Below are 121,145 nucleotides of genomic sequence, written 5' to 3'. Positions count from 1 at the left end.
TTAGATAAAAATGAGGTCCTACAGGCCCCAAACGCACTGAAAAGAAATTAATTACGCCTAGTGCGGATTGAGGTCAAATCTATCTCAAAATTTGTAGGCCTCATGGCCGCACTGCACGAAGCGCGGGCGGCGCGGGCGCCGCGCATCCTAGCTTAGTGTTGTGAAAAATTTCGATAACGTTTCGAGTTTCGAGGACGTTTTGGCAGGATTTATTAAAGATTGAGCGTAGAACTTTATTTTAAAATCCTTAACGTTTTAAACCAATAATACCAAATAAGTCAGATGAAGTACTCATCTGACTTATTTGAAAATGTTTATTGGAGTTATGAGAAACTATATTGACCTCGGTAAAAATTTTACTTATACCATACAAAACCTAAATTACTGCAACTTTGAATTTTAAGGGGGTGGCCTATGTCTATGATGAACCAAAAGTGCATAAATCGGACACAGAATGTATTTACGAGCCAGAAACACAACACTAATAGCCAAGCTACTATTAACTAATTCTACTTAAATAGCACGATTAATACGTCTTATACTTAATATAATATTCGCACGCACGCACGCACGCACATTCACCACTAACAATACTCAATTATCATCATTATTTTGTTTTGCACATGGGTGTTGCCTTAAAATGTGTGCTCAGTTGTGGATTATTCTTCACTGTTATTTTAAGCAAGTCACAGTTCCATTCGAAGTTTAGTCCATAGTGGCAATTTTTACCATTGTGTGCTGATCATCGTTTTTGTACAGAGAACGTTGAATGTTTTTGCTGATTATTCGCTGAGACGAGAGCAAAAGCTTGCTCTCGTCACACCATGACTAAAATCCAATATTTCAATAACAAAAATCCCCTTTGCAATTTTGCCCTTTTTTAAGTGTGGATTGTTTTGCTAATGCTGCAGCATGGGACTTGATGTACCTATTACTCATATATTTTAATGTTATATTTATATTTCTGGTTTACAATTCCAGATTCCTTAATAGTAGGAAGTCTTATCTTCTTTTGGAAAGTTCGAGTTGTTTCTTCGGTGGCCACGGCTGCTATACTGAAATTAGTAAGACTAGGTACATACATACATACACACAGACCCACACTCTCACATATGTACTACGCGGTAACGTAAACGCAAACAAGACATATATTAGTATGTTATGCTACTAGGTAGCAAAGTTGATTATTGCGTGCGAGGTGGCATTGTTCAAAGGCGACCTCTACAAGAAAACCGAGCGACCAACAATCATCATGCTCCCTCATACGATGTTTTTCAACACACTTGTGAGTAAAAAAAAAAGAAGTAAACGCAAAAACACTTACGAAATCCAAAATAAACAACAAAACTCAAATTAAAAAAGAAAGGAAATTTCCTTTCCTTTCAGGTATAGTAAAATAACTACGCGCTAGGGCATAATTTGTACCATATATGCCTAAAATCGATGAACGGATAAGTACACGCACAGACAAAGCCACGCACACACACACACAAACACACACGCAGACACACGCGCACGCACAAACACACACACACACACACGCACGCACACACACACACACAAGAGATCTAAAATATATATTTTATTTCAAGATTTCCTATCGGCAGATGTGCTGATAATTTGTTCCAAAGAGGTGGTCAAAGAAAGCGCTGCGTAGGTTGCTACGAAAAATTAAGATTGACATTGAATGGCACGCAAGCTGCTAAGAAAACTAAAAAAATTGTGACTTTTTGTGTCCAGTGTGACAAATCTTTTTGTTTACCATATTTTAATGAAAAACATTTTCAGTGATTAATACTCAATAAACATTTATCGTAACTACGACTCTCTTTTAATCCCATCACTAGTCGATGCATTAATTGACCTTCCTTTCAGTGCGTTTTGAGGCAGAACCGATGACAAATTTTTAATTTTACTTTATTCATTAACGAAACGTCCTAACTCCAGGCGAAGCTAGATTCATATTATGCACATATTTAAGTTCATAATAGTGAAGTTTCAAGCAAATATCGTCTAATTTGGATTTTTTAAAAATGTTTTTCGAAAACATAATTTTGTGAGGCAGGAGAGGCCTCAATAGCACTGGAAAAAAGTTCAACTTTGCCACCAACAGACCTCAAACGCACTGGCTGAAAGTTCCGCCAAAATGGCCTCGCAGCTAACGTGTTAAGAATGTCAATGTAATAACAATAGAATTAATAATCAAAGTGAATGCTCTACCAATGTTAAAAAACAATCTAAGTATTTAATATAGTGGGAAGTTTGGAAGTTACGTAGTTACTTCCGCTTTCCGCTGCTTAGATACGACGTAACCACGTCTCTGTGAAACTGGGTAAAATTGAAGTTGCTAGATTTAATGCATTTGAGTTTTGAATTTCGAAGGATGACCCTTTAGTTTCGATAAATTTGAGGGACTGTTGAAAATATTCTTTCTATTTAGAATCACTTTCTTACATTTGATTAATTCTTCCTTTCACCAGAATATAGCTTTGTAAATAAATTCTTATTTTGAAGCAATTTAAAAAAAAAAGTTAATATGTGAATTAAAATAAAAAAGTTGATTTAAGTCGATACAAAAACTCTATTATGTATCAGAATACAGCATAACAAGCCACTTAGCCTATTCTACTTATTACATTGCACGGTTAAATTATGATACGAAAGTTACTAATGTTATATTTTACTATCGTAAACCAGACAAGTATTCTCGGCTCGGATATAATGGAATTGATACTACCTTATAAAACAATTTAATTACATTAAAATTTCTTGACACACATTCCTTACTTCCACAATACATGATTATTATTCTTGTAGTCGGTAAAGTATTTTTGAAATTTATGTTATTTTTATTACCTCATATTATCATAGTTTAAAAAGTATGAAATTATTTTAGAATCGTCATATACTTAGTGAGTTGTTTACATCGAGACAAACCAAAAAGCATTTAACCTCTTTCTTGTTGACAAGTTCCCTTTTTCCTCCTTGTTCCTTGTTTCCAATCAAAATGGAAATTGGCACGCTTTCTCCCTAGGCTTATGAGCTAACATCCATCGGGTGAGAATGTGTAGTCATAAAGCTCAAATTGGTACACCGGTTGTGTGAATTGAACTGTAGAAATGAAAATACTGACTGATTTAAATACTTACACTATTGTATTTTTTTTTCTGTTTCAAGACTATAAGCATAGAAAATATTTTAAAAGAACTTGAACTTAGTATAAGCGCTGTATTTAAGCGCAGTATGTGGTTAAGTTACGACGTTAAGTGACGTACGCATTTAGCGGTTTCCATTCTCGGCTGCAGGCTGTTTGCATCATTGCACAAAACACTTTCACCGCCCCTTGTCTAACGCGTAAATAAGTACAACCATGACGAACACACTTTAGTATTACGTAGCGCCTATAAGTGATAATTATTGTTCTTACTGCTCTCTGGAACAAGGAACATTAATTTAAGCATGATAACAACTAACGATAATATATTAATTGCTGAATGGTAGGCTAGATGATGACCCCGGACGACAGCGAAAGCGTGCCCGTGGTCTCGTCCCGATGCGTTGGAGGAACAGTGGGGTTTAGTGGTTAGGCTTCCCATCCAGAAGAAAATCCCACATAACTACCGCGTCCCCCCACCCGGGGCGCGGAGTATGCATAAAGCATTTCCATCAGAAAAACAAAAAAAAAGGCTAAATCAAGATATTTTCCAAAGGTAAAGGTAAGTAATGCCTCATAAACTAGAGAATGGAAAAAAACTGACAAATACTTATGGAGTTATCCTATATGGATCTATGGGAATAGTAAGGATCTTAGTATTTAGAAGGGCTGGGCAGCTGCTCCCTTTGCTCCCCCCCCCCCTTCTAGTGACGGCCATGGTCCCAGGCATCCTTTTACGACAACAACTACTTCGTACGATATTACAAAATACTGCTTAGAGCGTTTTTAAACAATATGGAAGCGAGAGGAAAGTGGTGACATGCTCATTAAGTCTGCATTATGTAACCCACTCAACACGACCAAATAAGGTTCTACGTACAATGTGTCACTGAAGGCGTTAAAAATGTGGGTCGATGGTTGCAGAAATCCGAGTAAGCGAAAGTATTTAAAATATTTTTAAAGCAGGGTAATGTGTCTTCCGTTCAGCCTAAGCACAAATTTGTGTATTTTTTCATTAAACAAAATCCTACATAATTTTTGTTGCGAGATGTTACTATTTTAATTATTTTTTTACAATTATGTTCCGGGGCAAAATGGTACTACGGGTGGCACCGGTTACGTGTAAAAATTTGTGATTTCGATTTTGTGCAAAATGCATTGTTTTTAACGCCATCTCTTGACACAACAATTTCAATAAATAAGTGGCTAGATGGCGCTAAAACCAATCTTTGAAATGCTGCATCGTATTGTCTAAAAATAACACTAGAGTTCGTTCAGAGCGCTATATTTAGTCTAAAGACATTTGACAAAAAAGATGGCAGCGATTGCCGACTGCTGTCCTTAGAATTTATTGCGAAAATGGCGCATTATGTGATATTTTCACATAATTTATTAATTATAAGTGAAAATTTGTGTAGTGCTGCTTTGTGATAGTGTGTTAATTTACATGAATGACAGTGTTCTTGTGTGTAAACAGGACTTCAACTTTCTTCTGGATATTGGATTACACATAAAATAAAGGTATTTTAGTTCCTCCTACGCATAAAATATTATTTGTCTGTAATGATTCCTGATGATTTTAAATTCGATAAGATATCTCAGGAACACCCAGGATTATAGGATCATTACATAAGAATAAATTCAATGGGAATGGTGTCCCGTCAGCTGCTTTGGTGAATTTTAGATTCCGTGAAATTCTAATACGTGCCTTTTAGCGGTGTATAAAAGTCACGGGCGCCTGAGTTATTGGTGCTGCGAGCCCGAGCTTACATGACATCAGTGCAGGCATTACCAACTGCTGTAAACATTTAGCTTGGTGAATCATCGCACGCTCATTTATGGATATCAAAAATTAGAATTTTTCAACAGTTGCATATCTACCAATATCCTACTCAACACAGAACGTATTTATTTTCGTTATACCACTATTAAAAAAAAATATTTTAATTGGTATTAAATGTGTATAACTTTGTTAATAAATAATTATTTAACATATTTGTATAATAAATAAAGTTAAAAGTTGGTAATAAATCTTATTAGATAGATTATTTTTCTGTTCTAAAATTATAATTAAAACTAGGTCTGCACTTTTTCACTGTAGCTTCCCAATACTGTGGATACGGCTGTTGTGACATAGATTTATAATTAGGTCAAGTTGATCTAGTACACTTGATTATAAAATATATTTTTAATTTTACCATTGAAAAGTATTGGTTAGTTGGTAAATGAGTTTAGAAACTGTCTTAGATTCTCAGCGGTATTAGATATCACTTCAATACTAATTAGATTTGGTTGAGAAATATTAACAAAAACTACAAATTTTGACTTTTATAATGACTGAACATTTTCTTCTATAAATTTTGTATTTAAAATTTACTAAATAAATATACGGATTTTTAATAAATTACGATCATTTACACAAATTACTAGTTGAGTAATTTAATTGAAACTTTCTTTAGTGTAAACTGAAAATATTGTTTTATGCATACTTTAAATAAAAGATGGAATTTTAATTATTCATTCATTAAATTATTTTTATAGCATTAACAATGTGCATATTTTAAGATATTATTATGCTATGTATATTTCTTAAAACATCTTTCATTCTTAGAATGAACATTAGTAGATGTTATAAATGAGATTGTTTAATTAATGGATTGATGTTTCATAGATGGTATCTTCAGAATTTCTGCATGGATCTTGCTGAAATTTGGCATAGATGTAGAACATAGCCTGGAAAAACACATAGGCTATTATTATTTTTTTTAATTCCGCGCCAACTGAGTTCCGGGCAACAACTTTTTATACATAAATTGTAGTTAGAAACAATTTTGAGTATAACATTCTTATTAGAAATAGTTGTTATAAAAATAATGTTAAAATTCTGAGACTTAAATTTTACAGTTTTCACATCTCTGGCTTTTAACATTTCCATGATCCATACATCATCATGTCCGAAAACTACTTCTCACTCTTTAAAATGAATTTATGTTCAATTACTACAGTGGTCATTTCTCTTGGAATAATTTTATTGTTTATGCAATCTATCTATCACAACAAACACATGGTCAACACAAAACCTAAAGTTATCTATCTTATTCTCAAAAAACCAACAATTTTTGAAGGTATTTCGGATATCCATAGTTAGGGCCATCTAGATATATGTATGTACATCCCATCTTATCCTTTGATGTTGACGTAAGGTAAGGACATTTATGCTAGAATGTACATACGTATTATAGAAAATGAAAGCCATAACAATTTGCAGAGAAGAGGAATATTATTATAACAAAAAGAGTAATCCAAGTATGTTATGATTCCAATCTCACCTTATACGGTGGATACAAAGCAAAGTTCATAGCATGTTTCTTATGTCTATGCATATATATTGACCTTTCCAGTATGTCACTAATTTGTTTGATATGGTTGTGAAATTTCTCCTACCAACAATGCCAGTTGACAACATAAATAAAACATATACAACATAATTTATGTGTAAAATAATGCAAGAAAACCAAAAGGTGCAATAAGTTCAATTATAAAAACATCTGCTTCATATTTTCTAATTGACAATATTTTCCAATAGATAATTCAGGACACATTGAAGGACCATTTGAGGACCTTCAATCTCAAGACAATCATGGGCCATTTTAGATGCGCGTAGAACCCGCGAGCCCATTTGTCAACCTTCGTTATAAACGATAATCTGATATAGAAATGTGTAGGAATAATTGAAAAATTTCTTCTTATATAGCTAACTTGAATAGGTTCATACTCAATGTATTTGTAATTTGTAAAGTAAAAGTTCTTAGAATAAAGACGTATCCTTTTAAAACTACCGCTTCCGTTGTGTCGAAGTGGTTATACATGACAGGAAGTTACGCAAAAGGGTTAAAGTCACGTTCACAATGACGCACGGCTGTTGAATTATAGCCGTGTATGTTATCGCCTTGAGGAATGGTGGTAACTATTTGTTGGAATACCTCACACAGTGATGTAAAAACGAAAAAATTTACGACTTGATTGTAAGATAAAGGCCTGACTAATATAACAATCCAATCAATATATTGGTTGAGTTGAGGAATCTATAATGGATCAAGCATTCAGATACCTAGACTTATATACCAACTAGCTATCGCCAGCTACTCAGTCTACGGCGTATTAAAACGAAACTTAGTACCCTATGACTTCTTCCAGTCTATGATCGACATCTATGCCAAATTTAATCGAGATTCGTTGATCCATTAATACCTTCAAACAAACATCCATCCATCCCAACATCCGCATCTTATATATATATATATATCTATATATATAAAAGAAAGTCGTGTTAGTTACACTATTTATAACTCAAGAACGGCTGAATCGATTTGACTGAAAATTGGTGGGGAGGTAGCTTAGAACCAGGAAACGGACATAGGATAATTTTTACCCCGTTTTCTATTATTTTTATTCCGCGCGGACGGAGTCGCGGGTAAAAGCTAGTTTATAATATTAGTAAGACAGTAATAGTTAAATTAAAAAAAATTAAAATTTAAAATTAAAAAAATTGGTAAGCTCCAGCTCTAAACTTTAATCTCGCACGCCATTTCATAACAAAGTAACATTCTTAATTTCAATGAAGGAGACATACGATTACGTTTTACTTTTTTTCTCAATCATTTCCCGGCCAAAAATGCACCAAATCATTGAAGTTAGTGTGCATTTAATTGAATTTAATGTAATATTAGTAAAATCTTAATTGACCAAAAAGTATTTTCTTCTGCGACTTTATCGTCTATTTTCTTGAAACTCTTGAGTTGACTATTCCTAACTATAAAAATGCGATTATGTGTTTATTTTTAACTCCATGATAAAAAGTTCGTAATAAATGAGTCGCCATTGCTTTGTTCTGTTGTCACGTATAAGCTCATTGATTTCTAATCCTTTTCATTGTGAGCTATCGAATGTATTCTGGTGTCTTTGAAATAGGGTTCATTGTAACGGATACTACGTTACCGTCTGGCTGGCTTAATGTCGTGTCGCCGTCCGCTAAACTGGGCTAAATTACAATGTCGATAAAATGAATAACGAATAATGTTTTACTTGTATTAGAGAGTTTTTAATTGTTCTTTTTGTTTGTCTAACTTCGTTAGTATCTTTTGGTCCGTTCTGGATTATTATTATTAGTCTGATCTCAGTTTTATAGAAATTTGATCTATTTTGTTTGCCTTTTTGATGGCGTAGAAATTTATTAAACAAATTAAAGAGCAAACTTTATTTAAACATGATTAGAGTCCCAACTGATATTATTGCTGTTTGCTCCAGTACAGTAAAATTACTATAGAAATGAAAGCTTGCTTTATCTATAACAAAGAAGCACAAAGTAATACAGATAATATTTTTTTTATGTCAATAAAATGAATGATCGCAATGTAATCGATAGTCTGTAACTCGAAGGTCTAACATCCGCAATACCATAAATATGATCTGATAAACGCTCGCTATGAAATAATTTCCTGTATTTTTATGACTTACCGCTAAAATACACGCGATTAGATTTGCAATTAAAACCGATTATTCAACCTACCTTGACTCGAACTTTTGTGTTTTTGTGTCGAATTATATTTCTTTTGCTTACCTCATTTTATTTGAGACGAATCGAAGAATTTGCAGAAATCAATTCAATACGTCTTGGGTAATCGGACTAAGCCGAAAAACATAATGGTCTTTCAGCGCGTTGTGATAATTATATTTGACCTGTACTTATCCTTTACTTTTGAAACATATTTATTCCAAATTTCTAAGATAATGATTATCGGATTTCCTCGCTCGACCTCCACCCGTTTCAACGATATTGAGGTCATTTTTACCCCTAGAAATAGAGCGTCCTCAGGGCCGTATCTACGTTAGCATTTTTAACACTCGTGTACTTATTTTTTTTCGAGTAACAGTTCAAGACGAATTGTCGATTACTTGATGACAAAATTCTGATATAAAAGTTTGCTATATACAATAATGTTCTTATCAATGTTTTTATCAAGTGTTCTTGATAGAGCTGACTCAAAGATGATATTGTCGGGAAATTTTTGACATTTAAAAGAAAATGAACTCTCGTCAATAGTTTAAATAATTTTTAATTAAAATACATGCTCAAACGAAAACAGTGTTCTGTAATTATAATTTAAGTTTTCCCGTTGTACAAATTTCCTCAGAAATCCTTTGTATGATGAACAAGGAAAGGTTTAAAATATTAGGATGTGGTTAATGTAAATAATAAATATTGAATGTTTGTGTTACAAACTGAAGTGTGGTGCGTGATTCACACAAGTTTGGACTGTCCGTTTTTGAGTATGTATTATTGCTCAAGCTAATTGCTTAGTAAATTCCACTTTATAAGGAACGTGAAGAAACAGACATCGAATGGTATATAGCATTAGTCACGATCGATATCAATTAATTGTTATTGTGCCTTATTTGAACACGTTACACCCAAACTAAAGCAGCAAATTGTAATGCCATTTGTTCGCGATATTTTCAATGTAATGTTAATATTGTACACACTAGTGAGTTCTGGTAGACGTCCGACAAATTGAGTACCGTAACGTCGGTACTGAGTGTTCGTACTTGTACCTTTCGATCGTTTTAATATCAGTGATGATGAGGCAATTATTCTTGAACGCTTGACCGAAACAGAGACTAACGTTCGTTCAATGACAGCGTGTTAGTAAGGATTAATTATTGTAAATATTTGTGCCCGCTGCTGTCGCTCTGGCCGGTGTCCAAACTAAAGTGTTCTGTCGCCGAATTGATAATACTGATGATTGCGTCCAATGCCTCCTTGTATTTATTTAATTGTTCAACAACCAGTAGCGGGTGTTTTTAAACTTTTTATGATGTTATTCGTTAAAAATTTAAAACATGTACATGATATAAATAAGAAACTTTTGCCAATAAAAAACTGTACACTTAGATCTTCGTTAGCTCATCCACGTCCCAAACGAGAGGCATGAGCCTGATCTGATGGTGACCCATGGTAAGGGTGGGCTTTACTCAACCAGTGCTAGCCCAGTGTGGATTGGTTGACTCCATATACATCCTCGAATCTTATTTCAAATATGTACAGATTTTATAGCGTTATTTTCTTCGCATATTAATGTATATTTTGTTTCTGTAACATGTCATTGTTTTTAACAGTGGTAGACGTCAGCAACAACAACTTCGGTTGCACGAATCGGTTGACCACACAGGAGACAAACGTGAAGTGGAAGTAATTCCGCGTGTCTTATGATGAGTTTGGTGCCGGAAGCCTAATTTTAGTCCTCTTACCCTCCCTTCTTTTCGTATAAGGAAAGGATGGGAAGGGACAGTGGATTTGGCTGAAGACGGGACACATAGGAAAGTGATATATTCTCTTTTTGGGCGTCTTCTCCTCCGTCGGTTAAAGGAAGGCAACGCATCTGCTGTTGCAGATGTCTATGGGCAGTGGTCGCTTCGCTATTTTGGCGAATCAGGTGGCCGCCTATTCGTTTGCCATAAAAAATATAAATTGTCCATTGCAAGGCATTCAATTTTAATTAGTAGAATTAGTAAAAAGGGCACTAATTACGTATGGCCCCCGAATTCAAAGGGGAAGGGGGGTAAAGAATGTCTACATACTTTTATTTTGGGGCAAATGCGACTGATAAATAAATACATTTGGTTTGAAATTGGCTCCAGTGTAAAGTTTTATAAAAGCTAGGATCATAGACTATTGTCTGACGTGTTTAAAATTATAGAACTTTAATATTTCTTGTTGACCGTGTTACATGACACCCACGATCATACAGGTTATAAATTCGTGCCGCTTGTATGAGCCAAAAGTTTATTTATGAGGTTTATCAAGTGAATATTTGTTTTAACATTCATAAAATTTTAGTTTGCCATATCTACAATAATACAATGTTCTGAAGATTCTGATAAAGTATAAAGTGCACTATGTATTACATACAAAATACGTGTTTATAGCCCGCCGAAGACAATTTTGTTGTCTAGAGAATGAATTTCTATGAATTATTGTGATATTTGGATGTTGTTTTCTAAAATTAACTCGACGAAACTATTTAGAAAATTTATTTTGTACAGAAAAGACAAGGAGAAGTTAACTTTGGAGTGAAACGGAAATCGTAATGCTTATTTGTGCATCTATCTGTATGCAATAATCGTGAGTAACGCTCTCTTTAAAGTGTTATATAAATATGAATTAGGGCAAAATGCTCAGTTGAGTCAGCAGCATGGAATTATGTTCTATTTCTGGTACATCCATCGGTTCCGAGCTCTAGACTCTGCCAATTTATAAAGTTTTACGACAAAAATATATGCAGCGGCTCGGCCGGCGTACTGCGCTGTTGTTTACGCCGGTACCTTGTCGTCTGGAAGTACGTCGTTACGCTCTCCAATTGTTTAGTAAAGAAATTAAAATAATTTTAAATGTTAAATATGAAGACATGAATGTTTCTTGAGTGCTGAGATCTTGGATGTAAGCATTTGCTGCCAAAGGACAGTTAACTACGTAATTGTTTCGTTTTTCAATTTTATAATAAACTAGCTGTCGCTCGCGACTCTATACGCGGGAAATAAAAAAAAAGCTTAATAAGTAGCCTATGTGTTCTTCTGGACTATGTTCTACATCTGTGCCAAATTTTATCAAGATCCGTTGAGCCGTTCCGGAGATACCTTCAAACAATATTCCATCCATGTAAAATTTCGCATTTATAATATTAGTAAGATGTTAACAACGATATCGCTAAAAGCCATGTCTTTCAAGTAATATCTTATCTAATATATAAAATTCTCGTGTCACGGGATTCGAACTTGAACTCCTCCGAAACGGCTTTCCCGATTCTCATGAAATTTTGTGAGCATATTTAGTAGGTCTGAGAATCGGCCAACATCTATTTTTCATACCCCTATTAAGTTTTTTTAACTGCAGGCGGACGGAGTCGCGGGCGACAGCTAGTAATGAGCTAAAATAGTGTAACAAAGAATCCTTTTTATTCCTTTCTTATAGTTGAAATTGGTTGATAAAAAGTTACAAAATATATTGTTTACGCCTTCTTTACGATTAATATAATTAAGTGATGATGGTGTCATTACCTTAATTAAGTTACACTTCATTTTATATCAATACTTAGCAATTTACTTAATGGATGTAGACATGCAACTTGTTTTAACCATTATTTATGATTAACAACAATGACGATTAGAAATAATATTAAAATGTACCATTACATTTCACAGTAACATTTTTTCATCCTTTTTTGCTGAAAATGAACTAAAAGAGGCAGTAAGTAGTTTTATTGATTTCGACAGATCTACTGCATACAAAATTATACTTTCCTCTCATATACCGAATGACTGGTAGAGAATGCCTTTAGGTATTAAGTCCTCCTTGTACTTATAAAAGTGCTAAAGAATAAATAAATAAATAAATAAAAAAAGGAACGGAGCATCTCTTTGTTGTGCTATATCCGTTCCCACACATCAAAAGGACACTCAAATACTTCGTAAGAACTACGCCCTGCTTCGAATATCGACAGTTCGTGCTCAAGTACAGTTAACCAAATTTGCTTACAAAGCATTTTAGGAAGTATTGTCCTGTTTATTAAGTACCTACATAACCTGATATCTATGTCACAAAACTAGTCCGTGTAATGTTTTTTGCAATTGTAACTATGTGTTACAGCTTTCTCTTTCTCATATCAGTGTTTAATTAACTAGTGAAATCAATAATCATTACTTTGTAGTTATTCTACATATAAAGAGCGTTGTTTGTCTTGTTTTATTTGCTGCTTGCCGTTTGAAATTGTACCAGCACCGGTGATAGTACATACTGCCGGCACATTATGACGGTGTAGAAAAAAGATACATATTGCCGGCACAGAATGTAATACTCTTCTATGTATTTCTACACCGTCATTATCTGAATTCACTGCCTTTTTACAAATGCGAAATAACAAACTTACATACAAAATACAACACCCTCGGTCATCAATACAGTCCTTAATAATAAGGCTTTCCTTTTCCTTTAGATAACAAAGCTATAAATAAGTATATTTGTTTTTTTTTATCTTGCAATTGTGAGATGTTAGTGTGCGGTTAGAATGTGTGTAGTCCATGTGTCCACGTCAGCGGGAATCGTAGGCGAAGCAAGTGCGAATAGTTGATTGGAGGTTATTCAACTGGTGTGTGGACATAAATAGCGCGATCACTCGCGGCATCTCTCGCTGCACGCGTCCAGCAAGCGCTCTGATGACGCCCAGGGTTGGACGCTCTCACTACACTATACCGCTCCTAGTGAATATGGTTCCCAAAATCCTTTATCAAATACTCGTTATTCGTGACATTTTTCTACCGGGGGAATAATAATGTAACAGGACAATTAAAACATCACAATAAGAAAAGTCAAAACACCTGTATGAAACTAAAGCTTTATTGCAACTTCAAAGTTTATAAAGGGGATCGAAATAGAATTTTTAGAAAGAACGATTGAGGAAAATGTATACCTACTTATTACCAAAATTGTTGGTATATTAGAAATAAGGGGCTCGCCGACGCACATCACTATTCGGGTCGTGCTTCCGGGATACGGACACGATTGGCTCGCTGCGGGATCGTTAAAAACGTACCCGCACCCCCTCCCCCTCCTTCGTCTGCCTCGCCTTCCCCTCTGAAACAGGCCGATGGCTCTGTTCACATGTTACTGTTTATGGGCCATCCGGTCTCACCTGCCCCCACTTTACATTTAACCTACATATTTAAATTGCGTTTATATTACCCACAATAGGAATTTATTCTCGCACTAAAAAAGTTACTTTCTTTTTCCTCTTCGCTTTATTCGTTTTTTCTTTTACTATAAGCAACTTGACTTATCACGAAGTATTTATGTTTTTGACCAACCGTGTTTTATTTACTTATTAATATGGAACGAAACAACACCTGAAAGAAGCCTGAAGTTAGTGAGTAATTTATAATCAGTTGATACTGTTAACTAAATACAGAAGCATTTTGCGTCTGAATCTTGGCAACTCTTATCCATATAATTCTAACACCTGTTTCGATGGCATATATAATAAAATGTTAATGCTATCAAAATCATATTTATTAAGGACCACGGTTAAACAATGACGGATTATATACATTTTCGTTAACATAAAAATACTTTAAAATACATACTTATGTACCTACCTACTTTTACGTTGTCGAAATTTCTACTAAATGTTGATAAGCTTTATCTTTGGATTAAAAAAAATATTACTCCTCCCTTGATCATCGAATAGTCCTTTCCCTTGACAATTTTCTGACGATGCCCTTGAATGTCATATAACAGAGGTTGTTCGCAACTATTATTTGGCGTTAGAAGATATTTTTACATTCGATGGTACTAAATTGCAATACTAAACAATAAGATTATATGCGTACACGTGACATTGGAATTTTCTAATAAAGATTTATACTTTGCGTCTTTATATTGCGATCAGCAGCAGCAGGCGGGTGTAGCAGGGGAAGGTAATGTGCGGGGAGAGGGCTGTGCGATGGATATTTATAGAGGCGCCGCGACGCCGCGCCGGCCCCACACTATCCAGAGTGTTATTTGGCCGGTTGCGGTGTATTTTTCCCGATGTGAGTGTTCGCATGACGCCAATGTCGTAGCGGCCTCGATACTTCCGACCGATAAACATTGACACCTATGCACATACTGCCCCAATTTTTGGTCCACGCTCGTGGAAATTCCGTACAAGGATACTAACGGATATGTATAGTAATACTAAAGTTTTGTATTCCAAATTTATTAAACAGGAAAGATTTGTATCTTTGTATGTAACAAATAAATGTAACTCAAAAATTTTTATTTTGCAGTCAGAATAAATTATCATTTCGTAACATAGGCTATGTTTATTATTAGATTTTTAAAATTCCTTGCGCATAAAGTCGCGAGCAAAAGCTAGTATTTTATAATCTTGTTCGTAGTGTTTCCTCTTCCCACTGACGTCCCAAAATTACATAAATAGTTTATGAATAGTTGTAACATGTACCAGGGCGAAAAACTAATAAGAACCAATCATGGCTTTAGAATTTTTATTTTGTTTTAATAATTTTGTAACTCATTGAACCCAAAAATATGTGATAGCTGACACGGTAACCTAGCTATCTATGTACGGTGTGTACTCTTCGAATACCTGTGTCAAAAGGAAGACATTTATTTAACAACCAAGAAGGACCGTTAATTTCTTTATTGAATATTGTGTAGCAGAAAAATTCTATTTTCCGCTCGACTGAGCCTGTCGGGTATATCGAATTAGAACTGTTATTGTTTAGCATTCAATGTCAAATGTCTAATAAGAGACTTTTATTAGTTCGTAGCGAATTTGTATATTCTTTATTTTATTTTATTAGTACATACATATTTCTTAACTTTTTTACACGGGCAATTGTTATAATAAGAATATGTATTTGATTTTATAGCTTCATTGTTTTATTCCTTGCTTGCCTTTGTTATTTAGGCCTTGAACTCATAATTTAATTATATTATCACAATAAAATAATGTTTACTTGTAGACTATACGCACGTAGGCGGCTTCGATTTTATTTGATCCTGTTAACCGTATCAGAAAGTATCAACATCTTAAATAAACACGCCTAGGTATTTATAAATACATATAACTATATATTACACAGGCTATTGTAACATTTGAAATGAATTGGATATTTTGATTAAACTTTTATATGCTGAAAAATTTTAAGTACAGCGAAAAAAAAACAGGTCAATAAGTACCGTTTGCAAACAGTGCAAGCATTTGAACTAGTCATGTGCCTGATAACATTCTTATTAATAACTATTAATACTAGCTTAGCTTCACTCGGATACATACCATAAATTTCTTGCTCGTTTTATTGTACAAGGATCTTCGTCTTATATTTGTTAATGCATACTGTTGATTCAGTTGTCTTGTCTCCTAAAACCATATATAAAAAAAATTATATATGCATTCCTATTTACAGTTGACGTTGTTATTGATTTATATTACATTTTGATTTTGTTTTCACTCCCGAAAGTATATTCGAAGCAGAAAACATTGTCGGCCTGAACTGCCTAAAACATTATGACCAATTTCAAAAATATCTTCACTTTTAAAAAGCTCAATAAATCTTATGTCTATGATCAAAAACTTATAATTTTTAATTTAATATTTTGGAGCGCGCCGCGCGTGACGAACGTTAAATATTGCGTGCCCACAAAATGTCACTTGCTGTATAAATCATTAGACTGCTCATGCTCATATGTACTTGTGTTATTTGAATTTTAGTTCGAACCGGAGCGGATATCTATTTAAAAGTTCCATTGGATTACGACATAACCAACAAATAAACCTATAACTTTTATCGTCTTGAAGACATCTCAAAATGTTGATGTTAAAACTTAGATCGATTTCATTGTTTGATCGAACGATAATATTTTACTTACTGTCCAGATTACGTTATATACTAGTAACTATAATGTGTCAGGAAGTCTTAGCATAAATTTGTTTTTTAATTGATACATCATACGCAACCACTTCGCTTCTTCATGTTATGTCTAAGAAACGATGTAAGATTCGCATCGTTGATTACTTATTGTAATCGCTTGGTAATATATAAACTTTTGTATATATCTGTGTTTTTCTAATGATGAATTAATCATGTACTTAATTGACTCAATTAAAACTTTATTAATTGAGTTTTCTGAATGAGAAGTCGCCTGCAATACGATTATAATTCATTAACGGAACATCTACCGTCCGTTACAAATCAATTGAATTTAGCCGTTGTTCTCACGCTTAGGAAGGAAAATTGAATTTATTACATAGTTTTATTAAATTTTCAAAATACGTATCTTTATATTTTTTATTTGTAACTGACGGCCTTGTATTTTTAAAAGGATTATTAAATAGTCATTTTTTAAAAGATCGCTGTATTTAATCTAAACGTAAACCAGATTTAGTTGCAAAATAGAACGGTGCATTGTGTTTCATAGGTTTATCCACGTTCCAATTAGTTTAACCAACTTAATTAGGTTTGCCTTTACGTTCGTTCCAGTTCTCATCAATGTAGGTGTAACTAGAACAGCACGTTCAATTAATTACACCAATTATGTCTGAATAATTGAATAGTAACAATACAATAGTATTGTTTTTAGCCGACTTCAAAAAGAAGGAGGTTATCAATTCGACTGAATTTTTTTTTTATGTGTGTTACCGCGAATCTCCGCCCCTGGTGGTCCGATTTTGATAAAAATTATTTTAATCGAAAGGAAGTGCTTGCAGGTGGGTCCCATTTTTTTTTTTTTTTTTTTTTTTATATTCAAACAGTTACAGTTTCAACATTTTGTAAAAACTACACATCATTCAAAACAAGTAACTTTCAACGATAAGCAAATTTACTAATCGTAATAAATAGGTAATTATGTTCAGTCGGTCTGGATATAAAATGGTAACATAGACCTTTACATAATATTTCTACAATACCAATCAATATTGATTTTATAGTCGACGAAGATTTATATGGAAGCTATAAATTACATCGATGTGTAATTCTTTGTTGGTAATAAAAAAAGGTTGTAATAGTAGGTAACCATGATAGATCGATGGCTTATGTGTTGGGTATGAAGGTACAGATTTTGGTATTCATTGTAATGTAGTCTACGGTGTGCTGCTGTCATATTTGTGGGATGTAACCATGTGTTTCCATTGACGAAACATCTGTACAAAACAAAAGTGTTATCTCAGTTTTTGTATAGGACCCCGCTTTTATTTTCATTGCTGTGGCATTCGAACATTGTAAAGCAAAAACATCCATTGATCAAATACTTTTTTTTAATATCTATTTATAAAAAAAAAATTATAACGGTAAAATTAAAATGTTGAGAAGCCATAATGAACTGTTCGGTGAGTAAGCATGGTTGTACAGAAGACATGAAGGTTTTTTAAACGGCGTTTATAATTATCTTGCATTATATATTTCCAATCCACTTTCGATTAGGAAGTCCTATTCATGAGTCACGCGTCCGTTGAGAGCAACTGTATTCTTAGTTTTTTAAACGGATCTCTTTCATCATGCGTACACGCGCCGCTGTCTACTGATCATTCTCTAAATAGATACTTATGAAAAATTTGCCTTGTCACTCCACCGCTCCTAGTACACGTAACTCCAGCTGTTGTAAAAACTATTCGAATTGTTATTAGGAATCTTTATCGCAAACGGCTTATTAATATACTTGAGCTTTTTCCCAAACGGACAATAGAATAATGTGTTTCGCTGGTTATTTGTATGTCGGTATGCCAACGTAAAGATTTAATTTAGTGGGACCTATTAATTATTTTAAGTAATTAAAAAGAAAGATGGAATGCGAATAAACCTCTGTAGTAGTTAATGCAAGATTAACAGATTTGTGCTTTTCGGTATTCTCTTTTTTTAATAAACTAGCTTTTACCCGCGACTCCGTCCGCGCGGAATAAAAAATAGGAAACGGGGTAAAAATTATCCTATGTCCTTTTCCTGGTTCTAAGCTACCCGCCCACTAATTTTCAGTCAAATCGATTCAGCCGTTCTTGAGTTATAAATAGTGTAACTAACACGACCTTCTTTTATATATATAAAGATACCTACATAACGTATTTAAAGTGTCTTAAATACAAATAACGATGTACCTGTTTTTTTTTTTTTTTTTAGGTCATTGAATAGAATGTGAAGAGATTTCTTAAAACATTAGCTTACTTCGTGACGTGCGTACGTAAAGTGTTGATTATCTAGGTCAGGCGAGACTGCGTGGATTGAAATGGGTCGCAATCACTTTACCAACTGTTGTCTAGTGAACACAATGTCCTCTATTTATTTGAATACCAGGTAAATTCAACCCATTTGAATGACTGAACGCTTTTAAATGTTTCCAGGATTTATGAATATTTCATCGCTTTTCAGCATTTAAAACAAAGTTAAAAAATATGGAAATCTGTAATTTAGCTGTATCTAATAAGACACTATTAAATTTTCCCAGATAATTAATTTAATAGCGGTTTTATTGATGAGTACCAGTGATCATTAAAGTTCGATGATCTGTTTGCTTCCAACAATATGAGTGAAGATTGATTTCACTCAATATGTCAGTGTTTTTTTCCTGTCTGTTAAATGTTATGTACGTTGTTTTAGTCTGTGCTTTCGAATTCAGTAGGTGACTCCGGCAGGCGGCTGGTGTCGACAGATTCATGTCTTCCGCCTACACACATCTCATTAGTTACTTTTTTATAATTTTTTTACTTATTGTAAAGGTGAAAATCGGATGTTATATGTCACTACAGTAGTCTAACTAGTAAATAATTTAAAAAAAAAACAGTGCTACCTTACTCTAAAATACTCCGGGATAGTATATAAATCTAATGACACCTGTTAGTAAGGCAATAAGGAAGTAAAAAAGACGAATTTCATTATTTATTTTTTATTTATATGCTTAGTTTTCCTTCATTCTTGATAAGTTTGTAAATGCGCTGAATAATCTGTTCCTAGTAACAGACCTCTGTTATTTCTTGAAAATGAAGAGTTTGCATCATCGGTAAGATTGTGGTGCGCAAGACCAACTACGTGTCCGGATATTTTTGTCAATGTAACAAATTTGTAGGTGGCTTTATGATACTCCTGGTGAATTGGCGTACGCTAAATTGAATCATAAGACGTACAACAAAGAGACATTATTTAATGAAGGAAAAACCGAAATAGACTTGAAGGGGTCGAAATATCAAATGTGTTTCCGTTAGTGTTTTAGCTAGTTTCTGTCCGCAGTGCATTTTGCAGTACAGTGCAGATTGAAGTTCAAATAAAAATGAATGTCCTATTTTCATTAACATTTGTAACAAATACCACAATATCCATGGCAATAGTATGACGCATCGCCACTTTCTCGCCTCGGCCATGCGAAAGCCGTATCACAATGTACATTACGTGCTCGGAACTGTCAAGCAGCAGTTACGGCTGGCGCCCGTCGCCTGGCGACCCCGCATGGTTACCATGAATTTGCATGTCTCGATATACGACATTCGTCACATATTAGTAAAATCAATTGGAAAGTTGGTTTAATTGTCTAAAGAAAGGTATGCTACATACTCCTTTTACGCAAACAATAAAATGAATACAATATCAAAAAGGTGGTTATGCTCAACTTCTATTCTTTAAAATTGCTAATAGATATTTTAAACAAAATTTTATGTAAGTTAAAGGAAATCCCGAAGTTTTGCAGAAGCATAGTAACATTACCTTGTCTTGTTAAAATTCAACAAGAGACATTGCAAATTGATAATCTCGCAGCTGACGCGTGCGACGTGTGTCGTGTGGCGGGCGGTGCGGCGTGGTGCGTGACTGTTGCGTCGCCCCAATATGCGAATACTAATCTAATTGACCAATACATCCTAAATCTATAAGGCTATCTCTCTAATGTTCAAATCGATACTTGTTTTGGTTGATAAAGTCTAGGTTTGTCAACATTCACTGTACTAATCTCCCAAACTTTGATCTCTTTATAAAACTCTTGTCCACTTACTGAAAGATTTATGGTCATGGAAGTTTGGAATAAAGGATATGAACCGTGTCATGCGATATTTTCAATATTATATATACTGTTTTTAGGTATATAGCTATAATTACAGACCTTAAAATATTCTAAAAAAGATTTATTTTTCTTCCAGACAAAATGGTGGTCGGAGAAGCGAAACGTACCCAGCCGACCAACATCATGGACGGCATAGAGAATACCGGCGACGTCCGGCTCCATGACCACAGACTGCGTCTCAAACAGAGGTATAGTAATATCTTCCTCGCTCTGTGCCATTTTATGCTCATAGATCCTTTCTATTCAGATACTGGACATTTTGCTTGGCAAAATTATTGCTACGTCTTTTCTGCATTATAATTTCACTAGTGGTCACCCGCGACTCCGTCCGCGCGGAATGAAAAAAATAATAATTATAATTAGCCTATATGCTCTTCCTGACTATGATCTACATCTGAGCCAGATTCAGCGAGATCCTTTGAGCCGTTCTGGAGATACCTTCAAACAAACATCCATCCATCCAAACATTCGCATTTATAATATTAGTAAGATTAATGGATCTCAAAAAACCATTATATTTTGCAGATTTATTAAAAAAATATGCATTTAATTATTTTAAAAATATCTTCTGATGATGTTTTAGTTAATACTATCTACAACATGTAATAATTACTATCGTGACCAACACTAAATCTCCTAACGCAGAGCAATATAATCATGGTCAAAAAGTCTTAGAATTATAGATTCGGCACCTTGGAAACCCACTGATGACGTAAAGGTTATCGGTGACGTCACACGGCCGTCTTGTGCGAGCTTTCTGTTAGTTACTAGAATGTTAATACCGAGCGTAGGTTTCGAGAACACTAGTTTCAACAATAAATTTGTTCCCGATTTTAAACATTGCAGTTTATAATGTAAATACTCCATGTTTCATTTTGCAAATATTATTGTGTAATTGAAAGTAAAATGAAGTATCCAGGTACCATCATGTTCCATAAAATCGTCTTAGTTTATTTCGAAAATCTGCCAATATTTTTTTCTACAAAAACAGACAAAGAAGATAAAAATCAAGTATCCGCTGCCAATTGTAATTAGTTTTATAATAATATTTTATAGTTTTCATTTTTTACAAACAAATTCAAAAGAAATAAGAAAGTTTTTGTTTAGAAAACTGAAAAAAACGAGTACGGCGTATGCTGACTGTTTTGTATCATCTTACAATGACAGAAGTTCATCATAATCAGCTCACTATACCTCCCCACTGAGGGGCTCGGAGCTTACCCCAAGTTAGGGGTGACTAGGCCATAGTAACCACGCTGGTCAAGTGCGGGTTGGTTGACTTCACACATATCATTGAATTTCTTCTCAGATATGTGCAGGTTGCATCACGATGTTTTCCTTCACCGTAAGAACGTCGGATAAATGTACATATGTAAATCGAAAAACACATTGGTACATGACGGGATTCGAACCCTGGACCTGCAGATTGCAAGTCAAGTGCTTAACCCCTGAGCCACCGACGCTCGACAGAGGTTATTGAGTAGATGAACTGACTGTAAATGTTACGAAGTATTATTTGTTGGCAGATAATACGATGTTGGTGTGTATGTGTTTCGTTTAGTAAAGCATTTTCTATTACCAGTAAAACGCACCTTGAACTATTATAATATTCTATCATATCTTTCAAATATATAAGAGAATACAACGCTGCCAAATACGTAGTTATGTAAGACTATTCGTAGTATATAAGTATTTAAATGTAATTACCTTCACCGATAAATAATGATACTAGTTTTGAAATTAACCGAGTAGAAGTTATTTGTTAAGACTGACAACTATCTTAACATTTCGGGATTTAACTGGATGAGGGATCACTTATCAAAGTGAACAATCTATTTGGTAATCCTTCCTCTGTTTGGTGGTGGACGACCACGGACTTTATTGTTAGCAGTATTAGTTAAAGTTGTATGAGAAAATATTGTACTATTAGCTGTCGCCCAAAATGCCATCCGCGTGGAATTAAAAAAAAAAACTTATTAAGTAGCCAATGTGTTCTTCTAGACCATGTTCTACATATATACCAAATTTCCTTGAGATCCATGCAGCCGTTCTAGAGATACCTTCAATCAAACATCCATCCATGTTGCGAATGTTTAGATGGCTAAATGCGAATGTTTAGATGGCTAAACATTCGCATTTATAATATTAAGTAAGATTATCAATATAACATTTATTGTCATTTTTTTAAATGTTTCTTTAGCACTAAACTGATAATTAAATATTAAACATAGGCATATCGTAAAATCGAGGTAACACGCGGACATGTTTACATTGTTGATTGTTGTATGCTACCGTAGTATGCAGCATCGACACCAAATTATCACATAACCGCCAACGGCCACTGGCTCGCGTGTTCAACGCTCGTTAATCCCGGCTACGTGTGAGACAACGGCGTTTAATTACAAACTGTCTTGTATAAACTTATTGCATATCGTTCATATCCGTCAACTTATAATTTTCTCCTTGTTAACTTTTTTCTTATTATAATGTTACATGGAAATTATTTTGTGGTATTTCTGCTGCTTTTTGATTTAGCATAGCTAAACTAGGCTATTACTGTCTTTCACGAGTTATGGTCTATATATGTCCATTTAAAAGAAATAGACCTACTGCCAGTTAAATCACCATAGATCGAAGAAAGATTTTTTAAAATAATAATTTAAAAAATCATTGTTTTTTGTTGTAGATTTGATATAGTTAGAAAATTAGGACAAGGCACATACGGTAAAGTGCAGCTGGGTATAAACAAGAAGACCGGTCAGGAGGTCGCCATAAAAACGATAAAGAAATGCAAAATAGAGTCGGAGGCGGACTTGGTGCGCATTCGACGCGAGGTGCAGATCATGTCCTCAGTCAGACATCCCAACATCGTGCATATATACGAAGGTAACCACTATTTTATTACTGCTGATAATTTTAACTTAGCTCCCATTCGCCAATAGATAAAATGGTTTTCAGTTAGGGAAGGGCGTGGTTGGGCGACCGCCCAGGGCGTTGGTCCGAAATGGGCACCACTGAATATTATAGTTTCACATAACCATGTTACCGTCGCTCCCCAAGAAATGATAAAAAAGGGGGCGCCGTTGAAATCTCGCCCAGAGCACTGGTTGCGCTAATACCGGCACTGACTAGATGATATACATTTATCTATTTTTGAAAATGATGTTAACTTTCAGTGTTTGAAAACAGCGAGAAAATGATTCTCGTTATGGAGTACTGTTCCGGCGGGGAACTATACGACTACCTCAGCCAAAAGAAAGTATTAGAAGAGGAAGAAGCAAGGAGGTATGGAATCTATTACTAGTTGATAATTTTTCGTATATAGAAGAAACATAATGAAATAGTTTACTATTAAATTATTGTTTCAAATATATTTATCGAGCAATAGATCAATTAAACTTTGAACATGACTGAGCGTGAAAACACCCACGCAATTTTGTTATTGTCGATCTTAAAGATTATGTTGTATCAAGATTTAAAATTATTTTAATATGAATTCCACGAATATATAGATTAGCCATCTGTTTTGAAAATTGTATAATTTCTTGTTAAATCTAAAGGACGTATTATGTCCTCAATATATCAAGTGGTATGTGTAAATATTCCATGTTTTTTAGGTTGTTCCGACAGATCGCAACAGCTGTTTACTACTGTCACATACACAAGATCTGCCACAGAGATTTAAAATTAGAAAATGTTTTACTGGACGACACTGGTAGTGCTAAGGTTTGTAATTTGTTGTTGTTGTTAGTATGTACTTTACTTTTTTAAGCGATGCTCTTAGGAATTGCAAAGATAGTACTTAAGATGTAGAAGTTAAAATCACTAAAACGATTTCTATTATGTAATAGCATTTTATATAAAGGTTGGAATGGTCATATTAGAACACAAACGACGTCTCTTGAATATATAGCAGGTAAAAAAAACCTTTAAATGGATTAACCTGATCAATGATTGCTTCACTAGTAAAGATGTCGATTTACTTTCGATACTGCCACACTCAGAGACATGCAGTTGGTATTTAAAATATTCCTGAGTGTATTTTTCATATGAAAACTACGTACAACAAGGAACTCCTACAAATTAGTAGTAAGTTCAGCTTGACGGCGTTTTATCTATATATATAAAAGAAAGTCGTGTTAGTTACACTATTTATAACTCAAGAACGGCTGAATCGATTTGACTGAAAATTGGTGGGCAGGTAGCTTAGAACCAGGAAACGGACATAGGATGATTTTTACCCCGTTTTCTATTTTTTATTCCGCGCGGACGGAGTCGCGGGTAAAAGCTAGTATTTGTATAAAACATTAATAAATTTATTCCACAGATTGCCGACTTCGGTCTATCGAACGTGTTCAAAGAGACCTCGTTATTGTCTACATTTTGCGGTTCGCCGCTTTACGCCTCGCCCGAGATCGTTAAAGGAACACCATATATCGGACCAGAGGTAAATATATAGACCTATCTATATTTAAAACATTTAGGATCTTATCATAAAAAAACTTAGCCATTTTTTCAAATAAATTTTAGTTTAAAGAAACGTCAACCCTTTGTATACCGTGGCTCTAGCACGGTATATAATAATTAAACTTACTAATTCGTTTAATATCGTCTTGATTTATACGATATTTGCATAACTCAGTTGAAATGAGGTTTTTTTAAACTGTAGACATATTATTTGAAGGGGTACTGACGAGTATAACTTTAACAGCCGGTGTGGAATTTTAGGTCTTATTATAGCAATGTCTACCGCCTGTATTATTAGAACATGAACATTAAACGCATATGACTGACGGCATAATTAATACAGAGAGATTGTCTATGTATTGTACGAGGAATGTAACAACATATTCTGTTGAATTTTTAATTTAAAAATGATTTGTAATTTCTGAAATAATTGTTTTAATTAAAATGCAAATATTTCTATTAGTTCTGTACTGACTAGTTTACAGAGTAGTTATATTATAAAATTATTTACCGTAGGTTGATTGCTGGTCGCTGGGCGTGCTGCTGTACACGCTGGTGTACGGCGCCATGCCCTTCGACGGCTCCAACTTTAAGCGCCTCGTGCGACAGATCAGCAACGGTGACTACTACGAACCTAAGAACCCATCTAGTATGTACTATATGAAATTTTTATTTATAAATTATAATTATATTCTTTGTTATTGTATAGACAGAGAAGTTAAATGTTTTGGTTTGTTTCAGCCGCGTCTCCTCTTATACGCGACATGCTCACAGTAGATCCGCTAAAGCGCGCCGACATTGCATACATTTGTGATCATCCGTGAGTATTTCTTTAACTGATCAATTTGTCCTCGTAGCATAGAATTGCCTACAAAAACTTATTACACATTGTATGAAATACAACGGTAAATGATTTAAAGGTTGTCTTTAAAAGTTAACAAGGCAACAATGATCTTTTACTTAGCCTACGTGAATGTGAAACTGTGTGTGTATGTAGATGGGTGAACTCCGGGTGCCCCTCATCGTGCCTGGAGCTGGCGCAGGCGCTGGCCGCGGAGACGCCGGTGCGGCTCGACCTGCTGCTCTCCCTCGCGCCCGCCGCCGCCTCACACACTAACTCTGTAGTCGTGCCCACTGAGGTAACTTCCCTCCAACATACACACACACACACACACACACATGTCACCAATTTATTGTCAATTTGGTCAAATTTGTTGGTCCGAAAGTATGCCTATGAAAAAAGAAGTGCAAGCCCTTTACCGTACCGTACCCTTTCATTAAGAAAGACCACATAAAGAATTCAAGTACGGCAGTTAATCTAACCAACGTAGTCCCCTTTCTTATAAGTAAAGGATGGGGAGAAGAAGTGGATTTGAGGAGGAGAACGCGTAGAATGCAGCAATTGCTCCACTATTTCGGCTAATTCAGATGGCCGCTTGCTCATTTCCCACCTTATCTATATATATAGTCAGAAAGTCGTGTTAGTTACACTATTTATAACTCAAGAACGGCTGAATCGATTTGACTGAAAATTGATGGGCAGGTAACTTAGAACCAGGAAACGGACATAGGATAATTTTTACCCCGTTTTCTATTTTTTATTCCGCGCGGACGGAGTCGCGGGTAAAAGCTAGTTATATATAAAAAACCTCTTGATATACGAGTTAATTATATTCTGTTGTAGGCTGAACTCGGCCCTGAGGAAAGTTGCACCGACCTGACCAGCTCCACGTCTATCCCGGTGGAGCCGAGCAATTCTGCCGAGAAGAGGATACTAGAACTAGTTGCAGGTAAATAACGAAAAACACAATCGTTTTCGCAAATATGAATGAAATACAGTCGAACTCAGGCACGACTGTAGTCAAAAATTACTTAATTTTTTAAATTATGCTGTGCAGAAGGTGGCGAGGACGCAATAAAGCCGTCGCCGACTCGCACGATCGTGTCTGCAGGCGACAACAAGCGCAAGCTGGAGCTGGCCATGTCTGCCAGCGGCTTGCACAGGAAGAAGGAGAAGGTCGCCAGGTAAACATTTGGCTAGTTTGAACAACAGCAAGTTTTAATCCACAGTCCCTAATTATGTGGTCTAAAACTATCTATAAAATTAGTCCTAAAAAGTGTTTCAATGTAATTTTAGTATTAAGTTTACTTGATTTGTATTGCAATTATTACATCACAATAGTTGATATGACCTCCATGTAGTGTTTATTAAGTTATTTGTGCAACAGCTGCGCGAGCGTGGCGCAGCTGCCGGCCGCGCTGCCCGAGGAAGGATCCTTGGACTCACCGCCCGCAGACGAGGACCTACCAACTGAGCCGGTGTGTACTATTTTAATATAATTATAACCTGAACAGGCTTGTTAAATCACTTATAAATCACCCACATCTATATATATATAAATGAATTGCTGTTCGTTAGTCTCACTAAAACTCGAGAACGGCTGAACGGATTTATCTTATCTTAGTCTTGAAATGTTCGTGGAGGTCTAGGGAAGGTTTAGAAGGCGAGAATTAATTCATATATATAAGTTTTTTTAAATGCGCGCGGACGGAGTCGCGGGCGACAGCTAGTGTGGAATATAATTTATTGATTTTAGAAAAATAATCCAATAGTAAATATTTACAAATATTTTCCAGCCCCAGCCATGTCTTAAGTCGTCCGCCACGATGACTATAACGCCGGCGCCGGTGGAGCTGGCTAAGGACGCCACCGTTGACATTGCCAAGAAAATGCCCAAAGAAGAGGAAATCAACGACAAACCTCGCCCTACCACCAACAAGGTCACTTCGCCTAAAATTGAGGAGAAATCACCTTTTGAAAAACAAGAGGAAATAAAGGTAAGGTATAAATTTTTTGAGATGTTACGTATGTTTTAGAAAGTTATAAATAAACTAGCTGTCGCCCGCGACTCCGTCCGCGCGCAGTTAAAAAAAAAAATGAAAAATAGATGTTGGCCGATTCTCAGACCTACTGAATATGCTCACAAAATTTCATGAGAATCGGTCAAGCCGTTTCGGAGGAGTACGGGAACGAAAACTGTGACACGAGAATTTTATATATTAGATTGTATTAAAATTTTACTAACTGCGGATTTGTCCAAAATATTTTTTTTTTACTGTCGGTTTTAACAAGTGATTTGTTGGTAAATGATAATTTCTTCGTATTATTCCTTTGATAAAGTTTAAAATTTGTCTAATTATATTAATCGTCACTAGCAGGTGGAGGAGCAGAAACCAGCGTCAGTCGCAACAGCTACAGACAAACTGACTTCCTTGAGCCTGACACAGCCGACGCCGGTCGCCGCGCCCACTCCCACAAAACCCAAGAAATTGTCTATTGGTATTGACGTTTTCATTTATACATCACATTTAAAATATCTGAAAGTCCTAAAATCCATGTAATTTTTCAGGTGGACATGTGGGTAGTTTTAAAGAACAGTTCGAGAGACGCGCGTCTTTAACTTCTGCTCCGGAGATAAAACGCAATGTATCTAAGCCAGGTAAATTGAACTAAATAATTGCATGTAGCAAAAATTGTCAAACGCTAGTTGTCGCTTGCGACTCCATCGGCGCTGAATTAAAAAAAACAATATGTAGCCTACGTATTCTTTCAGACTATTTTCTACATCTATGCCAAATTTTATTAAGATCCATTAAGCTGTTCCGGAGATACCTTCTAACAAACATCCATCCATTCATCCATCCATCTAAACTTTTGCATTTATAATATTAGTAAGATTGCATATAATGCTTTTTATTTTTGTTTCAGTTGTTTCTAAGATTGCCAAAGCCAAAGCTCAAAGTGAAGACAGAGATCTGCCGGCCAAGTCTCCAGACAATGGCACCGTACGGTTGCAGCAAATCGGAATAGAACCATCTCAGGTAACTTATTTCCTCTTAAACTGATAACCGAGTTACTGACGTGTGTGAGCTTTATAATTAAATTAGTAATTTATATTTACGTATTCCTTGAAGCCTCCTGTGGAAGAGATTCGGGAGGTGAGCCGCAGCGGTGTGAAGAAAACTGAGAGCGAGCCAATGCACAACACCACGCAGGTCGACCCCACAGTGCTGCTGCAGGACGCTAGGAGGTCAGTTAATGTCTTGTTACGTCCATCAGGCAAAGGCTTTTTCTCTGCCTTTTCACCTCTTGAATACGAGTAAACTACGCGTTGTCATCAAATTTAAAAAGCGAGACACATAGATTTGGAGGCAATAACGATAGACTCCCTTCAGAGAGCTGCACTCGCTCAGCTTGTTGTGACACGTAAGTAATTAAGATTCTTGTCTATAGTTTCGTTTCTTTTTTTAGAAGTCTCCAGAACTCGATGGCTAAACTTGTGGAGGAGAAAGCGGGTGAGGAAAGCCGCAGACGCGCCGCTCGCGATATTATCTCATCCGCCATTCGCACTGGTATGAAAATAATGCTTACACTACATAAATACTACCTACTCCATATCATTTTACATCTAGATGTCATTTCATTCATTGTAACTTTTGTGATTTAGTAGATTAAAAATTCTAACCCTTTTAAACTTTAGGAATTCAATTAGCACGACGAAAAAATCGTAGTAGTTGCTCTAATATACATTTTGAAGGAATTAGTAGTTAATCTTTCAAGTTTCATTTTCATCCATCGAAATAGCTTTTGCAGCTTAATAATAAGAACAGCGCTTAGTATATTACTATCATTTTAAGTGCAATACAAGCGATAGGGCTTGAACAATTAACGAGGCTTGTCTCCAGGCAAGCCTCCGATGCCGTACGGGCGCTCATCGTCAGCGGGCGTGACGTCACTGTCCTCCCCACCCGGCACGCCCCCCGCCGCCCCGCCCACCGCACCCGCCGCACCCACCGGGCCACGTCTCTACCGCACAGAGGCGCAACACCGCGTCGATGATCACCGAAACAGGTTAGAGTGTGTCATTGTCTGCACGTTAAAATTAAAAACATAATCTAAAAAAAAACATGTAATATTCATCCGTACTTACGTATTCGTCTGTAGGGGTGTTTCCGTGGAACGCATAATACCTATCCACATGCCTACGGAAGAAGGCACCACGACCCTGCCCCGCCCCGCGCAGGCCGTCGCCTCGCCCATCACCTCGCCCATCACCTCGCCTGTCACGCCGCCAGTCGCCCCGAGACAGCATACGCCGCTCAGGTATCTACTCTGTTTTTGATTAAGATAAAGTACCATCGTGTATTGCAACGTTTCCAAAGGGGTCGATATTGAACTTAGAGCATTGCTAATTCTCACTCTGTTTTCTTCTATTGACCTAAGTCCGAATGAAAAAAAATAATAATAATTGATCTTAAAAGTGGGTAATTTGGCTATGGGGGTCTGTGGAAACGTTATTTTGGAAAAGGGGGTCACTTATCCAAAATAGTTTGGGGATCCCTGGTTGTGTCACAAGATTGTTGGCGAGTATACCTATGTACAGTATTAAAGAGAAATGTATGACAGACGGCTGGCATCAACTGAGTCGCCGAGTAGCGAGGCGTGCAGCAGCCCCGGGGAGCCGATCAAGAAGTCGGCGCGCGAGTTCATCATCCCCATTGCGGTGGAGGGCAAGGGGTATGTGACACCTCGCCAGCGCAGCCTCGAGCCTGAGACTCACACCTCGCACACCTCGCACACCTCGCGACTTGCGCGCACACACAAACCGAGACGCATCAGGTAATTATATAAAATACGCCACACTTTATTGAATATAGAAACTTTAAAACCTATTTTACTTATGGCTTAAATGCAAAGGTTGTATTGTCTAAATATTAATTTGTTTTATAAATTACAGTAGTCTCGTCAGCGGGGGTGAATCTGAAGAGGAAGATGATACTCATATGCATAGGCTGAGGTTTGTAGAAATATTTGCAACACATTACATAAAAAAACCTGTATAAGAAATGTTAATTTTGTTTAAACGTAATATTTTATTAATAGGTCGACTCGTGCAGCGCGCGCGGAGTCTGTGAGCTCCGGAGAAGAGGATGAAGAGGACGAAGGCTTCCACCTGCTCACCGCGGAGAATCTCTTCTCCACGCTCTTGCACAGGGTAACTATCTCTCTAACTCAAAATATCATTCTGTAATCTTGCAATCATCTCTGAAATATCGATGTTGAAACTTTAGGTGCGAGCGCTGACTCAGCGGCTGAATGGTGAGGAGGGCCCCGGTTTCCCGCAGCATCCGCACTCGCTCTTCAACAACCTGCAGTCGCCGTTCTTCAACAGGTACGACCTCCTTGTTACCAATCTCCAAGTCCTCATGTGTGGCTTCCCCCCCCCCTCTCACTTATCCATACATGTCTAGCTCATACGAAGGTTTTCATATGTTGACACTAAAAACGAATATTTTTCTGTAATTAATAATTCAAATATCACGAGCGCTTTTTTTTTCATTAAATTCATACATATAAAAATTAAAAATTTATCATTACAAAATAGGCAATGTTAATGAGTGTATATAAAACTTGTAGCACACATAATGCTTCCTTGGATTTTTTTCATAATTAATTTAAAATAACTTTCTTTTGAAAATAATGTTAACATGTAGTTTTAATTTATTTTTTTACCAACTAATATGAAATTATTAATTTTCCGCATGCAGCCCCCATTTACCAAGGAGACATCTTTTGTAAGTATTGAAATTTTATGTTTTTATTGTAAAATTTTACATTACACATACTTTTAAATAACATACTTAGACTATATAATCAACAACACTAATTTATTTACATGCAGCACTCATACATTTGTGGAAAGTAAACGAAGTGTCTCAGAAACGTGAGTTTGGGTCGTACAATCAACAAAAATCGAGCTCTTACGACCGTACAAATTCTAGTTATTTAACATAATTTATTTTTTAATTGCTAATATGCCATAAAAATAAAGAGCAATACGGTCGTTAGAGCTTCTATTCCTTTAATAAAAAGTGATGTATTGAATGAGATTTGTTTCAGTGATTTGTCGTGTGTTCCGCAGACGCGAGGGCTGGGGCTCGCGAGAGCTGCACTCCGACTGGGAGTCCATGTTCAACAAGAGCCGGCAGCCGATGCCAAGAGGTGAGTGAGGCTTATCGCATAGCGTCGCACAGTGTCGCACAGTGTCACACAGTGTCACACAGTGTCACACAGTGTCGCACAGTGTCGCACAGTGTCACACAGTGTCGCACAGTGTCACACAGTGTCGCACTGAGTCGCACAGTGTCACACAGTGTCGCACAGTGTCGCACAGTGTCACACAGTGTCACACTGTGTCGCACTGCGTCGCTCGGGGAAAACGTCGCCGGTATCGCGCACGCACACGCAATCGCATACGCACGCGTTGGCTATACGCACCTACATCGCTTTGCAGTACAAACAATACATTTACAAACATTTACGCTAAAAATCTTGCTTTGGTACATCACAGTTTAATAAGACAATGATAAAAAATATATTAAGTAAAATACGTTATTGGGATATGATTCACTGAAACAGTTTTTTTAAAAATAAGTCTGAAAATTATAAAGATAAATGAGAAAAGAAAAATTGACATTGTGGCTTGGAAAACTGTTGGCTTAGAAAATAATTATAATTATAACGTATAAGGTCACTTTATTCTCCTTGAACATATCTTAACTAGACTAGAATAAAATGACAAAATAAAAAGCATTATGAAGAAGTTTGCTAAAGCATTAAAAGGTGAAAAAAAAAATGTTTTTTAATTACAAACATGTCCCAAAAAGCCAAAATAGGATATATATATTTTTTAATTTAACCGCAAACAAAAAGTTTAAGGATCAAAATTAAAAGAAAAAGCATGAATCTACATTGTCGATAGCACAGCGCGTAGTTAGCGGCGAGCACGGCCTGCGACACTCACAACACGCGAGCTTCACTTAACAAATGAATTAACTATACAGCCATATCATGTCCTACGTCGCGAGACGAAATAATCGCGTTAGCACCGCGTCTACCGCGCGTCAACTGAGCGTCCACCACGCGTCAGCTGTTCAGAGACAACCGCGTCGCGATGCCAGCGCCGTTTTCCACCGATCGTGTGAACTTACCTAACATTCAGAACATATTTGATAGACTATCATACCGTAGTCTATCATATATGTTATTCGTATTTTTGTGGTTTCGTAGATTTAATTAACAAAATTAATATTTTTAACATTTTTTTTTCTGCATTGTAGTGTTCAACTTTTTTCAATTTTGCATTATATGTGCAGGTGTTGATTTTCTCCTACCCGCTAACCCGAGCAGGAAAATGTTGCATTATTCTACGTTATTATTATAGATTTTTTTTATAATTAGCAAAATGCATGAATTGGAAATGAAAAGGCATTTTTAAAATTTGGCAATGCAGTAAAGTTTGATAAAATAAAAATGGAGTAAAGTTTTTTTTTTGTTTCAATTTTAAACTCTGGGCAATATTATTTGGAAAGTGACAGTTAATTTGTTTGCAAAGTGAGACATGGCATACATGTGTAGATAGTGGATGTGGTAGCACTCTGTATTGCTAAGTGTCCGTCGCTCTCTTGTGGGGCGGAGCGGGCTGGGGTGGGCTGGGGCGGGCGGGGCGGGGCGGGGCAGAGCAGCGGTAGTGAGGTTGTGTTGGTGTGGTTGCAGTTGGGTTGCGCGTTACACTGCATGCTCCGACCAAATCTTCACTTCACAGCGGCAACAGCGCCAACCACAAACCCGCTACAAACGACACACAGGAATAGGTACTGCAACATATTTATTTCTTCATTTATGTGTTTTGTGTTACGCACCGCGCTGCGGCTGTTTACCAGGATCGATTTGCCTTTATAACGCGGTCCACATCGCTACAGCAGTTCATTTGCATTCTGGTAAATTGAATTTGATCAAAAAGCAACATTTTAATGCATACTTTTGTGTTTTGTTTTGCATATCCGAGCTTCCGTTTGATCTTAATCGATTAGTCTGTCAACGATTAACTTTTAACCCATTGCATCGATGTTACTTCTAATTATAAACTACTTTTGTTGTTATTTTCTATAGTACTTTATTTCAATTATTAAACAGTAAATCCGCTCTAGAAGTAATATTTTTTATAGAAGCGGAACCGAGAATAACACGAAAAGCCACTGTAAATATCATACCGTGAGCGTAATGCATGATCAAAACCGTGTGTCTTTTGGGTTCCGTTGCAGGTAGTTGTAAGAAAGCCGGCAAGAAGCAACAAACGACAAAAGCACAGCAAACGGAAACGGAGCGCGGTTTAGATCTGTCGGACTTGGACTTGAGCTCGATAGAATTCTCGGAGCGTGAGATGGCCGCGCTGTCGGGCCTCACGCCCGCGCTCTCGCGCCGCCTGCAGCAGCAGCTACTCGCGCACCTGCCGCCCGCCGCCGCGCGCTCGCTGCGCCGCACGCTCTCGCTGCACGCCGCGCCGCCCGCCGCGCCGCCCGCCGCCACGCCCGCGCCCTCCGCGTCTCACACCCGCCATCGCGCGCACCGCAGCCACTCCGCCTCCAAGTACAACGAACCGACAAACTCCGACCTCCTCCACCGACTCGCGCCCGTCGACGCGTACAACGACAATCAACCACGCGCACCCACTCCCAAACCGGATATCAAGTCGGAACTCGAAGAAAACAACGCCAACGAACAAATCCGAGATGATGCTGAAACTAAAGGCGTCCAATGTCGCTACCTGCGGGGTCGTTCCGTTAAATCCATCGATGATGATACCTCCAAAGACAATACACCGGTGCAAAACACCGATAGAGCTGCTTCTCACTCACCAAAGAATGATTCCAAGAGAGTTGACGGCCCCATAGCAGAAAACGAAAAATCGGAAAGTATAAATAGAAATGATGATATGAATTTAGCAACATCTTCGCATGTAGCCCAGTATTGTACGCTGCCCCGTCTCAAACGAAACTCTGTAAAGTCTCGTGACTCCACATCACCTGTTTCTGTCACAGATTCAGTAGGATATGATTTTTCAGCTAAAAATGTTGTAGGAAAGGAACCCTCAACTTCCAGAGCAAGTAGTATTCGCAACTCGCAAGATCGTCCGCTTCTTAGCAAATATTTAATACCAGATCGACATTCATCTTTAGACGAATCGTACACTTCTGATACGGGAAGTATAATATCAGAACCGAGCTATATCGCCGCATACGGTACGTCGTCTTTGGGCAATTCATCAGGTTTCAGGAGACATTCGATGAGGCTCCCGGGTGACCAACCCAGAAAACGCATTTCGAGGTTCCTTAGGTCAGACTTTTATGACACTCCCCCTGACGATAGTCTTTACGCAAAACACAAAATGGAAAAAGAATTAGAAACCCAAAAGATTCTTAAAGAAATACGAGAAAAGAAAAACAAATCATTGGATTCTCCAAAAAGCCCTGTAGAAAGTAATGAATCGTCACCTTTAAATAAGGATGACTCGGCTTATCTTCGTAAATGCTTATCGCCAGTAGGTAATTTATTAAGTAGAGAACGTAGCAGATCTACTACACCATTTTTCCCGATTTTAGATAATATCAAAGAAACTAATTTAGACACTTCATTGATGATGACAGATTCAAAGAAAAATATTAAAAGTGACTTGCGTAAAAGTAGTTTTACTGAAGAGAAACTTCAAAACAAAGAATCAAAAATGGCAAGACCTAAGAGCTATCCAGTAAAAAGTTTTAATTCGTTAGATGAAACTAGTAAATCTCGAGCACAGGAAACAGCCGAAACTATAGATCGCGAAAGCGAAGAAAGGAAAATAACACGAGAATCTAAATTAATACGCCCAAAGAGTTATCCTGCTAGCACACCATCGCCAGAAAAAATGAATTCCAATAAAAGCGGAAAAAAAGATGCTTTAAAAGAATCAATTACATCAAAAGAAGAAATTAATAAGAACGACAACAAAACTGACGTGGAGGTAAGCTTTAACTTTACGTTGCCCAAGAAAAAAAGTCTAATTACGAAATCGGAAATTTCAACTAAGAATACTGATTTATCAGAGCACAAACCAGAGTTTAAACAAGAAGTTGCCGCGCCGACACTTGTACTGAAAAAATATAAAGTAATAAATGAAGATTCCGATACTCACACTGGAAACGGTAAAATCGTTGATAATGCCACATTAAATGGGTCTGTGGTGGAAGACTCGAAAGTCGGAGAAATCAAAAAATCGGACAGTGATACCAACAAAAAAACCGTCAAAAAGAAAATTATTAAAAAAGTTTCCTCAAAATCAAAGACTGATGTAATTAGTAGTCAAGAAACCAATGATGGTACCAAGTCAACTGATAAGAAAAAAGTAGTAAAGAAAGTGAAAGAAAAAAGTAACGAAGACAGTAAAACTACAACAACTGTAAAAAAGAAATCTGTTTTACAATCCATAGGGCATAAATTAGAAAAATTAGCTTCGTCAAAGTCGAATTCCCCAGAAAAATCATCTCAAAGTAGTATTGCATCAAAAGATCTGAAGAAAGAGGGTTCCAAAATAAACAGATTACAACGAGAACAATCTGTTCCCGTAGAGACCGATCCTCCTACCGAATCTAATCTTATCAAAAGAGCCGTCACTCTTACAGATGTTGCCGCTTTAGACAGTCAAAATGTACCACAAAATAAAACCACTGTTTCCAAAGTTCTAGGACTCTTCAAAAAATTTGAATCAAAAGAAAAAAGTCCGAAGTCTGTTATCGAAAATTCTGCAAGCGAAAACACTATTATGAGCAATACTAATAGTAACAAATTTGATACAAGTACCGATACGAACTTAGAGAACGAAAAAGATAAACCTAAAAGGCCAACTTCATTATTATTAAATGGCTTAGGACGTAAAAATAAATATAATAAATCAGCAAGCGACAGTGTTTCCGTTACTTCATTAGAAACAGACGAGCAGCCAGTACTTAAGAAAGACCGTGAACCGAAAAGTGTTAGAAATACTTTAAAATTAGATTTCTCCAAATTGCCAAGAGTTAAAAAAATAGTTCCTACAAATTCTGTGATAGAACCGCAAATTATGAGTTTATCTTCGACTGAAAAGGAAACTGAAAAGAAAAATATTTTAGAAAAAAATCAAACGATAATCGAAAGTAATGACACAAACGATACACATTCTCGCAGTCGCTCAAGAAGCAGGTCGATCTATTCTAATTCCGATGTTAAATCTGAACACAGTGCAGAAATTAAAGGCGCAGATAAATTTTCTGAAACGTTCACTGGAAACTTGGCTCTTAGACCTTTGCGCAACAAGGATTCTATTAGTCCCGAAAAGGAAGACATTGTAGATAGAATTCGAAGAAAAAGTTTTTATTCCAGATTCAATGAAAAAAAGCAAAGACGAAAAAGTAGTTTAGTTGGTCCTGGCGCCACTGAATATGATCCCGTGGCGAGGCTGCACTCACAGCCCACGGAGACCAAACTGGACGTCTCTCCCTCGTCCCCCATCAACTACGACCTGTCGCCCGGCTACTCCATCGCGTCAGACTTGTCACCGTCCAACGACCGCTACAGATCCCTCTTCACTGATCTTCCAAGTGCACGGGGTTTAAGGTACGATAGCATCAATGAAAAAGTTGACACATACCGGTCACTGGATCGCAATGACTTCAGGAAATATTCAAGCGGCAGGAGTTACCTAGATTACGATCAACCAGGAACTTACGGCGGTCATAGGTACTCGCGAACAAAATCTCTACTGGAAAATTGTGATATTAACGAGGACCACGGCTTAAGTCACCTCAGAGACCCTGTAAAATACAGTAGGACTAATTCTTTGTACACTCCTGGGAACTACGCCACATACAGACCGAAAAGAACGAGGAATTCCGCTATTATATTAAAAGAAAGCGAAAAGGAACCGAGCCCCGAAAATATACTTGAAAAAATAAGGAATAGAAAGATCTCAATAAGCGTGACGAGGAAAGCCGACTCTGAGGATTCACTTCCAAGGTGTGTATATTTCGCAAAATACGTAAATAATTCAAATAACTTTCCCGAAATTACAAGATTTTTCTCTTTGCACGCTTCATGCTTTTGAATAAAAAATTTGCACTAATACATTAAAGGTTTTATAATGTGTAGATAATTTACGGAAAAAACTTAAATGTATAATATTATGTAAGTAGATCATAATGTTGTATAGACAATCATTATTCACAATTTACACAGTAATAGAAGTATTTAATATTCGCTCAAAAAAGAATCAGGCGTAGATTTATTCCATTGAGCATTATAATAGAAACAATTTGAGACAACAGCGCTCGTAATCATTTGAATGTTGCGCATTTTCAGATCCAATGTCTCATCTAAAAGCGAAGGCGACGGTGCAGAACGCTCTGAGAAAACTGACTGAGCGACGCTACTGAGCTCTCTGCGAGATACAACATCGATCGTTGGTCATCAAACTTTAGCATTTTCAACAGCCCCTACATATAATTTATTTATTGATATTAGAGTTGTAATTAGTTCAAAATCTTACACATTTTTCATAATGAATCATCAATTGCTTCTTGCTGTTTATTTAAACTTTTATTTATAATAGTTCTTGCCATTGAGCTGTAGTATGCATTTTACACGTTTAAGTTAAAACGCAAGAAAATACTCAAAAGTAAAACTATTATTTTGGAATTGAACTTTCCTTAAACTTAGTCAAGAATAACTATTAATTTACTTGCAACGTAAATGAAGTGTCTGAACTTATAATTAAGATAAGGCGTGAAATAACTTTTCTAATATTTTAAAATAAGCGAGGAATTGCGTCTATTGATATGACAGTAACAGTATGATATGCTTTTTAAAATGGAATTGCCCATAAAGTTATTTATTAATGAAAGTTGAAAATGTTTTGCGAATAATTAACTTTTTTATGAAAAGTTATATGAAACACATCTTACGTGCCTTTATACAACATAAGCGACTGGATTTTATATAGATTATTACTAGAAGATTGCGACACGATTTTTTGTGTGTTTGCACAAATATGTAACGCTGGATATTTTTAACTTAAGCTGTTGTAATTGACTTTGTATGCTACCGGAGTCAACTTAATTTATAATATTAACATGAAAGTATTGAAAGCTAAGTCACGAAACAGTTATCGAATAGAATGGTGCTTAGTTGAAGATTTTCTTAGAACATAATTTGTATTTATAGAATATGTTAAAGAATTTTTAGGTACGACTATAATATATCAACGAAAGTTTTGTGTTTCCTTTCACACGTAATTTATATTTTAATTGTAATTTTTTTTAAAACTATATAAAGGAATTGTTTGCAATCGTTGCCATATTCACCTCTCTGTAGTGGACAGTGGTCAGCTAGGCTATTAGGATAGGCGTTCTTTGACAGTTTAAACATTTTAGACATTTTACGCCACCACCATTATTTTTCATATCAAATCTATTTATTAATTTTTTTTTTATTAGATTGAGTCTATTTATTAGTGTGTGGTGATTGTTAATATTTGTACTGTTTGTCATGGTCAAGCGATACTGTGATCCTTAAGATAAATATTAAAATTACTATCACACGTGTTTTGTATTGAATGTGAATAAATCATATAGTTGAAATGCATATATTTTGACTTTTATTTTTTTTTCCTTTTTTAAAACAAGAAAAAACTTGTCGTTTCTTTAGACAAAGTTATTGTTAGATCTTAAGACGCCATCTTGAACTAAATGTTTGTAATCTGCTTTAATCATTGATATCTGTATATATAAAAGAAAGTCGTGTTAGTTACACTATTTATAACTCAAGAACGGCTGAATCGATTTGACTGAAAATTGGTGGGCAGGTAGCTTAGAACCTGGAAACGGACATAGGATAATTTTTACCCCGTTTTCTATTTTTTATTCCGCGCGGACGGAGTCGCGGGTAAAAGCTAGTTTGAAATAATATTCAGGTTGTAGTTACATTGTTAGTAAAAACTTGTTCATAATTTGTAAATCATTAATAGAAAGACTTATCGTGTAGAAATATAATTTTATTATTTTATTTTCTGTATGAATAAACAAAATTCATTTGAGAAGACATCCACATTATTCAAGCGGCAGCGAGAGGTTCAAGGTCCTCGAAGTACTTGGCCTGCAGGTCTGTAAGCTGTTCGAGGATGTCGTCGACCTTTGCATCAGGGAAGCGGTCCACCCACGATGACACCATGCCCTCCGCGCTCGCCGGGTACCGCTTTAGTTCCACTACGTTATCTATTACGAAAAAACAAAACGTTTAACTTGTAACCTAGAAACTTAATAACATCCCTTCGTTACTAAAAAAAGTCGTCAAAACAATTGCAAGTTGTGTTAGACAACTGTTAACTAGAGATTATGCGTAATTTAAATTGATTCAGCTTATCTTGGCTATCGGTTACAATAATTTAAGTACTATTAATCTAGCCTACTTTTAGAAATGAATTTGGTCCTTTGAGTCGGATAATTTTAGTTTTTTTGGTGTAAGTTTCGACTATGAACAATATTTATTAAATAATTACGTCGAACGAACGTCATCCCACTCATAATTTTTTACAAAACAGAGATAACACTATGTGTACTATTATTTAGGGATTTTGGTCTCAAAATCTAACGATAAGTAGTTTATGGTTACCTTTGAGCACAGTATTGGGCTGCACGAATATATTGCGCGGTTGCTTGTGCAGCAACACGATGTCCCTCCAGCGCGCCCACTCGCCTTCCAGCCGGCTGTAGCGCGCGAACAGCTGCTCCGCCGCCGCCGCATCGCCCGTCGCCTTCAGCGTCTGCAGCTTCACCAGGAACTCACCTGCACAACATTTGCTTTAAGCTTCAAACATACGGTGATGTCAGGGCAAGCGTGGTTGACTATCCCAGTCATTTCTAAAAGTAGGCAGAGGACATCTCCGTATGTATGTGAGCCGACGACGAACAATACAGTGATAGTACATAAAAGTGACGTTAAACCATTTAATTACATGATTATAATCTTGTACACATTAATTACAAATTTATAACATATATTGTAAATAGATAAATAGATCTATACAAAAATGAACATAAACAGGTTTTGATGAGATTATAATGTTAACAATATTATCCAACATAATTTTGTTGTCATTTCAGTTCAGTTATATTGAAGTTTTGGTCAATGTCACAATTCATCGCGGGTTTATTGTTTGAAATAAACTGTAGCTCATAAAACGGAACATTGTGAGAGATAAAAATAAGAAAATGACAGGTTTCTGATTACCGATGATCCTCTTGCCGTCGGTGGCGATGCGGTGCCTGTCCAGCGTCAGCAGCAGGTCAGCGCCGCGCGCGGGCTCCGTCACCGTCAGCAGGCCTTCGCCCTCCAGCTGCAGGAGCCGCATCAGTACGAAGCGCGCTCGAGCGTGCGCCTGACAACGTGCAAGATTAACTACTTATAATAACGATTGCCTTCAATAAATTGCGAACTTAACCAATTTTTTTTTTTTGTAAATTGATGGATATTATGATTGTTAAAGATTTGAAGACCGAATATTTTAATTGCATGAATGTAAATAAGGCCTTATGAGGAAAGAGGTAATTATGGTTATGATTTTTTTACCTGCAGCCATGTGTCCGTAGAAGGCTGGTACATCTCTGTGGCCTTAGCGACGCCGTTCCACAGAAGACTGAGCCAGTTCACGTACGTCACGTCCTCAGCCTCCTTGCCCTCGTACCCGAAGATCCTGACCGTACACGAATCAATACATTTTTAAAAAGCGGGAAATTAAGAATAAAGTGTCATCTAGCAATTTCGTATTAAAAGTTGAAAACTTTTTTCCGATTGATAAAGGTGAAATATTTCAGAAAAAAAGTATGTCAGTTTTATTGTAGAAATATCATGATCTTAGTATAAAAGTGTAGCTATGATTTGTCAGTTTTCTTTATTATTAAAAACATACTTGACGATCTCCGGCAGCACGGAGAGGTAGAGGCCGACTGCCTCAGCGCGGCATTCCTCGAAAGCGGAACCTAGCGTCGTGAACTTGCTGTCGTACGTTTCACCTTCCGTATACCACATCTCGATCTCTTTACCTACAATTATTATTTATTTGAGATATATTTCATATCTACAACTAGATTTTTATTGAATTAGATGAATTTATAAAAGGATTTATAATATAACTAACCTGTTAGAGGATTCTTGACCTTTTCCTTGTCGAAATTAAATGTTCCGTCGGCGTTCTGACGCAGCAGCTTGCCGCTGCCGTGACCCAGCAGCTCGTGCAAGCCCACTTGTACCTAATGACCGTTGATTAAACACGTCACGTTAATAGTTTTAACTAATAATATGGATTAATTAATTCATTCCTTAATTAAAATATGGAATACTACGGAATATTTAATTGGAATACTCGGAAAATCTTACCTCAAAGGAAGCTACTCTGTATTTATCAAGTAATGCCTTATCCTCATCAGACAGGAAGGGTATGACGGACTCTTTGTAAGCAGCGGGGATCACGTTGCCGAGCGATACGTTCTTGAAGCCTTCGTTTTGACGGATTTCGTCATCTAACGATAAACAAATTTTTTTTTAAAATTAAATACCATTCTTACAAGGTTTTCTTTGATTGATGTTAATCAGTATTGCTTAGTTGAAAATTTGATTTTCTTCCATTGTCGTTAGATTATATAAAATGAACTTACAATTGGGGATATTGATGCCAGCCGGTATACCACTGCCTGAGAATGTCAGCACATCGAGGCTGGTGAAATCAGGCCTGAGGAAGGTGTCCTTTTCCAGATCATGGCCCCAGGGCAGCAGCTTTATAAAATCCTCAGCGCCGTCAACCAGCCGACCGAATTTCTTCGACATTTCCTTGTTCACCATGGCCACGAAACCTTCGAATTCTCCTCGTTGGCCGCTCGGGTCACGGTATGTCTCGATAAAACCTTGGTACCTATAAAATTAAGGCCTATGTTTCAAGACATACTATTTAATTAAATTCTAAAAGTATTTTATTAATTTGGCCATAGTGTAAACTTACGTTTCAATGATAGGTCCTTTGTCTTTAATCCAAAACCTGCTGCCTTCCTTATGTTCATTCAGATCTCCTTCATTAAAGCTATTGATGTAGTGTTTGAGCATGTTCTTCTCATTATCATTGGCCGCATACTCTTGTGCTTTACCGAGGTTGTCGCTGGCAAGCTTCAATAGAGGGGAATAGTCACCACGGGTCACTTGGAAGTATGCATTCTTATATAACTCTTTGTCCATAGTTAGTGGTGGTTTAGGTGACGATTCCACACTTGCCAAGTGAATAGTATATAAAGGTACTGTAAAAAAAAACAGTGGATTTAGTATTAACACATTCTATGGCCACATGATTTTTTTATTTGTGACACAGAACATGTTGATAGTCTATTCTAAGGCTATCTAATAGCCCTGTCTAGATTTATTAGTTGGATAACAAAGGCAAGCTTGCCAAATGTTTGCCTTAACTTAGTAACTCACGTCTATCATCAGCGGTAGTCTTGAATGTTCTACAAATGTAGGCTTCAATTCTCTTTGTTTTCATCCAATCATTGACCAAATTAGAGTCCTCTTCAGTGCAGTTGCTAGAGAAATATGTTGTTACTCCCTAAAATCATCAAAAATAAATTAATTATTTGTAAGATAGATATTGTAAAAATAGTACTTCTGAACATAGAAAAAAGTTGAGATTGAAGAGTTAAGAGAGAACCAGAGAACTCATAATATGAAGTCATGTTTGTCCTAGCCTTTAATCAAAATTATTTTGTTCAATCATACATTACCTTGTTAGCCAAACCTAAGCTAGTCAGTCTTGGTGCCAGGCTGTACATAGGATTTTGAACCTTTTGCCATAACTTAGTTAAATGTGTATTGTCATTTTCATATGCTTTAGATGATTTAACAATGAGTTCAAATGCATCTTTAGCCAGATTTGGAATGAATTTTGTATCACCAAATCCCTTGTAGTTACCACTATTGGCGAATAAGCCACCAGCATATACCAGGAATGCCTGTAAAGATAAGTTTTATTATTTTTCAGATAACTTATATGTTATAGCTAGAATATATTTCAAATATATAACAGATTCCTCTTATAAATATCTGTAGTAGTAACAATTATTTGGTACTACAGTCAAAACCGTTTATGGTGACATCGTTTAGAACAACATACCGGTTAAAATGACCAAAATCAAAGGTCCTGGCTGAATGTTATATGACAGCTTTATCGAAAACATTGGTTTTTACGACATTGTTTACTACGACATACCGCTTTAAGCGACCACATTTGGTTAATGTTTTTGGAGAATTATATCTGTAGAACGACCGGCTCAGCTGTATTGTAATTTGAATAGGTAACAGTATCCACATCTGGTACAGTATAATAGTCAATGGCTATTATCGTAAAAGTAAACAAAGTTTAGGGTCTTTTGTAATTCTTAGAAACAAAGCAAATGCATGCCGTAGCCTCAAGGCCCGCTTCGTCATATCTCTTTAGTCAGTTTGTTGTCAGTGCGAAAATGAACAGGAAGACTCGGAAGAACAATTAACAGTGCCAACTTTGATTGACGGTCTTAATGCTGTTAGTGTATTACGAAAGATTGTTCTTTTTAATGAAGAGTTCCACATGCAGGGAAATTGTGACGATACGCTGATTAAAATCCAACGTGAGTTACAAAATGTGTATGCACGACAGAAGTGTTTCAAACAAACTAAAATTACAGATTTTATGCATACAAAAATGATGGAAAAATGATATTGTCCTTTTATATTATACGTTTGTATTGAAGTAAACAAAATGCGGTTTAATTTCCTACATGAATATACATAATTTTCCTATTAATACCTGTCACCGGTTGTTACAACTATCGGTTTTTACGACTCAATATGAGTAGTCCCTTCCATGTCGTTATAACAGATTTTGACTGTAGTTTAATTTGATATATAATAACACTAGCTGTCGTCGGCGACTCTGTCCACGCGGAATTAAAAACGTAATAAGAAGCCAATACTTCACCAATATCCGTTAAGCCATTCAGGGGATAACATCAAATAAACATCCATCCATAAAACTTTCGCATTTATAATATTATTAATGTATCAACTCATTGATATAATATAACAAGATATTTTAATTGAGTCTGTTACTATAAATGATAAACTAGACAAATAGTAACACACTGGAATTATTTATCTAACAGGATGTGGTAAACCCATTAATTGCTGGACTGTCAACAACCTTTACATTGTATGAAATTTGCTTAAAGTTCTACATTATCTATTTTTGACATTCTAATAATTTATTATAGTTAAGTTTATATTTTTAGAATATTTAAAATGTGTTATAACTTGTCCATTCATTCTATTGTTGCACATATTCATATTATTTAAATTCATCACCATCATCAGCTCTCTATACGTCCCCACTGAAGGGCTCAGAGCTCCTTAAGTTAGGGGTGACTAGGCCATAGTTAACCAAGCTGGCCCAATGCGCATTGGTTGACTTCACACATATCTTTGAGTTTCTTCTCAGATATGTGCAGGTTGCATCACAATGTTTTCCTTAGCTTTAAGAATGTTGGATGTACATATGTAAATCGAAAAACACATTTGTACATGGAGGGATTCGAATTAACCAAATGCAGATTTGGTAAATAGCAGTAATGAGAATTAGCATACCTGGAAATCATCTTCAGACACTCCTGCCTTTAATGCAGACTCCTTAAGATTCTCCAATGGCTCTCCTAGGAAGATTCTATGCAACAGTGAAAATATTTTTGGTGATTCTGGACTGGTTTGAAGTAATACTATGAGTCCACCGTTCCAGGCAGCCTAGGAAAACAAATGTAATCAATAAATTATTTATAAACATTATATAGAACAACATGAAGAAACATTAGTTACCTGACTCAGATAGTGAGCATAAAGCTTTTCCTTATTTGTCAAATTATTAAATGCTTGTGAACTATCCAGTTCCACAAATCTCTGATTATTTGGCAACAAGAAATTTGATTTATCTTCCATTGCTAAAAACGAAAAGCAAAGGTTAAAAAGAGGGTTAGACGCGAGTCAAAAAACTTCTCAATTTGACTGCTATTAGAGTCGGTACTGACCATTAACTTTTGCCGGCTGTACAGCTTTAGACTGAAGTGGACCAATTCCAGTTAGACTCTTGCTATATTTGTTAATAAATAAATCAGCAGTCAATATGTGCCGGCATTTAATAAGGTTAATAGTCAGAGTTCGAAACATTGGGATAGTTTTTTATATTTATATCAACACGAAATATGATTTATGAGAACCGTACTTACTAAAATTTGATAAAAATATTTTTTTACTTCTAAAATAAATGTTGTATTCTTAAAGATAAAATTTTTTTACAATCTTGAACAAAGGAACACCAAACCCAATCAAATTCGAAACTTCAAATAGAAACATCAAAATCACCATTCACCGACACCAACCACAGCCAAAGCAAAGACCAAATAGGAAAAATCCTACGACAGAACAACGAACAATCAGCTATAATAAAACATCGAGTCCAAGGCCCATCTTAATATTATAAATGTTTTCAGGTATTGTAGATGTTTAAAACTGCTTTATTGTTGGCAACAAATCAATTTTAACACTTTTCAACTCGTAAAATATTAGTGTTTCGCGAGATTTGTAAATTTCACAATCCCTACCAAAAACTACCAAACTTGTATGTGATCTGTCGTTAGGAGCTAAGAAATAATAATTTATGTTATCTGTGAAATGAAATGAAGTAAACACTCAACATGGATGATTTCTCGTTACTCTCTTTTGTAATTTAGTGTAAAATAATTTGTTAACAATGAATAAGTAAACGGTTAAGCGGTTGCTACATTCTTTGTGAAAATGTCTTCAGAAAGGTAATTTTTTGGTGTTAAACTTTTCATAGTTCGACAGTAAATTGGTTTCGATAACAGATGAAAGTTGCAAAATCAATAAAGTATACGGAAATCGCTAATGTCACGCCCCGAATTTACTTGTTCTTGCGCATAAAAGTGCCTTGGAGTATAAATAAAAGTTTTGAAATGCTTTATTCTAGGGTCGAATGGGTGGAAATTATCGAGCCCAAGACAAAGGAGCATATGTATGCTAACCTAACTACTGGTGAATGTGTTTGGGATCCACCTGAGGTAATTTTTCATATGCCGAAAGTATTATTATGATATCGTTTAAGTTTAATAAATAGAGCTGTATACATTATTATAAAAATATAGCAATTTTTTAAGTTTAACTACAGCAGTAAAGTTTTTTCCATGTTATTTTATGATATTTTTACGATATTTACTAATCGTAAATAATTAGTAGGAGTTAAGTGGTTCAGATTAGATTTTTAAACAAACCTAAATTTTTAATATTGGCTTTCTATAAAAAAATTACGTAGAAATATTTAGTTTCTTTGATTAAGTATTTATATTTCCAGGGTGTAAAAGTGAAACGAACAGATTCTTCTCAATGGTGGGAATTATTTGATATTAATACCCATAGATTTTATTATTACAATGCAACCACTCAGGTGAGTGAAAATACTTAAAAGATATAAAATTTCATTATTATTGTATATCTTTAATTTTGTTGTATAAAATAATATTTTTTTTTAGACCACTGTATGGCATAGACCCACAGACTGTGATATTATTCCACTAGCTAAATTACAAACACTCAAACAAAATACAGATCCACAAAAAAGAAGAGAGACATCTACCCAAACTAATCAAGCAGCACCACAGGTAATTAATACACTTGTTATGTATTATAAATTTTTTATTTAAATCTTAAAAATGTAGAATTTCATTGTTCATTTACATAAATTAATAATTATAAGTGGGTCTTATATTCTGAATAAAGTACTTTACTGTAGTCTTGTATATTCATATTGTATGTATGGTCATAATAATTCTTACATAATCATTTGGTTTAAGGTTCCATCCCTGCTTGATCCAATAACAAGCAATGGCAACAGTACAGTTGCCAGTGTGAGCAAGCTATCGCCAAGCAATGCTAAGAACATTACAATAACACAGACAAGTCCGGTCCGGACAAGGAGGTCTCATTATCATCATAGGTAACTGGCTGCCTTGACATCATACAGCTATAACAGATTAAAAGTATAAATATGTTAATTTTTTTCTCATAATATGTTACTGGTCATCATAATCCATACGTAACGTGATGAAGAAAAGAGATCGGGCTTTCCGCATATTCAAACGCGAAAGGAACGAACTGAACTGGTCTTCTTATAAAGTTATTCGTAATCTTTGCAATAAGCTTATCCGTAACGCTAAACGTCGATATATTAACCAGCAGATTGAAACTTCATCTCCCGCTGCTTTGTGGAAATTTTTGAGGTCCCTCGGAGTAGGCCAGCAATTGCCTACGGATAGTAAAATTAATATTGATGCCAATACTTTAAATTCCCACTTCACTAACATTTCTAAAATTTCCCCAACAATGAAATTCGACACCCTCAATGAAATTAAATCTATACAAACCCCTTGTATTTCGACTCCTTTCTATTTTGCGCCAGCTAGTGAAGACTGTATTAGAAAAGTACTTAACTCCCTAAAAACCAAAGCTGTGGGATGCGACGACATTGGACGCGTCATGTTGACGCACATTATTGACCAAGTACTACCTATCATCACACATATCGTAAATTTCTCCCTCACGTCTGGTACCTTTCCAGCACTATGGCGTAAAGCCCATGTGATACCACTCCCTAAAACACCTAACCCCATTCTACCTAGCGAGTACAGACCTATATCAATTCTGCCTTTTCTTTCCAAAATCATAGAATCAGTTGCCCTCACTCAAATAAATGACTTCCTCACTAATGCCAAAGTGTTTAATCCCTTCCAGTCCGGTTTCCGCAAAGGTCACAGTACTACAACAGCCTTATTAAAAATTACTGAGGATATTCGTTCCAACATGGAACTTAAAATGATAACAGTGCTTGTCCTTGTCGATTTCAGTAGCGCCTTCAATGCTGTCGACCACGATCTCCTTCTAGCTCTTTTAAGCCAGCTGTGTTTCTCTTCCTTCTCCGTTGACTGGTTCAGTTCATATCTGCGTGGTCGCAGCCAAGCTGTTCGATGTGGTCATACTGTGTCCGACTGGCTTGAAGTAGACACGGGCGTCCCCCAGGGCGGATTACTGTCCCCTCTCCTTTTTTCTCTCTTCATAAATCTGCTTTCCCCTCATCTCAAAAGCAATTACCACATGTATGCCGATGACCTGCAACTATATAGTGCTGCATCAGTCAATGACCTAAATTCTGCTATACTATCACTGAATAATGATCTATCTCGTCTCCAAAAGTGGTCTGAAGCATACGGCATCGTAATTAACCCACACAAATGCCAAGCAATCATTATAGGTAGTTCCCGCCAGTTAACTAAAATCATTACTGATGACATCCCGTCCCTTTCACTCAACGGTTGTGTCATCCCGTTCACGAGCACAGTCAAGGATCTGGGTGTCATTATTGACTCCGAGCTGCGATGGTCAGCCCATGTCAAAGAAATTTGTCGCAAATTCTATGCATCTCTCCATTCTATCATCCGATTTAAACACTTCCTCCCCGTCAAAACAAAGCTTACTTTAGTAAATTCCCTTCTTCTTCCCATTATTGATTATGCTGACGTTTGTTTTATTGATCTAAATACCGACTTACTGAATAAGCTTGATAGACTACTTAATAACTGCATACGATATATTTATGGCCTTCGCAAGTTCGATCATGTGTCGGATTTCCGATCAAAACTAAAATGGCTGCCCATCAGAGAACGTAGGAACGTTCGTATTCTCTGCACTCTTTACTCAGTATTAAATGATACAAATTACCCCACTTATTTAAAAGACCTCTTCAAATTCCTGTGTGAAAATCACGAGCTTTCTCTTCGGTCCTCTGATAATCTTTTACTATCCACGCCTATTCATCACTCGTCCTTCTTGGATAAATCCTTCTCTGTGACAGCTGTTAGACTGTGGAACGATCTTTCACCTAACATTAAAACAGCCTCCTCCAAGAATATTTTCAAGCGTCTGATTCGGCATCATTATGTTATGAGACTCCATTCATAAGAAGCCTTCTCGCTATTATTGTACTTATTAATCTAGAGTTCGTATTTATCTTATTCTCTTTCTTTTACATATACAATATTTATAAATTTAAACTTACTTTTTTTCTAATGTATTACTGTATTACATAATATCTGTATTAGTAAAATAGTATCTTCAATTCATATCTGCCCTGCACATAATTATACTTTCCTCTCATATACCGGATGACTGGTAGAGAATGCCTTTAGGCATTAAGTCCTCCTTGTACTTATAAAAGTGCTAAAGAATAAATAAATAAATAAATAAAAAATAATCTAGTCATAATCAATAGAAGAAAAAAATGTTCAAATGAAGAATTTTGTAGTTTGAATTGTTCAGTTTTAAATTGTGTAAATATTTACCATAACATAGGAATAGTGGAGAAAGTCGTCGCGGGAGGCTCAGTGAAGATGGCTCAACCGGACTCTGTCGCCACACTGATTCGGGCCGATCATCTGACAGTAGTATTAGCAGTGCACAACAGAGACGGAAACAGGTAAACTTTTTAATTGTTTTTATTTTTATAAATTACTAGCTGTCGCCCTCGACTCCGTCCGCGCGCAGTTAAAAAATGGGGGGGGGTATGAAAAATAGCCGATTCTCAGACCTACTCAATATGCTCACAAAATTTCATGAGAATCGGTCAAGCCGTTTCGGAGGAGTATGGCAACGAAAACTGTGACACGAGAATTTTATATATTAGATGAATATATTACAAATCTTTCCAACAAATCCATAAAAACACAGTCCTATCATAGTGTAAGAGAGTTATAATTTTTTTTATAAAATTTGTAGAGAAGGTTGTTTCATTATAGATCAAAACCACTTCAAACAATCATATTCCGCAACATTCAATATTCTATTATTGAAAAATAATTTATATTATAAAATAAAGTTTAAAAATATTAAAATTTCATAATAAAAGATCCCTTTTGGTAGTCCATCCTCTTTTACGCGTAGTTTCCTGACCGGTGACCTCTGAGGATGCCGCTAATCGTATGCACCGTTCTATTGCAACATCCTGTAATAGACAATGCAGAAACGATAATGACTATCGCTCGACCCAAATTTCGCTGGTCTAATTTTATGCCTTATATGCGTAAGTGGCGGGAAAAGGTTGAAAAAGGTCATATTGTGTTACTTATATACATTCAAGTCATAATAAATAATACGGACGGCGTGAACTAGTATAACATAGCTATTTATCATATAAATTGACATTTTGAAGAAACGATAATGATTCAACAAAATAATATTGACAGGGATGACGATATGTTTTATACAGAGATTTTGGTCTCAGAAACCCACTGTAAGAAATGCTATTTTTACACTAAGGTTAGGAACTTCAAATTTATTTTTTGCATCTGCATATTGTATTTCCTTCAGTTTAGAAATTAAAATATTTTAACTAAAGTTCTTTCATCAACGTTCTTTTAAATATGTTCGATATAGCCTTGTCTTAAATTTAATGTATAAAATTATGCAAGTACTCTTATCGTCTAAAAGAAACAATTTGTAAACGGATAAACAGCGAATTTCGTAGGATGTAGATTAATTTGCGGGAAATGGAAGAGTTTGTTAATAGAAATTTAATTACTACATCTTTATCCCCTTTAGTAAATGTACCGTTTATTGTTGCGCTATTTGTAATTTAAAGATGTCATCTTTATTTTTATGCTCAAAGAACATTAACACTTGTGATAAAGTATTACATCACCAAGAGCATTGTTCTCGCGTGTGATAACTTACATAGTCTCTATATCATTATGTACAATTATCTTTAGAATAGTTTGTACAATGCAAAGGATAAAAAGATAAAAAGATGTTATCAGTGATTCAGAATGTAGGACGCAGAATACATTAATTTCAGTATTGGTGGACTTTTTTTACTTGTTCTTACATTATTCTTCGATGTCTATGTACGACATTGAGTACGGATAAGCAGAAATTTCTCATGTCTTTCAGTACATCGTCATTACTTATCTTACTATAACATAATTTCACAAATATATTTTAAGCGTATGCTTGCGCCAATTACAAAATATTGTTTAATATAGTAACAAATGTAATAGGAGTTGAGTGGTGTGGCGTGTAGTGTGCCGGTGTGTACGCCGCAGCTCAGGAAGAGGACCAGTGCAGCACAACCGCACGACACAGACAAATGGTCGCCACACTCAGGTTGGTATTACCATATGTTTTCACTGACAATACATTCTCTATCTCTCAATATCTGTTTTTGTTTCAGGAGAATATTACAGTATGTTTTAATTTAAACAGTACAAACCAATCTAATTTTTAACGTTTTTAATTTTTTGTGTCTATTTAAAAAATTTCAGCTAAGGATTTGTTACGCGAAAATATGTTTTTATTATTATATGTTGTGATGTAAACCTTTAATTGCAGGTCTAAACCGCAGCGGTAGTTTTATATCTCCAAGGAAAGATACGTCTGACGATTCTATGCATGAAAAGTATTTCAAGTCCGTAGAGAGTACGCCATTGACTAGACGTAAGGTAATCAATTAATGAATTATTTATAATTTAATATTATCATAATACATTACAACCATTTTAAAACTGCATGTTTCATAAAAAACAAAAAGTTATTAAAAAGTGTATTGCCACGATGTTTGTAGTTATTACCCTTTTTATAGTTTGCAAGATTTAAATTTTTACATTCTTTTTATTTATAGTAGATTTAGCACCACTTGTTAATTTTAACCAGGTTATATTATAATTTGAACCAACAGCTTAAACAACAATCCGCTGGCGGTTCCTCGTGCGATTCTGCATCCCCTCAAAGTCCTAGCAGCCCTCTGCAAAAACCACAACCTACACCTTTCTTGCAGGTATATCTTCACCACTTACCTTTAGTTAATCTTGAAGATCTATTTTATAATATTTCATCAGTGTAACGTTGATATTTAAGCATTATCGAAGAATAGATGACTGGTGATGAAATAATGTTGCCAAAATTGCGACAGTCTACTGCATTGAGGAAAGATTTTTGGCGAAGAGTAAAAGAAAAAACTTTCGGTTATGATAGTTATCTCGCTCGTAACTGTGGATTTGATACCGAGGCACAATATTTTAAGTACTCGTAGATATTGTCTGATTTACTACGTTTCAGTTATAAAACAGTATATTTTTTGGTTTTTATGTTCAATGCGATGTTTATTGCAGCCGAACGCGGCGAGGCCATCTCTGGTGTCGTCAATATCTCTGGCAACGGAGGCGGCCGGCACGCGGCTCATGCACAGCTTGGAGCGCCCGCACCAGCTGTCGCGACATGCACGGGAACGCTTCTCAGATAGGTTAGTTATACCTCGAAGTTTATGCACTCCTGGTACCTGACTGCATGAAGAATGTTGCTGTGGGTTTCACACAAAAACACATGTATAAACATGCATGTTTTTTTTTTCAAAGAATATGATAGAGATGTATATAAGGTGCACCAAACAGTTATGGGTAGTGATGCAACGGATGCCTGTTTCCGTTTCCGCAAGTGCGGAAGTTCCGCGTTCTGCTTCTGTTTCCGCAACTTTTATAACGGAGATAAAACGGAACTTTACGACGGCTGAGAGATCCAAACGCGCGGCGCGAGACACGCAGTCCGTGCGCGGCCTTTCGGCACTTGTCGCATTTGTTTGTTTACGTACTTTTTCGTGAATTTAAGCGCGTAATATTTTCTGCTGCTGTTTAAAACAATCAGTTTCTCTTACTGGAGTAAACTGTCTAGTTGTTGTCCATATAAAATTTGACAACTGGCAAAATGTGACTATTTCATACTTACAAGTTATTAAATGTACTTTTGAATAAGTGATAACCATGTAATATATCATCATCATTATTATCATCAGCTCACTATACATCCCCACTAATGGGCTCGAAGCCTACCCCAAATTAGGGGTGACTAGGCCATAGTCAACCACACAGGCCCAGAGCGACTTCACACATATCATTGAATTTTTTCTCAGATATGTGCAGCATCACTATGGTTTCCTTCACAGTAAGAACGTCGGATAAATGTACATATGTAAATCGAAAAACACATTGGTACATGGCACACATTGGATACGAACCCAGGCCCTGCAGATTGCAAGTCAAGTGCCACGAGCCACCGACGACTAATAATTATATCTTTTTCTAATGTAGATTTGGTGTATTTGATACTTAACACATTCACTGTTTACAAAATAAAAAAGGTAACAGCTGGGAGCCAAAACTTTTTACGGTGAATTTTTATTATTTAATAATATTTTTATTTTTAAGTTTTAATATTTAAAAGCCTCCGTTTGTCAAAACGTATTTTAACTTATTGCAGCACAGTAAAAACATTGAAGGCTAAAGGACACCGATATCCAATGCCTTAAATTAAAAACGAATACAAACTGTTTTTACCAAAAAAAAATTTGTAAATATGTTTTTTTTTTTTCATATTATTTACACTTCTGTTTCCGCATCCGCTTCCGTTTCCGTTTCTGCTAAAATTTATTTTTGACATCTGTTTCCGTTTCTGGTTCCGCTAAGACACTTCCGTTGCATCACTAGTTATGGGTGCCTGGTACTTTCGAATTCAGATAGTTCATTGAACTTTTTCAAGGAATTTAGTTGACTTAAACTGTACTTTTCCAATTCATAAATGTCACTGAACTGTTAGACAATTTGCTATGCTATGCACAATGTTTATCATTTTGTAACTATTTAGGCCACATTACTAATATGGTTTGAATCAAAACTCATCTCACGTACCCATACCGCTATACAATATTTGCTCATCCTTTTTTTGTTATTTTATGGGTGAGTGCAGTTTGCTTTTACGACCTTGCCTAAGTAAATATGGCACTCATACTTAATTTTATAAAAATGTTTTATTCATTATGTTGTGCTCTAGACTGACTCATGAATTCATTAATCACATATTTAATCAACACTTCTTATTCAACACTTCAAGATGTATCAGTGCAATATAATTTTTAAGTAACAGCATTTAAATTGGCAAATCGGGAACATGGGGCGATCTTTGCCTGACGTGCCAACTTAGCGCCGGATATTAAAAATATTTGATTACAGACACTTAGATAAGGATCGCCTTGCGGAACTAGACCGCATGGAGCGGTACCCGGAGAAGCAGGCGGTGTACAGCGTGGACAAACCTTTCAGACAGACCAGCCTCGACCTGCGACACAACTCCACCAACTGGCATCAGCCCAGGGAGTTCACTAGGTTTGAACTTGATATTTTTGATTGCAAACTTATAAAGTTAATTGTTAAAAATATATTTGGAACATTCCAGGGATTATATTATTTCACATTGTTTCCAGTTTAATGTAAAAAAAAATTCAAACTTAATAATTTTCACGAGTCGTATTTTGCTATCTAAGGCTTTAATAATAATATTAGACTAATACATTGAAGTTTTGAATTTTAAAATATTGTCCTGTACGGAATGGTAATTATTTTGCGTGTGAAGCAGGCGTCAGCAGGCGGAGCCGGAGCGGGAGCGGTACGCGGGCAGCAAGACGTCCTCCAGCGGCAGCGGCAAGCGCGCGCACGAACACAACTTCATGCGCCTCTCCTCCGCCAACGAGCAGGACAACATTGCCGCAGGTCAGTGCCCTCCATACACGTCCATACATAAAAGCAACATGAATGAAGTTTACATTTAAATGTATTTTTTATATGTTTCCCAACTTTTTTTAAAAATTTTATTTCTAACGTGCCAACGTTCATGTGAGACAATGTCAACAAGTATGTTAATATATTGTTCCAGTTAATTACAAACTGAAATGTGTGAATCTCGAGCCACCCCTAACGGAGCCCAATGTACAAAAGCACAATCAACGTTTTGAGAGGACGGAGAAAGTGACCGCGACCAGAGATAGGACCAAGTCACGACGTAAGTTTACTATTAGTACATAATTTATAGCCGGTATATAAGGAATTGTGTATTTTGAGTCACTACTTTTTCAGGGCATAAAAAACCTGTCGAATTAGAGGAGACTCAAATGGACGGTGAGGACGAAGATGAAGAAGGCGGTGGTTCCCCGTTGTACTGCAACTGGGACTTACGCGGCATGCAACATCTGCTGCCTTTACAAGATTATATTATACAGCAAGCTAAGTTATCTAGTAAGTACCTTAATTAATATTTTTTCCTTAGATCTTAAATATAACGTATTACGCATCATCCAAGAAGAACTTCTGGATACAACCTTGCATATAAAATCTTATTAGAATCGACGTCGTTCACAGGTCGCAGTCGTTATACCGGTGGGTCGGAATCGGACGGGTCGTCGGGGTCGTCGCGATCAGGGTCTCGGTCGCGATCGCTGTCCGGCCACGAACCCGACAACGAGTCGTCGGACGGCGGCGCGCGTACTCCCGACGACGACGACGGCTCAGGCGTGTACCTACCGCACGCGTATCGCACAGACGCAGAGTATATGAACCATGGGGTTGCTTATTACAACACTTTTGTCGGATTTGACAGAGATCGACAACCCTCGCCTGGTATACATAGGGTGAGTTATTTCATACAGCCAGAGAATATTCCAAGACAACAATATGTAAAAATAAAAACTATAATCTTTAAGGACGGTTACGGAATGTTTTTGTAAAAACTTGAATTTTTTTCAGACATCTTCTTTGGGAGGTGGCGCTACAGCCCAGGGTCCTGGCGGCAGCGTACCGGACGGTGCAGTTGCGGCTGGCGGCGCGCTGTACAGTCCGGTGCGCTCGCACCCTCCACCTCACGCGCACGTGCCCGCCGAACAAGACATAGAGATCTTCGCCAAAGACAATCTTAACTTCAATAAAGGCATTTTCAGGAGAAAGGTGTGCGCTAGTTTTTAAAGCTTTGAATACGTATGCATTTATGTGAATTTGGCCAATGTAGGGAATTGAAGGGAATGATTGTACATACACTAATAATGGACATTGACATCTAACGGAAGGTCTAATTTTATCTGACTCAAAGGACCATTACTTTATAAAACTTTGTAAATGAAGGTATAATTTGTATGTGAATAAATATGTATTTCTTTAGGCGTCCGTCCGAGACATGTTATCGTGGACGTCGTCCTCCATCAGCGCGCCGATGGTGGGCGTGGAGTGGGACAAGGCGCACAAGAAGGCCGCTATTGATTTGTTCCGGCTCGTGCAGATATACATGGGCGACCGTAAGGCGCGACCCGGCATGACGCTCAACTCCGTTGCCCAGGACATATTGCATGCCACATTTACTAATGAAAAGTTAGTACATTTTGTTATGAATAATGCTTAAGGTAATGTAGTGGCACACATCTGTACCTTATCTTGTAATATGTCCAGGTTACGCGATGAGCTGTATGTGCAGCTGTGCCGGCAGACGACAGAGAACCCGCTGCGGGACTCTCTGCTGCGCGGCTGGGAGCTGCTGGCGGTGTGCCTCTCCTTTGTGCCGCCTTCACCTGCCTTCCAGCCCGCGCTCACCAACTACGTCAACAGGCACAGAGACCCCGCATTCGCTGATGCCTTCCCTGAAGTGAGATTAAACTGTGAAATTTAACGTAGATCAATCTTTTCTTTAGATGCAGGTTTTTTGAATTATATATTACACTAAAAATTCAAGTTGTGTTTTTAGTTTTCTGTAAAAAGATTTTAAAATTCCTCTGAACTTTCACCTAGACCTTAGCATGTGTAGATCATTACAAATAAAAAAACTTTAGAAACCAAAGTATGAAAGCAAATTATTTTTTGTGATTAAATAGAAATTCAAACGATTTTTTTACAGGTTGGTAAATGGCCGATCCACGTTCAAGTATCGCACTATGCCGGAGTTGCGTGTAAACGTTTAGAAAGAATCGGTTTCGGCGGGAAGAGACAGCCAAGGAAACCCAGCACCGAAGACATAGACCAAGCTAGGGTACAGTCAGAATTTATATTATTATTAGTTAAGCGTGAAAAAAATTTTGAAGTCTTAGTCGAATATATCGCAACTGTTTTAGGGACACAATGACTAGAAAGTTTGTACTATTTTAGAACATTCATTGAAAAATTCCATGCTGATATAGATGTTAAGATGCAAAGGAAACGAACTAGCTAGTGCTTCCTTTGTCTCCTATTTTAATAATACTTTATACGTGTTAATCCTTTTCAGATCCAGATCTTCCGTCAGTCGATGTTTGGCAACACCCTGGCGGAGGTGATGGCGCTGCAGAAGGAGCGGTTCCCGCACCGGCAACTGCCGTGGGTGCAGGTGGCGCTGTCGCAGCAGGTGCTGGCGCTCAGCGGCCGCGACACCGAGGGCATCTTCCGCGTCTCCGCTGACGTCGACGAAGTCAATGCCCTCAAGGCCAAGATCGACAACTGGGAGCTGCCCGACGCTTCTACACTCACTGGTAAATATTTCAAACCTAATATATAATATGTATGACGATATGTGGGTAAGCTAGTGAAGTGGATGCAGAGAGCCATGGAATCATAGTGTATTATTAATGTTTTCGATCGATCTATTTTTTTAAATTTATGTATATACTTGTTATATTAGATGCGCACGCGCCGGCCAGCTTGCTGAAGCTGTGGTACCGCGAGTTGTACGAGCCGCTGATCCCGGACGCGCTATACGGTGCGTGTGTGGCCGCCGGCAGCGACTTCGCCGCGTGCGCACGCGCGCTGCAGCGCCTGCCCGCGCTCAACAGACTCGTACGTAGATCACTGCTACTTTATATTTTATACTAACTGTCGCCCGCGACTCCGTCCGCGCGCAGTTAAAAAAAAAATGAAAAATAGATGTTGGCCGATTCTCAGACCTACTGAATATGCTCACAAAATCTCATGAGAATCGGTCAAGCCGTTTCGGAGGAGTACGGTGACGAAAACTGTGACACGAGAATTTTATATATTAGATTATCTTTGTATAAGTGGACAAAAAGTCGTAATCAATTATTTTTAAATTCTGGCATTTGTTACTAACACAGGTGGGCACAGTTAACCGAAAAGTTAACTTCGTTAATCGTTAATTCGTTAAATAAAAAATTAACTTCGTTAATCGTTAAAGCGTTAAAATCTCGAAAATTTAACGCAAGTTAAAGTTAATCGTTAACAGTTAACCATACCTACTACATAATACAATTATACATACTAATTTCACACTTATTGTGGCGACATTTGTTTAAAATTACACATTAGTATTAGAGACAAGTATGAATGCATTATAGTATATTTCATTACGAGTGCGGAAAGCCTGTTATTGCAAAGAGTTCCGACAAATGTCTACCCGAGCCGAGGCGCAGCCGAAGGTGAGGGTTGACAGTTGGAACAAGTTGTAATGACAGTTTCGCCCATGTACTAAACAACTATTTTTGATACAGTTGCGAAAAAATGAAGCAATTTAATAGAATAATAAAAACACAATAAACTCGACTAACTAAAATGTTTGGAAAATGGCGCCAACCGTAAAAGAATACCAACAGAGATTTTTTTTTGTTCACCCATTCTGGGTAGGCAAAGGGAACTATGCCCAAACAACCAAGTCTTCAGTAGATTATTTTTATTGATATGAAATGAAAATGAAATTTAATGAGATGAAATAAAATGAAAACTAACCTAATTCATTGAATCAAATCATTAAATCTGATATTGTAACAAATTAGGAGCTTCTTTTTAGAAATATTTGCATGAATCATAAAAACGTCAACGTTTTGTAAAAATTCGTGGTTGGTTTTTCTTTTTAACAGACATTATTTTGACAGTTGGGAAAGAAAACGCAGGAGTTTGGAAAAGCTTAAAAAAAAAGCACGAGTAAAAAAATGTTTTAATACAGTTGCTCAAAAAGTGGCGTATTGCAGGGACGGAGAGCATTCTGAATGTGGGCTATTACATACTCGTGCTTTTATATACTCGTAATGAAATATGCTATTTCGAACCTTCTTTTGATTTTGTCCTGTTGGTCACGCTTTCCCGGACGCTCTGATACATCACACTTGCACGCAAACTTCACATATATCAATTATTAACTCTTTCGTTCACCATTCGAGTCGCCGACAGTCGCCCAACATAGCTGAACTTACGAGCGTGGCATGGCACGTAATTTAAACAAAATGACAGCACGTCTCCAAGTTTCTAATTTAACGATTAACGGACTTTTATTAACGGAAGTTGAGTTTAACGGAAGTTAACAAAAGGGTTAACACTTTTTGAAGTTAACTTAAAAGTTAATCCGTTAAGCAAAATGTTAACTTCGTTAATTAACGATTAACGGATTAACGAGTTAATGCCCAGCTCTGGTTACTAATATATCCCATCCCAGTCGTTTAGGATTTCGTAAGTTAAATAAGATTTTTAATATGTTCATCGAGTTAAAAATAATAAATTTTCAGGTTCTCACATACTTAATAAGTTTCCTGCAACAATTCACCGCGCCGGAGGTGGTCAGTCAGACGAAGATGGACTCTGCTAACCTGGCGATGGTGTTCGCCCCCAACTGCCTGCGCTGCACCTCGCAGGACCCGCGCGTCATCCTCGAGAATGCGCGCAAGGAGATGACCTTCCTCAAGACCCTCATCACCAACCTCGACACCTCGCACGTGCAGGACCTGCTGTGACCGATGAATCTCAACTATTGCAACAACAACCTTGTTGCAGTGCCCGACACCGACTTCTAGCGAGTCGGTCGTGTGGAGAGGACCTTTGAATGTGTACCATATCGACATGTTGTGTCTAGTCTGTCTCGTTCTATTGACCCGTGAGTTAAAGACGCACGCATCTAGATTAACTATTCTCCGATTACATTTGGACATTCTCTTGTATATTTTTTATATTTTTGTACGCTGTATATCTTAATTTTACTTGGTTGTATCCAAAGATATTTAATGAGATGTGATTTTTTTTTTAAATTAATATTTTAGATGTGGAGCTTTACAAAAGTGAATGTGCAATGTTCGCACGGAGTTGTTACGGAGCGTCGCTTGTTTGTTATATTAGTTGATATTTGTTTGTGTGAATGGCAGTTAATTTATTTTAAGATTGCTCCTATACAATTAAGTACACACTTTCGGTATGTCATGTGGTGACGACTTAACCATATGTTGTATTGTGGACCGACTAAATAGTAATAAACAATAAGATGTAAAGTATTTCCTCAAGTATTTGCTACGCGTTTCATAAAAATTGTAGTTGAATTTTTAAGGATCAATTTCGTTGCTATCTTTTATCTGAACGTTTGTCCTTCAAGTAAACATCTTTAGATCGGACGCAAGCGCAATCATATCACAATTTTATTGTCATTATCGTCACAATAAGCATTTATATATTTTTTACTATAATTTAACTAAGTGATTTGTTTAAAAATAAGGTTTTTTTTACATTTAACTATAAAAGTTATTGACATGAAAATTTAATGATGTGCAATTTCTATATCGTTTTTTGACTGATGAATTCTTGCAACTCGTTGAGGAATATTAAAATGGATGTAATCTTTTGTGAACATATTCTTAGAGTTTTTAGTTATACGATCTCTTTTTAGACTGATTTGTGCATCTAATTTTATTTCTATATGTGAATGGCAGCTACTGTTATTCGACTGGTGTTTTTTTTTCATTAATAATACCCATTGATGTAGAAATTGCACTGTCACCTACGACGCTTGCCTTTCGGATGTAGCAATAGATGTGTGGTTTAAGAATGAGTGGTCAAAAACAAAGTTACTATTATATAATAGTATATAAAAAAAACTATTTACATATAGACATGCTGAGATAATAAAATATTAAATATTTATTCATTATTCCTAACTCCACAGTTGCAATTCTTGCTATTTTTAGATCAGAAATATTGTTAAAAATTATAAGTAAATTTGCTATGCGCGACAAAATATATAGAGCTATTAATTGCCTTGTAATAGCAACACTATTATAATCAAAGTATCGAAATATTTCGCATTATGTTACAAAATGTATATTAAAAAATTTAGTTCCAAAAATACTAATAAAGAAAATTTAAATTCATGTTAAAATGCCTCTTGATTAAAATAGTTTAAATTCTAAATGAAATAATGTTAAAAAAATGACAAAAATTTCGAGCTCTTCTTAAATACATTTTACATTACATACTATAGTTAACTCTACAATCCGATGGAAATTATCTTACTCTATAAATACATATTGCTATTTTTTCGCATAATGTAGATTGGTTGTGTTGGATGTGGAAAATTATAGCTCCTGTAAACTATATGTAGATTTTTGTATAAATGTATATATGCGTACTATAAAATCCCCAAACCGTTATATCTATGCTGTTTTAAAAATAAAAATATTGAAGCAGATTTTTTAAATAAATCAGATGTCGTAAAAACTTTTGAAAATTATCTTGCAAAATATTGTTACCATTACAAAGAGAGCACTCAAATATAAGTTCATACATCAATTTTAATACACTATTCTCAAAGTTTAATCTGAAATGTTGTAATTTAAAAAGTATAAAATAGAGTAATGGTAAATGTAATATTAATTAAATTGATAATTTCATATATTACGACAAATAGGGTTTTCCGGTAATATTTTTGAATCTACGAGCGTAAAATCTAATAACGATTTTTTATTTTTATTTATTTTAATATATTTTATAACTTACATTAACCAATGAATGCTGAATATAAACAAATGGAAACGCATTCTTGTTTTCATAAAGTTATTTGTAACTAATGGTGAGATGTAGTTTAATGGTAATTTGTTTTAAATTTTTTTATCTCCCTCACTTTTTATCCCTATCTTTGACAAGGTAATGGAGGTACGCGGTAATTACGCATCAGAATACATTATTTCAACAATAGATAATTGTTTCACAAAGTGTCTCATTGTGATTGTCTTCATGCCACCAAGGTATTTATGATTTTCCTTATTTTTTTTTTACAATCGCTAATTTCGTGACAAACGGATTTCATAAAAGTGTTTATAATTTACTTTTAGTTAATCTATTAATATTTTTCATTATTAATTATTTTTTGGAAGATTTTTTTATGGAACCTAAAGTATGAATTTGTCATTTGTCATTTTGTTTTTTAACAAAATCTTTAGTGTTAAAAATTAACAATTGAATTAGCATGTTTATTCAATTTTGCTGAAAAAAATAAACAACTACTGTTGTATATAATTATTTTTTTACAATTTTTTTCTTTTTTAATTTGAATTTCGTGATAAGAATTAAATTGCAATTATTCCATCACTACATTCCGCCTAATCAAATGATCAGCTATGCTTACGGAGATTGCATAATTATCTTTTTTTTTTCAATTTAATTTGCAATTTTTTTTCAAGTAGGTAATAAATTAAGTAATTTTTTTTAAAGAACAGTGATATATATTTTAGTGAAAAATAGAGGCCTTTGCTCTGTGTATATAAATGTGGAACGTATTTACGAATATTCCTTAAGCAAATGTTTATATGAATAAGCTTAAATGACGTCAAATGTACTGTGGGGTTTTATAGTAGTATGCAACTTCTAGAACGATAAATCTTCGAATGTCTTGTATCCCTTGAAACAGTAAAGATTAGCAAATATTGTACCAATGGGATATTTCGTATTAAAATGCTACTCTTTCCAATGGTCGACGTGCAGCTATGACCGGGTATTATGACAGTGTTACCGTAACAATTGTTACAATTTACTTTGTGCCATATGTATGTAAGCGATGTTGAAACACACTGCCTTTGTGGTATTAAAAACTACCATTTTTTATAATTTAAAAATTTCATCAGTGTTGCAATTATAAATTTTTCATTGTGTAAGTAAACTTCAACCTTTTTGATCTCTTTAGTTAATTTAAGTTTTTGTTAGAATTTATCGTTTTTTTTTTGCGATTAAGTCACAAATTTTAAATTTCGTCGATTATCGACATGAGGTATTTTCTTCACACTAATGCATGTTTTCTGCTGTTTTGTTTTTCGACGTCTGTTTATAATTGCAACATTTTGAAATTAAAACATTTATGTGTCTACCGAATTGTATTTTACGTAGAATTATTTTTCGAATTTATATTACGAATTATTTTAAGTGGCAACAAAATAACTCAATTGTTTATGAATAATTGTAATAAATCTGTACTAGGAATCTCGGATGAGATGAGAGATTATTTTTTAATTTCCATTAGTTGGGTCCGTTACGTATGTTTTGATGCAAGCACTTAAACTATTCTGCTATTCACTGTTTTTAAATGTCGAAATATAACGATAATACTGTTTGTTTGCGATTAAAAAGTTGTTGTAAAGTTGTATAGCGCTTATATATACAAAAAAATAGTTTCAAATATACTTAAAACCTTTGTATATAACACGCCTAACTTTTCGTTAATCGAGATGAAAAATGCCTACGATGTTCAATAATGTAGGTTACCATTGTAAATGTCAACTTTCAATAATAAAATATCTAAATATCTGTTGGATAATTGCGATATCACAAGATTGTTTTATTTATCAACTAAAGTGTTAACCTTTATTTGTTTTATCTGTTTATACCATCCAGAGTTTTTAATTTAATAAAGTGCAGATTTACTATTTCGTGGTTTAAAACAATTATATATATTTCATTCACTTTATCTAAAATCTTAATGAATAATAATTCACATGGTGACTAGCATTTGTTGAGCTGTGTGAAAACTATTAGTTTTTGAGTTTATTCTAGTAAGATACCCCCATTGTGGGTGACTTCATAGTCTTACCAATGTCCTCATCAAGGTTTATGTTCGTCATACATAGTTCTTTAAATGACGATCCATTTCCTCTAATTATTTAATAATACCTTTTACACCGTAAGTGAAATAGTTTGACGAAGTTAATTACGCAGCATTATTTTAATACGTCAATTCCTTTAGCACCTGTAATCCTTGGATTATAAACACGTATTCAAAAAACTACAGTCGAACTACTAGTACGAAGTTCACTATGTCGGTGTATTTGAAATTTTTACAAAAGATGTTGATGAAAATTCAATCTCTGAACCTCGTGCCACATTTGATGAGTCTAATGGGTACTACTATTTTTACTGCCAATACAAATTCAGTCAGAGAAAAAATTGAGTATCGTTTTAATTATGTAGGCTTATTGTTCTTTCTGCTTTGGCACAGTCTTTACTTTTATTGTTCATTCGTCTCTCATATAGAAGGACAAACTATACTGAGACTCTTGTACGACACAAAATTGAAACAATACGGAGATTCTCTGCAAGATATTTTAGCTTTTCTGTATATACTGTTCCTTATGTGGAAATTACCATTCGGCTTAAGCAAGAGCATTGGTGAACTTGAAGAATTTTCCAATATCGATAAAACCTTTCATCGGTTGTTCCAAACGGTAACCCATTTTCAGACATCTTTAGTTGGATTGATAGTGATTTTAATTCAGATGGCGTTAAGTGGGATAAAAATGTGGGCATTATGGATGATCCTGAAGGATCTCGATGCTCCTTTGCCGTGGAATAAAATGTATGATGTTGTGTACATCGAAATGTTGATGCTAACTATTGCTAATCATTACTGTTTTTATTTGATGATGGTGAAGGAGCGATATAAAACCGTGAATAAAATTCTTAGGGCGATAAAAGATAAGAATTCACAAGAGTATTATATTTTCGTCCGTGAGAGACGAGCCCGGAACGAAGAGAAAGCTTTGCAGCTACAAGAGAAGTGCGTGTGTGAGAAAATAAAGACATGCGCTAACATTGTTAGTACGTTGTATGAGAGTACAGAGAATTCAAACAAGAAATACGGTGTGGCTTTAGTATTTACTATGTTCTTTTGTCTGGTTACGATAACTCTGAACTTGTTCTACTTGATGGAAGCCACCGCTTCTGGTTTGTTCTACGACCCGCCGCGGTACTGCGCGTTCCTAGTCTATGTATTTTGGCATATCATTGTAGGCATTGCCGTCATCTATGCAATCGTATGTCTTTGCGAATTAATTGTAGCTGAGGTAATTATTTATTTTATACTTAGAATAGATGCTTTTATATTTTTTGTATAAACAGTGGTAGGTTCTGCAACAACAATATTCGTTGGGTGCACGAATGGACCGGGTCAACCGGTGAAATACCACGACCAGACAGAAGACAGGCGTGCAGTGGAAGCAATTCCGCGTTTCGTCAAGTAGGCAGGTAGTAAAAGCATCTGCAATTGCAATGTCAATGGGCATAGGTCGCTTCGCTATTTCGGCGAATCCAGGTGGCCGCTTGCTCGTTTGCCACCTTATATTATTTAAAAAAAATTAAACTACTTAGTAGAACTATGATTTATTTTCTATTATTCTATATATTTATATGGGTCTATTTACATCGTAAATGCAATAACAGTAATTGTTCATACATCTATATTCATACCTTGACTGCTTGCGTGATTTAAAGACAGACAGCCAAAATCACACGTAAAATAAGTTAATAGGACAATATTCAAGATGAAGCGAAAATTTACATTACTTCTACAATGAATATGTATTTTTATAATATCTACCTATACTTCGTTTTTCTTTCCAGGCAAAGTCTACAGGATTCGTTGTTCATGAGATAATTAATAATAATGTCAGTACTGCTATAACATCTGAGGTAATTTTTTTTTATTTATATCGGTCGTTAATGCGATTTTGAACAATAAATTACGAAGTACTACTTTTATGTACATTCTTATTTATTTTTCAAGATCCTATTTCGGAAGCCTACGCATAACTTATATTTTTTTTGTAAAATCTAATATCAGCGTGCGATAAAAGCGATCACATTAAGTAATCGAAACACTGTCTAAGTTTTTTTATTTCCTTTGTATGGCACACTTTTAGATAATATTTAAATGCATACTTTTCTGCACTAAATATATCCTTTCATTTACGACACATTAGACATGTTATTACAATAACAATAAATACCATGGGATAGTGTTTGATGGAAAAAAAGTACTTTACATTGACATAATATCATATTAAAGATTTACGTTTTTTTCCCGATCAACAAAAAATGAACTCATGTCTGTTCGAAAGGATTTGGCAGTGAGATATGAAGTTGCACCGTCGTTTGAAATAAAGAGAAATTAATTTCGGCACAGCTTTTAATTAGCCTTCAAAATGTTCATTGCCGCAAGACTTGTACCTGACTGTCAGGCAAAGTTGAACGACTCGAACGTTTGGAAATCAAAACCTCAACTTGCAGGCAATGCAGTTGTCTCTACAACTACTGCACCAAATTCCCGTGTTCACCGCCCGGGGCTTGTTTAAGCTGGACTACTTACTTATAATGGAGGTGAGGTACATAGATAGGCTGATCATTTTTACGTTTTCGTCTAGAATTATGCTTTACGTGGAAGAAATTACTTTATTACAAACAATTTGTTTATTACTAACGTGTAGTACTGGTGACGATAGCTCTCGGAATGGCCACGTACTAGAGCTCCCTACGTGGTCACAACATATGTCTTTAATGCATCTAAGAGTTAACCAGTTACTGGCCACAGCAGTGTTTTTGGACGCTATGGCTACTCTACATCGTTATCAGGTCAATGGTTATTCTTGCAATAATATCTAAACTTTCATCATAATATCCATAAGAAATGAGTTTTTATAACAGTATATGTTTTTTTTTTTATCGCAGGGCGCTCGCTCCGTGGTGACTTTCCTCGTAATGCTCATCCAATTTGTTACTGATCCACCTACATCGTTATAAATTATTTTTATAATAGATCTAAAATGAATAAATTAATTATGCAATAATTTACACTGCTCTTTTTCTTTCTCTTACTCCATGAAGTTTACTGGTTACAGTCAATTTCAATTAAAAAATACGAGCACTTAGTTACCTATTATAAAAACGTATACCTATGGTAAGTTATGGAAGGCGGAAGGTAGTTTCTATGACAATAGAAAATATTCCGCATTTTCATGCGGAATTTAAAAAAGGAAATTACAAATCTTTTGTTGACTCGACTTTAGTTACCTATATAATACTGGCAACTACACTGGCAAAAATACACCAGCAACAACAACATCGGTTCCACTAATGGGTCGGCCCGGTGCAATACGAATAGGACCACACAGAAGACAGGCATGAAGTGGAAGCAATTTCGCATTTCGTCTGATGAGTGTGCATGTGACGGAGGTCGGGTCGCATAGGACAGGGAGATATATTCTCTCTGTGTCTGCCTCCATCCATTAAAGGTAGGCAACGCATCTTCAATTGCGGATGTCTATGGGCAGCGGTCATTTCGCTTTTTCGGCGAATCTGGTAGCCGTTTGCCACTTTATAATACAAAAAATATAAACATATGTTTTTTTTCTTTTCCATATGAGGAAAATGAAGTAAATTATCTTCACGGTCATAGATCAGAAATAATTTACATACTTTAGAATATATAACATGACTTCTTACTGTTAACACAATCTTACTAATATTATAAATGCTAATGTTTGGATGGATGGATGTTTATTTGAAGGTATCTACAGAATGGCTCATCGGATCTCGATGAAATTTGGCGTAGATGTAGATCATAGTCAAGAAGGACACACTTTCAGTTTTTTTTTAAATCCTGTTAATACATGGACACAATACTTTTTACGAAAAATTCATCTCTTACATAAAAAAAATACTACGAGTCATTTTTATTTTACAAGCTTTTACTTAGTTAGAGATATATTATATGTTATTGAGGTTTAAATAATCTTTTGCGTCGATCTCAAGTGAGTGGGATAAGGCAAGGGAGGTGATGATGAAGATATGCTCGATTTGACATTTTAGGCACTTTTTGTCTGCGGCGTCTGTATGATCATAAAATATCATTTTTAATATTTTATGATCTTTCGTCCATGCACAACTTGGGTCCAAGATCATTATTTTGGGCAGTACGAAAAAAATCGTTCTGTTAGCTGTAAAGGCGCCCGTCGGATTCTCTATCTTAGATTGCACCGTTGTAGTAACTAAGTACTATGTTAATCACTGTATGAATTTTGTCAGGGAATGAAAAAAAACATAAAATAAACCCTTTTGGCTTATGTCAATTTTAATGTACATAATTGTTTTAGAAACGGAAACAATTAAATGTTATGAAATTAATCTTAGCTATTTTACATAAAAATGCTTCGGGAATCTCGCAAGTTTAATTAGCTTAATTAAATCGTCTCCGGCATACCAGTAAAATTGTACTGTGATTACGATAGCAAAAAACTTGCATTATCTACTGTCGCCTTCTTGCTCTGCAATTGTCTGAGTGAAACTGAATCTTTCGTATCTACTCTGTGAAACTTCTAGTTAAAAACTTTAACCTTCTTTTCTACACCATTACATTAAGGAAAAATCTGTAAGACGTAGTTAATTCTTTTTCCTGAAAAGTATTTACGGCGATTTTTAAGTAATTCTGTCAAAGCAATAACATACATATTACAAACTGTAATCCCCAATTAGGGGATGAATTTCATTAAAGTCTTTTATAAAGCTCACCTATATGTAACACATTTCCTTAAGCAACATATTAAGTCTCTGAGGCTCATATATAAGCTGTGAAAAAAACTTCTAGATACAAACTTTAACCCCACTGTTTTATTACCTTTCGTTTCGTCAAAAACGTTTTTAAAAAGGGTCTATGTCAATTTTGAAGTTATTCTGTTAAAGAAAAAACGATTCTTTATGCAAACTTGAGACTTTTAAGAGAAGAATGTTGTCCAAATCTTTCTTGGTGTTTGCCTAGGTAGTAACAGAAATTTATAAGCAAATTTTCAAGTCTGTAGGCGGAGTTGTTTCAGCTGTGCGTTAATTGATCAGTTAGACTGAGGGTCTAAAGTGGTACATGAAATATAGATTTTTTAAATAAAGTAAAGCATAGCAGGAATCAGCTAAGTATCAATTTATTTGACATGCCATTGAATTCAACTGTGTGTAAAAACGGACGGTTCTAATTATTGTGTAATGTGACGGATTCGATATAAATAAGGCTGCGGGTTTTTATAAAGCGCATTAGATCCTTACACTAGTACTGGCATTGATCTTGTGGCCGAGCATCAGCTCAGACAGCATCATGTTTTTGTGGTTGATAACTGTTGTTGTCGTGTTGTGGATAGTAGTGTTCAGGTTCAGAAGAAGAAAAATGTATGAATTAGCTGCTAAGATTCCGGGCCCCAAAGAGGAGATGCCTATAATAGGCATAGCCCATATGTTAGCCGGGAATACAGATGGTGATGTATTTTCTGAACGTGTTTACTAATTTATCTTTACCCTTCGTTTACTAATTTCAATTGGAAACAGTGCTAATGGTAATATTATGAATGCTTTTGAATATTCGCATATTTGTGAGTTAATTGAACATTCACTTAAAGATGGACCGGTGCTTAACATGTATATTAATAAAACATATAAATATCTGTATGATATATAATGTTAGGATTAATTTACATATCTGAATAATTTCTGAAACATGAGGAGACATGCAAATAAATTGAACTAACTAACCAGGGTGACGACGGCCTCCGACAATAAGTCTCCAAATCAATACATAGTATAAAACAAAGTCGCTTTCGCTGTATGTCCGTATGTATGCTTAGATCTTTAAAACTACGCAACGGATTTTGACGCGGTTTTTTTTAATAGATAGAGTGATTCTTAAGGAAGGTTTGTATGTATAATAAATGCATAATATAGTAGAGAAACACTGATAAATTTAAAGTTTTCTAATGTGATGTCGTAAATAAGCACGTTTTTTTGCGCTTATATTGCAAACGCTGGCTGAACCCTACGAGATAGACCAAAATAATGTACTACAGTATTGTTCACCTTAAAAAGTTCAACGAAAAAGTCCGCGATGGTATATGTCTATCTCTTAGGGATAACCCAGCATAACCATTTTTATTCTTTTACGAAGTGATTTTAAACAATACAGCATTAATCCTTATCCATTTAAGTACCTTAAATAAATTGTGCATTTATTCTGTAGTAGGTATATTTTGCATTGCACCCGTGCGAAGCCGGGGCGGGTCGCTAGTAAGAAATAAATAAAGAAATAAATAGCCATATTATTATACACATATTAATTTATTAGCTTATTATCTATATAATACATTTTACAAAAAAATAACTAAATAGTGTAACACCGGCTGCGGAATCCCATAATTCAAGCAACCAGTGGTGAGGGCTGCAGAGACAGGGACCTCCTCGCTATGCGCGCGGTTTCTAACATAACTGCCTTTTGCATTATTATTACTAAAGCTACTACTATCCTACTTCTGCAATTATAAAAAAAACATATGTTGCGCTAATAACATAATATTTATGTAATTAGTGAGTGTATTAATTTATGTAATATGGTGTACTCATTTTATTATTATTTTTTAGACATTATGAAGGCTTTACAAGGCATAAGTTACTCGGCAATGAGTCATGATGGAATACTACGCTGTTGGGTTGGACATATTTTATACTTCAGTAAGTAAAAAGCATATAGAATTTGAATCGACAATAACCTAATGGTCAAGGGAACGGACATTCGATCACGTGATTGTGGGTTCGAATCCCATTATAGTGAACCACATCGTACAAGATTAGAGATTAGTTGTAAAATTTCAAATAATCTGCTATTAAAATGTTAATGAAACTTCTGCTTACAAGCATTTTTGTCAAGCTTTTATCACTAATATATTTTATCAATAGTTGTTATAGACCCAGTCGATTTGGAAGTTGTGTTGAAGACTTGCTTGGAAAAGGACGACCTTCATCGTTTTATAAGAAAAATTATTGGATATGGTGGAATATTTGCACCAGGTATGATTTTTAACTTTTAAGATTTAAAGGCAAAGGAATTTATTGATCTGGAATCTTTACTTCTATTCTATCAATTTAATTATATGATAAATTTTGCTTTCTTTTTTAATTAGTGTCTATATGGAGGCGACGCCGTAAGATTTTAGTACCGGCTTTCAGTCCGAAAATTGTAGAGAATTTTGTTGAGATATTTTCTCAGCAAAGCGAGAAGTTAGCATCGAAGCTTACCGATTATGCTAACAAAGGTCCCGTCAAGTTGTGGAATTTCGTAAGCACATATACATTGGACTCCGTGGGTGGTGAGTATAATTATATAATAATTTTTCAGCAATAACTATATAAATAAAAATAATTGTTACCGAATAATTTCTTATAGGTTTTTTTTTGTGATTATTAGTATGAGTATTATTAATTAATTAGATCGGGAAAAACTTTGCAAATAAGAACAGGTGAAAAATTATACGTAGTATATTAAACATGTATAAAATTGTACGTAATATATAGATTTATATATTATGTATATTAAATGGAACTTTAATACTTAAAGCAATTCCTTAGAGCCAGTGGTAGACGCCAGCAACAACAACATCCGTTGCACGAATTGGTCGGCTCGTCCGGTGAAATACCACGACCACACAGAAGACAGACGTGAAGTGGAAGTAATTCCGCGTTTCGTCTGATGAGTGTGGTGCCGGAGGCCTAATTTTAATCCTCTTCCCCTTCACATTATTTTCTTATTAGGAAAGGATAGGAAGGGGAAGTGGATTAGGCGGAAGAGGGGACGTATGAGAAGGGGAAATGCCCTCTTTCTGTGCGTCCCCTTCTCCGTTGCTTAAAGACAGGCAACACATCTACATTTGCGGATGTCCATGGGCAACGGTCGCCTCGCTATTTCGGCGAATTCAGGTGACCGTTTGCTCGTTTGCCACCTATTCATATAAAAAAGAGCGTTAGTGGCGCAGTTTATAAGCATTGTACCGGTCCGGACCTAAATCTAAAAATACGCCTCTCTCTCTCTCTCTCTCTCCCCCCCTCTTTTTCTTTCTCAATTTAGTATTTGTTGTTTTTCGTGATGGAGAGCAAACCGCTAGTGTTAAGTGCTCACCGATGCTAATGGAAACCTGAGCCTATGAACATCAGAGGAATAGCAGATGCGTTGCCAAAAAAATGTTTTATAAATTCAGATTTGCGCTTTAGTGGTAGAATTAGACTAGGATATCATAAACAGTACACTCGACTATGACCACGAGTGACTTGAATCATCCGTACAAATGTAAATACGAGTAGTACGACATTAATGTATCAATTTCTATCGTAGTCTATTCGTACCGTAAGTCACCCACATTTTGGGTATAAAAAAGAAAATTCAGGCGTTCTAAGACGAATGCTTCAACTAGTTTTAAATAAACCAATCTACTTCAGAGCACATTAAATTAAAGGTAACGACATATTTAATTGTTTTTTTTCCTGAAGGCAAAGGAAAAATGTTCAACAAAGAAAATGAGCGATTATTACACTAACTACACTTGTAATATTATTTTTTGTACTATTATCTTTGTCTTTTCATGTTCATGACAATAGTAATAGACGGAGGCAATCAAATTAATTACTTATCTTTTTTTTTTTCCAAGCGATTATTACATTTTTAAATGAAGGTGTTACGAATCCCTATCATTTATCATCATTCGAAGAGAAAAAACAGTGTTAGTGCGTGTGAATGAATAGAAAAAATGTCGACATAAAAAAACAGTTAATGTATTTAAAGATTAAGTGATAATATTAAGTATGTTATGTGATACGTATTGAAATATTTTGTAGTCAGTTCATTCATCCCTACCGAGGGACTGAGCCTTAGTCAACCACGCTGGCACAGTGAGCGTTGATTGCCTTTCGAGAGATTTTTGAATTTCTACGAATTAATTTGAAGGAAAAGGCACAAGAAAGAATTTAAGTTAATTTAGAAAAAGAATAATTCTAAAACAGACTTGCAAACGTCACGATAAGAAAGTATATTGAAATAGATAACTGTTGTTCCTTTTTTCTTATAAGTATACAATAACTATGAGAAAAAACGCGAATACAAAGAGATCCGTTTGCATCGGCAGCACAATTTAAAGATTTTTAGTTTTATAAGTCTGTAATCTTAGACTTATTAAGAATAGACATGATTTTATGTTTTTTTTTATCGTCAATTTAAACATTGAAACGTTCCAAAATAAATCAATAGAAAATAAATGACATTTTCAGCCAGTGAAATGTGTAAATATAATTTCTCATTTGGATTGAATTCTATTAAACGTACAGGTTGCGATGTTTTCTTGTTTTGTTGATGTTTGATGTGAGAACGTAGGACAAAATAGCTCAATTTAAAAGCTACTAGAGCTAAAAACACTTTATTTTAAAAATTTCAGAGGAAAAAATTGTCATTTTGATATTCCACGTCGTTAAATGTATAAATTAAACTGCAATTTAAAGCGCGTTAACCTTTTCATTGTTTCGGTTTTGCCGTGATCGATGACTTACAAAGGACACGCGTAGGTGTTTAGTGTTATTCCGTTTAAATAAATTACAGTTTGTTTAAATTTAGACGACCTTCAAAAATAATTAGTTTATCAATTCATTTGTATTTTTTTGTGTTACCACGTAAATCCGCTCCTGAGACCACGTAGCTGCGCTCAATTGAAAAATATAACAACGCGTCAAAAGAAAAAGCGCAATTTCGCTATATTGGCTTATATGGGTCAAAATATATGATCTACATAAAAATGATGTATGAAAAAATTGTAGATCTTTGAATTTGCTAAATAAAAGTCTTTTGTGGCATATATCTATCGTCTATGGATGTCTCACAATAACCATGTTATTCTGAAGAAAAATTAATTAAAATGCATACGAATACCAACGCCGTAAGCTTATAGCGCTATTATATTATACTAGCTTTTACCCGCGACTCCGTCCGCGCGGAATAAAAAATAGAAAACGGGGTAAAAATTATCCTATGTCCGTTTCCTGGTTCTAAGCTACCTGCCCACCAATTTTCAGTCAAATCGATTCAGCCGTTCTTGAGTTATAAATGGTGTAACTAACACAACTTTCTTTTATATATATAGATTAGGTGTTTTATTACTTTTTAATTAGTTAACCAATTTTAATTTATTATTTCGTCGTTTGAAAGCTGTTAAGTTATCATGTAAATTTGGCAAAGTTATTAGAAGTAATTTCTGAGTTATTTTTAATAAGGAGTACAGGCACAGCACAGGCTCTGTCGAATTAAAAAATAATAATAAGTAGCCTATGTTTTCTTTCAGTATGTTGTTTATTTTTATTTTTAATTTTTACAGAGACTGCGATGGGCGTGAAAATCAACGCACAAGATAATAAAGATACTCCTTTCCTAAAATCTATGCAAATTATTTTACATTTAGTATGTGAACGAGTATTTCATTTGTGGTTGCAACCAGATTGGCTTTATAAATTATTTCCACGATACGTGTCACATGAAAAAAATATAAAGGTGATGCATGATTTCACCAACGAGGTAAAGTACATATTATATTAATTTTTTATATCTTGCATGTACTTGGTTAATGAAATATGTTAATTAAAAATATTATAAAGTTAGTTTATTTTGATCATAATAAGCTTATGGTTGATCTTAGTTTAAATCAGATAATTTACCTCCGGTTTCAACTAATACTTCAGTCAGTAAGTAAAAAAATAATGATATAAATGGTCGCTGAAGTAAATTCTCATGTCTAATGTTTCAGGTAATATCTAAAAAGCGAGAGGAACTAAAACTAGAAAACAATCGCAAGTCAGAAGTTGATCACGATTTCGGTAATTATATCTACGAGTAGAATAACAAAATAGTCTTTGTACGTTAAATAAAAGTAAAACAATATTTTAACTCAAGTAGAAAAAGAAAGGTTATGGTACTCCAACTATAAGAAAATGTGGTCTTTTTGATGAATGCAAGAATTTCGTACATTGATAAAATTAGTAAAAGTTTTGAATCATAACTTTCAGACATAAGTAGCTATCAAAAGCAGACTTTCCTAGACCTATTAGTCCGTTTGTCCGGTGGCGAGCACGGCTACAGTGACGAAGAGCTGCGGGAGGAGATACTCACATTGCTGGTGGCTGGCACAGACACCTCCGCCGTGGGGCTAGGCTACACGCTCAAACTGCTGGCGATGTATCCTAAAGTGCAGGATAAAGTATACGAAGAGTAAGTCTGCCAATCAGGGCTTACAGTGCCTATTTGGCCTGAAGTCTTTTTTTCCGTTGTCTATTCCAAATTTTTTTTCGGTGGCCACCATCCTTTTATTCTGTGTGGGCCTAATAATTCGATTTCATTTCATAAAAACAGTCTAAAATTTTTAGATTGCAAGAAGTATTCGGCGACTCCGATCGACCATTGGTTAAGGAGGATCTGTTAAAATTAAAATACTTGGAAAGAGTTTTAAAGGAATCACTACGATTATTCCCGCCGGTACCGTTCATTATCAGAAAAGTTTTAGAGGATGTTACTTTACGTAAGTATTTAAAAATATATATACATCTACATACAATCTAAATACATAATTTATAACATTTTTTTGTGCTCACTGTACAAAAAAGTGGTAGTAAAGGTGCCAAGTCACTTTGTGCAATTACTAAAGATGTCTGTTAGTGCAGATTCAGTATGAAAAATCTAAAATGTGGGACCGTTAAATGATTTTTATGTAGCTGTATGTAACGTTTGAATTGTGGGTATATGTGAATATGCAATATTTATGTGGGTATTACTTAAATTCAAAGGAGAAAATCCTGACACATCCAATACTATTACTAGCATTTGGCGGCAGCGATAATTGCAAATACTTTGTCACATGTGTGTAGTTTATAGAGATTAATTAGTGTACTTTGTTTTCCATAGCTTTACAAGTATCATTTTATCATAGCTTCAGGTAGAGTTCTTCCTGCCGGGTCAGGAGCAGCGGTCAGTATCTGGGGCTTGCATCGCGATCCCAAGTACTGGGGCCCGGACGCCGAGGTTTTTGACCCTGACAGGTTCCTGCCGGAGAGGTTCAACCTGAAGTACGCCTGTTCCTTTATGCCGTTCAGCAGTGGACCTCGGAATTGTCTCGGTACCGTACATCGCATGTTTTTTATTTGATTAGTCTAAAGAGACCTACCTACGAGTACCTAGCAACCTTTATAATGCTCTCGACACTCTACAATTGACTCCGGCTACATATATCACATATGCTTATTTATTTTTGATAGTAATAATATGCAATGATGTGTTTCAGGTTACCAATATGCTTTAATGTCAATGAAGACGGCGTTGTCGGCGATAGTGAGGCGTTATAAGATTGTCGGGGAAGAGGAGTCCGGCCCTGTCCCACAAATAAACTCCAAAATTGACATCATGATGAAAGCTGTCGATGATTATAATATTAGTTTAGAAAAAAGAGTCACGAATAACTAAACAATTTTATTTGACGTGGCGTTATAATATTTTAATCTTAATTAGACAACTTTAAGTTTAGTAATATTAAGTACAAAACTAACATTCGGTTAATATTGTTAGACTTCATCTTTTTATATTATTACTTATATAATCGTAATAATTATAATTTATTGTATTCTTTACATTGTATGTGAGAAGAGTGAAGTACAGTATTCTACGTATCGCTTGACAACTGACGGGCCGGTGATCCAATTTTAGCTCTCTTCATCTTCTTTCTAATAAGGAAAGGAGGGAAAAGTGAAATGGATTTGGCGTAGGAGGGAATATATAGGAAAAAGAAACACTCTTTTATTGAACATCCTAATTGCTATTTATTAAAAGTAAAGCATATTTACTTACATAACAAAAAACAAATAAACGATAAGGTACAAATACGAATACAGTGCTTTAATTTTGTTCGCAAATATACACCCTTACTTACCATAAGAGTAATAGTAATATATAAGGAGGAGGTACTATTACCTCTGTTTTTCAAAGTAAGTGGGATTTCTAAATGTGGCCACTGTTTCGACAGCGAAAATCCACGGTTTCAATCTTGTAATATAACATTTTTAAATAGAAAAACTGTTATGTTCCAAAGCAGAATATAACCAGTTATAGTTTCAACTGAAACCTTGAACTTGATATCATGAGTTTGTTTTTTTATTAAATAAAAAATCGTTCTTTTGTCTTGTTGGTGTTTTACTCTGGTGGTGTTTGAACGCGTAATCATGGTCTACGGTTTTGGCCATGGTTGTCAAACTGTGTCGAGCTAATTTTTCCAGGAAATTTTCCTCGTTAATAAATCCTTGGTCCAAAATCCTACTTTGGGCGACTGTGAGAAATAATATGAGAGAATAATTTCTGATACGACAGACGTGTTGAAAATCAATTATAACAACGCTGCTACAAGTTCCGCTAAGTTCATAATTTATAGGTAATTGCGAAAGGTTTGTCTTAACAAACTATGACAGTTTGAACAACGCCGACCAGCGTTATGTGAGGTACAATAATTATAAGGTAAAATCAAATGATCACTTCTCAATATAAACCTAACGTTAATAGCGGTATAAAATGTAAGCTAGTTTTAGTTTCGCATAGAAGAGTTGATATAAGACGACGATAATTATGCTTAAATGACACATTCGTGTTTGCATCTTACGTGTATTCGGTTTGCTTTAATATTAAAAATGTTTCTATGGCTGTTGTGCCTTAGTATAGCGCTTTGTATGATACTTTTCAAACTAAAAAGAAGACTATTGCATAGATTAGCTTCAAAGATACCCGGCTCCGATGACGAACTGCCGTTCATAGGACTCGCTCATAAGTTTACTGGGACTACTGAAGGTTTGTACTTTTTCCATTGTCTATTAAAAACCATAAATAGATGTTTCACTTTTTTGTGCGAAATCAGCAAACCGCAGCCCATAGATATCTATAAAAAGTTAAACGCTAACAGATGTGTTGCCTACCCTTAAAAGGGAAGGGATGTACAAAAGACGATATATATGCTGTCCCTGTACGTCTCCTCCCGCGCCAGATCCTTTTTCCCTTTCCATACTTAACTGTTAAGAAAATGGTGGAATGGGGAAGAGGAGTAAAATGTGCCCTTCAGAATGCTGGGAAGTTTTTTTTTGGTTTGATCTGTCATCAGTTACGACTTTTATCAGATATGTTGATTAGTGAATTCATTACTTTACGAGTGTGACTTCCACCAAGGCCTTGATGCACAGTGCTATGACATTTAAGAATTGGTATGCGGTGGAATATATTTTCTCTTCAACCGGTTTTGATAATTTTAATTTATAAGTTGTGCCACCAGTGCATTAGGATGTTGCATCAGGCTGTCGTGATATTTTTGGATTGAACTAGTATTTTAAGGTTAAAAAGTATCTCGCTGTTTTTCATGTACCATGGCGTGTTGCTTATTGTACGTAAGATAATATTCTGCATTCTCTGCAGCATATTTATATTGGAGTTACTGGCATTTCCCCATAGTTGTAGACCGTATGACCAAATAGGCTTTAGGACCGTCGTATATATTAGTAGCTTGTTATCAGTAGACAATTTCCTGTTTCTGCCCAGTATCCAGTAAAGGTTTTTATACCTCATTTTTAGTTCATCTCTTTTAGATTTTATGTGTTGGTTCCATGTAAGTCGTCTGTCAAGGTATAAGCCCAGGTATTTGACGCAGTCGGAATGTGGTAGAGTTGTGTCGTCCAGCTTGAGTAAAGGTGACGTGTACAGACTTGGTTGTGCTCACTTTTATTCTCCATTTTTTTTATATTATAAGGTGGCATACGAGCAAACGGCCACCTGGATTCGCCGCAATAGCGAGACGACCGTTGGACATAGACATCCGCAAATGCAGATGCGTTGCCTACCTTTAATTAACGGAGAAGGGTATGCACAGAAAGAGGATATTTCTCCTTCCTATACATCCCCTCTTCCGCCAAATCCACTTCCCCTTCCCATCCTTTCCTATAAAGAGAAGGATGGGAAGGGAAAAAGGACAAAAATTAGGCCTCCGGAACCACACTCATCAGACGAAACGGGGAATTGCTTCAACTTCACGCCTGTCTTCTGTGTGGTCGTGGTATTGCATCGGTCCACCCGGCAAATTCGTGCACCCAACAAATATTGTTGTTGCGGGATCTACCACTGTCAAACCATTCTTTCAGCCACTTCGATATCGAGTCAAGACCATTTTGCAGTTCCTTCGATGCAGTTTCTGGATTTTTGTTACTGGTGAGTATGGCGGTATCGTCGGCAAACGTAGCTGTGGTAACATTCGGTACATGTGGTAAGTCCGCAGTATATAGCGTGTAGAGAACTGGACCCAGTACTGAACCCTGAGGGATTCCTGCTCTGATCGGGTAAAACTGTGACGTGATCTCCTTTTCTTTAACCTGGAACAGTCTTTCGGAGAGGTAGCTATCGAGCAATACATTGTAGGTGTGGGGAAGGTGGTTTTTTATTTTACAAAGAAGACCTTGATGCCAAACTTTATCAAAAGCCTGTTGTATATCCAGGAACACTGCAGAGCAGTACTCTTTTTCTACCAGCGTCTTTTGTATCCTATTAGCAACTCGGTGGACTTGCTCAACGGTCGAATGATGCTGTTTGAATCCAAATTGGTGGTCCGGTATTATTTTATTATTTTGAAAGATAGGTAGAAGTCTTCTTAGTAGCATTTTTTCGAACAACTTCGATAGAATTGGCAGCAAGCCTATAGGCCTATAGGAACTCACAGCATTAGCTGGCTTACCAACCTTATGTAATGTCAGTATCTGAGATATTTTCCATAGTCGTGGGAAATATTGAATTCTTAAGATTCCATTGTATAGTGTGGTGAGGAATATTACTGCTTTCCTGGGAAGTTGTATTAACACTTCCTTCGTAATAAGGTCAAAGCCTTGTGCTTTTTTGTTTTTTAGCTCTTTTGTGTTCTTCCAGATCTCACGCACATTAATTGGTTTAGGCGGGAGTGACATTTGTAGATCTTGATCTAAGAAATTTGTAACCGCCTCTTCTGTTTCAGCCATACAGCTGTCGTTTGGAGTGAATACATTTGCAAGATGCTGGGCAAATGTTTCCACCTTTTCCTCTATTGAGGTGATTGCGGTGACGTTATTTTGGTCAATACTTAATTTAAGTTGTCTTCCTCTCGTTAATATGAGTCTTGAGGCCCAGTATGTTTTGCATTCCAGTCTCCACCTGCCACAAAGCGGCCACCAAGTGTTTGAAAGAACGTCGAGTATGATGTCTCTTATATTTAATGTTTAGGAGGACAATACACAGCCGATAGATTGATATATCCCGAACAGTCTTCCAGAGCTATTGTGGTAGCCTGAATCTGATCTGTTTTAAATTGTAGCATGCTGGGAAGTGAATAAACTAACATACTCTATACTGCTGTTTCTTGCCTGTTAATTCATGTATATTAACTTGCTTTTCTTTATTAATAGATTTAATAATTAAAGGCGTGTATCTAAAAACCAATAATGTCATGTATTGTTTCCAGATATATTGAACAGTTTACAGAAGTATAGTTACGAGGCAATGAAAAAGAACGGAATTCTCCGAGGTTGGCTAGGCCATATTCTTTATTTCAGTAAGTTGTATATTATGTGATTCAGAAATTAAAATAAATAAAATGTATTAAAATAAATAACATTAATAAAAAACATAATCTTAATCTGGTTCATTAAATGTGGATTGTACTTATATCTTACATTGCATTACAATTCCCTTATAAGACAAATAGTTAAGACGTTATTTAATTAAAAAGATATACAGGCCGAGCGCTACGATGTATTATAAAACCAGGTTCCCCACGTCTTCAGCCGGTCAATCACACAGTTTTAATCATTTTTACTTACTTTATTACTATCTGACGGGTACGGGAATTCACATGGGTTTGCAAAATTATAGACCGGTACCAATTGAAATGAAATTAAATCAGATGTATACTATGGTTTGCTGCTCGTTCGAAGCCGGATCACTCTGATATCTTCAGAAATTGTTCGATTTTTCTATGGTACGATTCTTAGCTATTTTTAAATATACAATTTAATTATTTACTATGTAATTTCAGTTGTTGTTGATCCAGTTGATATAGAGGTATTACTAAAGACTAGCTTAGAGAAAGACGACCTGCATAGATTTATTAGAAATGTAATTGGAAATGGCGGAATATTTGCACCAGGTACTTATGTGATAATAAATTTATTTATTAGTTTTAATTAACTTAAAAAATTCGAACACGAAACATCGGAGGCATTTACCATGTCATCGATGAACTTGTTCTTTGTCAAAAGGAGGGACAAGAGAGGGATATTTATCCAGAGTTTTGAACCAGTTGAACCGACTTAGATTCGTATCGTCCGCTCACTGACCACTATTATTACAAATACTGGGACATGCTCCAGAATGTCGAGTGTCATATGTCAGTTGGAGTTTTAGAGATGTTATTGCTTGCACATATATACAATAAGTTACTCTCTATGTACATAGTTGCTGTAATTTGTTTTTTCAAATTGCTTCATCGTATTAATTATCCTCACTAGTACCTATATGGAGAAGACGACGAAAGATTATGGTGCCGGCTTTCAGCCCTAAAATAGTAGGTACCTTCATGGAAATATTTTCGGAACAAAGTGAGAAGTTGGTTACAATACTTTCTGAATGTGCGGGAAAAGGTGAAGTCACCATGGAACCATACCTTTGTAGGTATACTCTCGACTCTGTTTGTGGTGAGTAGAAGCAAAAAAATATCTTGCTTTCAATAACGTTTCTATAGCTTGCTTGTCTAGTGAATGTCTTAAATGATACTTTTGACTTTTTTTTTAGAAACCACAATGGGCATAACAATAAACGCTCAAAATAATCCTGACGCTCCATTTCTAAAAGCGTTGAAAAATATGCTTAATTTGGTTTGTGAAAGAATTTTCCATCTGTGGCTGCAACCTGAATGGTTGTACAAGTTCTTTTCGCAGTATACGACACATCAGAAATTTTTGAAGGAAATACAAGATTTTGTAGATGAAGTAAGTATAGAGGTAAAATTTAAATTTAAATATTTACTTATTTGCTACCTTCATAAATGGCAGTCGACGCTTCCTTAGATGTTACATTGCAATGATTTTCTTTGGCCCTCCCTATTCTTCCACAATTCCTAGAGTAGTCGTTAAATTATTTATTAAACGGACAAAATTAGTTTGAATTTTAAACATGATTTTTTTTCTCAAGGTTATTCAAAAGAAAAGAAGAGAAATCAAGAAAGAAAAGTATTTGAAATCAGAAGTAGATCGTAATTTTGGTGAGACAAGTAACACAGTCGAAACGTTTAAACTATTTGAACGGGAATTGAATATTAATGATTTTTCAGGTTTAAGTAATTACAAGACTCGGTCGTTCCTCGATCTTTTGATAGAATTTTCTGGCGGTGAAAATGGGTACACTGATCTGGAGCTGAGAGAGGAAATAATTACACTAACAGTTGCTGGCACTGACACTTCAGCTGTGTCAATTGGGTACACTTTAAAGTTGTTAGCTATGTATCCAAAGGTGCAAGACCAGTTATATCAAGAGTAAGTCGCACTGGATCTTAAATTTGTATTTGTATAAACTATTACTGTCACCTTTGTTAAAAGGAAGCCGCGCACATACAAATTTCGATCTAAACCCTAAACATTGCAAATATTTTTCAGATTACTAGATGTTTTTGGAACTTCCGATCGACCAATAGTTAAAGAGGACTTATCAAAGCTAAAGTATTTGGAACGTGTTGTGAAAGAGTCGCTTAGGTTATTTCCACCAGTGCCATTTATTATCCGAAAGGTTTTAAAAGACATTTTATTACGTAAGTATTGAAAAACAAACTACTTTCACTCACGTCTTCATTCATATACATCTTACGTTATTCTTGACATCATTCTGTGAATATGTATTAATAAGCAAATGAGCTTTTCAATTGTTATATTACGATACTCTTGTGATAAAGACAAGAAGAGAATTGATTTATGTTTGTTTTCGTTTTCGTTATTCTTCAACAGCGTCGGGTAGAATTTTGCCGGCTGGATCAGGCGCGGCAATCAGTATCTGGGGCTTGCATCGCCACCCCAAATACTGGGGCCCGGACGCCGAGATCTTTGACCCCGACAGGTTCCTACCAGAGAGGTTCGACTTAAAGCACGCCTGTTCGTACATGCCGTTCAGCAGTGGACCTCGTAATTGTATCGGTAACGTAGTTCGCATATATTTTTCTTCTAACCGCCAAGGAAAGAGTCTCTTGTCCTTTTCTATACTGTTAAACTGCGACACTCTACCCAATGGTCTAGTCTTCGACTCAGGGGGTATTTCTATAAGTGCAAGCATGTCTAAGAAGAGATGGTTTTGTGTTGAAGAGAAAGATGCAACTCTCCAGTATTGTAAATATGGCAAGGATTTTTGTTATAATTCCGCGCGAGCAAAGTCACCTGTAAAGGCTAGTTTTTGACAGTATTGTAATTATAATAATAAATGGTGTATTGCAGGTTACCAATATGCGCTTATGTCAATGAAGACAGCACTGTCGGCGATAGTGAGGCGCTACAAGATTATCGGGGAAGAATCCGGCCCTGTCCCACAAATAAAGTCCAAAATTGACATCATGATGAAAGCTGTGGATGATTACAAGATTTGTTTAGAGAAAAGAATTGAATATAAATAAGACAGGAAATAAATGAAAATAACAGATAACTCATATTGAAAAAAATATGTAATAGGCATGATATGTATATTCATTATATTGTTTTTTTTTGTAAATTTTGAAAGAATTAGCTAAATTTATGAAATAAAAAATCTTACACTTGGTTTATAACGTTGAACCTTATCTTTCTATGAACTTTAGATTAATTATGTTCAACATACTACGTGACAAAAGTGGAGACTTGATTATAGTCCTTTATCCCAATCATTAGTGCACCTGAATTTAAAGGTTTGGAAGCCAAAATATTATTTTCTAGCACTTAGAAACTATGCACAGTTTGTTGGTTGTGTATACAATTTGCATATTTTTTTGATGAAAAATGAAGAATAAACTTTTATCCTTTGGTGTTTTATTCAACTCTATGATATAAAAAATATTTTTTATCAAAATCGGACCACCAGGGGCGGAGATTCGCAGTAACACACATAAAAAAAACAGTCGAATTGATAACCTCCTTCTTTTTGAAGTCGGCTAAAAATAACTATTCCCTTTCTGTAGCCATTTTCTAGTTTTCTTGTAAAGTGTTACATAATTTTTATCTACATTTTTGTAATGGACTAACTAAACAGCAAAAATACAAACCTTTAAATCATCATTGGTTAATAAATATGAGCTGATATTTACTTGTTTTATTTTTCTTTAAATTATTGTTTTAAACGGAGGTTTGACTCAGAAAACCACGGTTAATCAATACGCCAGGGGAAAAACATACACAAATTAGTGAATATAAAAAAATCATAAAAAATATATATTGGTTGAGTTTCCCTATAGAAAATTTATCTAAAGTACTCTTCGTCCTTCAATGGACAGGATATATAGTTCATAACATGTCCTCTACGGCACTTACAAACTAGTATGAAGTGGGGTCCAAACAGTGGCCTAGCATGAATATTTGCGAGAAAGTATTCGATACTGACGATGTGATAAGTACATGTATATTTTGGAGCTTTTCCGCATAACTAAGAAATTATAAACAACACATGTTACTTTAGGAACATATGTTTTAATAAAATAATGTTATATTGTGTACAAGTAACAATTCTGCCACATAACAACACCCTGTGATATAATGTTTTAAATTCTTCTTGTTTTCAAACGATTTGAATTATATTCGAAATTGAGGGTTATCTTTACATTTTTTTGGATCTTTTTTTTTAATTTCAAGTTATTTTTAACTATTTCATTAAAATATATAACAAAAATGTTGCAAAAATTTGTATCAATAGTTGTACACTTAAAAAACCTTTCTTTCTTCGAATGGGTCCAAACTTAGTAAAAAAGACACGAGAGGGAAGTGCAGAGGCAAAACAACAAGAAGCTATCATAGTTTCAAAAACCAAGATTGAGATTTTTAAAGTACTTTAATATAATAACAAACTGTAACTTCGCAGTAAGAGCCCTTTGTACCTAAGGCTACATAAATCTCCGATACCCAGCGATTTTGGTATCTAAGCTAATAACGCAAAAAAATATAGAGGTTCGTACACAGGCACGTGCACCGACATTTTGTTTGCTGCATGTTTTGTCGCTCACCGTTGTCAAGATCGTCACGAAAAAGTCGCCGCGATTTTCAAAAAGGCGGAGCAAATCTATTCAGCTGACATTTTGTGTATTCGTGTAAGCCATATGCCAGAACCAACTAAATAGATGACTCGCAAAGACGATTCAATGTTGTGTGTACGGACCACGCACTACGCGATACTCGCGACGGAACTATCACACAATAGTATCGAGAGATTTACTTAGCCTTGTGTACGAAGGGCCTAAACATAAAAACGTAATGTAGGCTAGTTTTGTATAGAGAACTTTATATAAGAGGAATATAATTTTCCTCGGATGACACATTCATGAGCTGTACACTTGTCCTACGTGTATTCAGTGTGCTTTTATATTTAAAATGTTTCTATGGCTATTGTATCTCGTTATAGTGTTGGGTATGGCACTATTCAGATTGAAAAGAAGACGATTGCATAGATTAGCTTCAAAGATTCCGGGGCCGGACGATGAACTGCCATTCATTGGCGTCGCACATAAATTTACTGGGACTACTGAAGGTGTGTACTATTTTCATTATTATCCGCATATATTTATCTGTTATAGCACTAACTTTTATGTTAGATTAATCTAACCTCAAGTGAATGTCAAGTTACACTTGAAACCTCAGCCTCAAGTTATAATAATCATAATACCGGGGTCCAAATTTGTATTCATATCAAACTGCAAATGGAAATTCTGATCAATTATTATTTTTATAGATTATTATATTTGAAAATAACCAGGGCCGTCTTATCCATAGTGTATGTAGTGTAGTCAAATTAGCACTTGCCAATAGGGTCTGGCGCCCGTAAAAGTAGCATGTCCCGATAGGTTCTGGTGCCCAGGCGCTCCGTATTTTAAGGTAAGATTAAGACGGCCCTAGAAAACTACCGTTATAACTAGCTAATGTTATCTATATCATTATTTAATATTATTATTATCATTATATATTAAAAGTTTTGTCTCAAATTTTTTCCAGATATATTGAACAGTTTACAGAAGTATAGTTACGAGGCTATAAAAAAGAATGGAATTCTTCGAGGTTGGATTGGCCATATTCTTTATTTCGGTATGTTAATTAAGATAAAAGACATAAGATTTAAATTTTGTTAAAGGTAATAATTTAAAAAAGTTCACGTGATCTATTAATACTATTATATAAATACTTATATTTAATACTGTTTCTGCGACTTCGCGCGGAGTTAAAAATAAAACTTAATAAGTAGCCTATGTGTTATGTCCAAATGTGTAGTGCCAAATTTCATCAAGATTCGTTAAGCTATTGCGGATATACCTTCTAATAAATATTAATTCATCCATCCATCGATCCACCTAAACTTTTGCATTTATAATATTTGTAAGTTATATAAGAACGGCTAAAACACTCACGTACATCCGTGTCGTACGTCCGGTGTCGGCACCAACTAGTTTCGAGCCCTTCGGGGGCCCTTCATCAGGGTGAGTGGGACTGGTGTTATTTCGCGGACGCGGCCCGTCGCTCGCAATGATAATGTCTCACGAAAGTTTGATTAATTTATATTATTTGTAAAATTATTCGATAATAGATTTGCTTAGCTAATTAAATGTGTTGTTTGATGACAAGTTGTTATTGTATAATTGATACAGCTTTTTTGATTTTTGGGCATAAAAAATTAATAATTTACATATTGTTTCAGTTGTTGTGGATCCAATTGATTTAGAGGTAGTACTTAAAAATTGCTTAGAGAAAGACGACCTCCATCGATTTTTAAAAAATGCTATTGGAAATGGTGGAATATACGCACCATGTAAGTGGTATCAAAGTTATATTTTTTTATTTTGACGCTTTAATTCACCTTTTAAACTATCCTTATTAGTGTCTGTGTGGAGAAGACGACGAAAGATCATGGTGCCGGCTTTCAGTCCTAAAATAGTAGAAACCTTCATAGAAATATTTTCGGATCAAAGCGAGAAGTTGGTTTCAATGCTTGATGAATGCGCGGGTAAAGGTGACGTCACTATGGGGCCTTTTCTTTGCAGATATACTCTCGACTCTGTTTGTGGTTAGTAGAAACAAAAAGGGATTTCGAGTTCTCTTTTCCCTTTCTATAATTTATTGTATTATTCGCATTAATTTTATTCTATCGAATTTATTGATCACTTTGATTTTTTTTTCTTGGCAACAGAGACTACGATGGGAATAAAATTAAACGCCCAAAATAATCCTGATAACCGATTTCTAAGAGCATTGAAAAATATACTTAATTTTTTTTGTAAAAGAATTTTTCATCTATGGCTACAACCAGAATGGTTGTACAAATTCTTCCACCAGTACACAGAGGAAAAGAACTATTTGAAAGAAATGCACGATTTTGTAGATGGAGTAAGTTTAATATTTCTATCATTTCTAATATAATGATTTTTAAATTTGTTTTTTATACAAAAGGTGGCAAACGAGCAAACGGCCACCAGAATTCGACGATAAGCGAGGCGACCGTTGCCCATAGACACCCATAAAAGCAGATGCGTTGCCTACCTTTAATCAACGAAGAAGGGACATTTCCCTTCCGTATGCGTCCCCTCTTTCGCTTTATAAAAGTTGATATCTTTCAAAATAAGTACTTTAATGAAAAAAATTGAATTTATATTAAAGTTCCGTACATTTTAATAGTACACGTTAGTTACATCTACATACGTCGGTGATTTTGACTGCAGCTGCGTCGCATAGAGAAGCAAATTTTATTCGTTGCGAGGATTCTGGTGTTGTGATAGATGTCTAGCAATTGCTCTTATTGTACAAATGCTCTATGCATAATAATTATGTCAGTCGCTCTTAGACATCATTCTCCTTTGATGTCTACTTGTGTCCATCTCTATCCTAAGGTAGTCGTAAAAAATTGTATTCGACTGTTCAAAATTCCACTATTTTATTTCACTTATAGGTAATACAAAAGAAGAGGGAAGAAATCAAGAAAGAAAAATATCTAAATTCAAAAGTATATCGTAATTTTGGTAAGACAAAAAATGTAGTAGGAACTTATAAAATACTTTGAACATGATATTTCAATATGATAATTTTTTAGATTTATATAATTACAAGACTCGATCGTTCCTCGATCTTTTGATAGAGTTTTCTGGCGGTGAAAATGGTTACAATGATCTGGAGCTGAGAGAGGAAATAATGACATTAACAATAGCCGGCACTGACACGTCAGCTGTGGCAATTGGGTACACATTGAAGTTGTTAGCGATGTATCCAAAAGTGCAAGACAAGTTATATCAAGAGTAAGTCGCACTGGACCTTAAATTTTATCAAAGTTTGAGAACATAGAGCGGATAAACAGAAATATAGAAGATTTAGAAACAAAGGACTTTATATATATTCCTTTGAGTTATGTTATATATTTTTAGTTATGCCCGGGACCCTGTCAGTGTGGAATTTAAGAAGAACTTAATTAGAGGCCTATATGTTCTTCAAGACTATGTTCTACATCTGTGTCAAATTTCATCCAGATCCATTGAGTAATTCTAGAGATACCTTCTTAACAACATTCATCCATCCATTCATCTAAACATTCACATTTATAATAATAATAAATGTGAATGTTTAGATTGTCTGCCTGTCTGAATGAATGACGTGTGTCTCATATCCAAGTGGATATAAAGTTCGATCTCTATATAACTAATTCGTTCGTGTCTCTTAGAAGAGATAGAGAGTTGATGCATCTAACTAAAAAACCTTTATAGTTTTAAGCTCATTTTAAATTTGACACTAAACAAATATTTTGAAACAATAAAAAATTACAGATTAGTAGATGTTTTCGGAAATTCCGATAGACCAATAGATAAAGAGGACTTATTAAAGTTAAAGTATTTAGAACGTGTTGTGAAAGAGTCGCTGAGGTTATTTCCACCAGTGCCGTTTATTATTCGAAAGATTTTAGAAGACATTTCTTTGCGTAAGTATTTTATTGGCAAATTCTCGCATTTTGATATACACAGATAATTTTTATAACTTTTTAAAATAATATGTAATCTATGTTTCGTTATACGAAACAGCGTCAGGTAGAACTCTTCCAGCCGGGTCAGGTGTAGCGGTCAGTATCTGGGGCTTGCACCGCGACCCCAAGTATTGGGGCCCGGACGCCGAGGTTTTTGACCCCGACAGGTTCCTACCGGAGAGGTTCAACGTCAAGCATGCCTGCTCCTACATGCCGTTCAGCAGTGGACCTCGGAATTGTCTTGGTATAGTTATTCACATATGTTTCTCTTATATTGAGAATTTTTTTATGATGAGGCTAAAGAGAATTTTATGTAAGGAAGCAAATCAACTGAGGAATAAATCTTTTATTCTTCTCTATAATGTTAATGTTTTCTACACTCTAGCTTAATATAGTCTTTTGATACTGGTTGGCGTTGACTCCGACTCCAATTAGCAAATTGCAATCCCAGCATTGAACAAAAAGCATGGAGCAATCTATGATGTTTATCTGTTTAATGTTGGTAGAAATATATAATGTGTTTGTTTCAGGTTACCAATACGCCTTAATGTCAATGAAAACGGCGTTGTCGGCGATAGTGAGACGTTATAAAATTGTCGGGGAAGTGGAGTCCGGTCCTGTTCCACATATAAAGTCCAAAATTGACGTCATGATGAAAGCTGTAGATGATTATAAGATTAGTTTAAAAAAAAGAGTAATTGAAGTAGATGTATTTAAAAAAACAGTTATCTAAAGTAGCATGATGCATCTTTTAATCAACTAGATCTAATAAACTTATTATGTGAAATATAAATAAAAAATCACTCATAAACTAGGTTAGGTTTTTAATTTATTCATTACATTGTACGTGACAGATATGAAGTTTCATCTATTCTTCTTCAAATTCTGCGTGAAGTTGAGGTGCTTGAGGCCCAATTCTAGTCCTTCTCTTTGCACTCTTCTCTGTATCTGAACTTTAATACTTGAAAAACGTTATCTTTGCTAGCGACAATTTTGTTAAAAAACCAGTCACATCTATTATTATTTAGATCATATAACCTAAGTGAAGTATTTTAAATGGCCACATAAAATAAGTAATTTTGAATAAAAATAAAAAAAATAACTTTTGTTGTTGTATTATTCAACTCAAATAATATAAAGAGTACTATTATTAGAGTTAAATTTTTAGTTTAAATTTTTGATCATAATAGAATTTGTAAACATTAAATTAAGGATTTAATACGTTGGCTACCTTTACACACAAGAGAGGGTACCCAAAAAAGATTTATTTCCCATTTCTATACACCACCCCTATACGCATCGTTCCCTTATTAAAAAATGGATAAAGACTTAAATTTGGTCACTAGCAGATTCATTCATCAGATGAAATATTTTAGCATTAGTTAATGGATTGTAAGAATGTGAACAGTAAAGGGTTATTGAATAAATATATAAAATGAAACGCGGAATTACTTTGACTTCACACCAGTCTTTTGAGATGTCATTGTATTGCACCGGTGGAGCGGGCCATTCGTTTATCTAACCGAACCCTTAATTTATTATCAAAGAGTAAATATTTAGATATTTTAAGATTTCCTCTAATAGGTCATAACATATTGATTACATCTGAACGTAACAAATGTAGAACGCAACGTTTCCTACCTTCATAAGGATATCTGTTCAATGGTAGACACCAGCAACAACAACACTGGTTGCACGAATGGGACAGACGTGAGGTGAAAGCAATTCCGCGTTTCGTCTGATGAGTCAACTAAGGTGGCCATTCGCTCGTTTGCCACCTTTTGTTGTAAAAGAAGATTAATGGTTTTAAACTGTGCTACCACCTACCTTCGAAAATAACATACTTTTGGACCGTGATGGTCCTTTTGGATAAAGCTATTGAGAAGCAAATGGTTAGCGTGGTATGAAAATATTGTATGGAAAGTATATGAAGAATATGAGCATATAACAAGAAAACAATGAAATTGTAGGTGGTAACAATTGTAGGCGAAGACCAAAGAAGTATGTTAGTTTTTAAGGAAGAGGATACGCACGAAAAGAGAGTGAATTCAGATATTACGGCTAATACAAATCTATGTATCTTAAGAGAAAAGAGTAGAAAGATAATGATAATTAGAAATCAGCTATTTCTTTGGGCGTGTCAAAGAAAAAATATTAAAACTGAAATATCTGATTCAAATAAAATTGATGCCGAGTATGATAAACATCATTACGAATGTGACAGATGCCAGAGTCGATTTCTGCAATGCTATCATTAGGTACTTTGATGTAATAACAAAGTTGTGCGTTATTTTAATGATGCAATTAAATATAGGCTTCTTTGTGTATGTTGTGTGAAAAGTTTATATAAGTCCAATATAATTTTATATAAGTGACACATTCAAGTGTGGAACCGTATATACGTTGTGATCCAATATTTAAAATGTTTCTATATCTAGTGTGCATCGGTATAGTGCTGAGTATGGCACTATTCAGATTGAAAAGAAGACGATTGCATAGATTAGCTTCAGAAATTCCAGGCTCGGACGATGAACTGCCATTCATTGGCGTCGCACATAAATTTACTGGGACTACTGAAGGTGTGTACTATTTTCAGTATTATCCAAATAAATTTCTCTGTTATTCTACTAAGTCCAGCGTAACCAACGTTAGAATAATGTATCTGAAAATTATATTAATTAGAAAACTGAGGTCCGAATTTGGACTCATACTGCAATAGATGACCAGATTGGGACTCATGCTTTTATTTGAAATAACCTACGCCTACGTAACTTTAATTACGAAGTTTTCAAATACTTTTGCCTAAAAACCAATAATGTCTCTATCTTTCCAGATATATTGACCAGTTTACAGAAGTATAGTTACGAGGCTATGAAAAAGAATGGAATTCTTCGAGGTTGGATTGGCCACATGCTTTATTTCAGTAAGTTTACTAAGAAATTCAGGCATTCAAGAGTTTAAGGCATAGTAAAATGTAATCATTTACAATACGGTGACCAATTTAATATTTTTTCCCTAATTTATTTGCTATTTATATAATAGACAAGCTATTTAAATATTTTTCTATCAAATTATCGTTCTGTTTCAGTTGTTATGGATCCGATTGATTTAGAGGTAGTACTAAAGAATTGTTTAGAGAAAGATGATCTGCATCGATTTTTAAAAAATGCTATTGGGAATGGCGGAATATACGCACCATGTAAGAGGTTTCAAAGTTAAATATATTATATTTGTAATCTTGACGACTTTTATCATCTATTGACTATCCTCATTAGTGCCTATCTGGAGGAGACGACGAAAGATCATGATGCCGGCTTTCAGTTCAAAAATAGTAGATACCTTCATAGAAATATTTTCGGAACAGAGTGAGAAGTTGGTTTCAATGCTTGCTAAATATGCGGGCAAAGGTGACGTCACCATGGAGCCTTTTCTTAGTAGATATGCATTGGACTCTATATGTGGTGAGTAATAAGTAAAATATTTCATGCTGTTTTTGTAACTTCTCCCAAAAAAAAGAAATACTTTTTTGTTCTTTCCGCATATGTTTTGTAAAGCATTGCATTTTTTTTTGCACATTTTGATTTTTTCTTATTACAGGCACTACAATGGGAATAAAATTAAACGTTCAAAACGATCCTGATAACCCTTTTTTAAAAGCTATGAAAAATATCCTCAATTTTGTTTGTAAAAGAATTTTCCATCTGTGGCTACAACCAGAATGGCTCTACAAGCTCTTCCCTCAGTACACGGAGGAAAAGAAGTATTTGAAGGAAATGCACAATTTTGTAGATGAAGTAAGTTTAATATTTATAGAGATTTTTCTAACACAAAAGGTAGATTAAAATAATTTACTCTAAATATCTTTCAATAAATAAAATGTACCAGCCTGATTCACTATATAAATAATATTCAAAACTTAAAAATATTATTTATGATATGAACGATGTGATCATTGAGAATGTACCTTGGACCTGACCTAGTCTTGGATTTTTTCTATTGTAAACATAAAAAAGATTGTATAAAATGGATTTTGTTTTAAAATTATATTCTTTATTTCACTAGGTAATACAAAAGAAGAGGGAAGAAATCATTAAGGAAAAGTACCTAAAATCAGAAGTAGATCGTAGTTTTGGTATGACAGGTAACATAATAGGTACGTTAAAAATATTCTAGCAGGAATTCAATATTAATTAATTTGCAGATATACGTAATTACAAGAGTCGATCGTTCCTCGATCTTATGATAACATTTTCTGGAGATGAAAACGCTTACAATGATCTGGAGCTGAGAGAGGAAATAATGACATTAACAATAGCCGGCACTGACACGTCAGCTGTGTCAATTGGGTACACATTGAAGTTGTTAGCGATGTATCCAAAAGTGCAAGACAAGTTATATCAAGAGTAAGTCACACAGTATCTTAAACTTTACCAATGTGCTGTGAACCTACAGCTACTGCTATATTTAAAAAATACGGTGTACGGGGTTACTAGTGTTCTGTACTGTACTACTAAAGCTACATATTTTGTTTTAAATTGGAACACCATTTGCATTTTTTTGTAAGTAGAGAGTAAGTAATAGTATTAAGTATGTGGCGAAAAAGAAAATGGCAAAGTGAGTCTTTTGTGTGGTCGTGGTATGGCTCTTGCTACTACTTTACCACTATATAAGGAAGAGAGAGGAGAGAATGTACAGAAATATCACAGTAGGATATTTCCTCTTCCTATAAATTTCCCAACGACGTCAATTCAATTCCTTATTAGGAAATGGTGGGAAAGTTGAAATAACTAAAACATTGTAAATTAGCCTTTCTAATCCTACTCATTGCAATTTTTTTTTAGATTACTAGATGTTTTCGGAAATTTCGATCGACCAATAGTTAAAGAGGACTTGGCAAAATTAGAGTACTTGAATCGTGTTGTGAAAGAGTCGCTAAGGTTGTTTCCACCTACGCCCTTTATTATTAGGAAAGTTTTAGAAGACATTTACTTACGTAAGTTTTAAAACACAGATAAACATACACCTATATCTTCTATTAAAGTAGTAGAGTTTTTTATTATATTATTATGATGTTTTATAAACAATCAGATTTAATTAAGTTTTTTAAACGATGTGTATGTCTATTACTCAAGCATCTGGTCGAACTCTTCCTGCCGGGTCTGGTACAGTGGTCAGTATCTGGGGTTTGCATCGTGACCCCAAGTACTGGGGTCCGAAAGCTGAGTTCTTTGACCCCGACAGGTTCTTGCCAGATAGGCTCGACCTCAAGTACTCCTGCTCCTACATGCCGTTTAGCAGTGGACCTCGGAATTGTCCAGGTACTGTTGTTTGCATGACAAAATTGTCATTATGCTTGCATTCATACATACATATTCTTAGCTCGTCTTGCCCAATTTTAAGAAGCTAAACATAATTTGGAGAGCGAGAGCAATTAATCATATAAGAAGTTTTTTATTTTTCTTTAATACGCATATTAATGTTCTTAACATTCTACAGTGGAATATGAATCCAAAAAACCTACTAGCTTATAGCATGGACTTTCATTAGTCTTTCAACATGTCTGTGATAGGTTTTAGATATAAAATGCGTATTAAGAAAAAATAGAAGTTGGTGTTGTGAAAGGTTGTACTATTTAGAATGGATTTATTGTCTTAAATGCCCGATAGAACTATGTTTAAAACGAACCATTATGACTAGGATTGAAACTACTTTTCTGATAAGTTGACTTATCTGTGATGATATAAATATTTATTTTTAATATACTTTTTTAATATCCTTTTTCAATATACTTTTGACATACTTTCTATTATATAAAAATAAAATATGACATGTTGCAGGTTCTCAATACGCGTTAATGTCAATTAAGACAGCGCTATCGGCGATAGTGAGGCGTTACAAGATTGTTGGAGAAGAGTCCGGCCCTGTCCCACATATAAAGTCCAAGATTGACATCATGTTGAAAGCTGTAGATGATTATAAAATTAGTTTAGAGAAAAGAGTTAGTATAAACTCTGAAAATGTTAAATAATACAACTTTATTTAGAGTTTAAGACGTCTGTTAATCTGATTTTAACCCAATTAGATAAACTTATATGGAATACATTAACATTCGGTTTATATGGTTAAAATTTATCTGAAGGAAAAAGTGAAAGTAGAATCTGTTTCCAATGTAGGTAAGAAAAATGTATTGATTAAAATTTATTATCTTAATCTTATTTAAAATAGCACTGATTCACATTGTTTTATGATGCAAGATGCATACTTTTATGGCTCATAAAACACAATTATTCACTATTTTTATAACCTGACACATTAAAGTAACTATATACTTAGTGCTTCAATGAATAGACAATAAAATTACGAAATATAACAGTGAGTTTCTATATCCGATACAGTTTTACAAATAATGTTATCGCATTGAAGACAATACACATAATGAGAAAGATGAAAATTTTTCTAATAATGTTTTGGTAATGGAATCCAATGGTTAATGTTATCCGTAGGATTGTGACAAATAATTTAAACAATATTTTCATTCGACCAGAAAATTCGAGTTAAAAAGAAAAGAGTGAACTTAAAAGAAAGAAATGAACTATATCAAATTCGAAACGTTTTTGATTTATTCATGTTTCTAATATATAGGTACTGTATACTAAGTTAAAAGTATAACAGGAAACTGAACTTGTTTGGAATAATTTTATTTATATAAAGTATAATAAACCAGTTAACAATCACTATTGTAATAGTTATAAATTGGTAACTATTATCAAAAAGTTTAATTTCACAAATAGTGCTATAGAATCTTTTTAGAAACTTTTAATGAAAAAATGTGTTTTTGACAACATGAAGTTCGTACAAATAAAAAAATTATTAGAAACATTAATTAGAGAATTTGTGGTCTTGTATTTTAAATTTCAGCGAGATTCGTTAAGCCGTTCAGGAGAGACCTTCAAACAAACATCCATCCATCTAAACAATATCATTTGTATCTGTAAAAAATAATGTCTCCTTAAATTACTTAGTAGGTAAAGGTACACCCCTATAATTTTGATTGCTCTGAAAAAGTAAAGAAACATCAAACAAATTACATGAAATTGAGTAAATGTACTGGTAGTTGTTACGTGTACCTAACGTCTAATTTTAGCAGGAATATTTCATTCGACCTTGCAACTTGGAAAGAGATAATTTATCATTATAAACGACGTTTCTTCCAGACCTAGTTTATTTATAAATTAGATTCTAGGTATGTAATTAAGATAAATTAACGTGCAATCTAGATACAGCCTTGTAAACGACTATAGGTAATAACTACAATCATATATTTACTTTTAGTATTTGTTTATATAACTGTTTAGAAAAAAAGGAATATAACTTAATTCCAAACAAGTTTTTATCAAATACATGCAGTTCTACTACTTTCGTCACCGGGGATAATGTAACTACCCTACAGTGAAAGCATTTTTCAAATCGTTTTTGTAGTTTCGGAGCCTATTGTAGAGCCAAATGAAGACAATCAGTGGTAGTCTACTGCTAAACAATCTTTGTTGGGTGCACGAATGGGTCGGCACGAGCTGTGAAATACCACGACTACACAGAAGTCAGGCGTGAAGTGGAAGCAATTCCGCGTTTCGTCTGATGAGTGTGGTGCCGGAGGCCTAATTTTAGTTCACGTTCCCTTCCCTCCCATTTTCTGATCAGGAAAGTATGGGAAGGGGAAGTGGATTTGACAGTGGAGAGGACGCATAAGAAGAGGATATATTATCTTTCTGTACATTCCTTCCTCTGTCGATTAAAGGTAGGCAACGCATCTGCAATTGCGGATGTCAATGGGCAGCGGCCGCTTCGCTATTTAAGCGGATTCAAGTGATCGCTTGCTTGTTTGCCACCTTATGAAAAAAAAAATACCAAAAATTTTCCTCCTTATGTTATGAGTATAGGAAGCAAACTGTTTAACAATGCAGTGGCATATGTCAAACTACATTATCTTTAGTTTCACCGACTCGCTTCGTGATAACTCATTTAAATTATGTATTTATATTGCCTAGCGAAATGAAAATCAAACAATCGAATCCTTATACAGAATTGAAAATAAATAATTCAAACATTGGATGTTATTTTTTATTGTAAGAGTTCCCTTGGGAGTGGAGAATGTTTACTGCAGTCAGTCACGTGGGGCTAGCCGGGAGTGACTTTGATATTGACATGATAAGCGTGCACGAATAACTTATCACAGTAGTTTAAAGGTTTGTAAATGTGCATAGTTTCGATTTAATGCTTGCTTACATTTTTACTAACAGAACCATGCTAATAGAGAGCTAGAATACTAGACTCTACCACAGATTTTCACTGCCGATTTTTAATTTTTAAATATAAAATTTTTTAAACACTGATCACACACTGGAAAACTACGGTTTCTTTTGATTTATATATAAAAGAATGGCATGAAAATTCTATTGATCTTTAATTTTGAGTGCATTAAGTGTGTAAATTTAAGTACTAATCGTGGGTTACTATCAGTAACCAGAATCCCTGTATAAAACATAATATTGTCATCCCTGTCATTATCTTTGATCAAATAGAGATAAGCAAAGGTGGGCATTAACTCGTTAATCCGTTAATCGTTAATTAACGAAGTTAAAATTTTCCTTAACGGATTAACTTTTAAGTTAAATTCAAAAAGTGTTAACGCTCTTGTTAACTTCCGTTAAATTCTACTTCCGTTAATTTAGTCCGTTAATTGTTACAATAGACACTTATTGACGTGTTGTCATTTTATTTAAATTATGCATCAGGCTACATTCGTAAGTTCGGCTATGTTCGGCGACCGTCGGCGAGTTGAATGGTGAACGAGAACGAGAGAGAACGAGAACGAGCGAGTGTGATGCATGTTATACAATACACCGAGCGGCCGGGATAGACGTGATCAAAAGAGTACCACAGAATCCTTGTTAGAAAATAGTGACGATTTAAACAAACTTACCTCTATCAAATATTGCGAAGTTTAGGCGCTAGACACCTTCAAAGTTTAATAATTATTTCACATTTACACAAATATCTCTAAAGTCTTTATTACATTTCATTCACATTAAAACTGGTTTTCATTTATTTAAAATCACTTTTTTTAGAAAAAGACTTTGTTATAAAATCAACATAAGGTTCGAAAACACTTTACTCTTAATACAATAATTGTTATACGTGAGACGCAAAATCTATTAAAAGAGATAAACTCTGCGTTGAATTGCAATCAAAATAATCGAGATTACTCTTCAACGTCGTACCTAAAATACAACTAAACTTTGTTGCAGACAAAAATGTTTATTTTAATGTTGGAGTTTAAAGACAACAAAAAATATAAAAAAAATAGTTTATGGTTCATTTGAAAAAGCGTACAAATAGGATTTTTTTGTCATTGCATAGATAAGAAACAAACAATGAAAAATAAATTTAAAAATTCGAAAGACGAAATGTGCACGCAATAAACGTTCCTCAAAAACAAAAGGGATTTAGGTGTTTATTACCGTCGTTTGTTTTTTTGGGGCTTCTTCATATTCTACGAAAAATAATTTTGCATTTTAAAAATATGAACAAAGGATCAAATGGACAGCCGCACAGAGAATGCGATAACGAACTCGATGGATTTATGGCCCCAACCCTTCTAATGGTCGGGGATGCACGTGCGCTGCGCAAAGACAATAGCGAAGATAATTTTGATTGTTTACAAAAAAAAGTATACGACAAAACGAGAAGGAATGAGGAAAAAGATAAAATAATTATGTTAGTGAAATAATGTTAAACTGTGTTATACTAAATTTAATATATGAAATGTTGCCACATGTGACCTTTACAAAAAGACATCGATTTTATTACGTATATCAAAAGTTTATTTTAAAACTAATCGAATGTCGTTGAAAATAATTCAAAACCATATTCTTACTAATTAACTACAAAGATTTTATAGGTGATAAGAAAGAGAGAAGACATCACCCGCGATCGGTTGTTTTCGTTATGTCGTGTAACGTTTGCTCTATACACTGAGAGTAATTTAACTTGATTTAACATATAACAATAGATCGGACGATAAATCATTAGATGATAGAAGTTATCGAAGGCATCTCAGTTGTATGGTTTGATGCGTTGAGATGTATCACTGGATTGGTTATATAATTTATTTATCAATGTTATAATAAGTTTCCTCTGATGTTAGAAGTTTTATTAATAAATCTATATTAATAAATAAAAAGTACGTAAAAAATGATGTCTGTTCGTGGGTCCTTAGCTAAAATAAAATAAAAAAATATTACCAAATTATACATAAAAATAAATGTTCAGTTGTTGGAGTATGAGCAAATGAATATCCGGGTGCAAATAGTAACAGATAAATGTAAATACTGCACAAAAGTTTTGATTGTTTTCTTTTGAATATTATCACATGTCTTACTGTTTAATAGAAAATTTGTGTTGTCTAAATTTAGTTAGCTCTCTAATTCCGTGACGTCGGATTGTCGATAAAACAGACTGACTGAAAAAGTCAATTGTCCATCATTGTCAGTGTAGTATATAAGTGTGTGTAACTAGTGCATGCTATGTCATTATTATGGTTCAGGCATTAGTACATCGCTCCTATTGTCTAAGTTATGTTTTAGTATTATATAACTAAATTATAGATAGGATTAGCGATCTCCCGAGATTTCGTAAGGGCAGTAAAAAAATAGCGTAAGTTCTATTGAAAGTCTCGACAAAATCGGTCCATGCGATTCGGAGATTATTCATATGGCCATTTCCCGCTTGCGCCTTATACTCGTAATATAAACAATTAACTTTAACTGTTAACTTTAACTTGCGTTAAATTTTCGTAAATTAAACGCTTTAACGATTAACGAAGTTAAATTTTTATTTAACGAATTAACGATTAACGAAGTTAACTTTTTGATTAACTGTGCCCACCTATGGAGATAAGAATACCCGTTCGGCAAGAAGATAGCATAAAGTTCTCTTAATGTTAACATTATTCAAGATCTGATATCAGAAATGATAACCAAAAAGTCAACATAAAGTTAACATAAAGTTAACATAAAGCTCTCTTATGAGCCATCTAGTGCCATCTTTTAGAGATCATTAAAAAGATATCAGAAAGATAACATTTTCTAGAGATCATAAAGTTAACGTTTTTATGTTAAAATTAAGAGGCTAGTGTAAAATTAAAATTGACATGGAAAATAGGTTTAATTATTGTTTATTTGATAACACAATGAATAGTAACGATATTACATACAAATATAAATAATCTTATTATTAAAATTACAAATACTTTTACGGCTCAAGTAATGATATAGGAGTTTTAAATGTTGGTGGTGGTTGCTGATCCTTTTGGCTCACGTACGTGGCAGGTGGCATTGGTATATTATTTATTCCGCTATCTGAAAATAAAGTGTTTTATTAATAAGGAACAAAATAATCTATATATATATATATATAAAAGAAAGACGTGTTAGTTACACTATTTATAACTCAAGAACGGCTGAATCAATTTGACTGAAAATTGGTGGGCAGGTAGCTTAGAACCAGGAAACGGACATAGGATAATTTTTATCCCGTTTTCTATTTTTTATTACGCGCGGACGGAGTCGCGGGTAAAAGCTAGTTATATATAATTGAACAACTTTATTTGTTACATACCCTCATTATCAGAAGAACTTGACGATGATATTATCTTCTTTCTACTTTTAGTTTCTATAAAATAAATAAAATTAATATTAGAATTATTATATAAAAAATTTTAGGTAAAGGTAAAACAAATACTATTCATTTTTCTTTTCAATTTTCATGCAATTTTAAATTTTACAATTTAATTCAAACTAATGATCCATCTAATTCGAATTCACGCGCTTCGTCATATGCCTGTTATAAAAAAATAATGATAGTTTAATTAATTATTATCTCACTATTGATATAAGGGTGAGATACTGCAAATATTTGCATATCCATATTTGAAAGTTAAAGTACAGAAATACATGAAGAGATTATAACCAATTATTCCTGATCAACGAACTACATATTTTACTGTATAGTATAAATAATTTTACCAAATGGACCGCAGAGTTGAACATAATTATAAGTGATCCAATTATCTTTAGGGTTATCAGCTCGAATAATTAGTAAGGTAGGATTTTTTGTTTTCGGCCACTTGAAAGTTCGAGATTCTGAATCTACCCATGATGCAGGTACGATTGCAGACGTTTTATCCCAAAAAACTACGAAATACATCTTGTGTTGATTCCTAAAAAAAATATCAAATCAGAAATTGAAAATATTCATTAAATTTTAGGGCATTCTAAATTTTATCAGACACTTTTACAAAGACGATGCTGATAAGTTTTTTTTTTAATTATATATGAATGTATGAGTTAAATGAACAAAATTGTATACAAATGTTTAAAGTTAGAAATATTTTAAAAAGTAAAATATTTAAACTGCATTTAATTAAAATAGCGACGAGCATCGTCTTACAACAATTTTAAATAATTTAATTAGTTATAAAATATGAAAAAATGTGTTTATAACCTATATTCATACTTACAAGTTTATTTGTTCGGCAATTAAATTCTTGATAACTAACTGAATAATAAGAATCACAAATACTATTAATTATATTTTCAACCAGTATGTTAAGTCAAAAATATTACGTTTATGTGTAATAATTGAATAAAAACACTTAGCAATGCCAAAAGAATTACGATGCAATTCACGCTCGTCAACAATCACTCTTTAATGGATGAGTGAGAGGTCCGTATAGAACAAAATGGCCGCTGTTGGTTTTTAAAAGTTTTATTAACAATAAGCCCAGAAAGCAAATTTGTGCTATTCATTGTAAAGCGATGTAGCATTTTTCGTTTCCGCGTAATTTTATTCTTACGATATCTCCTAAACTATTAGACAGAATGATATAGTTTTAATAATTTTGTTTTAATAATTGCAAATATAATCTACATTAAATTCTCTTGGTAATGAACATATTTATTTACATAAGGGTTAATACTGAACTTGAATAATAGCGTCGGAAATAGGGCAAGAATTTAATTAATGTTTCGTAAAGAAAAAAATGGTTATTGTGAGAAAACTATAAAAGATAGATATATGCTATCGCGGACTTTTATTTAGCACATTTAAAGAGTTACAATTCGCCATACGTCATTTTGATGTAGGTCTTATAGTTTAGCCTACGTAAACGCTGAAAGCAAATATGTCCCTAATTTTCGCAACAAATTTTGAAGCTTATTCAAAATCTACTCGTCTTCTAGTTATTTAAAAAAAAAAAAAAAATGGGACCCACCTGCAAGCACTTCCTTTCGATTAAAATAATTTTTATCAAAATCGGACCACCAGGGGCGGAGATTCGCGGTAACACACATAAAAAAAAAAAAAAAATTCAGTCGAATTATTAACCTCCTTCTTTTTGAAGTCGGCTGAAAAAATATGTCCTCGAAAAGTCATCATTTAGTTATCATTGAGATTGCTTTAAAATGACATCGACAAAAAGTTATCGAAAAGACAACATTTTGCTGAGCTCTAAAAGTCAACATGTTTCAGACAACATTATGTCATCTTTCTGACTTTTATGCCGAACGGGTATGTATTAAAAGAGGATTTTAGTCTCAATAACCCAAGGTCAGTAGTCAAGTAATGCCCTCTGCTTCTAAATTTCACTTTTATTTAATACTAGTTGTCGCCTGCGACTCCGTCCGCAAGAAATTAAAAAAAAAAAACTTTATTAGTAGCCTATTTGTTCTTCTAGACTCTAGACTATGCTCTACATCTATACCAAATTTCATCGAGATCCATTGAGCCGTTTTGGAGATACCTTCAAACAAACATCCATCCATCCATCTAAACATTCGCATTTACAACATTAGTAAGACTAGTTGCTCTTACATAATTGTTATGGATACAGATTGAAAACACTAACAATTATTTGAACCTGGAATAATTTTCATCGTCATCCAAATAACATGAAGTAATATATAACAAAGATCCTTTAGGAAGGTTTCGGTGGCGCGTTGTTTGATCGCTTTTCACAGAAAACGGGCGTGTCACGAAAACTCTGTAATAAATCATTTCGGTGTTCCGCGTGATGCCCGAATAGTTGCCGGTTGCCAGTTGGCGGGACAGTGCAAGGCGGGCGGGCGATGTGCGTGGTTGCTTTAAACACGTCGATTCTTTCGTAAATCATGAAGCAAGTTTTATAAATGTTTTCAATATTTTTTTAATTCATCTTTATCATGATTACGTAGGTCTATGTTTATTTTAAATTACTATTTTTTGTTTATAATTTATTTTATGCTTTATTTTTACAGATTAAGTGAAAATGGAAGACGAAAATGATGAACATTTTATATTTCGATTGAACGATAACGGGTCTGGACCTAGTCTTCTTATGAAGGTATCTTGTAGTTTTAAAAGCTTTGTATTTAAGGTAAACTAGAATTATATAAATATAATGTAGAATAACGCTAAATTAAAATTTATTACAGCTGTTCAATCAGATCTACTTAGATATATTTATCCTCGCTATGAATTTATAGTTATTATATGTAATTATACCTATGTCATTAAAATAATATATGTTTATGGAATAATGTCAACTGTTAACCTCGGTTTTTCCTTACTAGATTATTAACGACAATTAAATAAATTCCCTACAGACTTTAATGAATCTTTGATTATAAAGTAATAAATTTAATTTTGTATAATTGTAGGTGGATTTCTGGACGTATATTTAATTCAACTATCATTCATGAATATAACATTACTAGCTGTCGTCCGCGACTCCGTTCCCGCGGAATTAAAACACAAACTTAATAAGTAGCCTATGTCTTCTTCCAGATTATGTTCTACAACCGTACTAAATTTCATCATGATCCGTTCTACCGTTTCGGAGATACCTTGAAACAAACATCCAGTTATCTAAACTTTGACATTAGTAAGATTATTGAGTTTATTGATTGCTAAAACAAGTTAGAAATATTACAAGAGACAACTTACGTTCAAGTTTGAATCACGGACAGCTAAACAAATTCCGTTTTTGGAATTTTCGTTCAGGGCTATATTTTCTGTTTTCAGGACCTGACATACATAGACATAACTTAACCAGTGTCAAGTTGGAGTAAATCTTTTGATATTTATGAATGAAAAGAGTGTTATGCACGAAATGTCTTAACAGTTTTTTAACTTCAATATTAAATTGTTTAAACTTTCGTGAGACATAATAATTAATTCATTAAGAAACGGCTTAACTCACGTGTGATTGACTAGTTTTAGACCCATCGGGGGTCCATCTTCAGGGCGAGTGTTTATTCTGAGGACGGACGAAGATGGACCCCCGATAGGTCCGAAATTAGTCGGTGCCGTCACCGGACGATCACACGTGAGTTAAGCCGTTTCTTAATGAATTAACTTCAATATTATTTTTACTCTTACATCAATTTTACTTTTTTATGATATTGGTTGGTGTAACTGTAAGGTTTGCGCGGAGCGTGGATGGCGCATGTACCAGGGCTGCGGCGACGAGCGATGGAACCTGTGGTGGCGGACCAGCGCCTTCCCCGCAGCCAGCTACAAGGCTCTCGGAGACTGGCAGGCAAGTCATGGACCTTTATCATATTTTGTCCTTCACTTTTTCATTACTTTCATATGGGGTTGAATCTTATCTTACTCTATATAGTATTCAGTGCTTAACTTGGTTTGAGTCACGTGGAGCAGATTAGTAGTTTTGTTTCCATACGCTGTTCAGTTGGCATGTCGCCGGGCAAAAGGTAGTCAACATTGATGGTAATAACATTTTAACCTAGAATCTAGAATTGTTTTGCTATGAAAAATAAGGAAGAAAGAAAGTTTATAAAAATATAGCGATTAGTTTCCGGGCAGCCGCTGCCGTGCCCGCCGCCCATTAGCCGACAGGCCTCGCGGAATGTGTAAGTGCCTAGCATTGACTTATGTTATTGCTATTTGAAACTCATACATTGCTCTTATTTCTTATATTGGAATGTTCTGAATTATGAGGGAAACGTCAAGAGACGTCACTTTTATAAACATAAACTCTTGGCGAAACAAATGTGCGAACAAAGTGGTTTACTGGGATTATTGTCGCAATGATTTTCATGACAGTTGTTGAAGATATCCAATAATTGTATATCGGTGGGTATCCTTAACGAATCATTAACAGAAGTAGAAACATGGAACGACTACATCTTTTGCATGAAATAGACAGCTCCTCTGATTCCAAGGGAATGCATGAGAAGGAAAAGAGAATTTGTTATGGTAGGGATTTTTAGGTTAAAGAAATAATTTTCTGTTAATGTAACGTGCCAAAATTGATATTACTACCTACTAGTGTTTTGTAATCTGTCATGTCAATACCTAATCAAAAGGTTATTGCTCTCTAGTAGTCATTGATAGTTTTACTGCCGCGGCTTGTGTTTGACAAGTATTTTTATTTATGTTTATTTCGATTTCAGTTCATGAACCACATTCCAAAAGGAGGATCGATATGCCGGAAGGACAGTCTGTCGCGTCTTCTACGTTGTATGAGGAGGATATATGGGTCTATTTACGACTTTAGGTAAATTATAATAAGTATTTGATAAGATTACTTCTTTTTATCACATCAATAATTACTAAGCTGCTGTTTTATGACTTTTGTCAAATCAGTGCGGGACTTAACATATATCTTTGAAATTCTTCTGCGCATAAATGTATATATGTAAATCCTAAAACACATTGGTACCTGGTGGGATTCGAACCCAGTATAGTGGTTAAACCCTAAGCCATCGACGGCCACATCATCGGTCATTCAGGACTTACTGGACAGTATTTTCTTTTATATTTATTGTATGTATTTTTTTAGATATTAGCTCAGTGCATTGTATCTAGAATAACATAGCAGTTGTTTAGTTAATTCAAACTGCAGCACAGCAGGTATAGCTTTCACAACGACAATGATTCGTTGAAATAACCATAGTTTTTTTGTTTTATTTAAGTAGTACTCACTTTAGAGAGAGTTAGTACTAACTTTATTTGAGATAGACGAATAAATTCAACTTACTTAAAGAGATTTCGAGCACATGATTTTCGCTCATTCATAAATGTGTAAATTTATTTACCATTGATTCAGTTATTGACGTTTATGTTACGTTTTCAATTCTCCATTAATTTTCCATAGCAATAAAATTTGGTCGTAACTGATCGTAACTGCTCTAATGCAATCTGAACGCAGAAGATTATAATTTAAATAATGATCGGGGGTAAACGGAAAGCTTTGCGAAGGACACGGCAACCCGATATTTTTAATTTAAAGCAATAAAAATGAAGAAAAACAAATGCAAGCACGCGACTCTATCGAGGACTGTAAATTCTAATTATGTTCTGAGACGGATCATTACGCTTTGTTTTTTGTGCTGAATAAAATTGATTTATAAGCAATCGTAAAAAAAGCATCAAATAGTATTAGCGTAAATGTACAGTGTGCATAAACGAAAATACAATACGACCAAAGTTGCCTTTATTTTGTACTTTTAACGAATTTATCTCTGTGTTTAGTTCTATTTTGGTATTTTCTTCCTAGATCTCTTTTTCTACGGACAACTTACAAGATTCGTATAATTTTATTAAAAAATAAACTGTTTATATAATTCACTTAATTAAAATTAACTTAATTTTAAAGAATTACTTGTCTAAAGCATTATTTAATGAGGTGTGTGTAGAGAAATAAGTTATTATACGTCATGTATTTTTTTGTTTGTTCGGTCGTGTCTTGCATAGAAGTCAATCGGCCCACGTCATCGGCCATTTGAATGGATCTACGCGACCGTTCGCGTGGCGCACGGCATTATCTAGTTCGTGTTTGTTGCGATACGTACAATGTATAAAAATATACAAAGAAATTACGATGTCTTTTGAAAAATAAAACTTTGAATAGTTACGTTATTAGAAGTTGCGTCTGTAGGGACTATGGAATGACTAGCTTCAAGGTTGCTTGTGCAATGAACATCCTAATATCTTGTTCTATAAATAGCAAGCCTTTCCTTACATAATTTAATGATAAGAAAATCATGATAGTAACGTAAGTAAATCATTTATACATAGAACTGTCATACAAACCAAAAAATACTGGCAAGTTTATGTTGTAGTTTTTTAGCAATGGACATCGATGGTTAATTAGTGAAAATGCCTAACATAACCAAGTACAAACTGTAGCTAAGTATTATGCAGATAGTTTGGATTTACTAGAAGAGAAGTTAATCAGTGTATAGTATAGTCAATTCACCAATATTGGCAACTACGATGTACATATTTGCGAAGTGGTTCATCCTTTTTTCCAATTGTGCACAAAAATTTACAGCATCAGAAATATCACATCTTGTTCAAATACATTATCTAACTAATTATTTTGTACAAGGAATATTTCATACAATAAGACTGTTGTACAAAAGATAATTTATGACAAAAATTTTCTATTTAAAGTCAAGGCAAGAAAAGTGTAAGTTGCCTCGCAAATGTTTCTATGTTTATTGCAAATGTAACTTTGTCATTTCTTTGTTCATGATTAAGTATCCACGTAATTGAAGGTTACTGTAGACTGGTGATATTCCACAAGAACTTGGTAGGAATGCATCTATTTATTTTTAACACAACTTAACCTTCGCTACTAATCGAGTTTATTTAAAGGATTTTTAAATGGAAATTTTGATTTCTTAGAGAGGTACATTAGAAACGGCTAAAGGTATCGACATGACCAAATATAAGTTTACCAAAACTATTCAAACTTAGTTTTCATTAAAACAGCTTGGAGGAAAGCTAACATTGATAGAATTTAGAAGAGATGGATTTATTGCATGCAAATGGCATGATTAAGAAAGACGTGATGACTGATATATGTAAATTATAAATTGACCTGAAAAACAAAACAGGTGCACTGTCTCCACGTAGAGTGGGATAACGACAGGGAGATGATGATGATAACATAGAAATGGTAAAAAATAAACGTATATACTCGTATCTTTTAAACGCAATCTTTGAGTCTGTTATTTTTCTTAACACTAGTGACATTAAAGAATTTATCTACATAATTAACAAATTAGCAAAATTCTAATAAATTATTTAAACTAGCAATTCTTTGTAAATTGTGATTAATAGAAACTGTTTAAAACAATTCTGTTGACTAAAACTGCAATGGAAGCTTTGTTGAAAATTAAATTAGCGAAGTTTGTCGGCGACGTTTAGAGGTCACATTAAAAACTCTTCCGGGCCTCGCCTCGAGAGGTGATAGTTCACGGTAATATTAAATTATAATTTTTGAATATTAATGAATCGTGCTTTTGTAGCAATTACCCCCAAGTGGTACGGATCGCGTGCACTCCCAAAGATCCGATGCCTTTGTACTGTTTGAGACATTAAATGATGGCGCGCTTGCTCGCTCCCCGTAGGCCCCGCCAGCCCCGCTCCCCTTGCTTTGCATGGCCCGAGTTCTTATTACTTTCGGTGGACTAAATTTGTATTCAAATTTACATTTCACTTTTAAATGACCGTTAAATTCTATCATCATTTTAAGGCTAGAAATATGTTTTTCAAGTAAGTAAAGCTAGGAAAAAATTTAATTGTGTTTAAGTGTTAGTTTTATAAATTATATTTATTAATTTTCCAGTCCACCTTGCTTCCATCTGCCGTTAGAATATGCGAAGTTGGTGTCGGAATGTTCTCGTCTCCGGCGCGCCGAGGACGGCTCGGGCTCCAACGTGGTCTGGATACACAAACCCGTCGCGCAGAGCCAGGGTCGCGGGATATTCTTGTTTCGGGTACATTCTATTTAATTTTTTTTAGAAACTGTTGATGCGTTTCCTGCATCTTTTAAAAATTTTTTAATGATCATTGTCTAGCGGTGTTTCTAAAGCGATACGACTTAAGATTCTCTAAAATACTGCCCGCTCCGGAGACCCCCAGATTATACTGAACGATGTCAATGACAGGCTTAGGTAGGCCATAGCTTTGATTCAAACTTTGCACACATTATAATTTGGATCAATAATTTCATAGGTTATTGATTAGTTTTATCAATTTCGTTGTGTGTGGTGTTTCAGAGTGTTTGCGAGATGCGTTGCGGGGGTGCGGCGGTGGTGCAACGGTACATCGAGCGCCCTCTGTTGGTCGCCGGGTATAAGTTCGACCTCCGCCTGTACGTGTGTGTGCCGGGGTACCGCCCTCTCACCGCTTATATGTACGCGGAGGGGCTGGCTAGGTTTGGTGAGATAATTTGGTATTTATTTTAATCACTGGTAATTAAATAGACACCCATATATACAAAAGTTACCAGGTTTAAAAGTATATTCTCAATTATAATGATTTTCGGTGTTTCAGATGCATTTTTAGCCGACTTCAAAAAGAAGGAGGTTATCAATTCGACTGAATTTTTTTTTTTTTTTTTTTTTATGTGTGTTACCGCGAATCTCCGCCCCTGGTGGTCCGATTTTGATAAAAATTATTTTAATCGAAAGGAAGTGCTTGCAGGTGGGTCCCATTTTTTTTTTTTTTTTTTTAAATAACTAGAAGACTAGTAGATTTTGAATAAGCTTCAAAATTTGTTGCGAAAATTAGGGACATTTTTGCTTTCAGCGCTTACGTAGGCTAAACTATAAGACCTACATCAAAATGACGTATGGCGAATTGTAGCTCTTTAAATGTGCTAAATAAAAGTCCGCGATAGCATATATCTATCTTTTATAGTTTTCTCACAATAACCATTCTTTTCTTTACGAAACATTAATTAAATTCTTGCCCTATTTCCGACGCTATTATTCAATTTCAGTATTAACCCTTATGTAAATAAATATGTTCATTATCAAGAGAATTTAATGTAGATTATATTTGAAATTGAAACTATATCATTCTGTCTAATAGTTTAGGAGATATCGTAAGAATAAAATTACGCGGAAACGAAAAATGCTACATCGCGTTACAATGAATAGCACAAATTTGCTTTCTGGGATTACGTAGGTCAAACTATATGACCTACATTAAAATGATGTATCGAGTAATTATAGATCCTTAAATTTGCTAAATAAAAGTCTCAGGTGGCATATATCTATCATCTATGGATGTCTCACAAAAACCATGTTATTATGAACAAACTTCGATTAAATTGCACACGAAAAACAGCGTCGTAAGCTTACGGCGCTATTATATTATATTCGATATGAATCCTTATCCAAATAAATATGTTTGATGGCTAGAGTATTAAATGCAGATTACATTAGCCTTTAAACTATGTAATTCTGATCAATAGTTTGGAAGATATTAAATTATTAAAAACTACGCGCATTCGAAAAATGCTACTGTGGCGCGCGGCTGGACTAAATTAAAGGCACGCTACGATGTATTAGTTCGTTAATTTTCAATTTGTATACCGATTTTGATAATTATTTCATTGTTTAAAGGATAAGTGGTTATCTGGTGTATTCTAAATTAGTTTTTGAATTGAAGTACACACATATTAAATAGGAAAGTCCGTATTAAGGAAATTTGTAATTAAACTTCACTAAAAATTGAGAAATAAAACAAACATTTTAAGAAAAAAAAATAGCCGACTTCAAAACAAAAAAAACTATCTCAAACAAAATGCGCTCAAAAGTAACGTAAAAAAACAATTTCAAACAAAATGCACTCAAAAGTAACGTAAAAAAACAATTTCAAACAAAATTCACTCAAAAGTAACATAAAAAAACAATTTCAAACAAAATGCATTCAAAAGTACCATAAAAAACAATCTCAAACAAAATACACTAAAAAGAAACAAAATAATGTCATGAAAACTTCTTTCTTTCTTTCTTCTCTCTTTCAAAAACCCTCTAAACTCTAAAGAAAGTTCTCTTCTTTCTTGTAACATGTCTATATTGTATAATTATTGTTATTTTGGAGTCGGTTTCGGCCTAAGTAGGGACATAAACGTAAGTATGTCTAATACATCTCAAATATAAAATGTCACCTATTTACTTCGGCCGACACCGACTGCGAAATAACAATAATTATACAATATAGACATGTTACAAGAAAGAAGAGAACTTTCTTTAGAGTTTAGAGGGTTTTTGAAAGAGAGAAGAAAGAAAGAAAGAAGTTTTCATGACATTATTTTGTTTCTTTTTAGTGTATTTTGTTTGAGATTGTTTTTTATGGTACTTTTGAATGCATTTTGTTTGAAATTGTTTTTTTATGTTACTTTTGAGTGAATTTTGTTTGAAATTGTTTTTTTACGTTACTTTTGAGTGCATTTTTTTATATTCACCCAGTTTTCATTTTTTTCAGGAACAGACAAGTATACGTTATCGGACATTCATAATCCGTACAGACATCTAACTAACTCATCTTTAAACAAAACAGGACCACGATACGCTGAGTGCAAGGATAGGATTGGCAGTGGTTCGTATGAAAAAAATATAGTATTACAATTGTATTGTTTTATTACATTTTATTCGAACGTGCCTACGTAATGTGGTACAATGGCATGGTATGGCACAAAGAGTAAACAATGTAATAATTACGCTATACTGAAAAACTTGAATTACATTAAATTAGAAATGTTGAATTAGAAAACTTTGAGCTTAACGTCTTTCTTTTGTGTTTTCTATTATTTTATATTATAAGCATAAACATCATGATGTAACCTGCACATATCTGAGAAAAAATTTAAAGATATATGTGAAGTCAACCAATCCGCACTGGGCCAGCGTGGTTGACTATGCCGTAGTCAGCCACGCTGGCCCAGTGCGGATTCTAAGTCTAGCCCCTAACTTGTGGTAGGCTCTGAGCCCCTCAGTGGGGACATATAGTGAGCTGATAATAATTAAAAGCCTGATTAGGTTGCAAGTGGACATTGAAGCAAGTCCGCCGAGCGCTGGTGGGTCGCTGGGGCGCGGTGGAGTGGCTGGTGTGGCAGCGCGTGCGGGCGCTGGTCACGCTTACGTTGCTGGCCCAGGCGGCCGGCACACCTCCAGCTAGAAACTGCTTCGAGTTCTACGGCTTTGATGTACTGCTGGACGAGTCTATGAAGCCCTGGCTACTTGAGGTGATAAATTATAGTTGAGGCTGTTTTACTCGCAAATGTTATTGTTTTTAGACTAACATTTGCTTGCCTTATAAACAAGTATCATTATGTTGAAAATGGTTATTCAGTCTTCTAATGTATTTATTACGGGAATTGGTTATGAAACTGTGTAAACGTGAACTCTGCTATTACACTCATGCAAAACCTTTCTTTTATTCGTTTTCTTTCCTTCAAAAACAGATAAATTCGTTTTAAATACAAAGGTGTTCCGTAGGAAGTTTATAAATTATGACATAGTTTCTATTGTTATAGCTGACGAAATGTAAAATAAAGACTATTATAAAATGTCTCGTACTATAAGAAAAAAACATTTTGATATCAATTATATAAAATCAACTTTTATAGGTGAACCTGTCGCCAGCACTGGCCGCAGACTGCGAGGCGGATGTGACAGTGAAGCAGCCCATGCTGCACGAGCTGTTCGACCTGCTCGGCATGCCCATGAGGCATACGGGTTTATCCCTGCTGCAGGGACCACCCACAATAGTCAATAGGTATGTGATAAACATGCTACGAGCGTTAAAGGTTATCGCTCATTAGACCCAGTAAAGGTTATAAGTAGTCAAAATCAATTTTTTAAAAACATTAGCTAAACTTGATAATGTCAAGGTTTTTTGTTTCAACAATGAGTTTTTATTGATGTTGAAAAATTTCTCTGCGAACATATCATGTCAGTTACAGAAGGAATATGGATGATTTCCATTCAAACACCACAAGTAGTCGATTGAAATCCGTCCACCATACCGTCTGTATTACAAAATTGACGCTGGTTTACTTAAATGTTACCTCTGAAGTACCAATTGTATAAGGGCATAATATTATTATGTAGAGTAATACGGTAATGTTCAGTTGTAGTTCAGAAGACGAGAGCGGCGCGCCCCGTGCACCGCGCGTAGCCACGACCACGCGACGCGGCGCGCGGTTCCGCCGACGACGCGCGATGCCCGTACATTGCATCACCTTGCAGCATCCCACAGCTGATAAGTTCACGGTACTTATTTCAAGATTAATTAATAGCCTAAGTGAGATCAATGTAAATATATTTTCATACAACACACGTTTTGAATGTAACCACGCAGTGGTAGTGTAGTAATTTTAGAATTAACGGATTGAATAGTTCCGCTGTTTGTTTCAGGATTTTAGCAATAAAAACGTTCATACGGATCGATTAAATAACTCTTTAATCGAAACAAGTACAAGTGCTGACATACCCAAATCACAGGTAGTTATCGTTTAGGTACGTGTTTTTATAGAAGCGGTAAGTTTAGCTGTATACTTTCCGGACAACAAATAAAGTACCTTGTTGATACTGCGTTTTACGCGGAGCCTATATTTACTTTTTAGCGGTGAGACCCTCTCTTCTTTGAAATGTACAAGAAGCTAATTTTGCTAAGGGCTTTATATTCCTCCTATACATATGTTAATATATGTAAAAGTATTTGTTTATTTCAGTCATCGTCTAGTGTAGGGGGCGCTGATTCCGAGGAGACCTGGCGCGGCGGGTACGCTACCGCGGCGAGCCGGCGACGCGCGCTCGATGCGAGCACGTGGGGCAACGGCGTGCGTTGGCACCGCGCGCCCTCCCGCCTCGGTCACTGGATCAGGATATACCCGCACACCCTGCCGCAGGACGAACTAGTGAGACTACTAACTGCTACATCCATAACTTAGAACTTGTCATCATCTCTTTGATCGTTGTCCTACATAGGGTTGGGTCATTAAAAGTAGCAAGTACACTTTTCATTCACTTTAACTTCTGTCAAAGACATATTATTTAAAACAATCTTAGATTTTAGCATAAACAAGTAATAATTTATTTAAAAAAAATCCGCCAACCAGAACGATTTAAGTATTCCTCTACGAATTTGGTTCCGGTTTCCCTTCGTAGCTGAGGGCTACATGTGATCGCCTTTCTGTGTACACAATCTATATTTTTTGTCATTGCAGCAACTATCTGTGGAGGAGGCGAGAGAAAGTGTGGCACATGTATCAAAGTTGCTACGAGCGGCGAGGGAGGTCGTCAAAGAGAGTGGGCGAGATATGCGTGCACCCCGGGACGCCGCGCGCGATGCCGCCTTCGAGACCTCGCTACGCAAGAAGCTTGGCTACGGATCGCATTTCGAAGTCTGGCTTCCTCCCTTCTAATGTGTTCAAACGTGAAGTTACTAATTGTAAGATAAAAAAGTAATAAACCCTTAAGCGATAAATTCGAGTTTAATTTTCATCCCAAATAGAATATTTTAGAAAATATACGGTTATGCTGTATAAAAATAATCGTAACGTAATTTTTTTTTGTACGTCCAATGTAACCTGTTAAGGGTCGAGGGCTTAATTACGTAACGTGTTAAATATCATTGTAACGTAAAATTGTTTATTATTACAACTCAAATTGTTATTTTTGTTAGCACTAACAACCCATGAAACAAAGATTTTTTAATTTTTTTAGATTTTTTAAAGATGATCCTTAAGGTTGGCACATTACCATAAAAGTTATACAAAAATTATATAAAGTTTATAGCCTTTTTCTTAGAACATTGCATTTTGCATGTTTTTAATTAAATTCGAATCTTGTAATCGTTTTTTATCAATGTTATTATTTTATTAAGTAAAATAAAACATGAATATTTAACGCTAAAATTAGCTCCAATAACATACTCCAATTAAGTATTTTTGTAAAATTATTAAATAGATAAATCTGTTGAGTAAATCTAGACACTCGAGATTTAGGGATTAAGGAAAGCCAAGACGAGGTTAAGGGGCTGTTATTAAAGCCATAAGTCTTATGGATTTCCGCCTGCACACTGCGGGGCGGGGCGGGGGAGTCCCCAACGTTATTAAATGCATGTAACCGGTCATCTAGCTCGCTATCTCCTCCCATACATATAATTATTTCTAACAAGCTTGTAAGCTGTAACCATCCTTAAATCGATAAAGCATTATCTAAACTGAGAGTTGTAATTCATCTTATTGCTATGTATTTTTTTTAGTTATGTTCCATTCTTTCACTTTCTTATTTCACGTCGCGTAAGAAATTTAGAAAACAAATAAAAACAGTCGCAAAATACAAATGGATAGCTTTTAGATTAGTTACCATGACTACGGGATTTAAAACTAACTTAACAAACTGGACATTTATAACATTGTTTTACAATCGGTTGTGTGATATTTTTACATAACTCGTTTGTAGAGGGTAACAATTAGAAATCATTTCCCAAACCGTGTGGTCTTCACGCTCCATAATGGGCTAAATAAATTTGGCGAGGTAGTGGGTCGTGTAATGGGTCGGATGCGGCGAATGCGGCTCCACAAACAGAGCCGTCACGTCGTTAGCCCGCCACAGAGCGTCGCTCTGCAATACCCCTTTACCCCTCACCTCGCCTAGTTCAGCCAAATGATATGTTGAACTCGTTAGCATCTGTTAGGACTATTGTGTTACAAATCTGCGTGTTGCCAAATTTGCTGTTAAAATAGCAGCAAATAAGCATTGTATCCACAAGGAAAAATACCAACTTCTGCGAAATTCAAGTGAAAACTAAATTCAATGAACTGAACAAAGCGATTCAAGCCATAGCATAACACGAAGTAAACCAAACAGTGAAATCACAGAGTAATGCAGACACAGAGAGAATGCTTCGAATTCCGAGCTGGCAGCCAATGATTATGTTGTGCTGAATAACTCGCCTTTGGTTTATTTTATTTAGATGTATGTTTAACGACGAGGTTTTTTGTTAAATATAGTTCTTTTTAAATTGTTTTTCCTCATATTAACCGTATTGATGAACTAAATGTATTTGAAATAAAATAAGGAAAAATCTTTCAACTTCCAACTTGAGTATGTCATACTTTGGAACTTAGTCACAGTTTTCTTCGAATATCATAGCTTTCTTATTTCTTATTATATTTCATTATAATGAAAATCTACGGAAATCATCATTTATATTACGGTCTTTTTTTCTAAAAACATATGTTACAAACGCCGCAAAGGTACATAAAGCATATAACATTATAAAGCGTAAACTTTTTTACTGCAACTACTTTTATTTCGTTTTTAAAAGCGTAATATTTTTACTTTGGCTGACCTATATCATAGGGAATGTGCACAGTAATTGAGATACGTGTACTGAAATAACCCGTGGACCGTTGCGAGGTAATGGAAAAACACAATGGGTATGGAACAATGCTCCACTCACCGGTCTTTACCGTCTAGTCAAATGGAAATTTTAGTTCTCATGTCCATCCGAATTGCGCTACAATAATTCCTCTGGATTTTGAATATAGTCATTTAACGACCGAACAAAATAAATCGAACCATTCACATATTTAAAGAAACTTTTTAATTCTGCTTAAAATTTTACCGATCTAAGGAATGTTCTTACGCGAAATCAAAAAACTAATGCTAATCGTTTATAGATCAATTGATCCAGTTGTACTCAATACAATACAAATTCATTAAAATAAATCGTTTACCGCATATAAAATTAGTCATAGTAACGTGAATAAGTGTTGCAGTGTTAATAAAATATAAAATTAACAGCAATTAAAAGTGGCCAAACCTAGCTAAGCAAAGTTGTTGAGTTACTGTTTTTAGATACCTTTCACAAGATTATCGGTAGTCCAGTTGGGTGTTTCTATTTTTTCCCCTTTAGGCCTTTAGGATTGATCGGTAGACCTTCGGCCCATCAAACCAACACCCGTTGTATATGATAAACATATTTAAAATAAAATTAACTTTTCGTAGAAGCGTATATTGAGAAACATGAACAGACAACTAAAAATACAGTGAATATAAGAACGTCCTCTTTTTTCAACACTTTAAATTCTGCTTTTTTCTTAATGTCTAGATCAAGTTGTATTCAAATTTAAATAAAGAACTAAGTTTAAACCCAACAAGCTGGCTAAGTTCATCTAAATTGATTTTAGCCAAGTTATGAACAACTAGAATATCTAGAGAAATTAATGTCCTGTCTTTAAATGACTAGGCCTAAAAAAGTATAAAGAAATAAAATAATTATCTCACATCATTATGACAACACAGACTTTTATCAAAAGGCATTATAATTAAAAGTGTCCATTGCATCGATTACATAGGTCACAGCAAAGTGAGGTCCATTAGAATTGTATCCGCGCTCTAAAATTTCCATTTGACTCGTGTCGTTAAAGAGCAGAGTGAGGGTTCCATTGTGCCGTGTCCATTGTGTTTCTGTATCGGCCGGCACGGCTCATGCGAGCTGTTTCAGGCCACTTCATATATTTCAATTAACGCACTCACATTGTACGGCTGAAAATGTTAATAGGAACAGTTTCGATAAACGTTTTTTGAAACGTTCTTTAAGCCTTTTATATTTTCGTTCTTTGTATTTTCTGCTCTATTGATGTGACAACTGAAATAAAGTACCTACGTGTATTATTTTGTGTACGATTGGAATAATTAATAACTTAACTCTTAAAATTGTATATATATATATACAGAACTGCTTTTATCTGAGATTGTATCTGTTCGAGGAAATAATATAATTTTGCAGTAGTAACTTCGATCAACAATACCAAATGTTGACTTGTATAAACAAAATAAAGTAACATATACGTTGTCATCCATCAAAGTTAGTGGCTATTTAAAATCATATTCCTGAATATGGGCTCGCTTCCCCGAGCAGCGCGTGCAATATGCGCCCGATAAATCTCGGCGCCCGCCAAGACATATTCGGTTTAGGGAGTCGTTATAGCTTGGATATAACTTACTTCGTATTATGTTTTACCTGCATATTGAGAGACTTGTTTACGGCTTACTTCAAGTTTCAATCTTTATAAAGACTGGAGAATCGTTAAAATATTTCCATTTCCATTAGGTATTGAAAAAAGAAATTTTTGCCATATTGGGACAGTATTTAAAGTCTGTGTGTCGCCAAAAGCCATTACAGACATTACATTTTAAGACAACATTAATAGAAAGCGCGTAAAACTTTGTTGCAGGTCAATAAATAGTCGTGAACGCAATAAATTCTTGATAAAAAATTTTGAAGAAGCACTACGAACATGTCTGCTGCAAATTTTGAGCTTAATAATTCATTAAGCCTTGCATGTCTTTCTTATAGACGATTAAGATTTAAAACGAAAATAAAACTGCACGTATACGACATACGCTTTTCACTAAAGTTGCTTTTTAACATAAAAAGTCGTTTGTACATCGAACTAAGCATGAAAAGGTTAAAAGAACATTACAAAAACGATTATCGAAATTGTTCCTATTAGCATTTACAGTTAGCTGTAGAACGTGAGTGCGTTAATTGAAATATATGAAGTGGCCTGAAACAGCTCGCATGAGCCACGCCGGCCGATACAGAAACACAATGGACGCGGCACAATGGCACCTTCAATCCGCTCTATAACGACACGAGTCAAATGGAAATTTTAGAGCGCGGATACAATTCCAATAGACCTCACTTTGCTGTGACCGATGTAATCGATGCAATGGACACATTTAACTATATTGATCTGGAATCAAATAAGCTTTTTTAGCGTTGCTTTCCTCAAAGTTTATTGAAATTATGTTATTCCTATTTTTTTTTTCATTTCGGGAAATGTTTATTGAATTATGCTCTGTTAAATTATATCATTTTTAACAAACAAATCGAGAAAAGAAATCAACATGTGCAAAGAATTCCCGAGCGGGGTGTCCACTGCTCTCGTTGTGTACTGTCACCTAACTCTATATTAACATTTGAATTACAAACTACACACTCGTACATTGACGAAGCCGCATATGCAATACGGCTCTAATGGTCGAATTCAGAAATGAATACACTCGACCCACACGGACGGCTATCAAAATTAGATGGAAATGACGTAGCCAGTCGTTCATCGGTCATTTCTATGCAATTATGAGTGGGACTGATTGTGAGAATTGATATTTCAAAGTCAAATAGTTAATTAAATTTAATAGAATGAACATTTTCACAGTAGAAGAGGTATTTTTGCAGTGTCAAAGTTGCTTACATACTTTCCACAAATGTAATTAACGTCAATAGTAGCAGGAGCTTCAAAATTCTCGCAGCAATGCTTAGAGAATCCTTCGTCCATGAATATAAAAGAAAGGGAGAACAAGTAGGCAGTCGATTTATGTTTTGCATAAAAGTGTGATCAAATTTAAAAAAAGGCTAGATGATTGTCGATCGGTGGTCGGTAGGGTCGGTGCAGCCGTAAAATTATTAATTCCGTATTCCGTAATAACCGGGGCGACACATCGGCACACATCGGCCACCGCGACAATTGAATGAGCGACCGTAGGACGCGTTCGGCCGAGCAATCCATTATGCAGATTGGTAGTCGGATTGCGGCATTGTCGTGCCTCCGCTCTGCCTATTACGCACGGGCCGAGACCGCCCAGTCCAGTCGACCAGCCGGCCAGGCGGCCAGCCGCTAGCGCGATTCGTTTTATGGATATTGCATCGTTGGATTAACGATTGATTGACGACCTCGCAAACGAATGCCTTCTGTTTTAGCTTTCGCGTAAACTCTTTAAACTAAAAACAGGAAGAATTTGAATTTATTAATGGATGCGTAGTATGACAAATGTACCGTGATAAATTAACAATGAAAAATATATCTATAAACATACATAAATAAGGTACGCGATTCC

At 35.1% G+C, this 121,145-nt stretch overlaps 9 protein-coding genes across 9 annotated transcripts; 8 read left to right on the top strand and 1 right to left on the bottom strand.

Annotated features, from left to right (window-relative positions):
• Window positions 1–4,459: 4,459 nt before the first annotated feature.
• LOC106714950 (mucin-5AC) lies at window positions 4,460–39,498 on the top strand. Its single transcript, XM_045678457.1, has 27 exons — window positions 4,460–4,675; window positions 20,884–20,995; window positions 23,494–23,693; window positions 23,984–24,092; window positions 24,425–24,533; window positions 25,135–25,254; window positions 25,791–25,923; window positions 26,016–26,094; window positions 26,272–26,413; window positions 26,959–27,064; window positions 27,173–27,299; window positions 27,503–27,593; window positions 27,912–28,112; window positions 28,494–28,614; window positions 28,685–28,774; window positions 29,044–29,156; window positions 29,250–29,365; window positions 29,587–29,687; window positions 30,021–30,186; window positions 30,280–30,438; window positions 30,742–30,954; window positions 31,073–31,132; window positions 31,219–31,330; window positions 31,407–31,507; window positions 32,258–32,337; window positions 34,440–38,202; window positions 38,545–39,498. The coding sequence occupies exons 2-27, from the start codon at window positions 20,889–20,891 to the stop codon at window positions 38,603–38,605; spliced, it is 6,780 nt and encodes a 2,259-aa protein (XP_045534413.1). The 5' UTR covers window positions 4,460–4,675; window positions 20,884–20,888; the 3' UTR covers window positions 38,606–39,498.
• Window positions 39,499–40,204: 706 nt separating this feature from the next.
• Window positions 40,205–46,514, bottom strand: LOC106714949 (dipeptidyl peptidase 3). Its single transcript, XM_014508081.2, has 14 exons — window positions 46,332–46,514; window positions 46,123–46,244; window positions 45,898–46,050; window positions 44,004–44,231; window positions 43,702–43,828; window positions 43,235–43,523; window positions 42,894–43,147; window positions 42,616–42,758; window positions 42,377–42,488; window positions 42,149–42,281; window positions 41,809–41,932; window positions 41,470–41,617; window positions 40,852–41,025; window positions 40,205–40,454 (listed from the first exon to the last, which is right to left on the bottom strand). The coding sequence occupies exons 1-14, from the start codon at window positions 46,468–46,470 to the stop codon at window positions 40,294–40,296; spliced, it is 2,307 nt and encodes a 768-aa protein (XP_014363567.2). The 5' UTR covers window positions 46,471–46,514; the 3' UTR covers window positions 40,205–40,293.
• A 476-nt stretch (window positions 46,515–46,990) lies between these two features.
• Window positions 46,991–61,626, top strand: LOC106714948 (rho GTPase-activating protein 39). Its single transcript, XM_014508080.2, has 22 exons — window positions 46,991–47,111; window positions 47,291–47,381; window positions 47,672–47,764; window positions 47,850–47,978; window positions 48,171–48,313; window positions 50,722–50,845; window positions 52,422–52,527; window positions 52,753–52,862; window positions 53,099–53,197; window positions 53,532–53,662; window positions 55,422–55,574; window positions 55,825–55,958; window positions 56,122–56,247; window positions 56,322–56,480; window positions 56,604–56,872; window positions 56,988–57,185; window positions 57,397–57,602; window positions 57,681–57,873; window positions 58,123–58,254; window positions 58,489–58,729; window positions 58,879–59,033; window positions 60,710–61,626. The coding sequence occupies exons 1-22, from the start codon at window positions 47,098–47,100 to the stop codon at window positions 60,932–60,934; spliced, it is 3,231 nt and encodes a 1,076-aa protein (XP_014363566.2). The 5' UTR covers window positions 46,991–47,097; the 3' UTR covers window positions 60,935–61,626.
• A 3,640-nt stretch (window positions 61,627–65,266) lies between these two features.
• Window positions 65,267–68,024, top strand: LOC106714744 (putative gustatory receptor 28a). Its single transcript, XM_045678426.1, has 4 exons — window positions 65,267–66,292; window positions 66,849–66,917; window positions 67,515–67,604; window positions 67,953–68,024. The coding sequence occupies exons 1-4, from the start codon at window positions 65,267–65,269 to the stop codon at window positions 68,022–68,024; spliced, it is 1,257 nt and encodes a 418-aa protein (XP_045534382.1).
• Window positions 68,025–70,318: 2,294 nt separating this feature from the next.
• Window positions 70,319–77,589, top strand: LOC106715068 (cytochrome P450 4c3). The gene is made up of 10 exons (XM_014508277.2): window positions 70,319–70,522; window positions 71,676–71,765; window positions 71,991–72,101; window positions 72,215–72,400; window positions 75,443–75,639; window positions 75,869–75,938; window positions 76,128–76,329; window positions 76,485–76,636; window positions 77,045–77,230; window positions 77,396–77,589. Exons 1-10 carry the CDS (start codon window positions 70,366–70,368, stop codon window positions 77,572–77,574), a joined length of 1,530 nt encoding a protein of 509 aa, XP_014363763.2. The 5' UTR covers window positions 70,319–70,365; the 3' UTR covers window positions 77,575–77,589.
• A 1,196-nt stretch (window positions 77,590–78,785) lies between these two features.
• On the top strand, window positions 78,786–84,810 carry LOC106715069 (cytochrome P450 4c21). Its single transcript, XM_014508280.2, has 10 exons — window positions 78,786–78,942; window positions 81,620–81,709; window positions 82,193–82,303; window positions 82,665–82,850; window positions 82,948–83,144; window positions 83,347–83,416; window positions 83,486–83,687; window positions 83,808–83,959; window positions 84,153–84,338; window positions 84,633–84,810. Exons 1-10 carry the CDS (start codon window positions 78,786–78,788, stop codon window positions 84,806–84,808), a joined length of 1,527 nt encoding a protein of 508 aa, XP_014363766.2. The 3' UTR covers window positions 84,809–84,810.
• Window positions 84,811–86,734: 1,924 nt separating this feature from the next.
• LOC106714820 (cytochrome P450 4d2) lies at window positions 86,735–91,096 on the top strand. The gene is made up of 10 exons (XM_014507936.2): window positions 86,735–86,901; window positions 87,363–87,452; window positions 88,060–88,170; window positions 88,240–88,425; window positions 88,549–88,745; window positions 89,305–89,374; window positions 89,446–89,647; window positions 90,170–90,321; window positions 90,422–90,607; window positions 90,894–91,096. The coding sequence occupies exons 1-10, from the start codon at window positions 86,745–86,747 to the stop codon at window positions 91,094–91,096; spliced, it is 1,554 nt and encodes a 517-aa protein (XP_014363422.2). The 5' UTR covers window positions 86,735–86,744.
• Window positions 91,097–92,730: 1,634 nt separating this feature from the next.
• LOC106714819 (cytochrome P450 4c21) lies at window positions 92,731–96,547 on the top strand. The gene is made up of 10 exons (XM_014507935.2): window positions 92,731–92,942; window positions 93,197–93,286; window positions 93,452–93,562; window positions 93,639–93,824; window positions 93,961–94,157; window positions 94,426–94,495; window positions 94,565–94,766; window positions 95,205–95,356; window positions 95,496–95,681; window positions 96,201–96,547. Exons 1-10 carry the CDS (start codon window positions 92,786–92,788, stop codon window positions 96,389–96,391), a joined length of 1,542 nt encoding a protein of 513 aa, XP_014363421.2. The 5' UTR covers window positions 92,731–92,785; the 3' UTR covers window positions 96,392–96,547.
• A 7,988-nt stretch (window positions 96,548–104,535) lies between these two features.
• LOC106714919 (probable tubulin polyglutamylase TTLL2) lies at window positions 104,536–115,719 on the top strand. Its single transcript, XM_014508046.2, has 13 exons — window positions 104,536–104,593; window positions 104,715–104,800; window positions 105,881–105,997; window positions 106,875–106,978; window positions 110,060–110,210; window positions 110,493–110,655; window positions 112,711–112,824; window positions 113,265–113,470; window positions 113,855–114,003; window positions 114,359–114,500; window positions 114,645–114,731; window positions 114,962–115,147; window positions 115,457–115,719. Exons 2-13 carry the CDS (start codon window positions 104,726–104,728, stop codon window positions 115,652–115,654), a joined length of 1,692 nt encoding a protein of 563 aa, XP_014363532.2. The 5' UTR covers window positions 104,536–104,593; window positions 104,715–104,725; the 3' UTR covers window positions 115,655–115,719.
• The last annotated feature ends 5,426 nt before the right edge of the window (window positions 115,720–121,145 follow it).

This window comes from Papilio machaon, chromosome 6, assembly GCF_912999745.1.
Source record: "Papilio machaon chromosome 6, ilPapMach1.1, whole genome shotgun sequence".
Taxonomy (NCBI): Eukaryota; Metazoa; Arthropoda; class Insecta; order Lepidoptera; family Papilionidae; genus Papilio; species Papilio machaon.
The sequence above is the reverse complement of the archived record's forward strand: the minus strand, read 5'-3'. Positions and strand labels throughout refer to the sequence as shown.

Excerpts from the sequence above, each read along its gene's own strand:
- LOC106714950 (XM_045678457.1), top strand. The coding sequence starts at position 20,889 with ATGGTGGTCGGAGAAGCGAAACGTACCCAGCCGACCAACATCATGGAC. Across the intron at positions 27,065-27,172 it reads GATACTAGAACTAGTTGCAG|AAGGTGGCGAGGACGCAATA; the intron begins GTAAATAACGAA and ends TATGCTGTGCAG. Across the intron at positions 29,157-29,249 it reads TCGGAATAGAACCATCTCAG|CCTCCTGTGGAAGAGATTCG; the intron begins GTAACTTATTTC and ends TATTCCTTGAAG.
- LOC106714949 (XM_014508081.2), bottom strand. The coding sequence starts at position 46,470 with ATGTTTCGAACTCTGACTATTAACCTTATTAAATGCCGGCACATATTG. Across the intron at positions 46,051-46,122 it reads ATGCTCACTATCTGAGTCAG|GCTGCCTGGAACGGTGGACT; the intron begins GTAACTAATGTT and ends TTGTTTTCCTAG. Across the intron at positions 41,618-41,808 it reads CTACGGACACATGGCTGCAG|GCGCACGCTCGAGCGCGCTT; the intron begins GTAAAAAAATCA and ends GCACGTTGTCAG.
- LOC106714948 (XM_014508080.2), top strand. Across the intron at positions 53,663-55,421 it reads CGGGAACGCTTCTCAGATAG|ACACTTAGATAAGGATCGCC; the intron begins GTTAGTTATACC and ends ATTTGATTACAG. Across the intron at positions 59,034-60,709 it reads TGCCCGCGCTCAACAGACTC|GTTCTCACATACTTAATAAG; the intron begins GTACGTAGATCA and ends ATAAATTTTCAG.
- LOC106714744 (XM_045678426.1), top strand. The coding sequence starts at position 65,267 with ATGTCGGTGTATTTGAAATTTTTACAAAAGATGTTGATGAAAATTCAA. Across the intron at positions 66,293-66,848 it reads GCGAATTAATTGTAGCTGAG|GCAAAGTCTACAGGATTCGT; the intron begins GTAATTATTTAT and ends TTTTCTTTCCAG. Across the intron at positions 67,605-67,952 it reads ACTACTTACTTATAATGGAG|GGCGCTCGCTCCGTGGTGAC; the intron begins GTGAGGTACATA and ends TTTTTATCGCAG.
- LOC106715068 (XM_014508277.2), top strand. The coding sequence starts at position 70,366 with ATGTTTTTGTGGTTGATAACTGTTGTTGTCGTGTTGTGGATAGTAGTG. Across the intron at positions 70,523-71,675 it reads GTTAGCCGGGAATACAGATG|ACATTATGAAGGCTTTACAA; the intron begins GTGATGTATTTT and ends ATTATTTTTTAG. Across the intron at positions 76,330-76,484 it reads CAGGATAAAGTATACGAAGA|ATTGCAAGAAGTATTCGGCG; the intron begins GTAAGTCTGCCA and ends TAAAATTTTTAG.
- LOC106715069 (XM_014508280.2), top strand. The coding sequence starts at position 78,786 with ATGTTTCTATGGCTGTTGTGCCTTAGTATAGCGCTTTGTATGATACTT. Across the intron at positions 81,710-82,192 it reads AGGCCATATTCTTTATTTCA|TTGTTGTTGATCCAGTTGAT; the intron begins GTAAGTTGTATA and ends ATGTAATTTCAG. Across the intron at positions 84,339-84,632 it reads TGGACCTCGTAATTGTATCG|GTTACCAATATGCGCTTATG; the intron begins GTAACGTAGTTC and ends GGTGTATTGCAG.
- LOC106714820 (XM_014507936.2), top strand. The coding sequence starts at position 86,745 with ATGTTTCTATGGCTATTGTATCTCGTTATAGTGTTGGGTATGGCACTA. Across the intron at positions 88,171-88,239 it reads TGGTGGAATATACGCACCAT|TGTCTGTGTGGAGAAGACGA; the intron begins GTAAGTGGTATC and ends TATCCTTATTAG. Across the intron at positions 88,746-89,304 it reads TGCACGATTTTGTAGATGGA|GTAATACAAAAGAAGAGGGA; the intron begins GTAAGTTTAATA and ends TTTCACTTATAG.
- LOC106714819 (XM_014507935.2), top strand. The coding sequence starts at position 92,786 with ATGTTTCTATATCTAGTGTGCATCGGTATAGTGCTGAGTATGGCACTA. Across the intron at positions 95,357-95,495 it reads TTTAGAAGACATTTACTTAC|CATCTGGTCGAACTCTTCCT; the intron begins GTAAGTTTTAAA and ends CTATTACTCAAG. Across the intron at positions 95,682-96,200 it reads TGGACCTCGGAATTGTCCAG|GTTCTCAATACGCGTTAATG; the intron begins GTACTGTTGTTT and ends GACATGTTGCAG.
- LOC106714919 (XM_014508046.2), top strand. The coding sequence starts at position 104,726 with ATGGAAGACGAAAATGATGAACATTTTATATTTCGATTGAACGATAAC. Across the intron at positions 113,471-113,854 it reads TGAAGCCCTGGCTACTTGAG|GTGAACCTGTCGCCAGCACT; the intron begins GTGATAAATTAT and ends CAACTTTTATAG. Across the intron at positions 115,148-115,456 it reads CCCTGCCGCAGGACGAACTA|CAACTATCTGTGGAGGAGGC; the intron begins GTGAGACTACTA and ends TTGTCATTGCAG.